Genomic DNA, 138,154 nt, shown 5'->3' on the forward strand with positions numbered 1-138,154 from the left:
CTTTGGCGAGGACCTTTCACTATTCATCGTATTGCTGGATAAGATAGTTTTATATTGGCTTATCGTGATGGTACACCATTTGCGTTGCCCTATAATGGCCAGCATTTGAAGCATTGCTCTGAATAAAAGTTCGAGGTAATCTCTCATAAATAATGTTCAGGTCTTTTTCTTCTTTTTTTGGTCTTTTGTCTTTTTGTTTATTTTTGTGTTGATTGACTTTGTGGCCCAATGGATAAGAGGAAGGCACTTAGAGATTTGGTTTCTTTTCTTTCACAATCTTGAAGGATAAATGAAAGAATTCCCCAGTCAGAGTCAACTGTTATCATCATTTTTATTTTCAAAAATGTGGACTATTACAGTGAAATTTTTGTCAAAAAATTAAAATTTAATTCTATGGCATGCTTGCCGAGGTAGAATTTTCTCTACCCCTTGACTGGACTAATCCTCAGTCCATCCTCAAACCACGTTTTGAGTTTGTTTGCTTTGTTTTTCTTTCAATTTCGGGTTTTTTTCTCCTTGACTGCAGGTGGGAAATTTTCCTTAAGTTGCAAGTTTTATTTTTCCTTTCTTTTAGTGTTGTAGGGAAATTTTAAGTTAATTACGAGTGCACTTTATGTAAATTTTTAACTTGTAACTTATTTTTTATATCCCCCTTGTTGCTTTTTGTCTTTTTAGTCATTGTAGGAACTTTTTGAACATACTACAAGTGAACTTTAAATTGTAAAGTTAAAATAAAACTTGTAATTTATTTTGAAAGTTTCACTTAAGTGATTTTAAGTTATGGTAAGGATTTTTCTCCTCCATTACAAGTTTTATAAAGTCACAAGTTGTAATAGGGATTTTATTTTCCTATTACAAGTTTTATTTTCAAGTTATTTTTGTGACTTGTAAAAAAAAATTTATTTTCCCTTTACTAGTCTTTTGTTGAGTTGTTTAAAACTTGTAAGGGGAGTTTTATTTCCCTTTTACATGTATTTTAAACTTGTAGTTTGCTCTCACACACCCAATTTTTCCTTAATGCATGAAAAGTGAACATTTTTAATCTTGCAAATGGGTTTTAGAAACCTGATTTCATATGTTCCTCGCAATTTTAAACTTGTTGCCCTTCCCCAAGAACCCAACCAGCTATAGAAGTTGGATTTGTTGAAAGATTCCAATGATTTTTGTGGAGAATTTCAAGCAGAAGGAAGGCGTTTTGGTTTCATATCTATTTTCATGCATCTTCAAACTCTTTTTGTACCATTTGGAAGACGTTTTTGTTGGTTCAAAGGCATTCAAATAGCAAACACGTGTTTCATGAAATGTCACGATTTACTTCATCAAGTGTCACGAATCTTGATTCTCCTAAGTCATTTTGGCTTGTCTTGCTTAGGCGTGGAGGTTGGAAGCATCATTTGACCGATTCTTCACGCATTTGATAGGTGTTTTGCTCCATATGGAGTTTTCTTAAAAACGTTGCTAGGGTTTTAATCTTTTTCTTTGACTATTTAAAGAGATTCAATATCTTCTTTCAAGGATTGCTTCTTGTTCTTGGGAGGTTGTTTTTGTTGATCAAGGTACGCTTTCTTCTCTTGTTCTTTCTTTCTTTTCTTGTTTTAGTTTGTTTTAGTTTCCTTGATCAAGTTGTATGTATCTTAGTTTTCTTTTGCTCTTGCCTAAAATCGGTTTTTGTGAGAGATTTTCCCCTTTGTTCCAAGTTTGCAAAGAAATTTGTGAATTGCATTGTCTTTTCCCATTTTCCCTCTTTGCTTGCATTCGAGATTTAAAAACCCGATTGCAAGTGAGATGAAAATAGTTGATCTACCCCTTTGGTTGAAAAATCTTAACCATATTTTTGTTGAAATTTATAATTTCAAAGTTGGAAAATGCTCATCCTTTCAAAATCGGGTTTTTAAAACTTGATTACAAGTTCAAAGTTCTTCCCATTTTTATAAAGATGATCTTCCCAAAACCTTTTCAATTTCACGCATATTCATTGCCATCATCCATACATTCCACTCCCATGATTTCCCACATGTCAAAAATTCAATTTTCACTCACTACTTCATTCTCATTTTTATAAGTATACTTGCATTCGGGTTTCAAAAGCCCTATTACACGTTTGTTCTTCCCCACTTGTATACTTGTAAAATGTTCCCCAAGATCCAAAATTGGTCAAAAGCCAAGTTCCAAGCATCCCTATTTATTTCTCATGTTCCTCTCACAAAGTTGTGAAGTGCAAGAGATAGGATTTTTCCCATTTGAAGAAGAAAGATGCTAGTTGTAGCCGATCTTGATGTTGCTTTGACACTTTTAAGTCTTCATCGCATCATACCATGTTATTCTTCAATATCAGATTTACCATCATCTTCCCTTCACAAGAAGATGAAATACAAATTTGATAAGTACCAGAATTAGGTCTCCCCTTCACAAGTTTCCTCTCCTATGGATCATATCAATGATACGGAAATAAGGCATGTTGACATGTCAAATTTCATCAAAGGGGTGGAGGATTTGCAGGATAGTAATATGCAACGATTGTTGGAGAGTCACATTCACCATGCTTCTTCTTTTCCAATGGTTGTCCTAGAACCCTAGTTCGTTATTGCTTGTGATCACCATTTTGATAAAGAGACAAGAACTATCAGAAATGATGATGGGGAGGCAAAATCCATCTTGATGCGGATAATATTGAAAAAGTTTTAAGAAAACCGCCAGCACTTGTGTATATGGAAATTTCCAAAGATAGTGCAGTTGATTATTATGTCAAGAGGGAAAAGGATTGCAAATGCCACATTAACAGGTGGATCCATGAGCCACGAGCCACTTTCACAAGGTGGGCTAAGTTATACCGTTGCGACTTCAAGTAGGAAATTAGAGATAACATTACTCTCCTCAGCAGGATGTTAGGTCTAGAGCATTCTAATGTTTTTGAACCCTAGATGTATCAATTTATCATGTTTATATGGCAATCCCATCACATCTCATGGGGTGAAATCATCAGTGATGCTTTGTGTGAACAACTTGCAGCTATATGAACTCATATCTTGTGTGTCTAGCAGCATCACTTAGACACTTCCCTGGTCTTTCTACCAAGGGTGATCGCTCGCTTATACCTATGTGGGAGTACTATGATCAGCTGCCTCTGAGACCCAGTAGATTGCATTACATGAGGGTTCAGGATGCATTCTTTGGTTATATTATGTGTCAATTTGACACGACACTAAAAAATAGAAGAGTGCCAAACGAAGCATGGGAGAAGGTGAATGAGTATGGCTATTTGTTCCTTCAGTTCTCGACTTTCACATACATGAGAGTTGGATGTCACACAAAGAATGCACATCCATTCTTGAGAGATTTCAGCTTATCCTAGTTAACACCAACATTTGGCTCAAAGGTAATGGTGTTAAACTTATCAAAATCAAAATTGGTAAGGAAGATGACTCTACAGGACCCCTTGGTCGCTAGTCCGAGATTTAGATAGATAACAAGGAAAGTGCATCATCTTCAGGCACTAGAATCAATTTGCGGGTGAGTCAGGCAATGGTACTTCGTCTTGAGGAGGAGACAGTTCATGGGAAGGAAAAATCCCAGCTTCTTATTCATGTGATTGATCCTGAAAATCTAGAGGAAGAACAACATTCAGATGATGCTCCTAAGTCACCAACTTCGGAGTCACCTCATGAGGTCCCTTCCTCAATCCCCATGGAGCTACCTTTATCTCCTCTTGACACATATGTGGATGCTTGTTCCACTATTCATGATGTTCCTATAGTAGTGGATGAGTCTCCTCAGAACGCCATTCTCATTTCAGTAGTTGAGCCACCTCTTGATTATCAACAAGAGAGTTTGTTGGAAATCTTCGAGGATACTTCTACATGTATTCATTTGTCAGAAATTGATACCTCTACTTTCGGTTTTGAGGAGTTTATGAGACAATCTTCATGTCCTTTGGTCACCAAGAAATCCATGGTTTCCATCCAGACAGATACTTCCCCCAGGATGACCACGGTTGTTCAAACAGAAACTGCTTCTCCTCTGCTTTCAGCTGCTACTGAAGGAGAGCTAATGGCTTTTCCTCCATGGCTCGGTTATTTCACTCCCAAGAGAAAGAAGCAAGAAATTTCTCTCAATGTCTTTGATTATCAGCAGCTTAAGCAATCTAGGCCGAAGATTGCTAAAAGAGCCAAGACAATCTCAAGGGTAATAGTTGACAGCAACAAGATGAAGGTGGTTGAAATTGTTGAACCTCTTGTAGACAAGCCACATGATGAGATGCAAGTTGTTGTTTACAGGGTCATAAGGGTAGATTTGGGTAAGAAAACACATGAAGTAGTCAAGCATGATGCCCAGTAGTCTGTAGCTTCACTAGTACAACGATATGATGAGCTTCTAGCCAAGAAGTACAAGCTCGAAGAGGAGAATAGGCAACTTGTTGCAGTTGTTCAAAAGATCACCAAATCCGCTAGTGAAGGGCGCAATCCTTCAAGTTCTTGTGGTCCACAAGAATCAATTCAAGGAGTTGAAAGAGCTACTCAAAAGGTACAAGCATTGGACACTTCGGTAGATCAGCTTCATAATTTATGTGCACAGGTCTTGAGGGAAGTTTTTCAAATGATGGTCAAATTGAAGACCATTGAGGAACAATTGAACCAGGTTTCTGACACTTGGAAAAGGTAGAAAATAGCTTGACAACATGGCTCAAGATTCTCCAACAAAAGTTGAGTGTTCTTCTAGAACATTAGGTTATTCCTTCTAGGGTTGTGTATCTACAATGCCAGGAGCTCTTGGAGAACAAAGTCATTGTTCTCAAGTCACTTGTTGAAGACATTGATGATGCCATGAGACTGCGAGTGGAAGTATTTTAGGATATTATTTCTCGTTGTGAGAAAGCTTCTTGTAATATCATGAATCAGAATGGAGAATTATTATCAGAAGAAAGGGTTCTCTCAGATCTATAGTTGAATATTCATCATGAGTGGAAGAGTGAACCATTTTCAATTGCATCTATTCAAGCTTTGGTTACATACCAAGTCTTCTTACAAGAAATACAGTCTTCCTTTGAGAAGAATAATGCCACAATCCTTCGTTGCAGCGATGTTATTGTGAAAACCATGATCATGGCAAAGAATACCAATGAACCAAATCATAATGAGCTACAAATGATCATCCAGAAGTTTGAAGGATTCATGTCTACACATGCTGCAACCTAAGTGTTTTTCAACACTTAGTTGCATTTTCAGAATTGTAATCTCTTAGTTGTACTTTCTCTTTTGACATGTTTACTTGTAAAAACATTTTATAAATTGCAAGTCAAGTCGTTGCGTGCACTTTTGTAATTACAAGTAGACGATTTACAAGTCAATTTAGAATAGGACTTGTAATTTTGAATAAGTCATAGTTAGTTATTGAATAAATCTTGGTGATTGAGAGAATTTCTCAAGTTAATTAGGATCCTCCCACCTTTTTCTCAAGACTCCTCTCCTATAAATACTTGAGGGGGTCTATTGTAATTTTTAGATCTTTTTGAAAGCAAGCAAAAACTCTACCAAATTTGTAGCAAAGAAGTCTTTGAGCTTTTATGTGTAAATTGAAAAATTGAAATAAATAGAAGAAGATTACTCAAGTGTTGAGTCTTTGTGCTACATTCTTGAGTTTGTGTTCCATATTATCTTTCTTGCAAGTGTTTCTTAGAGAGCTTAATCAAAATTGATTTGCAGTCTTTGTGTTGCAAGTATTGGAGATTAATATAAATTAGAGTAAATATTCTCTTGGAAAGAGTTGTAAGTCTTTGTGCTCACACTTATTCTTGAGAGAGAGATTAGAAGTAGATGATTTCAGTGTATGTGTAGAGTTTTCTCACTCATAGGTTCACAAGTACATTGGATTTCTTGGTTCACAGGTTGACCTCTATTCATGAGCACTTGTTCTACTGGTTCAGGTATATGTGTGTCTCATCATGATTGACATCATTTATATATTGTTGATCATATACACTATTACTTTGCACATAGTGGATACTTGGTTACGTATTACTCTGTTTGGTATTCCATTGGTCTTTTGGATTCCTGGCACTTTTCAGTGAATATGTGGAATATAGTTTCATCAATGACAGCATAGTGTCTTGGCATATGTCTTTGATATCATAATTATCACTTGGATAGACAAAGGTACATCATGGTTTATATTTTGCACACTTGGTGCATTGGCATTCTTGGTATGGTACTTACCATGATTTATTTTGGTATATGTATTGCATAGCACTAAGTGCCATTTGTATTCATCTTTGGGTCATATTTAAATAGCATTGCAATGCTATCGGGTTTCACTTTCTTCATATAGCATACTTTATGCTATCGGCTTTTATTGGATATGTCATTTGTTTTAAGCACATTATACAAGCACTTGTCGGCATATGAAGTTTAATATTTATAGTGCTAACTACAGCACTAGCCGACATACTCTTTAGTGGGTATTCCCACTTAAAGTATCGAACATGGCATGTACTGTACATGGCATTTGGCATTCGATATACACAGTCAACGTACTTATACTGGTGACATGGCATTTTGATGAAGTGTACATAGCTCGATGGCATTTGGCATGAGGTTTTAGTGGCTCGGACTTGAAATGAATTCCATTGTACATTGTATTTTTAGTTTGGGGCACGATACATTGAAAGAATAGGGCAGAACAAAGGTAATTTGTTTGTTTTCATCAAACCCTACATGCAGTCTGCCGCTATGGTATTCTTTGTGGCAGTTACAGGGAGGTTTGTTGGAGGAATCTCCATGTGGGTTTGGAGTATGTTGGACTTCTGGTATGACAGATTCGAATGGTGGTTTTCTCGGCCGAGTTTGGTGGAGTTGTTTGCAGATTTTCAAGGATTTCTTACCCGATATCTCCCACCATGAACAGGTAATATCTATACATGTTTTTCTTCTTATTCAAAAGGTAAATTATTGCCAAGAAAATTAAAAGTACACGTTAGCTTGTTTCAATTTTGCAAAAGGAATTCTTCTATCTTCAAAAGACGTAACTAATTTCAGTTTTGAATACTCAGTTTCCTTTCTGATTCGAAAATTGAAAGGGTATATTCTTTTGGTCATTGTTGTATTAGTTAAGGGAAGATGTATTTCTTTGCAGTGTTTTGCTTTTTCATATGACAATTGAAAAATATTTGAGCATTTATCAGTTATCTTTGAATAGTAAATAAAAAGAAATCATACTGTTTAATGGTTGAATACAGTTTATTTTTTGAAACTCTAACTCGAGGGTTTACTTCTTGACTTGAGTTTGCAGTTTGTTTAAGGTTTTCATTTGTAACTTTTCTCAATATATTAAGGTATTTTCATCATTGAAAGGATGATGATAAAAAGAAGAGAGCAGAGCATCATTGAGGGTTATTATTATATCTCAAATTTGTTTAAAGTTGAATAAGAGAATTCATCTCTAGTTTTCATAACAGAGAACTGTGTTGCAGTTAAAGACAATTTATTGCAATGTATGGTTTCATACAGTGGATATTGAAATTGATATTATTGAAAATCTTAACTTGTTTTGTATTCAACTGTGGTTTTAGGATTGCAAGCAAAATGCAATTGTAAGATAATTGGTGACTACAAACTCGGACTTTGCAATTGTTAAGAGGATTGGTTTGAGGTGTTGAGTTGAACTCCACCATTATAATCAGTTGATGATTGATTTGGAATAAAGAAGGTACGTTCAAGTGGTTTTTTATACCCCATGATGGTTTTTCCACTCAGGAAACATATGTGTCATGTGATGTTTTGTCCTTCATTCTATTCATGCAAATGTGATGCTCATACTTTGAGTCGGTTTTATTATGTTCATAGTCAATGTGTTGTTGTGTTTATTCATGCAAAGTTGAACAGCTAGTTTTGTACAAAAGCTCAAACTAGATTGTTCACAATCCAATGGAACAATGCTATAATGCTTTTAACATGTGTTGTCAATGACCTTATATTGCAGATCTTACAGAATTGTCTTATACTCACTTCTATTAAATATCTCTCAGTTTATTTAAAGCCAAGGTTCTTTTGTGCACTATTGTTAATCTTTTCAAAAATCTATCACTCTGATTCACCCCCCCTCAGAGTGAATCCACTTCCAATAGGTGGTATCAAAGCATAGGGTCCTGTTGTAGGTATGTCCTAGGATAGATCCTATTCTTGGAAGTCATTCATTATGTCACATATTCAAGAGGGTTCTTATGTTACTAGAGCTCTATTATTTAATGGAACTGATTATGTATTCTGGAAAATCAGTATCAATAGATCTTGATGTCTGGAATATTGTTTGTAGTATGTACACACTACCTGCTACTATACCTACAAATCTTGATGCAAAAAAGCAATATGAAATGAATGCTAGAGCCAAACATGCAATATTGTGTGGTCTAACTAAATATGTCTTTGTCAAGATCATGCATTGTAAATCTGCTCATGAAATATGGGAAAAACTTGAAAATATTTATCAAGGAAATGAAAAAGTCAAACAGTCTGAAATACTTACCCTCAAAACTCAATTTGAGGAAATGAAAATGAAAGATGATGAAAAGGTAGTTGAATACTTTTTGAGAATTGACGAAGTTGTTAATGGGATGAGAGGATTAGGTGAAGAAGTAGATGAATTCACAGTGGTTAAGAAGGTCATTAGAACCTTATTGCCTAAATATGAAACCAAAGTTTCAGCCCTTGAAGAGAAGAAAAACTTTAATAAGCTTACATTAGATGATCTTCAAGGAACTTTGACAGCCTTTGAAATGAGAACGAGCAAAGTTGACAATGCTAGTTCATCATTGAAAGAGACTTCTTTTAAAACAGACAAGAAAGAGGATGTGGATAATGAATCTAAATTATGTGATTCTATAGAGGCTCTCTTAGTGAGAAAACTCAAAAAGAAATATAGAAGCAAGTTGCCTCTCAAATGTTTTAACAGTGGCAAAGCTGGTCTCTTTGTTGCACAGTGTCCTCATGCTGATCAAAACAATGATGATGATCAAACTGAAATACATTACAAGAAAAAAGTCTTAAGTCCTAAAAAGAAGTTCAATTTTAACAATTTCAAAAAGAAAAAGAGTGTATTCAACAAAAAAGACTTTGATGATGAGTCAAATGACTCTTTAGGTGATGAGGGTGAAACGTTATTCATGGCTGAAATTGATATACCTAAAACTTCAAGCAGTAAATCTGGTAGTCAAATGAACAGTCGATCAGATCTAGAAAACTGTGAGATAAACCTTGAAGGTGAACTACTTTGTGCCCTTTAAGAAATAAAAAGACTCAAGAAACATATTTCCTCTCAAGAAAAATGCTTAAGTAATTTGACTATCTCTTTGCAAACTGAGCTAGATGACTTTAAAAGAGTTGTAGAGAATCTCAAATCAGTGCTTGTTGATAAAGAAAAGGAGACTCAAGCACTCAAACAACAAGTTGGTTCTCTCACAAAGCAAGTGGAAGAGCATAAAAGAACAATTCATTTGCATAATATGCTTGGAAAACAAAAGCAACTTGATGACACAGGTGAATGTTCAAAATCTACAAGACATAATCTGACAACTATTAGTAAGAAGCAGGCATATGAAAACAAATGGAACAATTTTAGATTCAATTCTTTCTTCAATGGTTATTGCTTCTTTTGTAACAAATTTGGTCACAAAGTTAGTACATGCAAATTTATGATGTCTAGACCACCAAGGTTTGGTCACAAACATTTTTTGGATTTCCTAATACAATCAGGTGTTTCAAATGCAATACTATTGGTCATACCTCCAAGCAATGCAAACAAAATAAGCCTACTACAGAAAAGGTTAGGAGACCCAAACTTGTTCAGAACATAGAACAATCCATGCTTGTTCAAACTGTTTTTCCTTCTAATAAGAAAACCTTATGGGTTGTTGATAGTGGTTGTTCTAACCACATCACAAGGGATAAAGACAAGTTCTTAAAACTTGAAGATTATGCTGGTGGTTTTGTAAAATTTGGTGATAACTCAGGGATTCAAATAAAAGGTAGAGGATCTTTGCTTTTCAATGATAATACACCTATTCATGATGTGTATTATGTAGAAGGTCTCAAACACAATCTTTTAAGTGTTAGTCAAATCTGAGATAGTGGATATAATTTTTCATTTAACGCACAACGTTGTGCAATCAAAACTAAGTTCGGTAAAACAGTTGCAACCAGGTTGAGAACACATGGCAATATATATAATCTTCTTGACTCTTCTAATCCTGAAAGACATGAGGGCATGTGTCTTATGGGTCAACTTGAAGAAAATTGGTTGTGGCACAAACGTCTAGGTCACATAAACTTTGATAATCTAGTTAGAATCAGTAAATACCAAAATGTAAGAGGTTTACCAGTGCTAAGTAAACCAGAAAATGTTGTTTGTTCAAGGTGCCTAAAAGACAAGCAAACAAAGGTGAGTTTCAAATCAAAGGAACACTCTTCCACTAAACCTTTGCAACTTGTACACACTGGTCTATGTGGTCCTACTAGGACAAGATCTATCAATGGTGAAAAATACTTCATGTTGTTTGTGGATGATTACACTAGAATGGTTTGGGTGACTTTTCTCAAACACAAGTCAGAGGCTTTTGAAAGATTCAAAATCTTTCGTAAAATGGTTGAGAAAGAATCAGATTTCAAACTTAAATGTTTGAGATCAGATAAAGGAGGTGAGTTTACCTCTCAAGAGTTCATTGATTACTGTGAAAATCATGGCATAAAAAAGCAGTATGTTGCTGCTAGGACACCCCAGCAAAATGGGGTTGTTGAAAAAAAGAATTAATAGAATTGTAAAGGAAATGGCTAGAACAATGTTAGATGAAGCCAAGTTACCTGATAGATTCTGGAAAGAAGTTGTTTATACAACTGTTTATATCTTAAACACGGTGCAGATCAGAGTAAAATTTAATTTCACTCCATATGAGCTATGGTATGGTCATTCTGCCACTATCAAATACTCTAAAAATTTTGGCTGTAAATGTTTTATCAAAAAGGATGATGAAAATTTAGGCAATTTTCAATCTAAATATGATGAAGGTATCTTTTTAGGCTACTCTACACATAATAAAACCTATAAATGCTTCAATATAAGGCTGAATAAGATTGTTGAATCTATAAATGTCACATTTGATGAGGTGGTGTTTCTAGATGATAATCATGTGTAGGATGTTCAGGAGCCTACATTAGCACTTGACCGATCTCCTAAATCCGTTGGAGCAGATAACTTTCAGCAGGAGAGTGCATCAAGTTCTAAAGCAGCAACACCTCTAACTACACCCTCCAAGATTATTACCAAGAGATATCCTCAAAATCTGATTATTGGGGATAAAGATGTAGGGATCTTAACCAGAAGAAAAGCCAAAGTTGAAGAACAAGCTCAAATTGTTGAACACTTCTATTTGGTAACTGAATTTGAGCCTAAAACTGTTAATGATGCTTTAAATGATGATTGCTGGTTGAAAGCTATGCAAGAAGAAATCAGCCAGATTGAGAAAAATAAAACTTGGGAGTTAGTTCCAAGACCTGATGATAAAAATATAATTGGTGGCAAATGGATCTCCCGAGAAAAGTTAGATGAAAGTGGCAAAGTGGTTTGAAATAAAGCATGCTATGTGTGCAAAGGGTATGCACAACAAGAAGGTATAGATTTTGGTGAAACTTATGCTCCAGTTGCTCGTATTGAGTCAATTAGAATTTTCTTGGCTTATTCATGTTTTAAGAATTTCAAAGTTTATCAAATGGACGTGAAAACTGCTTTCTTGAATGGCTACTTAGATGAAAAGGTTTATATGGAACAACCTGAAGGTTTTGTGTCAAAGGGCAATCCTGATTTTGTCTACAGGTTGAAAAAGGCCCTCTATGATCTTAAACAAGCTCCTAGAGCTTGGTATTCCAAATTGGATGCACATTTAACAGCCAATGGTTTCACTAGAGGTGGTGTTGACAGCAATCTGTATCTCAAGGTTGAAGGTGATGATATCCTTGTGGTTGAGGTTTATGTAGATATTATTTTTTGTTGCAACAATGATAAATTATCTAAGAAAATTTTCTAAGATTATGGAATCTGAATTTGAGATGTCAATGTTAGGTGAACTAACATTTTTTCTTGGTCTCCAAGTTTCACATCTTGAACAAGGCATATTTTTATCACAGACCAAGTATGCCAGAGAGATGCTAAAGAAGTTTTAGATGGATGATTGTTGTCTAGTTAGCACCCTCATGATGACAGGATGTAAGTTATCTAAATCTAATGATTCTCCTGATGTTAATCAATCAGAATACAGATCAATGATTGGTAGCTTACTATACTTAACAGCTTCTAGGCTAGATTTAATGCAAGTTGTTTGCATGGTGTCAAGATTTCAATCTGCCCCCAAACAGTCAAATTTAAATGCAATTAAATGAATTTTCAAGTATATACAAGGTACACTTGACTTTCGGTTACATGGTATCCTCGCAATGCTGATTTTACATTGATGGCTTTTACTGATGTTGATTGGGCTAGATGTTTAGATGATAGAAGAAACACCAGTAGTGATGCATTTTACCTTGGTGATCGTCTTGTTGCTTGGCACAACAAAAAGTAAGAATCAATCTCTTTATCAACAGTTGAGGCTAAATATGACTCTTTGTTCCCACAAGGCCAGTTGTAAATCTTAAGGGCCCTCTTTGTGGACTTCTCTGCCTTTTAGTTGTGACTCTCTCCTCTTTGTTGAGCAGTCAAGTTCTTTCCTTGGTTTGATTTGTAAAAGGTTTCAAGTCCCTTCAAAACCTGTTTTCCCTTAATCAAAAATAGTTGAGGCTGAATATATTGTAGCCACTTCTTGTTGCACTCAACTTATGTGGATGGCACAACAATTATTTGATATGGGTATCCAAGTTCCTAAGCCCATTTCTATTTTCTGTGACAATACTAGTGCCATCAATCTATCCAAGAACCCTGTGATGCACTCCAGGACCAAACATATTGCCATTAAATTTCATTTTCAGCGAAAAAAAGTGTTAGCTAATGAAGTTCAGGTTCTGTATGTGCCTACACAAGCACAAGTAGCTGACATTTTCACTAAAGCATTGCCTAAGGAGGTGTTTGAAAGGTTCAAGGAACGATTGGGGGTTATCTCGCAATCTGTTGTTGCTTAATTTCTTGCACAGGTTAAGGGGGGGCTTGGCTTTCCAAAAGCAGCATTTTGTTGCTTCCCTTGGATATTTGTTGCTTCTTGTCACATTCTGCAGCATTGACTTTATTGGTTTCAGCATATTTCTTCTTGTTACCCTTTGTCCTTGAGACAAAAAGGGGGAGATGAGCATCATTGATCACATTGATTCATCATTTCTGTTTTTCTGGCATTTTTCTACCATTATATGATTCATATAGTGGTTACATTTTATTTTTCAGATTGGGCGTATAGGTTAATTTATTCAATGATGGCTTGTTTTGCCATCAAGGACAAAGGGGGAGTTTGTTGACCCTTTGTGTTTGTCCTTGATGACAAAAAGGACTTACTTTATTGGACAGAGACATTGACATGATTCATGATTTAAGTTGGTTCACAATGGTTTGATACAATTTAACGGTTGAATACAGTTTATTTTTTGAAACTCTAACTCAAGAGTTTACTTCTTGACTCGAGTTTGCAGTTGTTTAAGGTTTTCATTTGTAACTTTGCTCAATATATTAAGGTTTTTTCATCATTGAAAGGATGATGGAAAAAAAAGAGAGCGGAGCATCATTGAGGGTTATTATTATATCTCAAATTTGTATAAAGTTGAATAAGAGAATTCATCTCTGGTTTTCATAAAAGAGAACTGTGTGTTGCAGTTAAAGATAGTTTATTGTAACATTGTTTCATACAATGTATATTGAAATTGATTTTATTGAAAATCTTAAATTGTTTTGTATTCAACTGTGGTTTTACGACTGCAAGCAAAATGCAATTGTAAGATCATTGGTGAGTACAAACTCGAACTTTGCAATTGTTAAGAGGATTGGTTTGAGGTGTTGAGTTGAACTCCACCACTGTAATCAATTGATGATTGATTTGGAATAAAGAAGGTAGGTTCGAATGGTTTTTTTATACCCCATGAGGGTTTTCCCACTCAAGAAACATGTGTTGTGTGATGTTTTTGTCCTTCATTCTATTCATGCAAATGTGATGCTCTGATACTGAGTCTGTTTTATTATGTTCATAGTCAATGTGGTGTTGTGTTTATTCATGCAAAGTTGATCAGTTAGTTTTGTACAAAAGCTCAAACTAGATTGTTCACAATCCAATGGAACAATGCTATAATGCTTTTTAACATGTGTTGTCAATGACCTTAAATTGCAGACCATACAGAATTGTCTTATTCTCACTTCTATTATATATCTCTCAATTTATTTAAAGCCAAGGTTCTTTTGTGTACTCTTGTTAATCTTATCAAAAATCTATATCTTTGATTCATCCCCACACAACCCCCCCCCCCCCCCTAGAGTGAATCCACTTCCAACAGACTGTGCCTGGACCAAAGAATTTGACTGCAAAGTTACTTTTGTTATGCATGTGGGTGTTATTTAGCAAATAATAGTGATTGTTTAAATTTGGTCGAGAAATAAGGTGTAACTAATGTCATGAGGTGTGTCAATTTGTTTATTTTATGTCCACAATTACTCATGGCATAGTGTCTCTACAAATTCATGTAAGCACACTAAATGAGCATATGTTGGAGACAATATAAGTATCTATTCTTGAAATTTTGTAACCAATACATGTTATTAAGAAGAGAACTTAAAAAGTTTAAATATTATTTAGGACACACAAAACAGAAAGATTTTAAACAAGATGTACAAACTACCAATTAAACAAAGCAAGTAAAACCGATATCCTTGAAGAGAGGTGTCGTGTCTTCCTTTGTATCAAAAAGTCAAAATGTTGTGTCTAAGCATGTGGTCCAAAAATGCCACCAACCAAAGTCACAAAAGCACAAACTTATTGAGTCAAAATTTGCTACTTCACCCAAACACATTGCGAGATTGGAAATCTCAAAAAATAAATAAAGGGAAATGTGTTCTTGGTTACAAGGGTTTTGTTGCCTCTTATATCCCAGAATATTCTAAAGCCATAAAATGTATATCAAGGGGGCATATGAATAAATGTCATGTTGAGTCTACATCTGTTGATGATCCCGGTGAAGTTCAAACATCTAAGCAACCAAAAGCAATATATAAGTCAAATAATGTCCAAATTTGTTCCCATTGTTAACGTCAAGGTCATCTTTCTAGTAATTGCTTTGATCTACAACCTTGTACATCATCTGGTTTGCATACTCATTTTGCCAAACATTGTTATCTACTAGATCCATCTTCAAAGTCTACGTCGTGTATGAATTTTGGTTGGATAGATCATTCAAGGTGGAGATCCAAGGTTGATTTTCTAACCAAATCTTTAAGAGAGTCGAATCTATTACTGATGGAAATGTGCCTACTCATAAAGGTGATGATTTTATTTCTCATAATTATTCTAATGATGATGTAGATATTATTGAGACTACATTGACTACAATTAATGTTGATATATTTCAGTTGTCATTTGGTACATTCAATAATCGACCAATTGTTGAAAAGATTGAGGAAGTGAATCTACTTTCCATGAAGAATGATTTTGCTAAGCAATGTGATTGTGTAGGATATGTAGTTTATGATGATTATGATGATGTCAGTCCTTACTAATGTATTCCACTTATTTGAGGCTGTGCAGATAAAGATGTTGCCTCTTGTTCACTCACTTCATCAGGGAGATCATGTTGTTGACATTTTCCTTTCTCATTTGCCAAAGGGAATCTTGTGTATATGTCAGATTCAAGTGGAAACTTTACAGATCGTTGACACCTTGTGTTTGTATGGTTATTACACTTCAATGTTTTGTTTTGAGTGATAATGTAGCATTGCCTCATATTAATAGTTGGTGACTACTCATATTGGCCACAAAGTTTTGGTCATTTTTTCAAATTGTAACGTGGACAAAACAAGTCCCAATTTGAGACCTATCAAAAGTAAAGCTCATTATTAAAAGTTGAGACCCATCAAAGTAGTAAGATCATTATCAATATTTGAGACCTGCCAAAGCAAGAGGTTTATCATCAAATTTCGGACCTATCAAAACAATAGGCATAGTTATCAAAATTTAAACCCTATCAAGGTAATAGAGTTTTTCAAACAAATTTCAAGACACCTATCATAGTAATAGGATTTTTAAATAAGCTTCAAATTGTTTACTGCAATATCTGATAAAATGAATACATGAATCAATAATATAGATGACAATGCATACCAAATACAGGAGTAAAATATATCTTTTTTGGCACAAGACTAGAGATAACCAGCCAAGGATCAAAGTCAATCCAACTAGATCATACTGCTTCTTTGGACAATACACAAACTATTGAAAAGACCCAAAGGTTACCAAGAGGAACAAAACTATCAACCAACCGACGTTTATAACCACCTGAAGCCAACAAATAATTAATACATAAATAACCAATATTATTGAAACATATTAATTGACATTGTACGTTGACTACATGGATCAGCCAACAAATATTCTCACTGAAGTGCTTGGCCAAGAGAGGTTTGAGCACTTCAAAATACTGCTTGGTTTCATGATAAACCCTTCAGATCAGGAGGATATTAACATGTTAATCTTTTGGGTTAACATTTTTGAAATACATTTTTCAGTTTAGATAGTTATGGCAGTTAGATTGTTATGCTGCCTATAAAATAGGAATTGTAAGCATTTCTTCTAGAAAAAAATTTATGGTATGCAATGAAATATATTTTTGTATTTTGCCCCTCTTTGGCCTAAATGCATGCAATCCTCGTTGAATCAAACAATAGATGTCTAATTTAACTGTCCTAGTCAACTCAAACTAGATGAACATATTATCAATATCCACAATGATGCAGATTGTTATGCTGAGAATAAACATTGAGAACTCAATCCCACTACAGGAACAATTGTTCTTATAAATTTAATAAAAAATTATTTAAGAGGCTAATATGGGAAAAAAGCAGATCCATGAATGATGAAATTGTCATGCTCAGCAAAAACATCAAGAATTGAATTCGAGTATAATATCTATTATTTTTATGAAATAAATAAATTAACTTTGAATATAGGAACAAGTGATAAACTGCAATTTGCAAAAAATGCATAAATCATGAAAGCTATCAAACCCTACAAAAGTAAATAATTAGCCTCTTGATAGATAATTTTCTGCAAGATTTCAAAACTGACCAATACAGGTGAACAGAAAAATAGCTATCTGCTCAAAAGACTTTCCAGCTAGTGAATTAGACATGAGTGCAAACATCTCACCCCACTCAGTAGAGAAAATTAGCTACACATCAGTATCAAAATCTTCATGACTTATTCTGTCCTCTCTTGCGTCTGGATGGAACAACAGACCATCCATCTGCAATATCTTTTTCACTGAGGTTCTTTGCTGTGGAGCTCTCCAGTTTGTCTGTTGTTGCATCCTGTGGACCTGTATCTATATCCATCTTCATTGCAGGCTGACATTCCTCATTTGACTTTTCATCTTCAGAGTCATCTCCTGACTGATATAGCCAAAACAATTTTAAAATGTCAGTATAGCTCATAATTCTTACCAGTTGTCGAAGGACTAATAAAAGATGGCCCAGTTATATTAGATTAGCATATCATTGAAGACATTCCTTGTATAAAATGTTTCAGGGCAAAATCAACAACTACATACTGGGAAAGCCATCATTTAAAACCTAACTATGTCATTTACATAAAGGTTATTTAATTTGTAACAGTCCTCATGAAAACTGCCCCTGCAGTTTTGACCTTTTGTAAGAAACTATAAGCGTAAAATGTTTTTTCAAAGTTATTGACATTTATTCTTAATTCTTCATTTTGGAAAATGTTCCTTAAAGTTGTTCTCCACAAATGACACAAACATCGTTGCAAAATAGACAATTAAAATGCTAACTGGATACAAAGTCTCACGGTAGAACCATGAACAAGATAATCACGCTGTATTTTATGTCTGCTTGAGGGTAGAAATCAAAGCTCCAGAGGCTTTAGCAGTGTGGTGCAGCAGAAATCCATGAAAGAAACATTCCACAATTCTAATTCTCAACTTTCATGTTAAGTTTATTCTCAAATCACTGATTTCCATTTTAATGTGAATCAAATTCAACATTGTTTTCTTTAATGCAAATAAAGCAAGTATTTGTCCTTCCATCAATACAGAATAAGTTTGGAGAGTGATTTATTATTGCTATTAGCTGCAAAAGGGTCCTGCCAGCAGGAACATTTGCTTACTAACAATGAGAAAAAGATATCAGTCACAACTGCAATGGACATAAGTATGCAATGTAAACATGTATTACTTATATAATGACCCAATTCATTAGATCAAACCCAAACACTTTCTATATGTTATCTCCGTCTCTTACTCTTGGGTCTATAGTTACTAGCAATGGGAAGTTCTAGTAGTTCAACTTCCAATGAGTGAACCTGTTGTCAACTATTGTGTGTATACACTAAAAAACAGTCTGGAGAATCGAATTAATTAAATACGAAAATATTTAATTAACGACCTTTATTCTTCTACTATATAAATGAATTAAATAATTTGTTTATATAGTTCATTTTCTTAATTCATTCCACCAAAATCAATTTCTTTTGTTTCCTAATTATAAAAATGAATTTAGTTAATGTGTTTATTTAATTATTCCCTCCCCATTAAATTTGAATTTTAAATTCAAATTTAAAGCACGTGTCCTAACTCCTAACCACTCCCTAACCTAACCTTCCTCTAACCAACCCCTAGCCTAACCACAGGTTAACTAATCCTATCCTCTCCAACCTCTTATCCTAACCATTTTTGGAGTGTCCACCCTCTCTTGGAGACACATGGCACTTATGCCACATGTCTCTCATCTCCATGCCACTTGCCCCTTTGTTGGCATATGGTTGGAGATTCTTTGCCACTTGTCTCCTTAGGAATGACAAGTGTCCATCTCCTCAACCTCCTTCCAAATTCTTCAATTTCGACCGTCGATTTATCCAGACTGAATCTGCACTGTTGATTCTGGCCACCTCACCTCTGGTCATGAAAATCCTATAAATACCCCCTCTTTTGGCTATGAGAAGAACCTTAGCATCATTATCAACATTTTGTCAACATTATATCAGCATTTTCAACAATCATAGCATTAGAGTAGCATTAGCATCATTTAATGGCTTTCATGATAGCTTAATCATCATAATGTAGATTTGTATGGAAATAGATTAGCTTTTGCATCTTAGCTTGCATATCAATTCTCGTTTCTTAGGTTGTCACTTTGTCAAAGATCATGCATTTGAGAGCCACCAAATGAACCGGCAAAGTCCTCAAGACTAGGGAGCAATGAGACAGCATTGGGGAGTGTTTTAATTGTTTCTTTTCATTTTCCTCAATTTAATGTTTCATTGAGTATGTGTGATTTAAATGCTTTTAATAGATTAATCACAATAATTTTGCACACAAATTTTGGCGCCCACCGTGGGGCCTAGCCCCAAAGTTTTTAACAAAACTTGCTTGCAGGAATTTTTCTTGACAGGTTCTCACGAATTTGCAAAATAGTGTTTTTGACACACAAATTAGCTTTCCTGGAATGTAGATTGGCGTTATGTCACCGTTTCAGCATTTTCGTCAACTAAACGGGCGTTTCTCATAGGATTTGTCTCTTAACTCTGACTTTTCCCTGTTTTAGCTCTTCTAGTAGCTAAGTTAGCTCTTCTGGTTTCTGTTTTAGTGTTCTTGGTTTCTGTTATAGCGCTCTTGGTTTTTGTTTTAGCGTTTTCAGTCATTAAAATAGCATTTTCAGTCATTAAAATAGCGTTTATGGGTCCTGAAATAGCATTTTTGGGTCCTAAAATAGTGTTTATGGGCAGTTAAGTAGCATTCTTGGGCATTAAAGTGGCGTTTCTGGTTAACAGGGTAGTGTTTCTGGTTGACAAAACAGCTCTCTGGGTTTCCAGAACAGCGTTTTAGGTAGTTAATTTAGCAGTTTGATGTTTTGTTCTGCACTTTTATGTTATGTTTTTAGACTGTTATTCTGCAGAATCTGACTTGTTGTTTTCTATTTTCCGCCGCCAAAGACCGGAGTTAAAAAAAACCTTCGCCGCCAAAGACAAAATTCCAAACTACTAACATTTTGGTGCAGCTATGGGATATTGTATTACTTGTTTTCATTAATATAGGCACCTAGACTAATTAGGAAGGAAAATAAACACAATGTCTTGTGTGTCTTTGATGATAGGTGAGTATGCTCTCACCTTCATGAGGTGATCAAAAAGCCAGACTAATCACTTTCTTTTCAGAAGTGCAATAATCCTTAGTGGGCCCGCCCTCTCGAGTAGCCCATAAAGGTCGGGTGAGAGGGGAACGACCCAAGTGGGAACGGCTAAAGCCAAGTTCATCTAACCCACTATAAAATAAATGTGATTTTGATGAAAATCGAAATAAACGGTAGTGTTGAGAATAGCTCTCTTCCATACCTTCGGGTATATAAAACCTTGGTTCTCAAGGCTGGGAGAACTCTTAATTGAGTTTATACCCCGACGCGCCGAACGGATGCCCTTACTAGTTCCTTGTTAATTAGAAGCCACCCTTTTTAGCCTTGGTGCAGTAATTTCAATGCAAGGGGATAGAAAGTTTTCCCCCCGAGACACTCACCATTTGGCTCCTTGGAGGAGAGGCAAAAATCCTCGCCTTTGCATAGGCTACTTGTAGCCTTCTGAGGAGAGAGTGATTGGGTCATCCATCCAATCCTGGAGGCCCCTATCTGCCACCTCTCGACAACAGCAAAAGTGGACATCCCCATTTAGGGCGTTTACACTTGCATCACAGAGATTCCTGGTTGTGGGCTAAGTTATCGCATTGTCACCGATTCCTTAGGATAAATCTGCTTGAAGTGTCTTCTTTGTGCAAAATCCATGGAAATTTGGGCTTTTTGTGAGCCATTGGAACATACACTTGATGTTTAGATCCTAGGGGCAAACAAGACAACTGTTTGAAATTCTATCTTTTGTGTTTTCAGACAATAAATCAGACACATATCATCCATTGATTAAACAAGAAAAATTCAAACTCAAACATCAAACTGTCAAAATAACATAGTTCACAACAAATTAGCTCTCTTAGTTCAAACATTAGCTCTCTTAGTTCAAAGAGTAGCGCTCTCGGTTCACAGAGTAGAGTTCTTGGTTCACAGAGTAGAGTTCTCGGTCTAAACAATAGCTTTTCTGGTTCAAAAATTAGACTTCTCGATCTAAACAATAGCGTTTCTAGTTCAAACATTAGAGTTCTCGGTTTAAACAATAGAGTTCTCAATCCGAAGGGTAGAGCTTTTGGTCCAAACATTAGAGTTCTTGGTCCAAACAGTGGAGTTTTGGTTCAAATTTTACTCCTTTGGTCCAAACATTAGCTCTTTCGGTCTGAACTTTAGCTCTCTTGGGGTGAATATCAGCTTTCTCATGTGTCAACATTAACTCTTCATACTGATTAGCACTAAACATTATTTGTTTGAGTATACACATTAAATCTCTTAGTCAAAACAACCAGTTTCTAAGTCTGAATGTCACTGTTTCAATCTTTAGAGTTCCTAATTTGCAGAATAGCTCTTTTAGTCTATGCAACAACGTTCTTGGTCAAAATATTAGCGTTCTCACTCTAGGAAACAGCACCATCTGTCTAAGAAACAACATTTACAGTCTAGGAAGTAGCACTATCGATCTGAGAAACAGCTCTCCTGGTCTGAGAAATAGTTCGCCTAGTCTGTGAAATAGCTCTTCTTGTTTGAGAAACAGGGTTTATGGTCAGAACAATAGCTCTCTTAGTTTAGGAGGTAGTTTTGTCAGTCTTAGAAACATTTTCAGGAGCCAGCTCTTTCAAGGTAAACATTAGCGCTTCTAGTATAAACAGTAGCTCTTTTGGTCTGAGAAGTAGCGTTTCTGGTAAAAACATTAGCTCTTTCAGTCTAAGAAACAGCTCTCCTGGTTTGAGAAGTAGCGTTTCTGGTAAAAACAGTAGCTCTTTTGGTCTGAGAAATGGCTCTCCTGGTTTGAGAAGTAGCGTTCTTGGTTAAAACAATAGCTCTATTGGTTTGAAAAACAGCTCTCTTGGTCAGCAGAATAGCTGTATTGGTTTGAAAAATAGCTCTTTCGATCAACAGAGTAGCTCTTCCGGTTTGAGAAATAGCTCTTTAGGTCTGAGAAGCAGCTCTTTCGGTTGATAACATAGCATCATATTTTAGAACATCTATCGGGCAAACACTCCAAGAATTGCCTTTGGTTGAGTCAAATTTAAGACTAAACACACTAGGTCTCACAAGTATTCATCTCAAACAAGTTTAAGATCCAAATCTCTCAAGTGCATAATCGAATATCTTTGATAATCTGATCTTTCAGACATAGTTTCTTATCAGGATCTATCATCCTTCATCACAAAACTACAACGCTAGATCAGATTGACCTAGTTCCCTAAATAGGATACATCTTTCCTATTTGACTTGGTCATATCATAACAAAACTTTGCACTCAAAACCAAGATCAAAAACTTGTAAATTTTCAGATGCTTGATGGCCATTCCATATCGATTGAAAAAGAAGAAACTTAGTCGCAAGGCAATCTTGAAAAGGAGAAAATTTCTCTACATAAATTGCAAAATCTTGTTGAAACATCGCATATTTCTACATCGGTATCGAAATTATTTGTGTGGTAGAGGGAATGAATTTGATGAAGAACCTTTGACAACACGTGCTATGCAACAAAGATCTGCGTTATCACAAAGTCTAAATCAAGGTGGTCGAATTAATTTGTCTTATTTACCTCGAGAATTGATCACTTATTGAACAACATTTTTGGAAGAGTAAAACTTTTTGAAACAATAAGATCACTTGTATGCCAATTTTGACCAAAAATCAGAGGAGACTTAAACAACAGAAACAAGTGCAAACATTTACAATGGACGAAGAGAATCCTTTCTATCATCAATTTGGATCCACTACTACTCACAACAATGATGACGATTATAAAATAACCGAAGAAACAATCAGAGGAGCACAACAAGATCCAAACTTCAGTAGATTCTTGGAAAGAATTATTGAAGCAGATAAAGAAAGATATTTTCTCATGTTAGCGCGTCGAGGGGCCAAGCTACCAAGTAATTTTGATATCACCAATATAAAACGAATTGGGGAGACAAGTGATACTTGCAATGAACGAACTGAGAGTGACACTCGCAATGAACGAACTGAGAGTGATACTTGCAATGAACGAACTCAAAGTGATACTCGCAATGAACAAACTCAAAGTGAGACTCATAACGAACGAATTCAAAATAACTATCGCAATGAAAGAATTCAAAATAACCAAGATGGTGAAGGAAGGAATAATGTTGATAATCCCCTTTTAGCTCTTACTCAACAAATTCAAGCACTCCAAACACAAGTGCAAGACTTGCAAGGGGGAACCCGAGAAGATATCCGCTACAAGAGATATGTCCTTATCCATTTGACAGAAATCTAAATATGATACCATTTCCTCCTAATTGTGAAAACCCTAAGTATGACAAATACAATGGTAAGACTGGCCCTCGAGATCACGTTAGGGAATTTTGCACAATGAGTATGGAGTTAGCACACAAGGACACCTATTTGATAAGACTATTCCCCAAGAGTTTAAGTGGCCAAGCAATGGAGTGATTTTCCAAGTTACCGCCTGGTATAAGAACATTTTCAGAATTGGTAGAAAAATTTGTTTCCCAATATTCATATAACATTCAACATGAGATTACTATGCTTGACCTATGTAATACAAAGTAAAATAATGGGGAACCTTTTATGACATTCTTACAAAGGTGGAGAAGTTTTTTTACACGATATTCTCGTCCTATTCTTGATAGTGAAAAGATGGAAATTTTTATCGATAACTTGAACGACGAAATGAGTTATGCACTTAAAATGCAATGTCCTCCAAGCTTTAATAAAATGGTTGAGAATGGAATCAAAATCGAAGAAGCCTTGGTCAAGAAAGGAGTATTAAAGCTTCATAGAGAAGGGAATAATTCTTCCAACAATACTCATAATAACGCTGATTAAATCAAATTCTGGAATAGAAATAGAAACATTGTGAATGATGGGATAGTGGATGCTAATAACGTGAAACCCAAGCAGCCCATACTCAACCTGTCAAGTCATACCTCGACAACCAATCAAGATAATAATAAACCAAGGTTACCCTTCACCAACTTTCGCAAGAAATTTACACCTATTGGTGAACCACTTGAATCAGCATTAAAAACACTTCTTGCAAACAAATTAATTACATTACCAGAAGTGAGGGATTTTGAACCAAAGGTGAAACCTGCTTGGTGGAATGGCAATCATTTTTGCAAATATCATCGGCGTAAAGGACATCATACTAACGATTGTCAACGATTAAAGCATGTCATTCAAGATTTGATAGATAACGAGGTAATAATGGTAGATGGGCACACAACAAATGAATCACATACAGCATTTAAAACTCCACTACCGAACTATGAGAAGGGTGAGACATCGGCAACTAGAGATAGCAAGGGCAAGGAAAAAGTGAATTATGCTCACACTTATGATAATGTGGTCAATGTCATTGTAGTCAAAGAAAGATCCCAACCAAAACCTGCACACGCTATTACGCGCAGTAAAGCTAAGGTCACTTTACCGGGACCCACAACCAACACACCCTCTACTTCTAGGCAATACAACATAGTGGATCAATTACAGAAGACCCCTCCACAAATCTCAATATTGGAACTTCTAAAAATATCACCCACGCATAAAGAGATCCTAGAAAAGGCTCTATTAGATACCACGGTTCCCAAAGACTTGGGTATTGATCAATTTCAAACCATGGTGGGACATCTTATAGCACCTCATTGCTTATCCTTTACAGAAGATGATGACATGTCCTTGCAACATCCGCATAATGCTCCTTTGCATATCGAAGTATTAATTCACAAAACCCGTGTAAAACGTGTCCTAATAGATGGAGATGGCCTGAATATTTGTTCATTAAGTCTTGTCCGTGCATTAGGCTATTCTGAAGATGCAGTTGATCCTCGCAAAAAGATAACAATCAAAGCCTATGATGAAGAAGAGCGTTCCTCCAAAGGGGTTGTAGTGTTGCCAATCAGAGTTGGGCATGCGCAAAACGATACATTGTGTCAAGGTTGAAAAACTCGGACTCGGCAATGACTCGGCAAGCCCAAAATTTTTAAAAAACTCGGGACTCGCCAAAACTCGGGGAAAAACTCGGCAATACTCGGCAACTTTATCGAACATTTTGAAAATACAATTTTTTTTAAATATTATTCAAAAACACACATTTACACCAAATTTGTATAACATATATTGATTTCCATGGTATATAAATCAAAGTTTGAGTTAAATACATAGCATAAACCAAAAAACAAGTGCAACATGTGAATTAGAGTATTGTATATGACAATATACATATTAAAACATATATAGGACATTTATATATTTTATTAATAGGACATTTATATATTTTATTTATATACTCTAATTCACATGTATTAGGATATTTATTAATACGTTTTAACTTTTAATATGTATATAATACCCACAGTAACATATATAGGACATTTATTAGGAGTACGACATTTATTAATACGTTCTAATATAGGACATTTTATATATTTTATTTGTATACGTATTATAATACCCACAGTAACATATATAGGACATTTATTAATAGGGTATTATATGCATATGTTACTGTGGGTATTATATACGTATTATATATGACAAAAACAATGTCATATATAATCCTTAAAACGTATTACAAAAAAATGTCATATATAATCCTTCAAACCGAAACGTATTACCCAGTGGGCCAGTATATTAATACGTATATGAAATCGATATATAACCTGCAATCATGCCTGCAATATAGCCCTCGTCCCTTGGATTTTCATCTGCAATCTTGCCCTAGTCGCACGTTTTTTTCATGCGTCATGCCTGCAATCGCGTCGTGTTTTTTTCCTCTCGTCACGGCTTGAAATGAAATAAAATTGACCCCTTTTAGGTTTTTTTCGACTTTAACACTTTCGTATTTATTTTCACACCGTTTTTTTGCCCGCGTTTTGGCGATTATCAGCGATTTTTGCAAGATAAACTCGCCGCGATTTTTAATAAAACCCGTCTGCGAGTATATCCATGAGTGACTCGCGGCCAACTAGGGCTCGCGAGTACTCGCGGGTTTTCCATATACTCGCAGAGTTTTTCATCACTGCATTGTGTCAAGTGTTGGACATTAATTTGTCTTATAAGATACTTCTAGGCAGACCCTGGATCCATGATATGCAAGCTATCCCTTCAACTTACACCAGTGCCTCAAATTTCCGTATGATGAACAAGAGATCACCATTCCAGCAAATTCAAACCCATTTCAATATTGCAGTAACCTGAAGCCAGTTCAAGAGATCATTGTTCCACATAATAGAGAAGCATCCTCTGCTACTACACCACCTAAGGAAAAAGCGTTTGCTTCAATCTTATCAAGCTTTGAGAAAAAGATGCAATTGAAAGACAAAGGCCCAGGGGAATATTCACTACCAGACCTACCAATCTCTCTGTCTCAGAATCAAGTAAAATCCTAGATGGATCATTTGTCAAAGATGGTACCTTAGCTGAAGAGACCGATCACAACGATATTTTGCAATGGTTATACAAAGATGAGCCAGAATCCCAACCAGAAGTCAATAATGTCAGTATCCCAGTAGAGCAATATGGAAAAGGATATGATATCATGAGAAAGATGGGATACGGTGGCAGTGGTCCTGTAGGCAAAAGAAAAGAAGGTATTTCAAAACGAATACAACCTCCTTCACAACTTCCTAAGGATAAATCAGGATTAGGTTATAGGCAGAATACTATAGATCCACAACAAGAAGCATCATCTCACAGTCAACAAGAAGAAGAATATGAACAACAACAACAAGAACGGGCCATTCAAAGAGAAGAAGTTGCACATAAACAGCAAGAGGAAGCTATCCACAAACAACAAGAAAAAATGGCTTGCAGGCAGCAGGAAGAAGCTAAGGAACTTGCTAAAAAGCAAGAAGAAGCTACTAATAATCTTTATGAGCAAATTTTCAGATTACAAGCTTCTAGTGAAACAGGTTCCAATGAGTGCGAATGGCACTCTTACCAATTTGAACATTCCTCTGAAGAGTCATGTTATACAAAAGATGTAGACGTCGATATAGTCCACTCGTATGTAGCGCAAACATCGGAGTATAGAACACTCAAATGGGAACTACAATATATCGATGATGACTCCAGTGACGACGATCAGGAACTACTTGTTGAAGGTCATTCTGAGGAAAATAACATCTTAGACTTAGAAATAGTCATTGAAGACTTAGACATCTCTATCATGACCCTTAATGCTCTTGACACGCAACAATGCGACAACCCCTTGCCATTAGTGTATCCTGAGCTTATTGATTGGGACAATGAAGGACCCACTGAGATAGAAACCTTCCCTGATGATCATGCCATTGCCTTATACCTTAAAGCAATTGAACCTACAACAACTTCCACCAATGAATTCGGTCAAGCATCTTCTACTCAAGGGGGTGCCAAATCTCTCAGTCGCAAAAGTGAAAAGAAAAAAACAAATATCAGGTCTAATGCTGAAAACCAGTTAATGGCAACATTAGATCAAGAAAAAGTAAAAAGAAAGGACGTATCCGATGGTGAAAACCTCCTTGAGGCACTAGAGGATGGGAGATTTGACACCTTGCCTGAGTATTTCCAGGAAAGATCTTCAATACTAATTAAACCAACTGAAGCAGTCAACATTGGAACACCAGATGAGCCAAAGATTCTTCATCCAACAGCATCATTATTAGAACAAGAGAAACATGACTATATGGCATTCTTCAAAGAAAGACAAGTCAATTTCGCATGGTCATACGCAGATCTGCCAAGATTAGATCCGGTTTTCATCATGTATCACTTGAATGTTTCTCCCAGAGTAAAACCAGTAAAGAAAAAGCTAAGAAAGATGCATCCTCATATAGCCATATTGGTCAAAGCAAAATTGAAGAAATTGCTAGACGTAGGATTTATCAGACCAGTAGCATATCCAGAATGGGTATCCAATATAGTCTCTGTTTCTAAGCCAGACAAAAGTATCAGGGTATGCACAGATTTCAGAGATCTCAATAAGACGTGTCCTAAAGATGATTTTCCTTTACCGAATATAGATATCATTGTGGATTTGATAGCTGGACACGAAATGTTCTCTCTTATGGATGGTTTCTCAAGCTACAATCAAATCAAAATAGCACCAGAAGATCAAGAGAAGACGGCCTTCACATGTCCATGGGGTACTTTTTGTTGGAATGTAATGCCTTTCGGACTCAAGAACGCACAAGCTATCTACCAAAGAGCAATGATGACAATTTTTCATGACATGATGCATACCTTCATGGAAGATTATGTTGATGACCTATTGGCTAAGTCACATACTAGAGAAGCACATCTAGAAATCCTAGCAAAGATCTTTGACCGCTTGGAGAAATATAAACTAAGGCTAAATCCAAAGAAATGTGCATTTGGTGTCACATCAGGCAAACTTCTGGGATACATTGTTTCGGCACGAGGCATTGAAGTAGATCCAGACAAAGTTAAAACAATCATGGAAATGGAATCACCCAAAAACATCACTCAATTAAGATCACTTCAAGGGAGACTTCAGTCCATTAGAAGGTTCATATCCCAACTAGCTGATAAATGTCCTCCATTCACGCATTTGTTGCGTAAAAATGTTCCATTCAAATAGGATGACACCTGTGAAGAATCTTTTCATGCAATAAAGGATATCTAATGAACCCACCTGTCCTAATGTCACCGATTGAAGGCAAGTCGTTACTGCTTTATATATCAGCCACTAATGTATCATTAAGAGCTCTGTTAGCACAATTGGATCATGAAGGGAAAGAACGAGTTAGTTGCTACATCAGCAGGACCTTAGTCGGATATGAGCTCAACTACTCATCTATTAAGAAGGCATGCTTAGCAGTAGAGTTCGCATCCCAAAAACTGACACACTATATGCTAACCCATTCAGTGAAGCTGATAGCTAAAATTGATCCATTGAAATATCTTCTTAGTAAGGCAGCCTTAACGGGTAGATTGGCAAAATGGGTAATGATCTTGAGCGAGTTTGACATTGAATACAATGACAGAAAAGCTATAAAAGAACAAGTGATTGCTGATCAATTAGCAGAGGCACCACTCCAGGATGATCATCCAATAGATGTTGAATTTCCAGATGCTGATGTTCTCATAGTCACTAAGCATATATGGCAGTTGTATTTTGATGGTTCTTACACACAGCATGGATCAGGGGCAAGCTTGCTATTTATCACACCTCAAGGTCACACCATCCCAAAAGCATACAAACTGACTTTCCCTTGCACCAATAATATGGCAGAATACGAGGCATTAGTAAGAGGAATTAAGATGGCTTTAGAATGGAATATCACACATTTGCAAGTTTTTGGAGATTCTCAGCTAATCATCAATCAAGTCAATGATGATTATCAAACCAAAGATGAAAAGCTAATGCCTTACAAGAAGATGGTGGATGATTTTAGAAAGTACTTTGTGGACATTTCTTTTGAGCAGATCTCAAGGAATGACAACAAAGCAGTTGATGCCATGGCTACAATTGCCTCTGCTTCAAACACAAGAAAATCAAGATCATTACGAATTCCTAGTGGAAGAATTGTTTCACCCTGCCTATGACTGTCTTGATTCCCAAATCATGTCACCTAGTAGGACCCGATTCCTCCCATTATGGCCAAATTTATACCTACTTGAAAGACGATACCCTTCCTCTTGACCTATCAAAGAACCAAATACAAAACTTCATTCGACAATTTGCTCGCTACACCATTGTCGCGGATACTCTATATAGACAAGGTTTGGATGGTACTCTCCTTAGGTGTCTTGAGCAGGAAGAATATGAGAAGGCTTTAATTGAAGTTCATAACGGTATTTTTGGTACTCATTCGAGTGGTCTTACTCTTTCAAAGAAACTCATGTGATTGGGTTACTATTGGCCTACTATGGAGAGAGACTCTTTTCAATTCGCCAAAAAGTGCAAACAATGTCAGGTCCACGGTGATCTCATACATGCACTAGCACAGGAGCTTCATACCTTGGCAACATCATGGCCATTTTGTCAATGGGGCCTAGATCTAGTAGGGAAAATTCATCCACCTTCCTCAAACGGTCACAAGTTCATACTCACAGCTACCGAGTATTTCACGAAGTGATTTGAAGCAATGCCCCTCACTAATAGCACAGGAAAGCAGATCGCCGCATTCATCTTGAACTATATCATATGTCGCTATGGTATTCCTATGACTATTATCACTGATAATGGCTCGCCATTCAAAAATCAAGATGTAAGAGAGCTCTATGAAAAGTTCCAGATCCAGCACAGGTTTTCCACACCGTATTACCCTCAAGGAAATGGTCAGGCAAAAGCATCAAACAAAACAATCTTGAAAATCTTGAAGAAGACAGTTAATGATGTTGGCAAAGACTAACATGTTCAGCTGAATCCTGCTCTATGGGCATATCGCACTAGTATTCGCACCCCGACAGGTGCCACACCATATTCTCTCGTCTATGGATCTAAAGCAATATTACTAGTGGAGGTTGAAATACCATCTCTTCGTGTGTCACTAAAAGGTCTCATTCCAGATGAGGAACAAAGGGTGTCTAGGTTACAAAAGCTTGAATTGCTGGAAAAGCGAAGGCAAAATGTTGTTGATCATTTGAGAGTATACCAACAAAGGATGTCACACAGCTATAATCATAAGGTTAGGCCTAGAATGTTTCAAGTTGGTGATCTTGTGCTTGAGGAGAATCCACAAAATCAACAAGATCGTGAAAAGAAAGGAAAGTTCGAGCCAAATTGGTTGGGTCCTTTTGTTGTCACAGTTGCATATGGATCTGGTGCTTATCAGTTATCAACACCAAAAGGAGATCAGCTTGAGGAACCCATCAATAGCATCCATCTGAAAAAAAATTATACCTAAAAGCAGAAAAAATCAAAAAAAAAAAAAAAAATCAAAAGAAGTGCAATAAAAACAAATGGTGAAAACCTGGAAACAGGCGCCATTTGTCAGCTAGCTTCTCCATCTATTCGGTCACTTGTCTTGCATCTATCTAGCACCATTGTACATATCCGCAATAAAGCCTTTTGTATTTAATCAGGCCTCATTTGTAAATCCCACCATGGTTTCGAACATTGTGTATACCAGTGTGTTTCTAGACTGGGGGGCAAAATCTTGAACTCAATCGGTGATAATCTACTTTGATCTTAAACGCATCAAGCAAGCAGCGGTTAGGCAACATTAGTCATAAGCAAAGATCAAGAAATTCAACATTTGAACATAAGTATCAAAATCCAACTTAACATCAAAACAAACAACAAATCAATGGAAGATATACTCTAAATCATATCTGAAACACTTTAGTCTGAATGTTCAACTGTTGTATTTTGATTGTTGTTATCATGCCTCCTAAGTGACTTAAGGATGTCTTGTAATAGAGAAATAAGGACGGAGCATGATCTTTTCTTTGTCTGTTGCTTGTTAGTTAATCATTATTACTGTGCAAATTTGTCACGGGACATGGTCAATCAAATATCATTGATGACATTTCGGGTTTGCATAGGAGGATGATTAACTTTTGTCTGTTTGCATGCAAGCAACACTCAAGTCATCTTGGTCCATTATACCTTGATGCTTGTGTTAACTTGCAATATCAAAATCTAGGTAATCGGTGCTCAGGTCATCATGGTTCAATTATACCATCTATGTTTGCACTCGCTTACCACATTTTAAAGGCTCAATGATGATAAAAAGCATGATCAAAGTGACTGGTCTGATGATAACATGGCATTACTTGCATATTTGCATATTTAGATTAGACAGTACGCTACATTCAAGGTGCATACGGGGTCAAATCTCATTTTCCAAAGATTGAGGTCAAGTGGGGTTATCTCTCTTATTAAGTGATTGAGTACATTGGACATCAACAAAAACAAATAGTTCATACATCATGCATTTTAGGTCAAACATGTCTTTTGCATTGCATTTCATCAGCATACATTTAGTTAATTCATACATTCCATATTGCACATCATTGTGATAAGAGTCATTGCATTTCACATCCATTATGTGAAAAATTCATAAAAACAACAAAAAGAAAGCATATCATATAGTTAGCATCTCATACCATCACATATGCATCACATAGTACATAAAATCATTCATAAAACATCATTGCATAAATCATTATTACACCATAGAATCATGGCATCATTTCATATTCATCACATATAGAACCATTGCATCATAGAATTATGGCATCATTCATTTTAAAGAGAATAAACATTTCAAATAGGATTTATCATGCATTGCATCCAATCATCAATAAATCACATAATCATATAGGCATACATCATGTAAATATCACATCCTCATAGTAAATACGCATTCATTGCATAATCATATACATCGCTCAACATCAGTAGATTCATCATATACATTGCATATCATAAAATGCATACATCCATAATATCATATCATCCATCATATAGAAAGTAAATGCATAGCCATGTAAATAAGTTGCATCTCATATATATCATCAAAAAGAATCGATATCCAATGTACCATGATATCACAAAAATATCTGAGATACATCTCAAAAATACATCGCAAGAATTTTCAATGTCTCATCACAAAGTGTATATATCATAATCAAAATGTGTGATATCTCAATATATCAAGAGGGACGATGCACTAAACTCTCATTATACCACCTCTCTGCTAAAGTTGTTAACAAACCCTTGTTAATTGTATATTGGGGCATATCGATCAATGAGGACAGTCCACATCTATCAATCAAATCGAGCTCTGCATGTGTCAAGTGCGAGATTTGTTAGACACAATGCACCACTGAGAGGGGGGTGAATCAGTGGTTCTCAAACTTTTCCCATTAACTATCCTATGTGAGCATACTGATTAACACATCTAGCTGAATGCAGACTTACCAGTTAGAGAGGAGACTAAACACAAATGCATTCACACAAAGGGACATCACATAACACCAGGATGTACGAGGAAATCCCAAGATGGGAAAAACCTCGGTGAGCAATGTTGTTGGAGTCTACTGCTCCAATCCAGCCTCACAATAAATCTTTGTTACAATGTTTAGGGCTACAACCCCTGATTTAGGGCACCAACCCAAGGAGCACCAACGCCTAACAGATTTATGGGCTACAACCCCTGCACCGAGCTACAACTCAATGATCATAATAAACATTCAAATACAAAAGTAATATCCTGGTTACAAAAAAATTTTGCAACCTCTTCACACAACTTCCTTCTGTCGGTGAGACACCTTCTCTGCTACACCGGTTCACTCTTTTGCTACTCTCATCTATTGTTGTATTGCCGGTAAACTCTACCGGTACACCTCTACTCTTCTTCTACTCTGCTGAATCTCCTCCTCACCGCTCTGCTCTTTACCAGTACTATACTCTGTCGGTTCTATGTCTGCCTTCTCTGCAGCTTCCTTCACTTCTGCTCTGTCCATATGAACACTACCGATTTTGCACTACTACTGGTTGAACACTTCAACCCGATTCTCCCTCACCCTCAGTCTCTTCTCAAATACTCGTTGAGTACTTGATTGATTTTCTCTCTCATGCAGAAGTAACACTCAATCACTTCGCAGTAGCACTATCTTCTTCTATTGAGCAACACTATCAATATCTTTGCCTTGCATATATATAGCCTGGTTTTCCCGCCAAAAGCCAATTCAAATCTCAAGAGGTTAGGGTTTCCTCATCAACCTCGAGGCAAACCAAATCCAATCAGATCTTGTCCGATCTAATCTCCCAGACAGCCAACTGTACATCTTCGCCATTAACGCGCCTTCCAATACACGTCTTCTAATCTTAGCAACCATGACCTCATCTCTCGACCTGCCTCTATCAAGATGCCATTAATGTTTCTGTTGTTTCCTTCTAGAGGTCTTCTCACAATCTGATCTTCTTGCTTAGATCCAAGCGCCAACAACTCCCTGATTTGTCTCTGTCGCTCATTCTTCCTCGAGCTGCACTCTTCTGATCTGATCCACAAATCACGGGATCCATATTAAATGCACAACAGTAGAGACACCTATCTCTACACGACACTCCACCCACCTTTGCATGCTTGCCACTTAATCTCCACGTGGCATCCATGTCGTCATCCACCTCTGCTAAGTTTTATGTGTCGGTATGGATTGAATCACCGACCAACTCCATTACCGGGTTCATCTACCGATATACTAACCCTGTCAGTTAAACCCTCAAACCGGTCTGTCATCAACCTTGCACTCTGCTTCTCTTCCGGTGGACTACTCAATCGGTCAGCACTCTTGCTAATTTGTCTTATGCACATCTTCATCAGACGGGGAGTCTTTTGCATCTGCACCTTGTCCATATTACCAATGGACTTACATACCGGTAAACACTCTTGATGACACCATGTCATCAACCTTCCACAGACTCCATCTTCAATTAGGCCATTCTCCTCTATCTGCATCTGCTTAGCCTTGCACTCTTCCTGATCAGCTCGGACCATATCTTAACCGGTTTGTCAAAGTGACAAACTCATCACTCTTCATATGTACCGGCATCTCAACATGCCTTCTCAGTCAGTCCAGTGCATATCCCTGATTTCATGCACTCGAGGCATTCCTTTGATTCACCGGTAGATCCGGTGTGAGCCTTCAAACACCTACCTCTGCCTCATCTACCTTATCTCATGGAACTCTAATGCACACCATGCATAATAGGAGATAAGTTCCACTTACCGGTGGGAGTGAGTCCTTGTCATCTACATCCTGCAGTGCATTCATGTGGCTTCCCTGTTTGTGCAACAAACCATCAAACATACACATGTGATCTGGTGTGAGCACATTCACTGTCAGTCATTTGCTTCTCATGATGACTACATCTTTATCCAGTGGGAGTCCAGTTGTTCTGCAACCACACAGCATACCGGTGACCTATTCATCCTTCTCCTCCGGTGTTGATGTGATTTAGGTAACATTCTATCTCTTCATCACAAACAACAGCTCAAACACCTTGCCCATCTTACTTGTACACCGGTTATGAGCTTTGCCAGCTGACAACCACTCACTTGGTTGATCTGACTTCTCCATGTCAACACATCACTTACCAATTGACATCCTTTCCTTATTGGTGATACACTGTACTGGTAACCTATCCATCTCATCCACACAAGTCAAGCACTAACTTGTGTACCGGTAACACCAGTGGTCATCCATCTGAATGACATTCTCTTCTTTACCTTACCAGTGTTCTGCAACACAAGGTGATATCAAAGATATCCCAACCTGTATTCCTCCATGACAGTGTTGCACATGCATCTCTCATACCGGTAGTCATCCCATACCAGTTGACATCAATGATAGCAATACCAACAATCTATCATATCGGTTGCATTCTTCTATACCGGTTGACATCAATGACAACACAATGCCAATAAGATCAACTGTCAGGCTTTTGGGAATCTCTCCCAAGACGGAAGAACACCAAGGTTCTCCTGCAATCACATCAAATCAATGTATTGGTTTTTTATTATCTGTAGCGTCCTAAAATTGCGACACTTGCAATTTCGACCGCATTTGGGTCTTCACGATGGCGACGCAACACGCAACCTGAATGGAGACCTCGAAACCTGATTATGACACTGAAAACTGCATTTTCTTGCACCCTGGCCTGAACCTCCTTTGCACCCTGCTGTCCCGGGAGGTGGGACCAGAGCGCCCAGTGCCCTGGTCCTCCAGGACCATGGCGCCCAGCGCCCTGGTCCCTGGGTCCTATTTTGGGCCCGGTCTCTTTTGGACTTCGGGTCTTTATGTGTGCAAATTGGAAAATTATCTTTCCTGGTCGGCCTAAGGTCGGGAAAATCAGTCTATCAGCCCTAATTGACAAATATATAAACTACATTTTCCTCTTTCATTCGATATGATGGAAAAAGCGTGGAAACTATACTCAAGCATTCAAGCATTCAAGCATTCCTTCAAGCAATTGATCATTTCAAGTCTCCATTCAAAGCTAAGTGTTGCATTCAAGACAAGGATTCAACCATTGAAGAGGAGATCACTTACAACATACTACTACAACATACAACATACAACATCTATACCTTCGCACATAAGGATACAAACATCCTTACAACAAGTTATTAGTACTTGTTTTACATTACAGACATTTACATTTACAGCATTGCTCATTTCTTGGTTAATTCCAAAACCGGGGTTTGACCTAAAGGCAAACCCCTAATCCCTAACCCCCCAATCGTCTTCGCTTTTCTGTGTGTAGGTTGCAGGTACGCGGCTGAAATTGAAGATCTGGAATCCTTGTGCAGAGACGAACAGATCCCCCTTCGTTTCGCGGATTTTTCAGAGGACCGTGGCGCTCGGGCGCCATCGTCCCGGCAACTTTCGCTCAAATTTGCAGGACAGCGCCGTATCGACATTTTACTGCTAATTCCAGGTCCGCAGCTTCATACTGTATTCCTATCTCAGTTTATAAGCAAATCTTTCTCACTTTCTATGCATTCCTAGCTTAATTCTTCTATGCACATTCTTTACAAAAGAGGGTAGCCTTGCTGTCATAACCCTTGAAACTCATTTAGCATCCAATCTTGCATTGCGTGGGATTGGATCTTGTGGGTTTCAACCCCTCTTTTGAATGTAAAGTCTCTCCCCTAAGTGAAAACCATCAACCCTAGAGTGAATCTCCCTTCTCTCTCCTTGGAGTTGGAAGAGGGGAGAGCAACCAGGGTTCGATCGCGATTTTCCGCTTTACATTATCAATCTATATGTCAATCAATCAATCAACCTAATCAGTTCATGTGAGATTCGATCAATCTCATTGAGCTTTCATCATCGACTCTCATTTATCATGAGGTCGTTTTTATCTATCCTATCGACCTATTATCATCATGATTATTGAAACTGATCATCAATCTAATCAAACAGGAGAATCCAAATCAAAATTTCATCTTTGGCACCAAAATGCCAATGTATCTCATCAAAACACAAAAATCGCACAAGCTGGGGCAATGATCAAAATTTTTCTTTATCGGGAGATCAATTGAAAAATTTAAAAATCTCTAAAAAATCCAAAAATCATTAAAAATTCCAAAAAAAAAATTTAAAATTCCAAAAATCGCGAAAAATCTAAAAAATGCAAAGTATTCCGATTTATCTCCCGAGGGAGCATCCTCGCATCCATCATCTATCAATCAATATCTGGGGCATCTTATCAAATCAAATCAGCAGCAGCGAGTGAATTTTTCTTTGAACCAACATGTTATCACACATCGCTTCAAAGAGGGGCAAATGTATACACTAAAAATCAGTCTGGAGAATTGAATTAATTAAATACGAAAATATTTAATTAATGACCTTTATTCTTCTACTATATAAATGAATTAAATAATTTGTTTATATAGTTCATTTTCTTAATTCATTCCACCAAAATCAATTTCTTCTATTTCCTAATTAAATAAATGAATTTAGTTAATTTGTTTATTTAATTATTCCCTCTCCATTAAATTTGAATTTTAAATTCAAATTTAAGCATGTGTCCTAACTCCTAACCACTCCCTAACCTAACCTTCTTCTAACCAACCCCTAGCCTAACCACGGGTTAACTAATCCTATCCTCTCCAACCTCTTATCCTAACCATTTTTGGAGTGTCCACCCTCTCTTGGAGACACGTGGCACTTATGCCACATGTCTCTCATCTCCATGCCACTTGCCCCTTTGTTGGCATATGGTTGGAGATTCTTTGCTACTTGTCTCCTTAGGAATGACAAGTGTCCATCTCCTCAACCTCCTTCCAAATTCTTCAATCTCGACCATCGATTTATCCAAACTGAATCTGCACCGTTGATTCTTGCCACCTCACCTCTGGTCATGAAAATCCTATAAATACCCTCTCTTTTGGCTATGAGAAGAACCTTAGCATCATTATCAGCATTTTCAACAATCATAGCATTAGAGTAGCATTAGCATCATTTAATGGCTTTCATGATAGCTTAATCATCATAATGTAGATTTGTATGGAAATAGATTAGCTTTTGCATCTTAGCTTGCATATCAATTCTCGTTTCTTGGGTTATCACTTTGTCAAATATCATGCATTTGAGAGCCACCAAATGAACCAGCAAAGTCCTCAAGACTAGGGAGCAATGAGACAGCATTGGGGAGTGTTTTAATTGTTTCTTTTCATTTTCCTCAATTTAATGTTTCATTGAGTATGTGTGATTTAAATGCTTTTAATAGATTAATCACAATAATTTTGCACACATTGTGCATGAGAGATACTAAGCCTTCAAAGTCCATTCTAATTGATGTAAATAATTTGGCTTCTGAATTGTAACTAATTAAAATCTTTAAACGTTAACCACCGGCTAACATTTTGCCTTGAACTGTACCCCCAGGCCACAAGTTGATCACATGCTAACTCACAAAAAATGCTCCTGATAACATTTCCTTGCACATCACACATTTTGTCATCCTGAAATTGAGTACAAACCACAGCATATTTGGTAATACAAAATTAAAATACAATGCAGTTGTGCTCATACTTAGAGAACTCTACTAGATACTGACTTGCAATCTCTTTAGCTTCCAAATGACTACGATAGGTTTCCAAATAAAAAAACAAAAAGCAATATAACTGATGCTACATAATATCCTTGAATCGGAGCCTCTTATTAATCACTACAATAGCAAATTATACATATTTTTACTCATTTCTTTCTCCATTCTGAAATTCTTTGTCCAGTTGTTTTCTCATCTAACTTCTATGTAGCCAACCTTTCCAATCCAAACTTCTCTGTATTGCTTTTCTGAATCCCCATCTGCCTCTAGCTCTCAAACACTTTTCTATCCCAGCATTTAGTTTCATATGCCTTGGTGCAAATTACACACGTGGATTATTGTATACTACTGTCCTAAGTCACAAGGTCCATGATCACGTTTTAGTTCAGTGAAAACAAAACTCAGAACACGTTCATCAACTGTTAAATTTGGGAAATATAATGTGATTATGTTTGAATAATATAAATCTGTATTTTTTATGTTTAATATAAGAAATAAATTCAAGATTGTCAAAATACGTAAATATTATAAATAGATTTGAAATCTGGACAAAATATACCCACATTTATAAACCACGATAAACTTACCAAAGCTAAACGATAAAAAAAACATGTGGAATTATGATTTTAAAAATGGTTTTTTTGTCAAGAAGCCACAATCAAGAGTCAAGACTCTTAAAGCTTTAAAACAATCCAAGCCATTATGAGCACTTGGTTAAGTTGGCACAATATCATCATCACTAGAATCATCACAAAAAAAGTCTTATCATCTGCATTGTCTGTCTTCTAAAACATATTGGAGTTGTGGAGAATAGGCAGAAGAGTTTTTGTTGTTTTGTTCATCCCTACACAATTGTAAATTACTGCAAATATAAACAAGATCGCTCAACCTTGAAGACAACTACATCTGTTTTCAAGAATGAATGTGGTCAAAGCAGATCCGATTCCTCTCACAAGCTTAAGAACTTGCTCCTTGGTTCAATATTCAAATAGTATAGCATTGTAGTCCAATACCATCCACTCCAAGTGGTATCAAAGCATCACTATTGAGAACTAGGATACTCCATTGCAAAGGCAACATTAAAACATAAGGACTGCTTCTGCAATAATTTCTCCAAATCTGTTTTGTATCACCAAAGTCCATAAGGACTATTTCAATCAATACGAACATGTATGACTATATAATTCAGCTTCTAGCATTGCTTTGCCTAGAATAGTCCATCTGAGAAATTCCATTGATGTTTGTAGTCTCTTGGTAAGAGACATGAAAGGCATTGAGATTAAAATATATTGACAAAAGAAAGATGTAAGAAAAGGAAGAGAATATATATATATATATATATATAAATTTTGCTAGGGAACAACAGCAGAACTAAACCCAAAAACAAACTCCAAAGCCAGCTAACTAATCCAAAATGAAATGCAACAAAAATAACAAGACCCCAAAAATGTCGTTGCAGACCCCCCGGCAAACCATATCATGATTCCACGGTACATTCCATGTACACAAGGACAGTAATCATACCAAGCTTAAGTAATAGGAGGACACAATAAATAATACTGTTAATAACACCCTAAACGAACATCATCCAAGTATGGAATTGCTTTTTGATGTCAAATTTCAATAAATCTTGCATTTATTTGCTAATTTACAACTTCAAGAATTCAACAAATAAATACATATCCCTGGGGTTAATTTTGCCGTATCCATTTTGGTGATGCAGGGATGGCTTGGGGACATCCTCAGCTATCCATGAAAAGTTTTTGAGACGAGGGGATGCTGAGGGGACAGACGGACATCCCCAAGACAGCTGACGATGTCTCAGATATCCCCCTGACTGTGATTCAAGCTGTTATTCTTTTTAAAGATCTAAAATGAAAACTTGATTATTTTTTTCTTTTTCTTTTCTTTTTTTGTGGGCCCCCACACCACACTTAGCCCTCACACCACAATTAGCCATAAATCAAAAAAAAAGGCCTCTCTATTTCATTCCAACTTGTTTTTACATGTCAAAAAAATTTGCAGCCAAGTTGGAGAAAAAAAAACCATTTTGGTCAAGGTTGAAGGTGTAGTTGAAGAAATCAGCATTAGCGAGAAATGAGGAGTGACATAGCAAGAGATGTGGAACAGGTAAGTGATTCGTCCATTTATTTATTTTTTTCAAAGTTTGTAAGAAGAAACGTATGGTTTTTCTTTTCCCATTTTCAGTTTCCACTTGCATTCTTGTTTCACAAAACAACATAAGCAGCAATAGTGGGAGCAATGAACATGAGATAGAAGAAAGAAATGTGAGAGTTTCAACCTCAGTTGGGGGCTCATCGGGGTGTAGGAGTGCTGTGGGTGAAGGAGAACAGACACAAAATCCATTTGAGTGCCATTCCACCATTTTAAAACCTTATTCAAAGGCTCTTTTAATTCCGAAAAAACCTCTTTTCCAACTTGTAATAGCCATAGACAAAGATAGAAAGACAATTTTGGGGGTTAGTAGAGTGTGGTTGTATTATATTTGAAAAACAAATTTTAGAGGGATCCAACTAGAATATATAAAGGAGGATGGGAAGGTAGAGATTCATAGATTGCATATGGAGGTGGAAGCAAAGTCTAGAGGTGTGTGATGCCAACACAATCTGCACAACTAGCTATGCCTATGCCCTCCATGATTGGTAGTGGTAGTGATGATGTTTCTTCAAGAGGAAAGAGAAAGACTAGTGCTAGTGAGAAGGTGGGGATAGTTGCAAGTATGTTCAATATGAAAGCACAGGCTGTGGCAAAGTCTTCCATTGCCAAAATTTTCTATACCATGCCATCTCATTCAATGCAGTATGTTCTCTTTACTTCAAACAAATGTTCAAAGATGTAGCTTTTTTTGGTCCCTCATTCTACATCACAGGGTTCGCTGAATTTCAGCCATGACATTCAAAATTCGTCAGACTTCAAACGTTGCCAAAAAAAATCGCTAAAATTTGCTGAACATTTGTACAGATAAAATGTGTTGTTTTTAAATTAGAATATTTTTTTTTTAAATGTTTTTTTAGGGTTTTTTCTCCCTTTTTTCGTTGTGTATCCTGCATGGGTCTGTTTTGTCCATCTGCTCCAATGTCGTCTTTGGCCTAGTGGTTAGAATTCAAAAGAAGAGCGGCAGAAGCTTGGGAAGCGTTGTGGCCATTCAATTGAGGAAAGGGTTGTCATGAGAGGTGTGGGATTCGACATGAGTGAGAGGGGACAAGGCTTCCCTATTGTCACCTGCGTTACCCATTTTAATACGTTCTTAATATTATTTATTGTATATTATGTTTTTATATGTTTTTAATATTATTTATTTATAATGTAAATATAAAATAATCTATTTAAATATATTAAATATTATTTTATTAAGCTTTTAAAAGACCCTCCAGCCAAAGAGGTTGTCATGAATGTGGTTGGAGCAATGGCTTGGAAGCAAGATTAGGTCCACATCCACGATAGAGTAATCTACCAATGGCTTCCGACCCCTATGATTCAAGCTCTGGGTAATACGATGTGGGGTGTTAGCAGTGATAGGCGTGTAACTGCTCCCATCAACTATGATACAGTTTTGACTTTTGTCCACAACATTCAAGTCAAACCAATTTCTCTAATACTAGCTGGACTGTTCAACATGGAGGCTGGAGGCAAGAAGGGGAAGATGAAAAAAGCGTGGAACCTATTCAGAAAAAGAATTAACAACAATAACATGGAGGATTTCAGCTCCTTCCTAGCTGACAATGATGACCTTTTGTCTTCGGCTAGGAATAACAAGGTTAGTGGCAGGATTAGATTCCGACTACATCATCTGTAATGGACTCATATGTATCTTTTTATTTATATTTTTTAATACAGGGAGATACCCCCTATAGTACCATTTTCCAAAAAAATATATATATATTAATTTATTAATATAAATATATTAATAACATTACATATTCATATTGTATCGAATATATTATATTTGTTAATTTTTAATATATGATATTTATTATATTATGTTTTGATATATTTTTAATATTATTTTCTGTATAATATATTATTTTAATTTATACATATTATTTATTTAATGATAAAAAAGTATTTTAAATTTATAAATATAAATATAATATTATAAATTTGTATATTATTTCATATAAAATAAATCATGTACATATATAAATTTTTGGATATATTACTTATATTCTCAAAAAATTAAATTTAAATGACGCGAATTTAATCCCAAATATTTTTTGAATTTTTTCCCCTTGTCGAATTTCATCTGAATTTCTTTGTTGTTGAACACGAACTTGAACTTGAACCTTGTGACTTAGCCCTCATTCACCACCTTAGAGAACATTAACTATACACTACTCTCCTTGACAAAGAATATTCTAAAGTGAGTCTGATGATGGAGAACATAAGACAAACTTGGATTAGGGCAAGCTGCTCTATTGTCATGGATGTGTGGACCGATATTAGACATCAACCACTCATCAACATCATAATCACATGTTCATTTGACTCTTATTTTCTTAGAGCTATTGATTGCTTTGGGAAGCACATGGATATGGACTTCCAATTTCATATTTTGAGAGAGGCCATAGAGAGGGTTGGGCCTCAAATGTTGTGTGGGTGATCACTAGTTCCAATGTGTGTAAATTAGCTAGTATAATGATTGAGGGTACTCACAAGCACATTTTTTGGATTCCATGTTGTGTTCATGCATTGAAAGGCACAAGGAAAATAGATTGGGTGCAACAAGTAGTAGCAAAAGCTAGAGATATTCAAATATTCATTTGCAACCACCACACCTCACTTGTTGTCTTCAAGAATTTTTCAAAGAAGGCTATGGAGACTACGTATGCTAGTTATTTTATTTTGTTAGAGAGGATGCTTTAGATGCATGAAACTCTACAGCTTATGATGGTTAATTCGAAGTCAACTAGAAGGTTTATTGCAAAACTGTTGAAGGAACAATGATCAAACAAAGGATCCTTGATGATGATTGGTGGTCCACTATAGGTAATGAATTGTGTTACATAGGGACAAACACATCCCCACCCCTCAAACCCTCGTCCTCGTCCCTTCAGGAATTTCAAGGAGGGCAAGACATCAAAGGATGTTCCCTAGGCATCCCCCCTAATTGAGAAATTTCAAAAACGTTCAAAAAATGCACCCCTATAATTAGGGATGGCATGACATGCATAGGGACAATTAGGCATCCCCCGCAGATAGTAGACTCAATTTAACGATTTTTTTTTAACAATTAATATCAAGTCCCCTTTGATGTCTAAATTTTTTATCTCCTTCAGCTCATAGAGTTTAAGTCCTTTGAGTAAGGCCTAGAATTTAGCTTCATTTGTACCAAGAGGGAAGCTTTTTGAAAAGTTGCAGACAAGGATTCCCACCTTGTTTTGGATGATGCCCTCTAGCACTAAAGTCCCCATCAAAATTTAGTTTTAGTGTACCACTGGGAGGGGCCATATTTATTTATTTTTAATTTTATATTGTTACAATTTGCTGATTTTTTTTATTTCTAATATTTTAATTTGTTGAATTTCTTTTATAATATTATGATTTCAATTTTATGTGCCCTCTTATTTTAAGTGTCACAACCCTTGGTTCTACAATTGGTAGACAAGGAGAAAAGACTTAGAGTATCTATATGAGGCCACACAGAGTATCTATATGAGGCCATGGATGAGGCTAAGGAAAAGCTATAGCATTTATGTAAGTCAAATAAAAACAAATATGTACCAATTTGGTGCATCATTGATAGGAGGTGGAAGTAACAACTCCACCAACATATTCACGTAGCTACCTATCACTTGAACCCAAAGTTTTTCTTCTTTAGTCATTTAAAGTAGATGGAGAGTTTATGGATGGCCTCAACACGTATGGTGAGGATGGTCCCTAAACAAAACCTTAGAGACATCATTCATGATGAGGTGCAAATTTATAAGGGTGTGGTGGGGAGATTTTTATCTTCAACTATATGCATTCAAAGGAAATCCACTCTGCAGCCAAGGAAAAAACCATATATGTTTAGTAAGAAAGTTTAATGTTTAATTTTAGTTTACCTTAAGTTTACTAAAGTTCCTTACAAAGTTATGTATGTTGTCCTTGTAGATTTGTGGTGAAAAGATTTTGGTGCAGCAACACTTACTCTTCAAAGACTCACCATACACATTTTGTCCCAGCCCTAAATTTCTTCTAAGTGTGAGCACAATTAGAGTATTTTTAAGATCATTCACACAAAGAAGTGCAGCAAGTTGACTAAAAAATGATTGACTGACCTTGTCTTTGTCATGCCCCACCTGAGATGAGGGCTTTATACCCCAGATTGCAGCACCATAAGGAGGGCCAACTGAGTTTAATTAGACTTGTTTAGTCTCTGAATTAAATTAAATGTTATTTGCTTTAGGGCCGACTAAGTATTATGGAAAAATTAAATTAATTTCATATCATTTATATGCTGGCCGACCTGTCTATACTGGCAAGTACTCCTTTATATGCCTCGCTGACCAGCATACAAATAATGAGGGTCAGCGATCACTCTTAATATATATATAGCAGCGATTTTAATGTTATAAGTTTAAACATAAATAAAGACTAATATTAAGAGCAGCGACTTATGAAGGGTTGTGACTTAGGAAGGGATGTGTCCACTTCTGGAAGGTCAGCAACTTCCAAAAGATACCTACCTTATGGAGAGGTGATGGTACATATGGGAAGGACCACAATGTGAGAAGGCACCAAGGACAAAACATGGATAAGCATCAGCAATTGCATAACAGCGATCAGGACTGGATCAGAATCTATTATTGATCAGCAGAAAGAGAATCAGCAAGGAAAATCATCAAATAAGATTAGCAGTCTTCAATATAGAAATCAGTCCAGATCTGAACTGTATTACAGTCAATAATACTCTAGTTCTTGTGGTATGCATGAATAATTGTTAATGTATATATCTGTAAATGCACAAATCTTTATATACTAATTTAATATATCTATGCATTTAACACCATGTATTAGACATGAGTAGTAATATGGTTTCCAAATAAGCAACAGTCAATCATGGCAAGGTGAGGAAGGGAATGCAAGGAGGAGGAAAAGCTATAGATTCCTCACTAGGCACACCACCTCATATGAGATAGCGGAAGGCCACATGAGGCCAAGAGGGATGGAATATCTGCTCTTGGGCCTAGGGTAGAGGATCGCTTTGGGCACCCTATTGGAGTTTCTCCTCCAACCTCTACATTGACTGACTGTTGGAATGGATTCAAGGGAGACTCAATCATAGGATTTAATGTCCCCACTTTGAGATATAATTTAATAATAAATAATAAAAAAAATATAAATATTAAAGAATAAAAATTTAATTTAATTTAAAATATAAAAGAATATAATTAAATATAATTAAAATTTAATTAAGTTAATGAATGGTCAAAAGACATGAAATGAAAGGTTGTGACTCCCTCAAACATGAGATATAAAAGGGAGAAGAGAACCTCATTTGAGAGGGAGGAGAGAGAAAGGAAGAAGGGAGCATTTAAATCAAGGAAAGATTAATGGAAGAAGAAAAGGAATGGGAAGTAGATAAGGAAGTGGCTGCACTCTTTCAAAAGGGTGCTAATTGTGAAAGGTTTTGTCTCTTGCCAAAAGGCATACATGATGAAGAGGTGCGACCTCTCTCTCATATTGGGAGATATAAAGGGAAGAAGGTTCATTTGAGGAAGGGATCCAAGGGAGATCAGTTTGGAATATAATAAATTATTCTCAAAGGCAGCAATGAAAAGTGGTAACTCAATTCTCATGAAAGGTGGTGCCTCAATCCCTATGAAAGGTGGTGACTCTTTCACCAATAAAGTATAAAGGAAAGATCATAGACTTTTGTTAAGAAAAGATCTGAGTGTAAATTATAGCAGATTTTTGAAGGAGATTTATGTGCAGATTTGAAGATCATTATAGCAGACTTATGAGCAGATATATAGCAGACGTGTGAGCAGAATTTAAGGTTTATGGTAGTAATCAAACCAGAATTACATCTGCATCAGCAAATGCAATCATATCTACAGCAAGGCAATCTGTTATAATCTATAGGAAGGAAGGGAGTGCAAGAGGGGGAACGGTGAAAGATTCCTCACTAGGTATGGCCCTTGTAAAGATGGTTAAGGATCATTGGTTAAGGACCATGAGGCCACCTCATGATGATGGTTAAGGATTATCGGTTAATACCCACATGAGGCCAAGGAGGATAATGTCTTGACCTTGGGCCTAGGGTTGAGGGTCAAGGGCACCCTATTGCAGCTCCCCTACTATGTCCACATTGACCAATTGTTGAAGTGAATCAACCATAATAGGTGTGAGGTTAACATAATGGAGGGGAATGATGTAAAGCCCTCACTAGGTACACCACCTCATGATGATGGTTGAGGACCATAGGTTAAGGACCACATGAGGCCACACAGGATAAGGTACTGTTGTTGGGCCTAGGGTAGAGGATAGTTGGGGCACCTCATCATGTCTCCCAACACAACCCTCGCTATGGTTGAGCTTCTGTGTTATCATTAAGATTTGTTGTGTAGATCAATATATATATATATACAAAATAGGCTTATCTATCTTATTCTCGAGTGAAGATTATATCTCTAACTATGTATTGCCCTTGTTTCATTTTGGATTTGTGAATTTAGGGCAAAGAATAAGGTGATCCCAAAAGGGGGCATTACATAGGAGGGTGAATAAGGGTAGCGGGATGAGGGAGAACGGCTATAGGACACCTCACTAGGTACACCACCTTATATGAGATGGCGGAAGGTCACGTGAGGCCAAGAGGGATGATATATCCGTTCTTGGGCCTAAGGTAGAGGATCGCTTTGGGCACCTTGTCGCGTCTCCTTATCTAAGTTCCATTATGATTAAACCCAAAGAATGGATTAGATAGGTTATGTGACTAAGATAATTATGAATATATGAACTTTAACCCTAGTAATGATTGATCGTATGAATTGTATCTTCAATATTTGTCTGATGTGATTGCAGGACCTCAACAAGGATCTATCTTGCTTTTACATCCTTTAGGTAAATTTATATCTCTAACTATATTATGTTCCCCCTTTTATTGAATTTGTGATTCTAGGGCAAAATCTAGGGTAATTCCCAAAAAGGGGACATTACAATTGGTATCAAAGCATTGATCCTACCAGCCTGCAAGGTAAAGATGAATCAATGAGTGCATTCCAGTCAATAAGAAGGATCTAACAATCTGTGCATTCGCATGTATGCTTTGTGTTTTTATGTGTATGCTCCGTGTTTAGTTCATACCTAATGTGTTTCCAATATGTCTACTCCATGAGTGTCTAAGATTATTGTAAACATATTCCTATCATGATGAGATTTCTATTTTTGGTTGATCTAGAATATGAGAATAACTAGACTGAACCAAAAAGATATGAATTTATTTAAGGAAAGAACATTGCATTCAAAATCATAGATGTGTATCATACTTCTAATCCTCATCTTAATATTTAAGTTCTTGTCTTAACATAAAGAGATATCTAGAATATGGGACAAACATGAGACAACCTAACCATTTACGAAGTGATGCGAAACAAGAGCAAGAGAAACTTACAAACCTTGCCAACTCTAGATTCTATTGTTACAAATTAGTTCAAAATTGCAACTAGGGTAATATCAGAGTTGCGCAGCAGAAGCTAATTACACCATAACTCTAAGGGTTGATTTGGATTCAACGAACACTAACTTTGCTTGAGGACAAGCAAATTTCGGAAAGGGCAGACTGTCAAGCCTTGCCTGAGATGAGGGTTTTATACCTTGAAATAGCAGCACCATAAGGAGGGCCGACTGAGTTTAATTAGACCTGTTTAGTATCTAATTCAACTTAAAAGTTTTTTGCTTTGTGGCCGACATGTATTAGGGAAAAATTAAATTAAATTAATATCATTTATGTGCTGGCCAACCTGTCTATACTGGCAAGTACTACTTTACATGCCTGGCTGACCAGCATACAAATAATGAAGGGCAGCTCTGTCTCTCTCTCTCTCTCTCCATATATATAGCATCGATTTTAATGTTATTAGCTTAAAAATAAATAAAGACTAATATTAAGAGCAGTGACTTATGAAGGGTTGTGACTTAAGAAGGGTTGTGTCCACTTCTGGAAAGTCAGCAACTTCCAACAAATGCCTACCTTCATGGAGAGGTGATGGTATATATGGGAAGGACCACAATGGGAGAAGGCAGCAAGGGCAGAACATGGATAAGCATCAGCAATTGCATAACAGCGATCAGGACTAGATCAGAATCTATTATTGATCAGCAGGAGAATCAGCAAGGAAAAGCATCGAAGGAGATCAGCAGTCTTCAATATAGAAACCAGTCCAGATCTGAACCGTATTAGTCAACAATCAATAATACTCTAGTTCTTGTGGTAAGCATGAATAATTGTTAATATATATATCTGATGAATGCAAAAATAAATGCACAAATCTTTGTATACTAATATAATATATCTATGCATTTAACACCATGTATATTAGGCATGAGTAGCAATATGATTTCCAAATAAGCAACAATCAATCATGGCAAGATGAGGAAGGGAATACAAGGAGGGGGAACAGCTATAGATTCCTCACTAGGCACACCACCTCATATGAGATGGCGGAAGGCCACAAGAGGCCAAGAGGGATGGTATATCCGCTCTTGGGCCTAGGGTAGAGGGCTTTGGGCACCCTATTGTAGTTTCTTCTCCAACCTCTACATTGACCAATTGTTGGATGGACTCAAGGGAGTCTCAATCATAGGAGGGTGAATAAGGGTGGCATGATGAGGGAGAATGGCTATAGGACACCTCACTAGGTACACCACCTCATATGAGATGGCGGAAGGCCACATGAGGCCAAGAGGGATGGTATATCTGCTCTTGGGCCTAGGGTAGAGGATCGCTTTGGGCACCCTATAATGTCTCCTTATCTGAGTTTCATTATGATTGAACCCAAAGAATGGTTTAGATAGGTTATGTGACTAAGATAATTATGAATATATGAACTTTAATCCTAGTAATGATTGATCATATGAATTATACCTTCAATATTTGTCTAACATGATTGCAGGACTTAATTTGGAGAGGGGGGCAGCAATATGGGTAGTAGATGCAGCACCAAATCAGGAGGAAGAAGATGAGGCCCAATTAAGGGCTTCCTTACATGAACATCATATGAGGATGATATGTTCCTCAACAAGCACTACCATTCAATTCAAGAGCATCAACATGGACATTCAAGAGCCTTAGTCATTGAAGGAATTTACAGATTATGAACATTGAAGTTATACTTTGTAAACTTAATTTTTAATCTATGATGTGTATTGAACTCTACTTTTGACCTATATATGAAGGAAATTAGTAATATATTCTCTAAATCTAGTAATATGCATGTTTTTAAAAAATATTTTACAATTTTTTTTAAAATGTTTGGAAAATATGTCGAGTCCCAAGCTCAAGTCAAGTTTTAGGCTTCTCAAGCTTTTACCGAGTCCAAGTTTTTGAAATATGTAATAAAGGCTTTAATTTCAATTTTCAAAAGATATGGTCTAAGTTTTGTTGTAAGAAGAATGAGAATAATCTAGCTTCCAGTCTTCTATGTCAAGCAAATAGTTGCCTGCAAATATCAGTTTTTGATATGGTCTCTTCATAGTCTTATCATTGGCAGATTCACACTGTTTGCACTGGCTGTCATTAGTAGCTTCACACTCTTACATGTCCTGGAATGTGACCTCTATTGTGTTCCTGTGCTGCTTTAATGTCTATTACACTCTCTCTATCATTTCAGCTCTGAAAGATAATGCAGCTCACTTCCTTAACTCATTTCATTTGAATTGTATCTTTGTATGATCAACCTTCTCAAAAGAAAGCATCTCTGATCTCAACATATTAACCTTTTCACTGTCACTATTTGATTGTGATCTTTCATAATTTTCCAGGGTTCCACATGGGCATGTGTGTGAGAGTTTTGTCCATCCTGCCTGCATTTTCTATTTCCAGGAGATCTAGGACCACCCATATGGGATTCACCTGCATCTTGTGTACAACAATGAACATGTTGACGTGTTTTTTATGACAGCGTCGAACACAGAATAAAGTTGCCTAACGGTCACTTCACTCTCTCTTGATCAAAGTACGATTGCATGCTAAGATTGCAAGAAGTTCAAACAATCGACTCCAAGGTTCCTTCGATGCGTGGACGTGACTCAGTTGGCTGATGTGATTGCTGGTAATCCAAGGGGCCTTACGTGTGCATCGTTCTTTCACTTCTTTGTTGTGGCTGGAACTCCATCATCGGATATGGCAATTCTGCGAAGCTGCTGCTTCGAATGAAATAAAATGAACTGAAAGTAAAAGGGAAAGGGTTCAGAAGGATCTAAATCTATTCCTAAGGGCAGTGATAACAATGAATAGTGCTCTGGTGGACAAATTCCAAATAAACCAAGCTCTGCTTCGCCAAGATAAACTACAACTCCGCAGGAACCGGTGCAATCTTCTGAGGATGTTGGAGGATTTTCATATCGAGAAAGTACATTTGAATACCCAACACGGCTCAATCCAAATGACTATCCACAATCGAACTTAGCACGAATTTAGGGGGCTCAGACTAACTTTACACTGCAACTTACAATCAGCAAGATGCAAAAAGTATGAACCATGGAAATTCATCAAACACCATTACATTCTCCATTGAAATCAAAGCACTTTACTATTTCTAATCTAAGCGAGGAAGGTGAAACCATGCAAGCTTTAAAAAAATAATTTAAGTGGACACCATCAGAGAACAATGTTTCACTATTATTTTCTCAAAAACTTATCGCAACAATTTCATACAAAGCTCCCCCCTTTACAAATGAGGGGGTCACCCCTTTATATAGGCCTCGGGCCATGATTACATGCAAACCCTAATTAGGGTTTTCCCTAAAAGATTCTCCACACATGATGCAACAAGGTGGGAATCTCCAATTAATAACCCATCATGCCCATATACAATAAATTCAAAAGTACCCAAAATAGCATCCACTGCGCATTAAATGCACCACCTCCTTCAAATTCGCCCAACATGCGTTGAATATTCATCCATGCAAAAATCACCCCATTATGTCATAAATGCTCCATCATTTCCACATGCGGCGGTTGCATGCAAAAGTAATCTGCCATAAATTCAACATGCAATGACCAGGTTGCCATTTGGTCAAATATTCCAGCAATGAATGTGCCACCATACTGCCATGCGTTCAATAGATCCTCGCCATGCAAATGGACTCTGCCATCGTATATCCGCTCCTGCACATCTGGAATTGTTGGAGGGAAAATTCGATTCAGGAAGAATTTTCTTGAAGTCTCCTCAACTTTCCTTGCTTGAAGAAGGTTTTTTTTTCAATTCTGCACATTTCCTATTTTTTAGGAAAATTTCCAAATTAGGGTTCCATGGTCCAGGAGAGAGAAAATTCTCCTACGAATCCAAATCTGTAAAACTTTTGAAATTTGGATGTGATTTGATGCCCGAGAAAGGATTTTTTCAATTTTTTCCCTGGAGGGGAAATTTCTTGTTCAATTCATCCCTTGATTCCTTCCTTGCCTTAGAAATTTTATGTTCAATTCATCCTTGGGTGTATTTCTTCCTTGCTTGGAATTTTGTCCCGAAGGAAGGAATTTCCAATACTTAGCCAAATTTTCATCTTTCTTGGAATTCTGCCCTGAAGGAAGGAATTTCCAATACTTAGCCAAATTTTCACCTTTTTCAGGAACTTTGTCATGAAGGAAGGAATTTCCAACACTTAGTCAATTTTTTACCTTTCCTGGAATTATGTCTTGAAGGAAGGAATTTCCATCACTTAGCCAAATTTTCACATGTCTCCTCTTCAACATCCCTATTTTTGGGGATCCTCCTAAAATTTAGGAGCTAGGTTCATTGGATGAAGAATTTCACCCCGATTCTGAATCTATAAAAATTTCCATATTTGGCCGGGATTTGATGTCTAAAAATAGTATAACTGAAAATTCGCCCGAGGGGAATTCTTCTTTTTATTCCTCCTTGACTCCTTGGATTCCGTGCCTTAGGCAGAATTTTGAATTCTTTGCTTGGACGAAATTTTTTTTTTTTTTTTTTTAACTACGCCAAGGATTCATGAATTTTCTCTCTGTGAATGACTTATTGGATTCAGCGCTCCAGCGCAGACCTGGGCGCATTTTGGATCTGTCCATGGAGAGGTGGATTATTGCACTTGTGAATTCATTCTTGGTTTTAGCGCCCCAACCCATACCTGGGCGCATTTTGGAGATGTCCATGGAGAGGCGGAAAATTGCACTTGTGAATTACTTCTTGGTTTTAGCGCCCTAGCCCATACCTGGGCGCATTTTGGAGATGTCCATGGAGAGGTGGATTTTTCCACTATTTCAGGCTCTTCGTCAGGATATATATATGAAATATAACATTTAAGTATAAGAAATACTTTAAGTTATATTTCATATATACTTTCAGGATGTTTGAGAGTATTTTCAGGTCCATAGGAATTATAATGCAAATTCTGGATTTTGGAAGATCTTCCAAATTTCCAGACTTAGTCAAATTTCAGGCCATTTTCGGTTCAGGATGACATTGGTGGATTAATGTGAATTTCTGGACTTAGATGATCATGCTTGCTTTCCTCTTCTGGAATAGGAGATCCAAACTTAGCCAAATTTTGACCACTGTCTGTGCTGAGATGCCACTTTGGGATTTTGAAGGTGGATTTTCCAGACTCAAAACAATTTTGTGCCTTCCACTTCAGGGATGATTCTCATACTTAGCCATTTTAGACCCCTGCCTGTCTGCTTTCAACTTTCCAGATTTAGAAGTGATTGTGCATGTTGATTCTTCGCTGTCTGCTAGCTTGATCCTACCACAAATAGACTTTCCCGAAATAGAAACTTTCCAAAATGCCAGAGTTGGAGCCTAAAACAGGACGCAAGAATGACTTACTCTAAATAGAAACTTACTAAAAATAGAAATTACTAAAAATAGTAAGTTTGATTTTTGGCAAAATGGCGACATTCCAGGACTCGGAAAAATCCCTAAAAATAGGGACTTTCTAAAAATAGAAAGTTGCTCCGCTTGGGCTCAAATTTTACTGGGAGGTCCCTTGAAGGATCCTGATTCCAGTCGTATGCTTAGTTTTCTCGAAATCCTAATAGGAACCCCTAAAATCTAGGATAGAAGGCAAAAACCCTAAAATTCACAAAACGAGTCCTAGACTTAGCCGAATTCGCTCAAACAAAAAGCAGATTTAATCAATATGACCCCCAAACACTTGCAAAGCAGATAGACTGACGAAACTGCTGCAAAAAGACCACAAAAACACAAGCTAAAAAAACTGGGAGGGCCTAAAAAGAAGGGGGTCCCCATTTGCAATGGGGCGATGTGTGAAAACGTCACAACAGAACAGAGGGAGGAATTGCCTGTCAATAGTGTGTTATTGCCCTATCAATGCAAAGGATTGTACAAACATGAAATCCAAGTCCTCTAACAACAGAACTTACTATATTAGCAATGGCAACTTTTATGATTTCTAATGCTTTAACTATTCTGAAGTTGGAAGCTGTTTACACCCTGACTACAAAAGTTCAATGCAAAAGGTTTAAAATGCTCAACTCAGTTAAAAAAATGGTTAATGTACTTTTTATTATTTGATCTGCCACCTGTTGGCTTTAATTCTGATTTGACTGTAACCTTGTCTTTCTAGAAGAGTTTTTCTTTCTCTTGAGGGCATCAAGCCCTTTTATTTCGCTAAAATTCAAATGCTGCCATGGCTCTCTATCATAGTCTTCATTTTTCCATGAATTATCTTATTTCCCATTAAAATGATCAGATTGAATTTTTACAAGTGTATATAAACTCGAAAATTGATATAATTCTAAAATTCTAATTGCAAAAATTGGAATCAGTTATGCAAATATTTTTCTAGACTTGTTATATAGTGAAACTAAATTGTTGTCAGAATTTCAATAGATTGTCCTGTTCTAGTAGCTGAGTCATGCCGTTTGCAAAGTGTCAACTGTATAGAAATAGCAGTCCTATATATGCACTATAGAATCTATAGATAAATATCAGTCCTGTATGGAATCTAATTTATCTATAGATTCCTTTGCTGCCCCAAATCCACTTCCCTCTACTAGTGAGACACCTAAGGATTCTACGTCTAGTTGTCTTCCTTATTCATTGACATCGAATTTCTTTATTCCTGTTGGTGTTGGAAATAAGCCACACCCAGACCGACGATGGACTGGTCCAAGAGGGGCCAGTAGCTCAGTGGTAGAGCACTCCAGCAGCGTATGGAAGGTCCTAGGTTCGAGTCCTAGCTGGTCCATGTCTCAACATGGTATCAAAGCCAGGTCCTGGCTAGGAGCCCCAAGCACACAAGAGGTGTGGCTTAAGGGGGGGTGCTGGTGTTGGAAATAAGCCACACCTGGACCGATGATGGACTGGTCCAAGAGGGGCCAGTAGCTCAGTAGTAGAGCACTCCAACAGCGTATGGAAGGTCCTAGGTTCGAGTCCTAGCTGGTCCATGTCTCAACAATTCCATGCAATGTTCTAGGAGCAAAACCTTTGCTTGAAGGTACCACTTGCAACAAGAAAAAACACTATGAGGATAGGATGGCAAGGATACTACAATTATTTACCCTTCAACGTGGTGAAGTGCCCATATTCGAAAGAGTTGGTGAATGCAATGATAGTTACTAGTAGGGGATTTAAGACTTGTTGATGTGTTTTTTATGCACATGCAAACACAGAATAAAATACCAAGGTATCTTATCCTCACTTGAACAAAGTCTCTCATATGCTATGCTTTGCGATCAAATGAGACAACTCCAAGGTTACGAAATGTCAGGTCTTGACGTGTGGATAAGTTCAGTGGTTTGATGTGATAATGCTGGAATCACAAGGGGACTTACGTTGTACATAAATGCTCAATCTTATCATGGATTAGGATAGGTATGCCGATGACTTAGGATTTTGCAATGAAGTTCTTGATTCAATTCTCACAAGGGTTTCTAAACTAAGGGGGAAAAGAGATTAGGCTAGGAAATCTATTCTAAGCCTAGAATGCAAGAAGTAGTGAACAAATTCAGTGGAATCAAACTAGGCAAGGTCTCAAGTCGAACAAATTTTGACACAAGCTTAGTGCAATCATCTAAGGTGTATTTCAAAGATTTTCAAATTACTACCATCAAACATTGATACCATCCAAGTTGATGCATAACAATGGACGTATAATAATTGAAGTTAAACTCATAAAATTTTCAGCTGACCATGCAAGACACTTACAATCAGCAAGAGGCTAGTGGTATGGATAAATGGATTCCACACAAATACATTCAACAAATTCTTTCATTCAATCTAACAAACTTGAAAGCAAATTCTAATCTAACTTCGAGGAATTAAGAACCTTGAATGCAAGACAACACTTAAACAAAAATCACCATCAAGTCGAACAATGATTTATATTCAAATCTACAGCATCTACCAACAATTCTCAAAAATCTAAGGGTGCATGAGTAGCCGAGTTGGTGTGAAGGCGAGTCGTGAGGCGTAGTGTCAGGCTAATGATCCCGGTGCTATGCATCAACTCCGGTTCGATTCTCACTAGTGTTACCATAAACCCTTTTAAGGGTGCATGAGTAGCCGAGTTGGTGTTAAGGCGGGTCGTGAGGCGTAGTGTTAGGCTAATGATCCCGGTGCTACGCATCAACTCTGGTTCGATTCTCACTAGTGTTACCATAAACCCTTTTGAAGGGTGCATGAGTAGCCGAGTTGGTGTGAAGGCGAGTTGTGAGGCGTAGTGTTAGGCTAATGATCCCGGTGCTACGCATCAACTCCGGTTCAATTCTCACTAGTGTTACCATAAACCCTTTCAAGGGTGCATGAGTAGCTAAGTTGGTGTGAAGGTGAGTCGTGAGGCGTAATGTTAGGCTAATGATCCCGGTGCTACGCATCAACTCCGGTTCGATTCTCACTAGTGTTACCATAAACCCTTTTGACATGTTGTAGTGTTACCATAAACCCTTTAAAAAAATGGCGGATCGACCCTGGCAGGGCTTCAGATGCCACGAGGGTTTCAGATACAGCAGAGGCTTCAATGGAAAATGGCCAAGGAATAGGAATGGAAACCATGGCCATTTCAGAGATACCCGTAAAGTTTTTCGAGACCAGTCTTGGTCATGGAAGGGTCTGGAAAATGTGCAACAAAGGAGGACGACAGCGGGTGGTTTTAAGCGTAACGACAAGCATATGATCATCGACAGTTTCGGAGGATATGAGGCCCTAAGCAACCGTCAGAAGGTGGATTCCAAGAAGGTGCAAGAGAAATTTTGGAAGCAGAAGCCTTCGAGGGAAGCTGCGAAAGTGTTAGAGGTATGCCCTAACTCTATCTATTATAGAGTCCTAAACATTGAAATCTCGAATGGTGAATGGGGTGACAATATCAGTTTTCTTAATGCACATGCTCTCTTCCTGAAATGGGGAGACTCGTGGCCGCCTCTATCAAAAATCAGGGCATGGTGTGACGCTATTTGGGGGGAGGGTGTAGAACTAAAAACACTAGAAAATGGCTTTTTCCTGGTTATATGCCCTACTAATATGGATAGGGATTGGATTCTAGACAATGGACCTTTCTTTATGGATGGAAAAGGCTTTAGCATTCTCAAATGGAAGCCAAATTTCAATCCAAATGCAGAAACCATCAATAGGGTGCCAATATGGATTAAATTTCCAGGATTGCCCCAAGAATACAAGAACACAGAAACCCTAAAAAAAATAGGAGAAAACCTAGGCTTTTTCAGAAAAGCTAAGGAATTTGTAGACCCTACAGACTTCAGTATGGTCTCACGGATATGCATTGATTGGGACCCGGTGCATAACTTACCGGACACAATAGAAATCAAAATTGGTTTGGGGATCTGGGCACAAAAGGTGGTCCTGGAAGAAAGGATGGCAACATGCTCGGATTGCAACTCTTTTGCCCATGCTAAAGGGGACTGCAAAATCGGAGACAAAGGAAAGTCTAAAGTCCAAGATGAACTGGCAGAGGATATAATCAGACTTTCGGAACAAAAGGACTGGGAACATCATTGGGAAACATTGGATTGGAATGTTTTGCAACATTCTAGGATGTGTTATGAGCCGAATCTGAACACAATAACATCTCTTTGTTCTAGTAAAGGTCTGATTGACGATCTATTTGCATCGGAGGCATCTGCAAAAGACCGGGTAACACTAACAAACATTGTCGAATCAGATTCAATAACAATCCAAAACCAATATAGTAATCCTCAATTGCAGAGTAAGGGGATGGATGCAGTGGGAAACATTTGGGCCCCAGTCACTGGTTTAACTGCTACGGATATAATTTATTCAAAGAATCATAAGCAAAATGCTGATCATACTGAAGAGGAAAGCAATGTGTCCCCACAAATTTTTCAAGCTGGTTACATGGCAGTAGATGAAGAGACTTTAGTCCATGAGACTCAAATGGAGGATATGCCTAAAGAACATAATGAGGTGCCTCAAGAAAGGACACACTTACAAAAGGACAAACTCCCATCTACACCTCTAAGAATTGAACAAGTTGTGGAGGAAACGATCTTTAAGGATATCCAAATTTCTCCCATTAGAAACCTAGATGCATCCTTTGAAGGGGTGAAAGATAGTGGAGGTGACCTGATTTTGTCAAAATCCGAGGGAGAACTATCTGATAATCCGGTGGGAGAGGATGACATGGGACTTCTTGCCATAGGAGGGGTTTCAGATAAGAGAACCCTGGAAATGACTTTGGCTCAAAATGCTAAGGTAAAGACAGGCGAGAGTAAGAAAAGAGTACCTAAATCCAATAGAGTTAGATTGGAGATTGCACGTAATGCTGCTGGCCAAAGCAAACTCAGACTTAGATCAGGAAGGGACGTGGTCTTTTTCCGGAAGCAATGAGGTTCCTTTCGTGGAATGTCAGGGGCTACAATGCCCCTGACAAGGTTAGACTGATTAAGAGATGCCTTGATCAGTTTTGCCCGGATCTTGTTTGCCTATAGGAAACCAAAATTAAGTTTGAAGATTTTGAAACCTTTAATAGTAGATTTAAAAAATGGAAATGCGTCTTAGTTGAGGCTCAAGGAGCCTCGGGTGGCTTAGCCATCTTATGGAATGAGTCCCTAGTGGATGTCAGCATTATTAACCAGGGACAGTGGTGGCAATGGGTGCGAATTCACTCGAAGCAACTTCAGCTGCAACTGTTCTTAATTAATGTTTGTGGCCCAAATAGCCCCTCTTTAAAAAAACAGTTGTGGAATGATATCTCAGGATGTCTAGACAAGACATTGTAACTCCTTTTCTAATAGGGGGTGACTTCAATGCCTTGATTCGACCATTAGACAAAATGGGTGGTAATGGTTGGATGAGGAAAAGTAACTTAGATTTGGCTCTTTCATCACAGAGTCAAGATTAATTGAAATCCCCTTCAAAACTGGGGAATTCACTTGGACAAACAGAAGAAGTGGTTTTTTAAACATAGCAGAAAGACTGGACAGATTCTTTGTAGCTGGTGACTGGTCCTCTCATCAGTGGACGTGTAGTGCTGATGTTTTACCATTCACGAGTTCAGACCATCATCCCATTGGCATCTGAATTCAGGACGAAAGAGCCCCAAATAGATGCCCTTTCAAATTTGAAGCTATGTGGCTAAGGGATAACAATTTAAGATCTTTGGTGGAGCCATGGTGGAATCTGCCCCCCGAAAAATCAGGTAATAAGGCTTTTATGTTTTTCAAAAAACTTCAATTTGTAAAAGAACAACTCAAAAAGTGGAATAGAGAGTCTTTCAAAAACATCTTTAATGAGAAATTGAGTCTAGAGGAAGAATTAAAAACTCTACACGAACAAATTATTCTTCAAGGCATGGATGAATCGGCATTCGTGAGAGAGAAACAACTTAATAAGGTGTACTCGGAAGTCCTAGCAAGAGAAGAAACCTTCTGGAGACAAAAATCTCGTGAGACATGGCTAAAGGAAGGTGACAGAAATACTAAATTCCTCCACACCTCTACAAAGGTCAGGAGGAACTATAACAAAATTTTCTCTATACATAATATGGCGGGGGAGCTGTTAACCGATCAGGATTCCATCAACAGTGAGGCGGTGAACTTCTTCTCGAGTGCTTTCAATGGGGAGGCAAGGGCAGACCAAGAATTGCAATCTATTATGGATATCTTACCTTCCTGTGGGAAGGAGCAGCACAACAAGATGTTACTTAGGGTTGTGTCGATGGAGGAAGTAAAGACTGCAATTTTTGACATGGGAGCTGACAAAGCTCCAGGACCGGATGGGTTCCCAGCTCTTTTCTTTCAACATTTATGGGACATTCTGGCAAATGATTTATGGGCAGTAGTGGAGGAGTCTAGAATAGGTGGTTTCATTCTTAAGGACTTTAACAATACTTTCATAGCACTGATCCCAAAAAAGGAAAACATATCTACCTTCCATGACTTCAGACCCATTTCTTTGTGCAACACAATCTACAAAGTGATCTCTAAAGTGATAGCCAATAGGCTAAAATGTATTCTAGAAGAAGTTAAATCCCTGGAACAGAGTGGTTTTGGCCCCAATAGATCGATTTATGAAGGTATTATCTTGGCACATGAGGCAATCCATTCCATCCTTCTTTCTAAAAAGGAGAATATGATGATAAAAGTGGATATCAAGAAAGCCTATGATGAGGTTAATAAAGATTTCCTATTAAAAGTTCTTGCAAAATTTGGTTTTGACCCTGTCTGGATAGCCTAGATAGAAAGTTGTATTAAATCCCTTAGGTTCTCAATCCTTATCAATGGGAGCCCTCAAGGTTTCTTCTCTTCCAACAAGGGTTTAAGACAGGGGGACCCACTGTCCCCTTTTCTTTTCATTATTATGGCAGAAGTGCTGGGGCGCTTGATTTCGAAAGAATGTAGAGCTAGCCGGTGGAAGGGTACAAGGATTGCTGCAGGGGTGGATCCTTTGACTCATTTGCAATTTGTTGATGATACTTTCGTGGCTGGAGAGGCCTCAGCAAGGGAAGCTCGAACTGTAAAACAGGTGATTGATAATTATGAACAAGTGTCAGGACAAAAAGTGAACTGGCATTTTCTTCTACACTCCACCTCCTAAACAGAGGGAAATTAGCAACATTCTTGGCATGAAGCTGGGAACTCTACCAAGTAAGTTTTTAGGTGTTCCCTTATTTGGAGGCACTAATAAGTCAGCAATTTGGAAAAATTTGGTAGAAAGCTGCTTCAACAAATTGGAGGGATGGAAAAGTAAATGGCTGACTTTGGCAGGCAGAATTATGATGTTAAAAACAGTTGTCTCAACCATCCCCATCTTCTCAATGACATGCCTAAAAATTCCCAGCAAAATCATCAATGTGATCAAATAGAAAATGAGAAAATTCTTTTGGAATGGAGCTAATGAACAAGATAAAATCCCTCTATTGGCTTGGGAAAAAGTTTGCAGTTCGAAAGTGAAGGGTGGTGTTGGGCTTAGGAATTCGCAAATTATGAATGAAGCTCTGAAAGCTATACTCTCTTGGAGCATTTACAATAAACCAAATCAATTATGGGTAAAGGTAATGAGGGCTAAATACCTGGACACAATGGAGAATCACAGAATTTTCACAATCAAAAACTCACCCAAGGGATCTGCAATTTGGAACTTCATAGTGAGCAGCAGGAAAATACTCACTGATCATCTTTCATGGCATATTGGTAACAGAAAGTCAGCTAAATTCTGGGATGATTCTTGGGAGGCGTACCCAATCATAAAACACATGGGCAATTTTTCCGAAGCAAAATCTCTTTTATGCAAGATTTGGGGTGACAAGGTCAATGACTATTTGGTATGCAAACAAAGCCACATGGGAGAGGTTTGGTGCTGGAAAAACCTGTCAGACGTAGGGCTATCGGATCAACAACAAAGGTTATTAAAACAAGTTTTGGATCAAAGAAAGATTTATCTCACAAAAGGCCAAGACAAAGTAATTTGGTGTGGTTTAAAAGATGGGAACTACTCAGTTAAATTAGGTTATAGGCTTCTGGAAGGCTTGGTAGGGGACTGCAAGACAGCTGATGACTTAATATGGCATAAGCATTGTCTACCCAAAGCAGGGGCGTTTGCATGGCTGGCCTTGAAAGGGCCTGAAAAGGAGGATTCTAACTGGTGAGAGGAGGAAAAGGCTTGGATTGGCAAGACTGACCAAGTGCTTTATGTGTGGGGAAGCTGAAGAGGATCTTGACCACCTCCTGCTACAATGCAAGATAGCGCAAAAATGTTGGGACTTGGTGAAAGGTAAATTGCAATGGCAAAGCCTGTTTTCCCCGTAGGGTGTCAGGTTAAGACATTGCATAAATGACAGAAGTACACAGAATATATGGAACTCACAAGTGTTCTGTTGATTCATGGTAAGCCAGTACATACAATGATAGCAATATGCTCGACTACAATAGCCTCCCCAAAGACTAGGAACAGATACAATATAAAGGAGTCTGGTCAGTTACCCGGTACCAACTGCCGACAACCGACGGGTTAACTGCCGACGCTAACACAATTTACCTTAATGCTTAATTACCCGACAACATCATCCCCCCCAAAAAGAAACATCATCTCCGGACGACAGACAACCAAAATGGGAATGATGTACAAGCAAAACTGAAACCCCAAAACAACAAAATATTGGGATTGGGGTAGAGATTGCATCCCTGATGGTCCCATGGATGAGGAAGAGGCCAATTGCTTCTGGAGCTGCAACACCTGCTCTGTGCGGTGGCGAAGATCCCTCTCAGCCACCAGCTGGCACTCCCGAGACCGTTGCACTCTGAATACGGCCTCCATCAGCTCGGTATGCTTCTTATCGAGCTCTGCCCTCGTACTACTCAGACTGGCCTCCAACAAAGCCCTATCTGCCACCCGTGCGGCTGAGGCTGCTACTAACTCGGCGTGGACACGAGCCAACTACTCCTCCATACTCCCTGTCCGGGCTCTCTGCTGAGCCAACTCCAACTCCAGTGTCTCCCTAGTGATATCTGCCTCCTGCTGAGCACGACGATGCGCCAAATGACTATCCTGTATGGCCTGCTCGATCCTCCTGAGTAGGCTCTGCACCTGACTCTCTCCAGTCTGTCTAGGGTGCTGCCACTCCTCCAACATCACAGGAAGATCCACGCGAGGCCATCCTCTGTCAACAAAGCACCACTGAAACGCCTCAGCAACTCCTCCGGTAACAAATGCCAGGAGACCCTCCAACGCTGGCTGCCCTAGGGTCCCTTCCTCCGTCAAGGCCAAAAGTCTGCGTGCCTCACTCTCTGCTGCTGCCAAAAACTGAGTCAAGGCAATGGGCTGGTTCTCTGTAGAACCAGGCATCGGAATGTCTACCTATGGCACCGTATCCTCCGCACCACCCATGTGCTGGAGTAGGTCCGTAGGTTCCCCTTGAGCATGCATCTCATGAGGAGAGTCACTGCCCTCTAAATCAACCACCTCTTGACGATGAGGTGTGGCAGGCGGGGGTCCTACTGGGGCTTTCGGTTGCGCTGAGTATTGCTCCAACCATGAGTCTGTATCATCTCCCTCAACGTCACCCCTGTCTAACCTAGTCTCTCCACCTCCATCCACTTGCTCTATCCAAATAAGGGTTGTGTCCCTCGGCTAAACTACACTGCTGCTAGGGACCTGTGAAATCTGCCCGAGGGAGGGACGAGGATGCAGCTGGCCAAACCCCGGCACAGGGATTGTTGATATGGCTCCCACTGTCACTCCTACAGCTGGTAATGGTGTCACGGTCCCATCTGTAATCAACACAGCGGGTGCATATACTAGCCTCCCTGTCTGAACACCTATAGGTCGGACCACTCTTCCTCCTAGCAGTCCTTGCATCCCCTTCGGTATCTGGCCGAGGGCAACCGTACCACCTGCGCCTTCTTCCGTACCCAACTCTGGATACGGTACCTCCATGTGTGAGAGGCGAAATCCGGTATCACCACCCGAACATCGAGAAGATGTCTCCTCCAACTCCGTCCCTGAACTACTCTTAGTGGCCGAATCCGACTCGCTAGCAGAGACTACCTGAATCTGGGGCTTCCGCTTCCTGCCGGATGGTGCATCCCCTGTGTGTGTATCCAAATGAGTCCAGTAAAAAATGGAGGGCGCGATAGGGTCAATGTTGTCCCGCGACTGCCACCCTTGCCTTTCTTCCGGCACCTGTATACGGATTGCGTCCAGGAATAACCCAATGGCGTGGTGGCGCATATAGAATGCCTTGTGCTTTAGTGTGAGGAACTCATGAATGCGGTCTGACAGCACAGTAGCCCAATTGTACACCATCCCATTCCGGAGCTCGTTCATCAATGCAATCATCGGCACGGGTGTGTCAGAGGCCCTACTAGCTCCTGTGAAACGGCTCTTCATCAAGTCGAGCAAGCACTGCCATGCACCAGGTACTATGTAAGATTTTTTCAGTCCTCGCCCCTTGGGTGTCGTAATCCTGTCCCACTCTGCTCTAGTCAGGTTATCCCGACATATTTGTTGTAGCAACTGATTTTTCCTCTCGGTGGACATCTTCATCGCATGCTTGTCCACCTTCTTCCCTTCATCAGGAATGCCAAAAACCCTGGCAAAGTCATCCGGAGCAAAAGACACGATAACGTCTGTGTGCTGGTACTTGAACGAGGAGGTGCGCAACTCATCATTATACGATTTCATCATCATGCGCAGTCAAGGCTCAAAATCCCGAATGGCAAATATCGATATTTGAATGGCCCAATGCACCCGTGCCCTTCCTAACTGTGTTTTCACCAAAATGTCATATGGGGACTGCGCCTCCAACCACCATTGCCTACACACATTGTCATTCAACCCCTCGAAAGTGATTGTGTCTGCTGTGACTTTCGGCTGCCTTTCTTTCTTGCCTGTATCCGGTATAACAACCTTCCCTTTATCCATAGGACAATTTGTAGACGGTTTCCTCGTTGTCTTCTCTGAATCCTGTAGTCTCCTCCTCCAATCTAGTTTTTTCAACTGCCTGGCACTAGACGCCATCAAATGTTTTTTTTTTTTTTCCAAACTTATATCTTTCCTCTCCTGGGCACCTTCACATGTTCTTTCTTCCGATTGCGATCTCTTATTCCCCTTGTCTCAATGGTACTTTTAGTCTGCTTCTGTGGTCCGTACGGCCAGTATTTTACTTCTCGGAAAATTTGTTTTCCTTTGGCACCCCTGAATCCGTACGGACTTTTTCTTGACTCTGGCAGCCCCTTGGTTCGTACGGAATTTGTCACGCCAAATCCAATTACTAGCGAAAGTCGTACGGACTTTGCGTTTGAATTCCATACGGAATTTCGGTTCTCCACTTTCCGTACAGAAATCTTTGGCACTGTCGCCAAAAAAATTCAGTACGGTTTTGTTCCTCCTTGCCACTTTAATTTCGTGCGGACTTTTCCCTTCACTGTTTTTTTATTTCCGTACGGAAGGTTTGTCTCCCCGTCGTACCAGATTCCGTACGGAATTCACTTTTCCTTGATACGTATGGGCCTCTGCCTATAAAATGTACGGATTCTTTCCTTTGTTGGCACTCCTTCCCGTACTCTAATTTTCGTATAGATTTTTCTTCTGAGATCCGTGGAGTGTTATTTATTGACCGTACGGTATTTCCTTTACTTGTGGAATCTGTACGGATCTCTGTCTTTCAGTTTCATACGGACTTACTATGAACGAGTCCCCCTTTAATTCTTCGGCACTTTAAAAAAAACCCTTAAAAAAACATTCTTTTAAATTTTTCAAACTTGTAAAATTTTATTTTATTTTTTTTTTTTGTTTTGCTTGCCTCTTGCAAATTTCCCTTCATTTTCACAAAAATAATAAAGACAAGTTCCTTCAAAAAATAATGAAAACAGTGTGCGCCATGAAGTTTCGTGTGGTTCTGAAGGTTGTAAATTGGCATTGGCGACGAGGGGCGTTGCCCCTCGACCCTGCCCTGTACCGGCCTGGGGCGCTGCCCTAGGACCCCGCGAGGGGCGTTGCCCCTCAACCCCGCAAGGGGCGCTACCCCTTGACCCCGCTGGGGTGTTGGCATCAAACCTCTGTTTGATTTGGTAGGTACACTGCAAGTTGGCCGATTTTTTTTTTTGTTTTTGTTTCTTACTTGTGCCGCTAGTTGGCTCCTTCTCGCTCATGGTACACCTTCAATTTAGAGCCATTCATTGTGTCCTGCACCTCCTGCCCGTCGAGTGTCCACAGCTTGATCGCCTCGTTCGCGCCAACCTCATGAACTTTGAAAGGGCCCAGCCACTTTACTTTGAATTTTCCGGGCTTGATCTCGTTGCACCCATTAAACTTTAATACAAGTTGCCCTGGGGTAAACCGCATTCTTCGCAAATGCTTGTCGTGCCAACTCTTCCGCCTTTGTTGTGTCATCTTTGTCGCCCACTGAGCCATCATCCGTCACTCATCCAATTTGTTCAAAGCGTACAGTCTCTCTCTTAGGCTTTCCATGTCGCCAAGTCGATTATCGATGGCGATTCGGAGACTCGGCACCATGAATTCAACTGGCACCACGGCTTCTTGTCCATACATTAGCTGGAAGGGAGTCTGTCCTGTAGTTACCTTATAAGTCGTTCAGTATGCCCAAAGTACCGATGGTAGGCGCTCCTCCCAATCATCCTTCTCCACTCCGCAAGACTTATAAATCACCGACACAATTATTTTATTGGTCGCCTCGGCCTGCCCGTTCGCCCGCAGATAGTAGGTGCTTGATAAGGAGTGGAAGATTTTGAACTCCGTTGTTAGCAATCGGATTATATGATTTACAAAATGTCCTCCTCTGTCACTCGTCAGTTGGATTGGAATCCCATACCGCGTAATGATTTGTTCATAGATAAATTTTGCTGTATTGACCGCCGAGTTGTCCGACAAAGCCCGTGCCTCGACCCACTTGGTCAAGTATTCTGTCGCCACTACAATGTATCTGCACTGTCGGGCTCTACTTGGTTTTAATGGTCCGATGAAATCCAATCCCCATCTCTCAAACAGTTCTTGGGCATTCGATGGGTTGAGGGGCATAAAATCTCTCTTCAATGGCCGTCCGACCCGTTGGCATGTATCACAGCTCGTCACCCACTCTCTGGCGTCATTATGTAGTGTCGGCCACCATAGTCCTGCCAACAGAACTTTCCTGGCCGTGGTATCGAGCCCCATGTGTCCACCTGCGGGCCCTTCATGTGCTTCCCTTAGGACACCCTGAATTTCCTCTTCCAGGACGCATCGTCGTAGGACCTGGTCGGGTCCCATTTTGTACAAGAGGCCATTAATGAGTTGGAATGTTCTGCTCCTCAGTACCAATTTCCTTCTTTCTCCTGGTGGCATCTCCCTCGGAAACCGTGATGTCGACAAGTATTCCCCCACACTTGTGTACCAGGCGGGGAGAACGGCGATGCGAAATAAGTGAGTGTCTGGAAAATCTTCATTCACTCCTTCGGTTGGTTCTCCTGATTGGATTCTCGATAGCTGGTCAGCTATCACATGGCTGTTCCCGGGTCTTACAATAATGTTGAATGTAAACTCCTGAAGCAGTAGCAATCGTCGGCTGATTCGTCCTTGGATAATTGGCTTGTTTACCAAGTACATCAACGCCTGGTGGTCCACATAAAATGTGAACGGGGTGGCCAGTAAGTAATGTCGAAATTTCTGGACGAAGTACACCATCCCGAGGGCTTCCCTCTCTGTGGTGCTATAATTTTTCTCTGCCTTCGACAGGAGTCTGCTTGCAATTTAGACCAAGTGATCTAGCCCGTGATCGCCAACCTGCGCCAGTGTGGCCCCTATGGCGAAATTGGATGCGTCAACGTGTACATGGAACTCTTTGTCCCAGTCAGGATATGTCAGGATTGGCACACCCACCAACCGTGACTTCAATTCTTGAAAGGCCTCTTCCTGAGTCGTCCCCCATGCATATTGTTCACCTCTCCTCGTCAGCTTGTCCAGAGGGCAGGATACTTGAGCAAAAATTTTGATAAACCGCCTGTAATACCCTGTGTCCTAGGAAGGATTTAACTCCCATGACATCTGTCGGTCCCTCCATTTCCACTATCACTCGAATCTTGTCTGGGTCAATCTTGAGTCTAGCCTTACACACTATGTGTCCTAACAGCTTCCCTTGAGGCACCATGAATCTGCATTTTTTGGGATTGAGTGCTAGGCGGGCTCGCCTGCATCTCTCCATGCATTCGCCAAGTGCGGCCAGATGTGCATCCTGGTTACTGTAGATGGACCAACCGTCAAGGAACACCCTGAAGTTCCCTACTGAAATCTTGTCAAATATGTGAAGGATTATCCGTTGGAATGTCACTGGCGCGTTGCATAACCCGAACGGCATTCGGTTATACGCGTACATGCCATCTTCCACTATGAAGGTCATTTTTAATGTCCTCTTCGGCAATGGATATCTGGTTATACCCAGAAAATCCATCCATAAATGAATAAATTTCATGACCGGCCACTTCCTCCAAGATGCTATCCGTAAATGGTATTGGAAACGGGTCCTTTATGGTGACCGCGTTAAGGCATCTGAAATCCACGCAGATTCGGATCTGGTTTGCCTCCTTTTTAAGGGATATCACTATGGGCGATACCCACTCATTGGTCTGCACTTTGAAAATAATCCCGCCTTCGAGCATGTGCTCAATTTCATCATTCACTCTTGTAGCATAGTTTTTATTCATTCTGTACGGCCTCTTCCGTACATGTACGGCCCCAGGTACGAGTGAAATTTGATGTACGCACAGTTCTGGCGGCACCCCTTTGAGGTCCTTGTACGTCCAGGCGAATACATCCTTGTATTCCATGAATATTTTAAACGCGGCAGCTTTCAGGACTGGATTCCAGTCGTCGCCCACCAGGATGTTCCTTGGCTCTGCTTCCGTGCCGAGGTTTGTAGGTTTTACGGACTCTTCGTACGGGATTGGTTTCGTCATGTCAAACCTATGTGTTGGTGTCTCGTTGACAGGAGCATCCCCTTCCATGTATTCGCCGTACGCTGGCGGAAATTCATTTTCGTCAGGCTCCTCGTCAACCTCCAACATGTTGCACCCATATAGCAACTCGTAGTCTTCCATTTGCCAGTGGATGAGCCCATTAAGGGAATCGGTCTCATCTTCCGAACATCCTTGGATTCCTAGGACGCCTTCCTCATCCGGTTCCCTTCCGTGCTTTCCTTCGTCAACTCCGCCCTCACTGTCCGATTCCGATTCTGACGCAAGTTCTTCACTCAGGAGTTGTGTTTTTAGGTCGATAATAAATTTTCGCCCGGCTTTCTCCATGGACAGCGTGTTACACTTCCAGTTGTGATTCACTTTGGCCGCCACCAACCACCCTCTACCAAGAATGGCGTTGTATCCTTTCTTGGCGAGCGAAATCACCACGAAGTCGAGGATAAATGGTTGTGTCCCGATGGTCACTTGTTGCGCCATGAGCGTTCCAAGAGGTTTGATACCATGTTGATCCGCTCCCAGTAAGTTGAAGGTTGACGGCCATAGTGTCGGCTTGCCAAGCTTCTTCCAGGTTTATTCCGGAAGCACATTCACTCCCGACCCGCCGTCGACAATGGTGTCAGTCAAAATGGTGCCAAGTATTCCCATTTCTACCACCGCTTGGTGTCAACCACTATATAGTGTTAGCACCAATGGGTCTATTGGTGTTCCGCCAGAAACATCCGTATTCCGGGTCACCCGACTCTGTGGGGTTACTTGCACCGTACGTAGGGGTGTCGTACGTAATTGCGGCATCGTTTCCAGGAGGTCCTTCATCTTCACAGGTACTTCAATCTGCAACATTTGATTCAGGATATTTTCCTTAGCCTCAGAGCGGGAAGTACTTGCCGCTTCCTGAGTGTTCCCTTGTGCCAACATTTCCTTCGCCACTTTAGCCTTCGCCTCCAACGCCTGTTGCTTCTCTGTGCGGGGGTCCGGGTATGTGGCCTTCTTTTCTTGTGACCGTGTGATTGCCAATACCCATTCCTCCGTCCTGTCAATGTTGAGCAGGTTCACTCCCGACTTTGGGCAAGTTCCATCATCGTGGTCTCCAAGCCCACACCATTTGCATAGTTTTTGTGGGGTTTCTTCTGAGGTGCATTCTCTGGCAAAGTGGCCCCATTAATTGCAGGCTCGACACTGGATCATTGGTCGTCCCTTCGCATCATATTGGATCCGGCCCCTATTATTATTGTTATTATTGGCCTTCCCCCCTCGCCAATTGTTCCGGTATCCGCCAGATGATGCATTATTGTTGGCGGTTTGCGAAGTTCCGACGGTCGGTTGCTCTTGCGTGAAGAGAACTTGTTGGCTCCTGGTTTTCATATTGTAGGGACATTCCTTTGTCAAATGTCCGGCTATCTGACAAATGTCACAGAAAGCCTTCTTGGGCAGGACCCCTTGGTGTGTCTGTCACTCCTACAGTCCGTACACCACACGTCGTTTTCTTCAGTCTTACTTGTACTCCCCTTCATGGCTTTGAATTCTTTTAGCATTCGTTCCATGTCCTTTTGGAGCACGTGCACCTTTTTGCTCGAATCGCCACCGTTGTTGCTTTCCCCGTCAGAGTCTTCATCATCGTCGGATGAGTATTTATTACTTTTCTTCTTCTTTGACGTTTTGTGTTCGCTCTCAAGGTCCATCACCCTATTATAGGCGTCGTCATATGATGTCGGGGTACAATTTTCATCTTCTTCCGTAGGGAGGATTTCAACCCTTCAACGAACCATCGTTTCTTCAACCCATCTGTGGGTTGGCTTTCCATTTTACCCAGCAGTTCTTTCAGCCTCCGGCTGTATGCCCGTACTGTCTCTTAGGGACCTGTTGTGACCTAATCACACATCACCCCATCCCAGATAGGGAGCCCCCTAGCTTTTAGGCCCTTTTGGTCGTTTGGCCTTGGTTTTTGAGTGTGTTGGTAGCAGTCTCGTCAATCTCTCTGCTTTGCGGATGTTCGGAGGTCAGTTAGAGTTAGTCTGCTTCTCTGTCGAGCGATTTCTATGAAGTCTAGGGCCTGTTTTGTCCTTTTTCTAGGGTTTTTCCTTTTGTCCTAGATTTTAGGGGTTCCTGTTAGGGTTTCGGGAAAACTAAGCGTACGACTAGAGTCAGGACCCTTCGAGGGACCTCCCAGTGAAATTTGAGCCCAAACGGAGCAACTTTCTATTTTTAGTAAGTTTCTATTTATAGTAAGTCAGTATTGCACCTTGTTCGGGGATCTAATGCTGACACCTAGAAATTTTCTATTTTTGGAAAGTCAGTACTGGCAAGGTCAGTCAGACGAGGCGACAAGGAACAGGCGTTCGCAGACATTTCTAATTCCGAAAAGTCAGACAGCAGACAAAGATAGCCAAAAATAGGGTCAAGTGTTGGAAATCCATGCCTAAAATGGAAAGCTCAGGAAAACACTTCAAAAGCACAGGGGGTCTAAATAGTCTAAGTCTGAATTGAGAAAGCCATTCACAAGTGGAAAAATCCATGTGTCCATGGATATGTTGAAAATGCGCCCAAGACTGGACTGGGGCGCCAAAACCAAAGATGCATTCACAAGTGGAAAATTCCACCAGTCCATGGACAGGGCTAAAATGCGCCCAAGACTAGGTTGGGGCACCAAAATCAAAAATGCATTCACAGGAGGAAAATTCCATGTATCCATGGACATGTTGAAAATGTGCCCAAGTCTGGGTTGGGGCGCCAAAATCAAAAATGCATTCACAGGAGGAAAATTCCATGTATCCATGGACAGGGCTAAAATGCGCCCAAGTTTGGAAAATTGAAAATTTCGCCTAAGGCATGGAATCCAAGAAGCCAAGGAAGAGTAAAAAAGCAAATTTCCCCTCGGGCGAACTTTCGAATATGCTATTTTTAGACACCAAATCCCGACCAAGCGTGGAAAATTTCATAGATTCGGAATCGGGATGAAATTCCCCATCCAATGAACCTGACTCCTAAAAAATAGGGATGTGGAAAAAGGGCATGAAAATTCCTTCGAAAGCAGGAGATGACAAGTTAAGCAAATCCTGAGAAAATCCTTCAATCTCCCTCCAAAATTGGAAAGAATGAAATCAACGAGTTGGCAAAAGGAATCTTCCAAGTATGATGCATGACTTGGAGCATTTAGGGAAAATTATAAATTTGAACTCACACGCATGGGAAATTGCCTTTGCACGGCGTAGTAATTGAGGAAAGTATGACGTGTCATGAATGCAGTTACTAATTAATGCCTCGTATGAATTCTATAGAAGTTGAGAATGGCATTTCATTTTTCACGTGCAAGATTCAGGAAAGGAGTGAAGAAGTGAAGAATATTCATACATAGTCTCTATTTTCATCATTTCGAAGTACTCCCAAGATGGCAGAACCTAGCAAGGCAGCTACTATCTCCAGGCAGGTGTTGATCAAAGCGGAGATGAAGGGTTTTCTTCCTCATTCTCGGTTGAATTCAAGATGGGAAGAAATCGGCGATACTAACCTTGGCACATTCAACTAGGCTGCATTCAAGATACGAACGTTCGGAACAGCAGGACACAATCCATCCCCGACAGCTATCAAAATTGTGAGAAGTGGAATAGTTGCAGCAGCTGGCTTTCCTCCCGCTATTCAATGCCCAGATCTGGTCTTGGAATGTGTAGCACATTACAATCTGGAGCGGAAAACAATCTCAACGCCAAATGGCAAGTTACTGGCAACATTGACTCCAGAGTCAATTGGTGAAGCCTTCGAAATCCCTTCACATTATTCCATGACGTACAGGACCAGCAACGGAGCTCAAGCAGTATATGAAGCAAGCCCCGCCAGGTGTGCTGATTTGATCAACAAGCAGTGGTTGCTGAAGCCTAGAGTGCACGCTTCCAAGATGCCCAAAACTCTCACAATCTTCGAGTTCAAGCAGGAATATGTGGACATGATAAAGATGCTGAGCAGAGTAATGGGATGCCCACACTCGGTGAACTTCAAACCTTGGATGTTCTTCTACATAGGCGAGATCATGAATTCAAATACACTGATCGACTGTGCTAGATTGATCAGTCACTACTTGCATGAACAATTGAAGAACCTGAAAGAGAAAAGGTCTTAGTCCTTTTTTATGAGCTCCTACCTATTCTATATGCTTGCACGAAGGGGAGGATTCGATGAGCTGCCAGCAAGAGGAATCATGGGCTGCGGACCAGCTCAGTTAAAAGTGCATGAGTGTTATCCTCAGCTACATCTCTCCAATGTTAGCTCTTACAGGTTGGCGAATGACACCTTCACCATGTACCTGACACGACTTATGCAAAATAAGTTACACATGAGGTTGTCTCCACAAGCAAGTGCCTTGGTCCAGAGGTATAGCGCTGCGTTCCTGCAATTCCCCAAATTCACCTACATCAGGACGCAAGGGTTCTCCTTCCAATCTTACAAATTGCCCAGATATCCGTCAGATAAGCTTATATTGCTCGAGCTCATGAGGCAATTGACTGCCTATGATCAGATACAGAAGAAGAAGAAGCAGTCTATTGAATTTCCAATTGTCTTGGGGGATTTCATGGAGATATGCCCAAGTTTGGAGGCCGTTGAAAGTGTAGCAAGGGAATTGGCATTCTATCACCTACCATTTTACACATCCAGGGCCCAATATGATCCTTACAGCCAGATTAGGAAGGTTGCCAGTGTCAAATTCATACACAGATTTCACTTGGAGGATTACTGGGCAAGTGCCGAGGATGACCTTGAGGTCCGGAGAAGAATGCACTCTAGATTGCCCCTCGACACCATCAGAATAAGTGAGATTCATCAAGTACCGGATCAGGTAAAGGAAGATTCAGATTTGACGCAACCCGAATTCGAGAAAGTAAAAGATCAACCTATCCAATTGCCAGATTGGTCAGAGCCTGAGGTAGATGATTTGAACATCTTAGCTAGACCAGTGCTTAAATTCACTAAGCACTGGATTGACAGGCAGACAAGAAGGCTGGTGGAAAACAATGTCCATCTAACATACCAGCTGATGGGAAATCTGGATTCCCACAGTGAGGCAACTGAAGGCTCTTCACAGGGTCAGGCCAAGGGCCACAAAGATGAAGGATATCCAGCAGGAAATCTCGCACGAGGTTCAACAGGAAGCCCAGCAAGAGGAACCTCCACAAAAGAGAACAAGGACAGGAAGGGAGCATTCACCAGTTAGCTCTTCAAGCGTATGAGAAGTGGAGATGTTCCCACATCTTGCAAGCCCACTTCCAGGGAACGTTCCAGTGCCTGATATACTCAGCATCAATGCTTCACAAGGTCGTCACCAGCCAAGAAGTCAGAGGCAAGAAAGTCCCCCACACTAGGAAGAAGTTCACCAGGATAGCTTCACGGGGACTGTCCTTGGTGAAATGGAAGAGGAATCTCAGGAACAGGAGCATGCAGACGATCATAGCCATTCCATCCCCGCGCCAGATTGGTTGGTAGGCAGATTGGGGAATGAAGCAGGAGGAACCAATCCTGCTCAAGAGTTAGAAGAATTATTGAAGAGGATGGATCAACCACCGGAAAGGAAGGCTCCCCGAAAGTTTTCCAAGGTAGTCAGGGAAGAATCCGAATCCCGGACTTTGCACGTCGCTGAACCTGCAATGGATAAAGATAGGAGTGGGATTAGGCAGGAGGATTACGTCATTAGACAGGTTGATCTTGGCCATGCTTCCACCGGTCAAGTTGTGGGAGATTTTGAAGATTCCTCCTTAGCCATGAAGGAGAAGTTGCTGAAATAAAAGGCAAAATGTAAGCGGCTGAGGGAGGAAAATAGATTTCTATGCGAATATGTCAGGAGTTTCAAAAGACCCCTCAGGGAAGCAGGTCCTTCATCTACTCCTCCTCCCTTCCTTCCCAAGGAAGTAGTTGATGATGCAGAACTTATTAGAGCAATGGCACAAAATTCTCGGGAATGGGTAGAGGATGTCTACGCCGAGGCAGAAAAATTCATTGAGGATCTAGCTCAGCTTCATTCGAAGTTCATGGCCCTCCTAAGCAGATTAGAGACAGCAGAAGAACTATGGGAGGATGTAGATGTTTACCAAGACTTAACCATTTCCCGGCTCAAGGCTCTAACGAAGACTCCAAGGCAAACCCTGGTGGACGGGAAAGTGATCCAAGAGAATGAAGCCTACGACTTTCCCCGATGGTTCTACGCCATCTGTTCAGGAAAGAACACCCTTGACAAATGCAGCATTGATTCTGTCACCTTGAAGGAGTCTATCAGAGGGATACGGGAAGAAATCCTTAGTGCCATGGAAGCTTTATTTTCAAGGAAACTCGGTGACAAAGGAATAACGATGAACTCCTTGAAATCCCAATTGCACGATTTCTTCATCGTCGGTTCATTCCCTAAGGAACATTTTGCAAATGTTTCTTCATTTTTCGGTATGATGAAGAAAACGCAAGAAGGCATGGCAGAGTGGGAGGGCTTCTTTTCCAGAATCGAACAAGAAATTGCCTTGATGGAATTCAACATTGAGAACGTGCCAAGTGTCTCCATAGGAGAACTAGAAGCCGTCGTCGGTAGATTCATTGCATACGCCATAAATGAACGAGATAATGGTCGTCCAGTTTTGGACGAAAGTCTTTTGATTGAATAGTGATGGCGTATTTATTGCTGAAGGAATATTGACTAGGCATGGACTAGTCAGCGCATGCCACCACCGGATAAGGAATCTTCTTGCATGTCACCTTCTCATTATGGTTTTATGACAGATTCTTCGTGCATGCCACCGTCACTTGGAGAATGATGGGTATTTATGATGGTGTCGGTTATATTCTGGGCATGGTCAGCATCATGAGGTATTTAATGTGCTGAGTGGGTGCTATTTTAGGCTCTTTTAATTAATTGTGCATGGGCATAATGGGTTATTAATTGCAGATTCCCACCTTGTTGCACCTTGAGTGGGGAATCTTTAGGGCAAACCCTAATTAGGGTTTTGCATGTAATCTTGGCTTGAGGCCTATATAAGGGGGTGACCCCCTCATTTGTAAGGAGGGGAGACTATCGTCAGAGATAGTTGCTAAGAGTTTTTGAAGCAAACACTTAATACATTGTTCAATTGTTGGTGTGTTCTTGTGTTGTTTTGGAGCTCACATGGTCTCATTCTCTTCATAGATTAGATTTGCTTTCATGTTGTTAAACGAACTAGATTTGATAGGATTGCTTGTTGCAAAATTCGTGCTCATACTTTTGGTATGCAGTTGATTGTTGCATACCGTGCAAAGTTAGCCTAAGCCTCCGTTATATGTGTATGTTTAACTTCAATTATCAGGAGAGATTGTTTGACTTGATGGTTTCTCTTGATGATTTGAAAATCTTTAACACACCCTCTGAAGATTGCACTGCCTTCGTGTAGTTGTGCGTTGTTGGCAAAGCGAAGCGTGGTTGGATTTTGCACAAGTTATCCCGTCTCTTTGTTCATAGGATTAGATTACTTTTAGTTTAGTCTTTCTCTACCCTATTCCTATTTACTTTCCGCATAATTTCAAAATCCAAAAGATCCAAAACTAGAGCTTTTATTGCAAATCATCCGTATAAAAATCTTTTAGCTTGCATAAGTTTCTTCAACATACGTAAGGCCCCTTGGGTTATCAGCATACCCATCAAACAACTGAGTCACATCCACGCACTAAAGGAACCTTGGGAATTAGTCGTTTGAACTTTAAGTAATCCTAGCATACGGACTAATCTTGATCAAGAGAGGATAAGGTGACCGTTGGTGACTTTATTCTGTGTTAGACGCGGTCATAAAAAACACATCAACAGGACCTTGTTTGGTACTGTATATCTCGGCTACGATTTCATTGTCATCATGGAGCAACCGAAACTCTTCATTGAATTCCTTCTGTAGATTGGCCCATGTGGCCACTTTTTGCTTGTCAACATCGGAGTACCAATCTATGGCAACTCCGCGTAATGTGGCTGGGAACTGTTGTACCCACTCATCCTGGTCCGTCACTCCGTTGGCGGACCAAATAGTTTCACATGTACGGCAGTGCCGTACGGGGTCATCATTGCCATCTCCGTTGAATTTGGGCAACTTTTGTTTGCCCGCCATCGATGGGGGTCGTCTCCCTGGAGGTGGCTGTGGCTGTGTCTGTGCCCCTGTGCCGCTCCCTCCGGCGTCGGTGGTGTGTCCTGTGTGGGTGACTGGGGGTACGGTGTTTTGCCTGCCGTGTGCCGCACCTACAACCGTACAGTTGTCCTCCCCTTCGTTCTCACCCGCGCCCACTCCTGACTCCCTTTGGTGATCCTCACTTCGTGGCGTAAGGGATAAGTTTCTGAACTGATCCCGGGTCTCTTCGACTAGATTCTTCCATAACCTTGTTTCCTCCAGAAACTCTTCGTGGCTTCTCACCCTACGGTGTTCTGGCGACGCATAGAAATTTCCCTTGGCTTCTGCACCCTCCGTGACACCTCCTTGGTTCCCTTCGGGCAACCCATCGGCAGGTCGTCCTTCGGCAAGTTGCCTCAACCTCCGTCTACGTTCTACTCGTTGTTCCAAAATCAAGGCCCTCTGTGCAGCCTCCCACTCGTATGTTTCTGCTTTCTTATTTCTATCTTTGTTTAATAGGTTGGGCATTAATTCCCATACATTTCCATAAATAACAACACATAAAACCAGAACACTCCTTTATTAATTCATTTCATCAGATACAACTTGTGTCAATTTTATGACACCTTTATTTGAATATAGAATGTTCCTTTATCCCTATGGGATTCAGGGTTGAATTCCTTCTTGGCCTCGTGCCATCCCGCTCCGCTTCTCGACGGCTGCTTTCTTCGTACTGTTGGAGGATTTGTTGGCGTCGCTCTTCCCGGGCAATCTCCTCCAAGCGAGTTTTTTGTGCCAGTGATGCCTATGCAAGCAACCGGGGGAGGTGGTTCATCAACCGATTTACTATCGGGCTAACTTCCAGTGCTGTCCACACGGCACTTGGTGGGATTTCAGCCTTCGTGGCCTCTCTTCGGACATAGGTCTCGATGGCTACCTGTAGCAGAATTGAAAATTCCCTCGTCGCAGTGTCTTCCCCATTGTAGAGCTTTGTTTGCGCGTCGTCGGCCTCTAGGTTTATCTCACCAACGGGTAGGCCCATCGTGTCCGTGCGCCATCCACTCCTTCCTTTCCCGAGTACGTTTAGGCAACGGCACCAAATGTTTTCCCCGTAGGCTGTCAGGTTAAGACATTGCATAAATGACAGAAGTACACAAAATATATGGAACTCACAAGTGTTCTATTGATTCATGGTAAGCCAATACATACAATGATAGCAATATGTTCGACTACAATAGCCTCCCCAAAGACTGGGAACAGATACAATATAAAGGAGTTTGGTCAGTTACCCGATACCAACTGCCGACAATCGACGGGTTAACTGCCGACGCTAACACAATTTACCTTAATGCTTAATTACCCGACAACAAAGCCCATTGCCAAATACGCTCAAAGAGGTGTTTGATAGTTGGCCAAGGCAAAACAAGAAATCAACTTTCTCAAGCATATGGAACATATGCCCATCACTTGTAATATGGGAAATATGGAAGGAAAGAAATAGTAGGATTTTCCAAGACAAGGCTAAGGATGGTAGAAGGCTATGTAGCAGAATTGATCAGGCAGTGGAGGAATCTTTAGGGGCTGCAGCTTCTCGGATGGATTCAACGAAAAACCCTTTTACCATAGAGGACATGAAAATACAAAAAGCATGGCCTAACATCAAAATAAGGCATGGGGCCTGGCGTTCTAGGCAGATGAGTAAAAAATGTAACTCACCCACAGTATGGACTCCACCTCAGCCTGGGTGGATCAAAGCCAATTTTTATGGGGCAGCTCAGCGAGGAGGGGGTCTGTCAGGGGTGGGAGTGGTTTTTCACGATCACAGTGGTAGCATTATAAAATTGGGAGCATAGCGTATCAAACAGGGCACCAACAATGAGGCGGAAGTTTATGCAGCGTGGCTGGCAATAAGATGTGCTAAGAAAATGGGGATTAAAAAACTACATCTGGAAGGGGACTCGTTGATCATAATCCAGGCCATAAAAAATGGCCAAATCAAAGCATGGCACCTACAAAACTTCATCTCACTAATTTTAGAGCATTTGAAACTTTTTGAAGAAGTCATGATTACCCACATCAAACGGGAGGGCAACACAGATGCAGATAAATTGTCTAAATGGGCACTGTCCTTTAATCAAATTGAGGATTCTGTTTTTGAAGTCTTTGACGACAAGTTGGACTTAGTATAAGATGGGCTAAAACTCGAACTCTAAATGATGACATGACAGGGTCATATCATGCACTCGGACAACATATGATTATTTCTATCTACCGAAGTACACATATGATGTGTGTGAATCACAGCTTAGGTGGTCATTAACTCTTGCTTTGTAATGATTAGCAGCTCAAGCGTGTTACTCTTCGGCTCCTTTGTTTTTGTGCACATGAATGATAACAATAAAGGCAGTGATGTGAACCATTACATGTGCTTCCTTACAACAAGCTTCAAGCTATAATGTTTCCATCTATGTGGATGGGTGATGACGTGATACTCACAGCATCAAGTAATAATTATCAAAGGTCGTGGCAGCAATGTGATTAACTTCTCGCACGAGCCGGCTTCCTTTTTAAAGAAGCCAAACTTATTGCATTTTATCTTTCTTCTGCTAGCTGGTGTATGTGCTCTTTTTTGTGCAGGTTTGTTTGGCGACAAGATGGAGACTACATTCACCTTCCAAACAAAGAAGCAACTGAAAGCTCTTTACGGACCGGTGGAAAATCGAAGACCGAGACTACTGCTCAAATGCCCTTCAGAGGAAGTTATAAAAGCGGTACAGGGGACGTTGAGCTTTTTCTTCCAGCAAGCCACACACCGGTGGAAATGCAATGTGGATATAGCTGCCATGATTTTGGCATGGGGCCTAGAATTGGGGATTGCCGAGGAGGATCTCCGCTGGGTCATGAACTCTCTTTTTGAACAGGAACTAATAACTGGGATGGATTATGTTCTTGAATGGGCGCACTCGGGATATGGCTTTAATTTCAGTGAGTGCTTTGAGATTCAAATCGTAGTGGAAGCGTTGGGGTTCATGCAGTTTGTCCGCTGGCCGAATATGGTGAACCAAAGACTTTATCTAGGTCATATAAGGGCGGAGTGGAATTCTTTAATGGAAGCGATTAGAATTTATCAGAATGCGCAGGAGAGGCGAAGGCCATGGTTTTTGAGTGTCATCCCGAGGAAACGACGAAGTGCAAGACGTCGACCACCCCAGTAAACCAGTTTTAACCCACCTGCAAGTTTTTGTGTCTACGAAGAGAATCGGTTTTTGCAGTTTCTAGTTTTTGATGAAGGGAACTAGTTTTAACCCACCTACAAGTTTTTGTGTCTACGAAGTGAACCGGTTTTTGCAGTTTCGAGTTTTTGATGAAGGGAACCGGTTTTTGCCAGTCTAAACTCGATATGAAGTGAACCGGTTTTTGCTGTTTCCGGTTTTTGCTGTTTCCGGTTTTCGATGAAATGGACCGGTTTTTGCTAGTTTTTGTAGCTTTAGATGGGGACCCATGGTTTTTTTGTATGACCCAAGCCCTCATAGGGGTTTAAATTTCAGCCATGTTTGCAGTATTGCTGTAATGTTTAGGGATAGGCTAATAAATTTATAGGTTACAAGTTATACTCTGGGCATATGATAGGCCCCACTTGAATTGTAATCGAATACTTTCATATATTAATCAATAAAAAATCAATATTACCAACCAAAAAAAAACAATTCTCAAAAATCTCTCACTTACAAATGGGAGGCATTGGGGCTTATATAGAGCCTCAAAAGAAATGAATGGCTCGGATTGATTCAAGATCAACGGCAAAGATTACAAAATAAAACCCTAATTAGGGTTTGTTACAACCACCATTACATTGGCCAATGAGAAACGAGGGTAAGTAAGATAACTAATATTTCATGTAGTGCCATGTGTCACTTATTCCCTCCTTGAATGAATGTTGACTTGGTACACTTTGATTGGACGAATGGTGACTAGGATGCCACCTCAGCTTGTTTGTACACTTAATCAATTTGCCTTGAACATTCTTCATGATGCTTGGAATTCCTTATGATACTTTATATTTCATCCTTATGTTAAGGAATTCCATGAATTGTTTCTCCCTTATGTTTGGAAAATTTTCCCGATCTTGGAATCTTGAAATATTTTCTTCCTTGGTGCTCCTTGATATTGAAATTCCTTGATGTATTTCCAGATTTCTTGGTGTGAAATCCCTTTGTGCTCATGTCTTGAACTTGCTTTCCTTCATTTGTTCACCGTCAAGGTGAAGTCTTCTTCATGATTGATCTAGTCCTCATCTTCACCTTTGGAAATCCTATCCTGAAATCCTCATCCAATCTTTGAAGTATTGATCTTCCTTATTCGCATTGCGTGCATCGTCCTTCACCTCAAGCCTTGATCATCATGCTTCCCTTCCTCATAGCAATCCTACAAAACAAACAAACATTGAATCAAACACCAGTATGATAAACTTGATTTCAACCCCGGTGGGAAATCCATCCACATACGAACGGATCAGTTCTCAAAACATCCGCATTATCCTTGTCCATTCTTTCACTTGGTGGGAATTTGATGCCTATCTGGATAACTTTGTTATTGATCTTCATCTGAATTGATTTGTCCCTTCCTTTGTAATTCCGCCCTCAAGTGGAAATCCGACCCTCATCCAAATCCATTGTCCTTGAAAATTTTGTGTTGATTTCATCATCATTTGATGGAGTGGAAATCCAGACACCATCAAGACTTTGTTCCTGACATTTGTCCTAACCTGTGATAGGTAGTCTTAGAAAATTGTAACACCAATTCTAGAAAATGTGAAGGTCCGGATTGAAATCTGGAAGATTTTCCCCAAGAAAAACCGATTTTCAGACTTAGGATAAGTCTGATTGCAATAAATAAGCCTGAAGACACCCCTATAAACTCAGAAAATCAAGTATTTGGAGCCCAAAAATGAATGTCCAGGTCTGGAAACATCACTTGGAGGTCTGAAATCACTCAGAAAGTGACTAGTTTAGATATCAAAGTTGTAATAAAAGTCTGATTTTCTGAGGACTGAGTCTGAATACGCCCTCCAATGTCTGAAAATACTCATAAAATGGTGTATTGAAGTCTGATTTTCTGATTCTTAAGTCTGAATACACCCTCTAAAAGTCTAAGAATGGCTCCAAAAAGTCTGAAGACACTGAAAATGATGAATATCAATGGCTGGAAGTGGTCACAGCCATGTCACATGCTTGCATTTGAATTATTTTGACCTTCAAATCAGAAATGGTCACGTCTGGGCACAACTATGTGGCTGGAAGTGAAGTTTCAATCTAAAGATAACCTGCTACACTCAAAAAAATGTCAAAATTGGTGCCTGGAAGTATACCACAATTCCGAAAAATGCTTGGAAAAGGGTGTGTAAAAGTCTGATTTTTAGTTCTTAAAGTCTAAAGACACCCTTCCAAGGTCCAACAATGGCTGCCCAGCATCTGAAGACTGTTACTGTTGGTATTATGGATATGTTGCATTGGTTTTGTCATTGATGTCAACACTTATCCTTACTTATCCTTCTAGAGATCTTTGGTTATGTTCACTGGCAAGTTCAGTGACTTATGCACAGTCACTGGTATTTGGTTCACCGGCAGGTTATATTGTTCACCGGCACTGAGGATGACTTGTAATCATCTTAAGATCACTTGGTTATGTCGAAGACATGGTTTAGAAACTTGGTTTTGAAGATTTGGTTATTGGTCTAATCGGGTTGACATATTTGCTGTTACCGGCAAATGGGTCTAGGTTATGGACCGGCATGCGTTATCTATTCCAGATCAGCACGGCACGTTATGGAGATGGTTAAATCAATTAATATTGTTGTTGAGCCGACATGATGCATCGCATCTTGACTTACTTGTAATAGATTTTATTGTATTATTCTTAGTAAGCCGACCTACACATTTGGTCTTAGGTTTTGGTATATATGTAATATCTCAATTGTGAGATTGATATAGGAGAGATGCAATAAGGTATTAAAAGGTTGTGATATTCGGTATATGCGAATATAAGCAGAGCTACTCACGTAGACATCATTTGAAGATTCAAGGAAGGTTTGAAGGAGACAATCAGAGCTTAACCTGTACTGAATCCAGCATTGGAGATGCTACTTTGAGCAGTACATTATCATTGGATTTAATCATCCAATTGTAGTCAGTGTGACTCCCATCCTGTGATTGAGCAGTGAGCTCTAGGCAGCTGGCCTTTCTGCATGTGCAGACCCCATTTGTATACACATACTATCTGCAGTAGTATCATTTGATTGTGGGTAAGGTTTCCCACTGTGGTTTTTCCCCTAACAAGGTTTCCACGTACAAATCTCTGTGTTATGTGTTGTGGATATTGTTTCTCCTTCTGTTTCATGCATTAAGTTTCACCGATACTGTTATTAACTGTTAATCTGTTTACCGGCATTAAGTTTGGTTTACCGGTATTAAGTATCAAGTTTGGTTAAATTGTATTTGGGTTGAAATTAATAGACAACTAATTCACCCCCCCACTCTCAGTTGCCTCCGGGTCCTAACAATTACAAGCTAGGGTTGTCATTGCACCAAAAGATCGACCTGTCAATGCCCGATACAACCACTACATTTATAAAATCCACAGGAGGTTGTTAAACCATGTTGCGAATCCCCGCAAGGGACACTGGCCCACTGCCAACAATCCCCCTCCCAGTGTCACTCGATGCGGCCTGCGTGATTCAAACCTGTGACCAAGATCTGATACCACTTGTTACAAGCTAGGGTTACCATTGCACCAAAAGATCAATCTCTCAATGCCCGATACAACCACTAGATTTATAGAATCCATAGGAGGCTGTTAAACCATGTCGCAAATCCCCGCGAGGGATGTTGGCCCACTGCCAACAGAAGACAACCTGCAACTTCAATAAATCAGTCATTTAAACTTGTCGCAGTCATAGGAAACATTGTATTTGATGGATTTTACCTTCCCAAAGTGAAGTTTCTCAAATCTAGGCACAAACAAAGGGCTGGTAATGGATATCTAAGTCTGAAGACAAATCTGAAAGTGAAGTTTCAGACATAGATCAGCAATGGAAGCTCCACCAAATGCCGAAAAAGCTCATAAGGATGATGCACAAGTGAAATTTTCCAAGTGTAGAGGTGGCTGGAAATGAAGATTAAGTCTGAAGACACCCTACAAATGGAGTCTCAGACCTACACCAGCAATGGTGTACTCTAGAAAATGCTCAGAAATTTCCTCCAAAAGGCCCCCAAACAAAATCGCCTAAGTGTGTGATGGCTAGAGATAAAGAAATAAGTCTGGATATTGAAGTTTCCAGCCAACAATGGAGTTCAAATCACTCCCAGCAATGGCATCAAACTCTGATCTGAGTGTAATGGCAGCCTCCCAGCAACAATGGGGCTCAAGAGAATCACAAAAATCACCCAAAATGAAGGGCAATCTGCCTCACAAACAACATCGCAGCCCCTCCAATCATGCCGCCATCTCCCAAAATCGTTATATGTGGCTTAATTCGTCATTAAACATGTTGTAACTCCTCTCCAAATGGGGCACCAAGGCTAAACTAGACAAATCTGCAACTTCAACACTTCAAATGGTGTCCAATGGACACTTAGATAAAAATCGCCCAGCTGGAATCAATAAATCACCTTCAATTTGCCACTTAGCAATCACCATCAGCAAATGTATTATTATTTTGATTGCTAGCTGGGCATACTTATACATGTTTTTGGCTTGAAACTTCACCACACAAGCAATGTGGGATAAAACTTTGCCTTTACAACAGCTTGGTGGAAAATCGCCCCATGTTTGGATAAAAATCCGAATTAAAAAGCATCATAAATCATCTCAATTGCCACTTGAGGAAAATCGACCCCCATCTAGATAAAAATCCATTAAACTTGTTCACAAACTATCCTAGGGAAAATTGATATTCATCAGGAAAAGAAATTTCATCCAGATCAAAGTTATCTGCATTCTAGGGGGAAATCGAGGGTCATCAAGATAATTTCCCATACTTAATCAAATTTTTGCCCTCCTAGTGGAAAATCGACCCATGCCTGGATAATGAGTGGGGGAAAAAAGAGGTCCATCAGGAATCTAGGGGAAATTCACCTCCCATCAGGATTTTGAGTGGGAGAAAATCATGGGTCATCGGAAATGTGGGGGGAAAAGCACCTTCCATAAAGAATTTTGACAATTTGACCCTTAGAACATAGATTTTCATCAGGAATTTTATAATTTAACCACTCAAAATCAACTGGACACTTAGAATTTTCAATAAAACGCATCAAGACTTAGGCAAATTTATCAAAATTTGAGCGAAAAAATAGGAATTTCATCGGGATAAAGTGCAAATTTGACTTGAATAGATTCCTAGGAGTGAGAAAATAACCCCTCAAGGACCTCTTGATGCTTAGGCACAAAAATATCACTGACTAACCACACTTAGACGCATTTATGCTCAAATGTCAAGGCAAAATTAAAACTCAACACTTAGCAATAATTAATCAAAACCCTAAGGCAACCCCTAGACTTAGGCAAAACTCAAGATCACTCTAACATTTTGACATTTTAAACACATGATCCTATTCAAAATTCAAAAAACCTCTCATAAGAAAAGGCAAACACTAGGAAGCTAGGCAAACCATCTACTCTAAAAAGCGAAAAGTGGGGGTCCCCATTTGCAATGGGGCGATGTGTGAAGACGTCACAACAAGACTACAACAATTAGCACTTTGATTGGGTCATTGCTAGAGGACAGCATAAAATATACACAACTTGTGGTTGATAAAGAAAATAAAGTATGGTGAAGAAAGGGCTGTAGCATCTTATGAAATGTATAGACAAATGGGCAGAATAGGACTCTCCTTAACTTTCTAGTGCCTTCTAATGACATATTGATGTTCTTTGAGTCTGTAAATGCCTTGCACGAAGTCAAAAAGGCTATGAATTTGTGCAATCTAATAAACAAGGTGATCCAAGTAGTTGGGGTTAGGAATGTTGTTCAAATTATCATGGACAATGTAGCAACATATGTATCTACAAGGTGACTTATTATGAGTAGGAATCCTACTATTTATTGGACTCCTTGTGTTGCAGATTGTCTAGATTTGATGGTAGAGGACATTGGGAAGATTGGATGGATCAAAAATGTAGTTAAAGACACTAAGTTGGTTAGCAAATTTATCTACAACCATATGTGGGTCCTTTATATGATGAGAAAGAACATGAATCGCAAGGAGCTTGTGCAACCGTGAGTAACTGGGTTTGCTAGCCATTTCTTCATTTTACAAAGCATTGTTGCATGATTCCTTCTTTCAAGAAAATGTTTGTGTCTAATGCCTAGATGAAGTCTCCACATTCCAAAAGAATCCAAATGGGAGAAAACTGCAAAATAGTTTTAACTTTTGATGACTTGTTTATCAAAAATGTAGACTTAATCAAGGTATGTAACAAATACAAACATAACATTTATACAAAATTATCTATTTGTTGTTATTTTCTTTTTTGGGTTAATTTTGTAATAGTTTCAAATTTGTTTCCAATTTTTTAAATGACAAAACTTGGTCAAGGTTCATCATTTGGTGGATGGAGATACCATGCCAATGGGTTGCCTCTATCAAGCCACGAATAAGGCCAAAGAGGCCATTTTGCATTACTATGGTAGAAACAAAAAAAAATAGAAATTATTTGGCACATGATTGATCGCAAATGAGCTAACAAACTCCACTAGTAAATACATGTGTTGGCCTACTACTTGAACCCATAGTTCTACTTCTCTCATACATTTAAAGCTGATGGGGAGGTCATGGAAAGCATTGTTTCATGCATTGACAAGATGGTGCCAAAAAATGAGAGACAAAGTTCACGATGAACTAGAGGTCTACAAGGAATGCGAGGGGAGGCTATTTTCTTCAACTCAAGTAATTCAAAGGAGGAAAAAACAATAGCTAGGTGGAAGAAATAATCCTTTAATTTTTGGCTTAATACTAAAAGTAGAAACTAGAAACATGAAAGTTTGAACAAGCTCTAAATTTTTTACTTAATTCTTTTTTTTTTAAATATTTTTTTGGTAAAATTTATGATGGAAGAATGACGATGCCTAGACACCAAATATATAGAGACTAACTATCTATGTATTGTCTCAGCCCTGCGGTGCTTCTAGGCATGAATGCAATTAGAGCCTATTTGAGAGCGTTCACATGAAGAGAAACAAATTGAGCCAAGAGTGGCTCAATGACCTTGTCTTCATTCAATACAACCTTTGCCTTGGAACCAACTCCACTAGCTAATACATGCCTTGGCCTACTACTTGAACCCACAATTCTACTTCTCTAATACATTTAAGGCTGATGAGTAGGTCATGGAAAGCATTGTTTCATGCATTGATAATATAGTGCTGGAAAATGAGAACAAAGTTCTTGATGACTTGGAGGTCTACACGTATGCAGAGTGGAGACTATTTTCTTCAGCTCAAGTAATTCAAAGAAGGAAAAAACAATAGCTAGGTAGAAAATGATCCTTTATTTTTAGCTTAATACTAAAAATAGAAACTAGAAACATAAAAGTTTGAACAAGCTCTAATTTTTTACTTAATTCTTATATTTTTTTAAATAATTTTTTTGTAAAACTTATGGTGGAAATATTACGATGCCAACACACCAAATCTTTAGAGACTATCTATCTATGCTTTGTTTCATACCTGTAGTGTTTCTAGGCATGAATTCAATTGGAGCCTATTTGCCAACATTTACAGCAAGAGAAGCAAATTGAGCCAAGAGCGTCTCAATGACCTTGTTTTCATTCAGCACATCCTTTGCCTTGAAGAGCACTCAGTTATATAAAAAGTGGGGGTAGGGGGGTGAATTAGTATAACAACAAACTTTTATTTTTCCAAAATTAGTTAACACAATAGGAACACTTCAAAAATTAATCATCCACAACAATAACACATATGCAAGATCTAGCAATTAGGAACACAAGATGAACACACAATTATGTGGAAACCCTTGCGGGAGAAAACCACAGCAAAATATTGCTTGTATTAGAAACTTCTTGCAGTCTTTGTAGGCACCAACCCGCAGGAAATTCCAATCCCCTTTAGATGATTTGTAAGCACTAACCCACTGAAAACACAACTCCCCACAACTGAGCACCAACTCAACAAGAGACACCAATCTCCTCGAATATGAGGCACCAAACTCCAATAGAGTAATATGAAAATATTTGACCTTCTTCTTGAATCAGATCTAATTCTTCTTTACAAATTGGTTCCGTGCTTCACAAAAATATGCCTTAACATATGCTTAATATTTCTCTTAGATCTGCCTCAAAATCTTCAAGAATTCACTCAAAACACTCCTTGAAAATCTGCTCCAAAAGCCTAAACAAAATCTGCATATAATCTTCAATAGATTCTACTCATAAGATTCTACTCATAAGTCTGCAATAAATTGCTCTTAAGTTCTGCTCATAGGTCTGCAATTAAATCGCGCTTAAATTCTGCTCATAGGTCTGCAATAAATCTGCTCTAGATAGGAAAGATCTTTGTTAAATTCTTGCTAAATAAATCTCAAATGATCCTCATATATAAATGCCCAAACACCTTTTCATCCAACGGTTACATCCCTCCATGCTAGGTCGGCCAAGGCACCAAATACAATTTTATTTTATTTTATTTGCATCCCAGGATAGGGTGCACAAACTAGGAGAGATCGGCCCCTTTAAGAAATTTAATTTCCAAATGCCACTAGGAGGGAAGTTGGCCTCATCAATAGAAAAAATTATTTTCAAATTTTGAAACTCCTCCAACAGGTGTTAGGCATGGGTCAGCCCATGTAGGAATAAATAAAAAAATATTTATTATATTAAATGCAAATTAAAACTTCCAAACTGAGCACCAAAACTAATCTGATTTCTGCATAAAATCCGTGGAATATCTTAGCAATATCGCCTTGGTTTTACCTTTGACATCCATGACAATAATTTTCCAACACGCCTTTGAACCAAAAAGGTGGAGGGACTCCTCATGATGCCATCAACTTGGATGGCATCAATCCTTTTTCTGATTGGACTGTCAAAGAACATGGTGATGTCCTGCTTACCAATGAAGATCTTGGTGAATTGAAGACAAGCAACAGAAGCAACAAAGTTAGATGCACTGGAGGAAAATGAAGAAATTCTTGAGGAAACATGTATGTCCCCTTCTTAGCCAGAATCAACATATCAAGATCAATCTATTAACGAAGTCCTCATAGACTGATAAGGACGGGCAGAGGACATTGGACCGGTGATTTTCTCCTATTTCAGAGGGCACTTTAGAGTAAACATGGGTGGAATCAGTCGACAGTATTGTTATCTCCAAGTTGCCAGTCTAAAACTGCATTAAACCCTAGAATATCTCCTTCAAAGGCATACATGAGTCTAGAGAGAGAGTGGGGTGCTTCCTTGCCAGGTATCCTTGAGGAGAGAGACAAAAAAAAAGACAAATTAAAAGAGATAATAAAGTTGATGCATATTACTCTGTAATCTCTCCTTGGGTCACTTAAAACATATTTATAATATTAAGTTTCACCTTCCCTATGTACCTATTCCTAGTGAGAGAGTGAAAGGGGAGAAAGAGATAAAAGGTTAGTATAAGTGGAGAAAACATATAACATAAAGTGTATGTCCTAAGTGGGACAATTATTATGAGGGTAAAGTAACTATTATTTAATTCATTAATTTGATTGATATGTTAGGGTTCCAATCCTAATTAGGGCAACTTGAGGAAAGGATTTTAAAGGTCATTGGAGGCTCATTTATGTTCATGTTTTTGGATATCATGTCTCCTTTGAGGAGCTTGGCAACCTTAGGGTTTTGAGAACTTTGGAGAGGGAAACCTCCATTGTTTGCACATCTACAGCTGTGAGAGACCAGCCAAGGTGTGAGGAGAAGCTTCATTTTTCGAAGTTTCCTTTGGGCATAAAAGTTGGATAAGTTGTAGCAAATCTGAAGCCACCTATTTGCTTGTGTGGCCATACCATTTCAGGGTAGAGGGAGCTCAAGAAATGCAGTTTTCAGCACCATAGTTGTTGTGTTTGTCACCAGCAACACCTTGTCTAAATGTTGAATACCATACAACAATCTTTAGTGGTATTTGGAACAGCAGTTTGAAGTTATTTGTGGATTGGCTGAGTGAGGTGCTTGCGTGCCTGGCCAACCCACTCTTCTCCTTGTGCAAGGTCAATAGTAATACAAACTTCGTTCTCATTAGTTCTTCATTGTCACACAATCATCCCAATTCCTTATTGTCTGAGTCATTTTTGGGCTGCCAAGTCCTTGTTTTTGAACTTTTCTTGAAACAACAAAATTGCAAAGCATAGCAATAAAAATCAACATAAAATCAAAATCCTAAGACGATCTAGATTGACATAGCAATTGAGAAAAGGCATAAATTGCTCCACCCAAAAACTTAAGATGTATATGTTGTAAGTATGAATTTACCTAAAGGCATGTATAACTTGAAAGGGAAGAATTTGTCAAAAGCTATACATATCAATGCAGGCTTTAGGTACAATATAAAGAATTTCATAGTATTGATTATTTTAGCATCAGTTAACGTGTGCACTTTATATATCACCTGCTGACTTTGCATAACAGATTGTGCAGTTGACCCGGACATTTGCAGTTTGTTAATTGTTTCATAGTTTCCTTGGAGACATTCCTCATGCAATAACATCAGTTGTTCTGCTACCTGCTAAATCTTAAAGTCAGAACTTGTCAAAAGCCAGAATTATACCCTATTTAACACCTAGCATAAGCTGCAAGGTGTCAATCATTGTTGCAGAAAACATGAGAGGCAGAAAGATTCTCAGATAACTAGGAGGTCTCAAAAATTTCCCTCCCACACCTTAAAAAAGAGGCCGGATAAGCAAATATAAGATTACCACATTGAAAAAAAAAAGAAAAGTTTCCAACTGCTTTACAATAGAAAATGAGATTTCATTGTTTCAATACCATGGACTAAATGCTACAATGCAGCACAACAAATTTAATCATAATAAAGCAAAAATGAACAGTCATGGCTTAAATTAACAACTGTTATAGCCAACACAAAATGAAGAAATTGTATTGATGTCTACATGACCAGAATCTGTCAATTGGACTCATAATGCATAGCCAGCTCATAACAGTGAAAGGAGCATTATAAAAATTTAACATACAAATCCAAAGGAATGAAAAAATTTAATAATCAAAAGGGTTAATAAAAGAAAAGCTTCAAAATGAAAACCACAGAATTTGACGTATTTAGGACAGGAAGCTAGTAAGATTTGTGCCTTTCAAAGCCCCAAATACCAACCTCTCTTTGTGAAAATAAAAAAGACCAAATCAATGGTAATTGAATCATAACAGGAGAAATGGAGATGCCACGGAAAGCACTAAATGTAGGATCATGCCCTTTTCTTCTAATTAAATTATTAAAAACTAACATGTTCTTAAAAATTTCTGAAGCCCCATTCTCATGGGTAAGGTTTCATGGCTCAGAGGAATCCCACTAGAGAAGTGACAAACCAAAATTTTAATCTTACAACTCTTGAGACTTTCAGTTGAGGCTTTCTCCCCATTAAATATTTCTATTAAACTTTTAAGGAATTGGAACAAACGAACTCTGACATTTTCTCTTTAACAATTTTGAGGATTCAAAACTTGCCAACTTTGTTGTAACATTCTAATATGATCAGTCTCCTGCTCTTTGTGACCTTGCTGGAAATGATATAGCAAAGTATTACTATTTAGAGTTCAATCGTAGATTTTCCTAGACAGCAATCCAACATATCAGCTTAACATGGATTGGCAAGTTAGTAATGCAACCTCTATGCTTTTGTTACAACAGTTTACTCAAAACAACACAAAAAAGTAGAACCCTTCAAAGCATACCTCCTCGAGACTACCATCCTCTGTTTCAGTGTTGAAAGAAAGCAGCATGTTTTCATCTAGCATCTCCTCCAAATCATCAATATATCGTGGAACTGATCATCAGCAAGCAACAGATACATAGATTATAGATGCCACTAACCAGGTATTTAAATAAATTGAAGAAAAGAAAATCGTCACTGCAACAGGGTTTTCATCAACGTATTTTCTAGAAAGACAATTCACCATAAAATATGACCAGTGGATTATGTAAACTTTGGTCACAGATCTAAGTGCATTTTTCAAGAAAAAATTTAGATCTCTTTTTAGACATAAGAAATAGCCTCATACAGAATATGCTTGTTCATAAGCCACAAATATGAGCATATTTTGAAAACAGAGGAATATTTCAAGACATGAGAAACAGCCTTGCTTAGCAAATATTTTAAATAACAAATTTGTCAAAAATCTTTCATCTAACTGCAAATGAGACATTATAGCTGCTAAATATTAATGGGATGAAAGCATAAAGCAACAAAATATATGTTACGTAATTACGATGTTAAGAAGAATACTTTGGATCCTTTTCAAACATAAGATGAAACCTCACCGAGATAAAACCTCAGCAAAACTAGATCTGGGTCTAAAGGCTTTAGTCTTCATGGGGTTGGACCTGTTATCACCAATTATTGACAAAGCTTCTAGGTGGATCACTTGTTTGGGAATTATTCAAATTGGTTTTGGAAGGCGTGCCATATCAATTATGATTAATATATAAATAGTCATTATTTTGACAACGCATGCCCATAACATATACACAGTACAACCTTTTCACAGAACACCACCGTTAGGACCCTTATATCGTAACTCTTTTCTATTGCGAGCATTGTAATAATCATAGTTTAGTTATATGACTAATAATACTAATACATTGTGTGGATTTATCCCACATTGGTTAATGTTCTGATAAAGAGAAGATCTTATTGGAATCATCTTTTGTATTGGAGCTTTGTTCTTAAGGAGGTTGCCCTCTTAAAGAGGGTTGTGATACTTGTTATCTATTATCAATATAAGCATCTTTGCAACTAATTTCTAAGCACTGTTATTTTTCACATATTATTGTCATGTTGCTAATATTTTGCAAGTAAGACCCTAATTAGTGGTATCAAAGCTCTTTCTAGGGCCATCTTCTACAACAATAGCAACAATTTGTGGCTTTCTACAACTACCCACAGTATGTTCTCACCTCACCCTTACAGGATCTTAGTGATCAAAAAGTAGTGAATGTAGTTGAGTGCTAACCATCTTTTACCCTTTTTTTTTGGCAATAGTAGTCTGGGCTATAAACCCAATGCCAACAATTTTCAATATCCTCAAAACATCTATTGTTTTTGGACATTACAATCAGTGCATGAAGTGAGGTGGGATTTGACCCACCAATACCTAGACTTGAAACAACATATGTATAGAGCCTGGAGCTTCCACCTACCTTCATTTATATTGGAAGACTCCCTAGGTTTAAAAGAAGCCTCACCATAGGAAGCCATTCATTATTTGCAGTCTGTAGTGAATTAGTTAGCAATTTGCAACAAGAAGTTACTCTCATCATTCCTTAGAGACAGGTGTAATGAACCTTTGTTGTACCTGCCTCGCCTTCCTAATAATTAGGGCCTGATCTATCCACCGAAGGTTGGATTTAGGGCCACAAAAGGAAATTACGGTTTCCTGCAACATTTAGATATTTTATTTTATATGTCAGCAATAATATTAGATCAGTGGCATAATTATTGCAGCACAAAATACATACATGACCCATTCTAGATTTTGAGGATTTTCCAAGTTGGCTGGGCTACCCATCTAGACCCATCCCGTCTCTTAGGGCTAATAGGGCCACCTGAGGATGGGCCCAGCATACCCCTGGCTTGCACTCATTATCTTGAATGTACTAACAAACAGAGGATATCAGGAAGATAACAAATGCATACAGAAAACATAGATTCATGACTATATTACTTGGTTAACATTTATCCATTATATATAAATTTGTAGGGATTAATTCATTATATTTGTGCCTAGTTGCAGAAACATGACTATCATTAATTAGCATTCCTTTTCTTTACTTATTAGTTGTGTCTGAGAATGAGTGAATTATTTTTATTCTTCTATTTGTCACTAAAGTGTATTTTAATGCAGCATACTAAACCTGATATTGCAGGTTACCTATCTAGCGTGAAGATTAAGTTCATTTCACCCTTCTGTACATTACAAATGTGCTTAGTTCATTTGGCAAGACATTTTTTAGGCATGGAACCGATTTAGCAATTAATCTAGGCCACTAGTTAAATTATATGCATTACTGTTATATGAGGAATGAAAGCAGATTTAATACAACTTGCACAAAGACATACTTCATCATTTCGACATTTAAGCGGATTGGCCTAGGGACATACCAGCCTGCTAGCGATGGGGAGGGATGCTTACTAGGTGCTGGTCCTTCATCGCTGGGAAGAACCAGCACCTAGCCCTTTCACATTGTCTGCTGACTGAAGCGTTCCCAGGGCAGTCCTCATGGTTGTCTAGGCATCATAAATTATGAAAACTGAAATAAATATTATTATTGAGTAATGAAGTTACCTGCTGGATGCTTCTCCTTGCCCTTCTCTCCTTGTCACCTCCTCTTCCATGTTTCCTTGGGGTATGGGTTTATACCTCTTTGAAACCACGCGATTCCCCTTGAAACATGGCGTCTATTCCGAAGGTGGCTTGGGAATGGACGCGCCCTTTCATTATTCCCACTAGTTAAAATAAAACGTATTTTAAGCAGTAAAAATAATTTATGTATTGAAAATATATATATTTATGTACATGTATTGTTTAATGTTTCTAATCATTGCCTGTTGTCTACACGGGAATATGACAACAGGATGGTGCAACTAAAGGAAGATGGAATCCTTCATAGTTAAAGCTCTAAAATATTGGTTGAGTTCACTATTTATTAACATGACAAGTATATCAAAATCTTATAGACCAAACACATCCAAGCTTGATAATTCCCCTTTCAAACCCTAGCTATGAACAAATTTGGACATATTGGGAAAAGACTAGTTGATCCAAGTAGTATTACTTTGATCTACACATATCTAGTATGGTCCAAGTAGAAATCATTATTAGTTGAATGTTGCTTATTCCCCTAACCTAGTCAGCCACTTAGATTGCTGATATTTATTTTTTCTTTCTAGCCAGGGCAGACTCTTAGAATAATCCGCCAATAATTATTTATTTTCCAGGGCTTAGTCAGCCCTCTCCCAATTACTATTGTTATCTTTTTCTTAATTTCTAATATTAGTCAACCTTAGTTGGTAATCCCAGGTTTAGTTGGTATTTAAGGCTGTGATTTGTCTTATGAGGTAGTGTTATCAGCGAAGGGCATGACACAAAGCATGGAAGTTTGAATGCAATATATATTTATCCATAGATAGTTTCAAATCTTCAAAAATTCAAATATCCTCCTTCCCTACTATTTGACCATCCTTGATGTTTCCTTGTACTTGTAGTTTCTTGGCTAATTTCATGTTGATGAAGTTCTACTTGTTTTAAATTAAGGCAAAAACGGGTTTTAAAGGACCCTAAAACCCTTTACAACAGAGATTCTAAAAGGTTTAGAATCAAAACATCAAAACAGAACCCAAAACAAAACAGGCTGCAGAAGATAGAACAATACATATGGCAGCCAAAGAACCAGTAAAAGCCCAGACAAGCAACAAAAAACCAGCAACGACCCATAGACCAGCAACAAGAAAGAGAGAGAACCAAAGAAACAAAGAACAGAAACTACATAAGGCTCTTAAGGGTCTCAGCGACCAAAGCCTCCAGTAGACTCATTTTATCAACAACAGACCTCAGCTCCTTGTAGTCCACACTTTGGGTAGCAGCTTTCTTTTCCATTTTCCCCCTAGTCCGCTTACAATGGCCAGAATCCCCCTAAGTCTTGTCTTTATCATCATCCAAATTGACCAGAATCTTGTCCTGTTGAACACTATCAAGATTATTCACCATGATATTCATAGCATCAACCGTCTGCTTGACAATTATATGACTATTGGACATAATGGTAACGAGGGTGGCCTGAATTTTCTTGTAATTCTCCTCAACATGGGTGAATCTATCTTCAAAACCTTTCTTCATATGATCAATACCTTCAACAACTCTATTGATACAATCCACAACAGATTTTTTCTCATCCTCAGTCCACTGACCGTCACCATTTTGTTTGTCCTGACAAGTAGAAGTGGGCATAGCTTCCAGCTTACTACTCATAGCCCTCTGATTAATTTTAACCTCTTTGATTTCATGGAAGAGCCATTTAAAAAGACTGAAAGTATCAATGGCATGGTCTCTTCCCATGCCCAGGATGTCCACATAGTCGTCCCTTTTATCATTAAGCTCAGCACTCTTGGCATGAAGGTCCTTCTGAACGGAAACAATAATATTTTCCTTTTGAATGCATCCATAAAATTGAAGGACTAAATCTTCCTTCCTTGGAGCTAGAGTGCACTTACCTATGGCCTTCATCATCCTCTTTTCATTCTCCTCCTTCCACTTCCTCTTCTCCTTCCTCTCCTTTTTCTTCTTTATCTTCATGTTCTTCATCTTCTTGTTCTTGTCCTTGCTCCTCTTCTTCCCCTTGATTATCATCATCCATACATTCTGCATCTTTTTCATTGCCATCAATATCCTCATCAACTATTGAATGGAATGAGGCAAGCTTTAAATGTTGTGAGAGTCGAGATTGGTAGGAATTCATATAATCAAGATCAACTTTAAAGATGCATTAGTGGTGGAGGCGGCCTGCCCACGTGGAAAATTATGACAAGCTTTATTTATTGAGTAGTTGAGTAGAGAAGGATATCCAAAGACATGGAGGTCACTTTCAGTTTGAAAGCCTAGGGGCGACAAGTTACCTTCATGGGGAAAATAGCAAATGAGCGATTGAGGAACATATTCAGGTGTCAATCCGTGATGGCTCTACAAGCCATCAGGATGATTTTGGGCAAAGAATACATTGAATTGGCTCAAAAATACAAAACAGATGTAGATATGGCATCGTTGATTATGGCATGGTTGTTGGAGCTGGAAGACAAAGACACGGTGTAGAGGTTGATGAAGTTGTTTTTGAAGGTGAAAGGAAGAGTGAGTGCCTCAACTTTTAAACATGGTTGTGACTGGGGGGGCTCAAACCAAAGGGCGATGGTTGGCCGAGGTTGTACTACAATTTCAATAGCCCATTGGTTCCCTTCATCATCTAAGAGTCGAATATGAACGAGAATGTGCAACAAGGCAAAGTTACTTTGGGCATTGGGTTCCTATTGGTGATGATGGTCAATTCCCAAGTGTCGGGTGCAACAAGTGCTAGAGTCATGGTGGACACGTAGCTACAAGGTGAGGAGGAAGATGAGTAAAAAGTCTATGTCTGGTGTTTTTTTTGCTGTATGCGTATTGAAAATTTTGTACTTTGCTTCTGATGGCAACATATGAGCCTAGGTAGGGCTGTTTTGGTCAAGGTGTAGATTGAAATATTTTGCAAGGGCTCTATGGAATGTGAGACTAGTTGGACAATGTAAATCTTGAATGTAATATGGGTGTGGCTCCCTTATGCCAAATTTATATATCGAGAAAAAAAATATCCTCACCAACTATTATTTCTTTTGGTACACATCTACCCAAGGAAAATTGCCCCAGTTTGTCCAATGAAGAAATGTCATTCCACAATAACACATGCTAACATTTAGCTTCACCAAGTATATAGAAAAACCTGATTTCAATATTTTACATTGACCATAAACTATTTTATATTTCTTCCACCATTCTAATGCATCTCAGTTTCCATCAAAATCAAGATTTCCCATTGAAATTAGGGTTTCTAAATTTCTACCACATACCCAACTTTGATTGCATCATTTTATAATTTGCTAGCCTCAAATATAAAAATACAAATAATAGACCCTTGATAAATTTTGGTGAACTTGCCAGAAACATAAAAATATCAAAAAAAATCCTCGATTTGTGACCCAGAAGGCAAATTTATGAAAAATCATAAAACAATAACACAATTAATAGTGATGACCTGTACTTTGATTTTTGGGCTATAACTTCCCTAGATGATCCTCCAAGTTCAATAAAAAAATTGCAAAAAAAATCATAGATGTTTGAAAGGTAAAGGCAAATCTTCAAAAAATAGGGTTTTGTCCTCACTTTTGCCCAAATCATAGGTCTAGTACCACTTGATAAGATCCTCACATATGATAATTGAAATAAAGCAATGTAGAAGATAGATAATATACCAAATAATAGATGTTATGGACCAAGATGCCTTACATCGAATATATGCAGAAATAAAATAAAAGCTTGAGATAGTGTAACACCATACAATACTCCTTATGGAAGAAGCCACTCCATAATATATCTCCAACAGATCACAAATGCAATATCATACTCAACACATATCTTTACAATGATATTCACCTCCTGTACATGTAAGGTTTTGAAAATTTGAGGCCAATTGCAAGTCATTTATTAATTGTAAATAATAAGTGACTGTAATACTTACCATCATTTTTAAATATCAAATTGCCACACCAATATTTGGGTGCATTTGATCAATTTCTTTGTGTAATAAGTTTCCTTTAGGTGTATATATCACTTCCTAATAACATAATGGAGGGGTATCATAATCTCTATGAAGGTCTACTCATCATCTAATATAGTGAATTACACAAGTTGACATCTCTATCCACCTTAATAGATGATAATATTATATCCTAAATGCATAACAATTAAGGATGGATGAAATAAGGATAATTGAAGAACAGGAATGGTGTTGAACCGTATGGTTGTATATTACTTCTGATTGCATATTTCTCTATATTTTTCTCCATGGTTACCGTTAGACTTCTTTACTAGACTAAAAGAAATCAGCAGTCTCTTTTTGAGAGAGATATGATCACTTTGTAATAACTTGGAACATGCATATGTTTAAATTGTTCTTATTGGGGTGAAATCACTGACTTGTCTAGTAACAAGAAAGTTATAAGTTTTTAACTGGGCTGTGTCAACGAGGTACCATAACCCTGAGTTGATAAGCTTGAGCGTTTTAGGTGAGAAAAAGTTAGACACCTGAATTATATAGCCTGTTAAGCCCATTTAAACCAGTTACAAAAATCTTGGTGTAACCCAACTTTACTAATCCCTTCACCAAATAGTATAGAATTAGATTTACCGTAAAGTTTATTGAGTAAATAAAGACAAATAAATCTTAATCTCCTTTTGACAAACGAATTTTAATAACAACCTGTATGGTCGCCAATCTTGTGAATTGAGACATCTGTTGTAGAGTGCGGTGAGATTTATACATTAAGCCGATTTCCTTACAGTACGATTAAATAATAGATATGAAATTTCACCCAGAAACATAACTGTGCTGGCAGGACATGGGAAAGTGATATACCGACACAAAATGGTGCAGTCTAATTTTTAAGTTGACCGTGTGTCAAATACAAAAGTAGGATTTTGTTTTTTTTAAATGAAAATCAACTCATTTTAATTCATTCTTTTGAGTGTTCCGGATTTTCTTTAAAACCAGTAAATCTTTAGTAACATTCTTATAAATGAATATATAAGTATTACTTATAAAATGACTATTAAATGCATTATTCCTAGTCACAATACATGAAGTCTTGCGAATTGTGAATTTTGAGAGTCAAAAAATTAACTCACAACTATGCTGTTAAATGACGTAATGAATAAACCAGTTACTGGTGTTTTTACTTCCGTTTCAATGTCACTGATTGAGTTAAACACCTTGCTATCAAAACGAATAATTGAAACGATATTTATTGCTAAATATTGCAGAGAAATAGAAAGGGAAACGCGAGAGCGTACGAGTAGAGTGAGCGAGCCAAGCGACGACATCGGAAGCAAATTGGTGAGCTTTCTGAGCAGAAGATCTTCCTCCCCATTCGTTCTGCACGGCCATTTGCAGGGCCGTCCAACGGGAAAACACCAGCCCCGCTCCTTCCTCAAATTTGCTTAAAGCCTCTGCTGAAAGCGCTCCATCTCCCTCCATACCTCAATACACTCCACTTCAAATCAAAATATTTCTTTTGGGATTTTTGGTAGCAGCCAGTGTGTATTCATTTGCCTTACTCGGCCCAGAAACCATACTAACATGGCATCACAAGTATAAAAGTAACAAGACCAGAGAAAGCTGCTCTATAAATCGTTCTTCAAATTCAATTTTTGAATAACTGTGTGTGCACAGCTGACCATCCAAACTGATTCCTCAATTCATCACACCAAAAATTTGAGCATTTGGTTAATTTGCTTTTAATTCTGAAGGAAATCATCACTTCTTCTATGCTTAGTCCAAGATAGGCCAACATTAATAAATCTTTGGGCATGTGTGTCCTAAAATAGTAAATTTTTAACTATAGAGAGTATAATAAAAAAAGGTATTTAAATTTAAGTTTGAATTTAAGTTTGATAAAAAAATAAAATTTTAAATAATTTTATTTATTTATTTTTAGATTAGAAACAAATGTTTGCATTGAATTTACAAATTAAGGTTAGATTTGTATTTGTAGAGATATTTTATATGTGTAAAAATGATCTAGTAATGTACAAACTAGTAATTGCACTTTTGGTGTGCAATGGGTATGCCGAAGAGGTTTGGAAGGTTATTTAGGATAAATTTTTGGTCTTTTTTTTTTGCATACATGTAAGTAGTACACGAGGTCAATTAATAGGTCTTATAGCAAACAATGTTGTATGTGCAACAAAGTTATCAATAGAGAAGTGAAATTACCAATAGGATCATGTTATGTTTGCAAAGGAGATAGAGAGGGAGAGAGAGGGAGAAATAGATTTGAAAAGAGTGAGAGGGAGGGGCATTGAGAAGATATAGATTGAGACGGAGGAGGAGAGGGGGATAGATAGAGATGGAAGAGATGGAAGAGATGAATATATAGAGATAGAGAGGGAGAGGGAGATAAAAATGGATGAATATATAGAGGGGTATATGGAGAGATAAGTATAGAGATTGATAGGGAGATGGAGAGATATAAAAGAAGCAAGAGAGGGAGAGATAGAGAGATGTAGATGGTGAGATAAAAGAAGAGAGATTGGTAGAGGAGGATGAATGAAGGGGAGATAAATCAATATAGAGAGAGGAAAAGGGAGAGAGACAGAGAGACAGAGAGAAGAGTAAGAGGTGGATAGAGAGTGTAATGGGGTGAAAAGTGAATGATGGAGAGATCAAGAGGAAATTTTTTATTCCCTCCGAGGAGAGATGAAAGTTTCATTGTGGATTTCCCTTCAAACACTTTATCCACATTACATTTAAAAGAGGGGAGATAATTCACTAGATCCAACCTCTTAGAAAAGAGATTGAATACTAAATGAATTGATAATGGTGTGAAGATAACAAGTTAACCCCTCTTTTAGAATGAGTAATGGTTGAATTACGTGTTTTGAGACTAAGTGTAAAAGTAGAAAAGAACTGATTATAACTTGAAATGGAAGCGTGGGATGAAGTTGTGCACCTGGATCTGGCTATAATATATTGAGACGAAGTAGCCCTACGAATTTGAGGAAAAGTTGTTGGGACCATGTTGAAAGTGCACACAGTCCTCCGAAAAATCTACGAAACGAAGGGTTTTTCCACCTATGAATGGAGTCCATATCTGCAAATATAGTTGTGCACCTGCAACCTACACACAGAAAAGAGAGGAAAAGGGGTTGGGATTGGGAGTTTGCCTTCGGGTCAAACCCTAGTTTTGGAATTAACCAAATGATGAAAGAAAGTACTTGCAAGTAAATGTAAATGAAAGACTGAAATGTAATTCACCTCAAGGGAGGTTTTAGATAGAATTGCTTGTGTGGAATTGAATGTTGAAAAGGATCTCCTCTTCAATGGTTGAATCCTTAACTTGAATGCAACACCTAGCCTTGAAGGGAGACTTGAGAATGTTCAATGCTTGAAAGGAATGTTTGAATGCTTGAATGCTTGAACTTATGCCCACTCTTCTCTTATTGAACTTATGCAAATGAGAAGACAAATGCAACTTATATATTCGTCAATTAGGGTTATTGGACTGATTTTTCATCATAGGTTGTCATAGGGAAAGTTTTCTCGTTGAAAATGCAAAGATAGGACAAAGGGGGCCCCAAAATAGAGCAAGAACAGGGGCGCCATGCCCCTGTCCTACCCTTATCTCAGGATAGGAAGTAGGTTCAAGTAGTGCAGGGGGTAGAAAAAGTGCAGTTTTGGGGATTGAGCAAGTCTCGGGTCTTCGACCAGGATTGGGGATTCAATTCGCCAACGTGAAGACCCTAATGTGGTCAAAATTTGCAAGGGTCGCAATTTATGACACTACATTTAGCCCCCACTCTAGCGGGAGTATAAGTGTACGCCAATACTGTCAGTAAAGTACAAGGAAACAAGATTGAAAGACTTCTACCATGTCAAGGAGGCAAGATGCACCAAGCCCCCATTGGACTTAGGATCTTACGACATCGATTGACAAAGTAAAAGGGAAGATCAAGAAGGGAAAACCATGACTGCAAGTAGCAAGGTTCCCCTCGATATGAGTAATGAAAAGCAAGGATACAAAAACATACAAAGCAAAGCCCAATTCACTAAGTAACTTTAAGTATCGAGAAGGAAAATATGAGCGGAGTGTATGCCCCCACGTTAAAGCAATCATGCACGCCTTATCGGGAGCGATTGCTTTAAGGTAGGATACACTCAAGAGAAAAAAAGAGAGAGGGAGCACGGTATTGCAAGGATTTAGCCCCCAATCGAGGAATAAACCCAAGGATAATGAACACAAAACACGAGGTAGTTTCACTTTCCTCGAGGTTAGTATGTTGTATGATAACTCATGTATATCATATATGTATGTGCATATAATATCCGTCATTCCCCAAAGAAAGGACACTACCTTGGAAAAAAGGGAATAGAGGATGTCTTTTGAGTCAACATGAAAGAGACCAAAAGAGATCTCAATGCTTTGTATCGTCCTCAAGTAGACATTAAGAGAAAAATAGAAGAACATGGATACTCATAGAAGAATAGTTACAAAGAGAAAGAGAGGAGAGAAGGAGATCTACAGTGCTAATGTTGCTAATCTAGCACAACATCCACCTCCTAATCTTGCTAATCACTATTTTGGGAAGGCAGGAAACACTTTAGAGGAGAGACATCAAGCACAGCAGATAGAGCTATCACAAGATCCAAACAAGGACTATGCTCATGTGCTTAGTCACTTTGTTCGATTCTAGGAGCTAGGAATAGGGTTTTTGAAAATTCTGCTGATAAATGCTTGTCCACATCAACATATTCATAGTCACTATCAGAAGCATTAGGAGTTGTATTGCCATCATGAATAACATGTTCACTCATTTCTTCATCTAGATTTATAGAGAGAGGAGTACGAACACGAATAGGAGTAAAACCATCACATGTTTTTTTGCAATTTACGATGTGGAGATGTAGGTTCAACATCTTGCTTAGGAGAAAAGGGAATCATGTCAACTGTTGGAGTCTTGGGAGATTGAATGTTTTGAGGAACAACTTCATGAGATCGAGCACAACATCTTCGTCGACGGTCTCTCGCACAATGATTTCATCGAGTCTTAGCAGAAGTCTGGGAAGAAGGAGGAACATTTGTTGAAGGAGGAATAGTCTCCTCTTTGATAGTTGAAGGTTTAGGTTGAGGTCTTTTAGGTTGGACAATAGGAGAGGCGGGCCTCTTCTCTCTATAAGAGGAAGGAGGTGGAACTGCGCCATATAAAGGAGGAATATTAGGTGTAGGAAGGAGACTGGGTCCATCATGGGGAGGTGGTACAGGTCTAACCTTAGAATAAATATTGTTGTTCTTTTGAGGAGAAGGCATAGTCACATCCATAGGAATAGGTTGAGGAAGATTATTCCTATCCGTTAGGGGAAGGATTTCATCTTCAAGAAGGATGGGAATGTCAATTGTTGGGAATCTAGGTTGACTTAAGGATAAGATCATATCTTTCTTCCATTTTTGATAAGATTGGAAAAGAGCATCGCTCCTTTGTGGAAGAGATTGAAATTGCTTAGGCCAATAGAAATCAGTAGGAACACCTAGGCTTCTTTCGAATGGTCGAAATAAGCTATGGTTAACAATTATGATTTCTCCATTGTGAGGAAATTTTAAACTCTTATGAATAGCCTTCATGGAAGATAGCCAAGGGTAGCCCAACTTCACACGGAATTGCTTAGAAGAGGGAATGATAACAAAGTGGACATCCATAGATTTAGTGTGAACTTGAACAGGAAGGGTGATAGAACCAATGGTAGGACAAGATAATCCATCAAATAACTTCACAACCACATTAGAGTCATCATAAATCGGTTTATGCAATCGTAAAGTGAAAAGATACTCCTCAGTGATAATTTTAACCATGCAAGAGGGATCAACAAGAGTACCACGACAAGGTATATCCTTAACCTTCGCAACTATGTATAAAGGGCCATCGGGTGCTTTAATGGTCTCACTAGGGTCAAATGTAATACAAGGATCCGCAGATGTCTCTTGTTTCTCTACCATATTCACTAAATTCATAATTGTAGTAGTTAGATTAGAAGGAGAGAAATAGGTATGTTCAATCTCAATCACGTTAGAGGTATGAGAAGGAAAAGGATCGGTGAAAATCTTAAGATTTTGATTAGGAGGAGCTACTGATTTGTTTCCCTTATCATTCACACCTCCCACAGATATAGTATTATTATCAATCAAATCTTGAATCTTACTTTTCAATGCAAAACATTTATCACTATCATGACCAAGTTGACGATGAAATTGACAAAAGGAATTGTTATCAAAATAAGGGGATGCTAGCTTAGATGGGTCAACTGATTTTATAGGAGGGAGTTTGATAACATTTCTTTGTAACAACTGAGACATAATACTATGTAAATATTCATTTAAAGGAGCAAATTGTCTTTCTCTTTTGAAAAATTTAGAAATAGGAGGCACACCCGTCATACCATTCACATTGTTGTTATTGATTGTATCATTGAACTTGATGAAGCCTTTTGTTGGTTTGAACTTCACAAACGGTTGTTGAACACTCTCCCCCTTATCACTCGGAGCCATAGGAGTAGATTGCTCCATTTGACTCATAGTCAGTTGATAATTGTGGAGTGTTGCGCACAACTGTCGAAAGGAAGTAAACTCAGACAAAAGAAGTTTTTCCCTAATATCTTTTTGAAAATTAGAAATGAAAATTCATTGAATATCATTATCAAGTACAGGAAAAGAAATTTGATCACACAAATGCTTATATCTACCAATGAAATTGGTCACTTTTTCTTTAACACCTTGTTTACAATGCATTAAATCAGTCAAAGTGATTTTAGGACCAATGTTGTTTTGAAATTGTTGAATGAAAGCATTTGCTAATTGTTGAAAAGAAGTGATAGAATAAGAAGGCAAAAAGAAATACCATTGTAAAGCCCAATCTCTTAGTGTTCTTGTAAACAATTTTGCAAGCAATATTTGATCATAAGCAAAATCAGTACACAAGTTTTGAAATGTTTTGGCATGCGTTAGAGGATCGCCTTTTCCATTATAGAGTTTCAATTGAGGGACCCAGCATGCTTAGGTGGCACAACTTTAACAATATCAAGAGAAAGTGGGCTCGCAACATCGAACGTGGGCACACTAAACTTGGATTGACTCGTGGAAGCAATTTGTTGTTGTAAGGAAGACATAGTTTGAGCAAGATTGTTAATGGTCGCTTCGATAGAAGAATTGATGTTAGACATGGTTGATTGAGAAGGTGTTGTGATGTTATTGAAGGAAGGCATTGATTGAGAGTAAGGTGGTGGGACATTATGATAAATAGGCATAGGTGATGATTGAGTAGGAAATGGGACACTTAAAGGAGGAATAAAATTATTGAATGAATTGCCCCCTTGTGTCGCATTGATTGGTTGAGGGATAATAGGAATGCTTATTGAAGACATGGGTAAAGATGGAGGATTAAATGAAGAAGAGGGATTGCCCCCATGACTAATTGTTGTAGGAATGACATTTTGAGTTGAAGTAGTCATGATGTTTGAGGTAAAAGTAGGAACACTAGTCATAGGAGTAGTCAACGGAATAGAAGAATTGATTTGTGTTGAAGGTTGTGAATAACCTAGGGTTTCAGCACAACTCTTTATAGGCATGACATTGGAATCAAAAATATGAGCAATGCCACACAATATATCAATTCAATTCTTATCACTTTGAATCATGTGTTTAAGTCCTTCAATTAATGGAAGAGCTTCACTATTAGGGTACTCTTGGGACATCCATTGTTGAAAGTTATCAAATTGATTGTCCAATTTTGAAAGTTGATCTATGGAAATTCTAGTCAAAGCTTCTTCTTGTTCATCATAGGATTCATCAATTGGATAAATAGGGACATGATTAAGATGGGAAGAATTAGCATTATCCGCATTAAAGAAGTTACCCAAATTAAGCTTCATCTCCTAAGTAATTAAACCTTGGGAAGCCTTAATTCTAATGCTTTGTCTAATGGGGATAGTACAGGTAGGACTAATAGTGGTAAAACTCATGCACTAGAGGGAAAATTTAAAATTTTGATTTTGAATTTTGAATTATAAGAATAAAGTTTACAAAATTGAATAATGCAAAATTTGAGAAAATAATAATTAAACAATTTGAACTCTGTTCTGATTGATTAAAAAATAGGTTTTAAGGACCCAAAACCATTACATCATGGAAAGAAAAAGAGCAGCAAAAGGATTAAAAGTCCACATAAAAAACAACTGGCCAAAAGACTAGCGAACAAAAAGAACAGCAAAACAACAAAACACAATAGAAAAATTGGGGAGGCGCTACATTGCAATTTTCTTTAGCAGGTCCTCTGCCTTTATCACCAACTCATCATAGGAAGCCCCGACAGTTTTCAGCTCTTCCAGATCCTTGTTCATTCTCTTTTCCTTCCTCTTGCCTCTGGTGCGGGTTCTGGGACCTTGATCTTCCCCTGTACCTTCAGCGTCCAGGTCAATTTCCTGGATTTCCTTGTCATTATCAAGCTTACTGATGAGGGTATGAGTATTATTGGCTGAGATTTTCAAAATACTAAGGCTCTGCTCCGCTCCGCAATATTCTTAAGGCACTCCTCAATTTTTTCCACTTTGGTGACTGTATCCAAGAGTGTTTTTTCACTAGTTTCCGCAAGGCTTTTTCTATCCAGCATCTCCTTTTCAATCTTCTCAAACCTGGGGTTAAAAGCATCTCTGATGTCTTCCGCTTTAGCAATAGTGTTTTTCAGATCTTTGATATAGTCAGCCATTGTATTCCCCTCTCCTATATAAATGGTCTGTAGAATCAGGACTCTGTTGCATAGTTTTTTATACTCATCCACAGCTTTCTTGTAACCATCGATGAGCCATTCCATTGTTTTCATAAAACCATTCAAGCCCTCGGGAGGAGGGCCATAGGGGGGAGTCGCTTTTCTAGGGGTTACCTATTCATCTTTAGGGATATGGAGGGCGGAGATAGTGTCGGCAGCCCTGAGAGTTTCTTCCAATTTCTCCTTTTCCAGGCTGTGCTCGGCTTCCAGGGTCCTAGCTTGCTTGTCAGCTTCCGGTTCCTTGCCAGTCTCCTCTTTTTTCTTATGTTTTTTCCAAGTTTGGGCTTGGTTTTTACTTTTCTTCTTCAGCAACCCTTTAGGGTTCTTCTTCTCCTCAGAATAATCTGAATCCTCTTCTTCCGAAGAGATGTTGATCAAGGGTTTGCTTTGAAGTTTTTTGCCCTTAGAAGATGAGGGTCTTGATTTCCTCTTCTTACTACTCTCATACTCTAAATCATCAGAGCTATCCTCATTATCAGACGAGGAGTCATTGTCGGATTCCTCCTCCTCTGAAAAAGCATAATCAGACATATCTTCCTCAGAGTCCACAGAGGGCTGCATCCGATTAATTTGACTGGCCTTTAAATGGTCATAAATGAGGACCATAAGGCCTTGGTGCATTATGGTATCACCCAAAGGATTCTCTTTGTAGGCTTTTAGGGAAGCATTCATTGAGAAAAGAAAGAAATAAGGAAAATTCACCTTATCATTATGCCTAAAGTGGTTTAACAGAACAAAATGATACCCATAGACTTTCGTAAACCTACCATCTAGGGTAATATACCGCATTAAAACAAATAGAATTTCCTGCCAAGGTTTGGCAAATGCCCTAGGCGGGTAATAGGTTTTGCTCAACTTTACCAGTCGTCTTTTCTCTTTCTCAGTCACCAGGTACCTTTCAATGGCTTCCCTGCTGACCTTACTGTCTCTGTAGAAGTTGCAGCCTTCCCTGTTGAGACCCGTAGCTTTAGCAATTAAATCTTCATCAATTTCCATCATTTGGTCACCCATTTTTAGCATGCCCTTCTTCCAGTTTTTGCAGAAGAGGCTAGTTACCATTCCATCACGGTCGTGGAGTCTCTCTATGAAGTTCGAGAGACCACCCTTCTACAAAATACACCACATCTCTTCCTTCTGTTGCCACTCCTTGCAACTATTTGGCTCATATCGTCTCCTATTTCCGCCCATGATGTCGCTTCTCACAGCCAAATTTTGAAACTTGTAGAGCTGGTAAAACAGAGAAATTTTCGAAACTAAAACAAATACCTAGAAAGCGTGTGAGTTGTTGGCCTTAATGATCTGATTGATTAAAAAATAGGTATTGATGGCACTGATGTTATAATGAGTGATTTTCTCATTATAGAAATAAGTCGAAGTGCTTACATCAGTACTTTTCATTATTACCCTGTCAATCAAGAGTCTTTGGGGTACTTCTATATCGTTCATCACTTATGATTTGTCTGACCTCTTCGGGGAGTCCGCTCTCACCCATCCATGTGGTAATTGTCTCATTTTTAACCACCACATTGGCAGCCCAATCAGCAGAACAGTTGGCCTCCCGATAGATATGGGAGATATGGTATTTCTTAAAGGTTCTAATGATGTCAATAGCATAATTGATTATGTTGTGAATCGACCATGAGGGTTTTGAAGTCCCATTGAGGCACTTTATTATATTATTTGAGTCCCCTTCTATCCATAGATAGGGGCAATTCCATTTTTTGGCTAGGATAATGCCTTGAAGAGCTGCCATAGCTTCCGCTTTATGATTTGTTTGGGTTCCAATAGGAATATCAATCATCTCTTTGCAGGTTCCTTTATGATCTCTAAGAATAGCTCCACAGCCTGAAGGACCTGGGTTGTCTTTGGCTGCACCATCAAAATTGATTTTGAGCCAGCCTTGGGGAGGGGTTTGCCATTTAGCTTCAAGCCTTTTATTGTAGCTGAGATTAGGACCATCAGTGATCTTCATATTCCAAGCCCTTAAGATATTTGACTCCAGGGAGTTATTTGAGTAACAAGAACCCTCCATGATTCCCATATTTTCCTGGATAGCCCTTTGAATTTTCTGGAAAATAGTATCTTGATTTAGGGAGACATCCCTGAAGATTCGGTTGTTTCTTTCTTTCCAAAGACCCCACAAGATGTGAGGAAGAGAGAGCTGCCACATACATCTCAAAAAAGAGTTAGTCCATTGAATTTGCCAGGAGGAGAACAAATCTCTGATGTTACTAGGAAACACCCAAGCTAAACTAAAGCTCTTGAGGAAACTTTCCCAAACAGAAGCTGAGAAGGAACAGTGGAGGGCAAGGTGGTCCACAGACTCTTCCTCTTGAAAGCACAACACACACCTGTTTGGAAGGGCAAAACCTCTGCCTTTTAGGTTGTCAATGGTAAGGATCTTATTTTGGAGGATGGTCCAGAAGAAAAAATTGATTTTGGGAGTGAGACCTTTTATCCAAGCTTTAGACCAGAAAGGATTTATAGGAGGGGGGGGGGGGGGAAGGACACAATACATCGAAGACATAGTTAAAGTACCTTTGGGATCATGTTTCCAAATCAGGGAGTCCTCTTCATTATTCAGCCATATAGCAGACAGATGGGTCTTGAGCTTAGAAAGGCTAGGGTGGATACTATGAATGTTCTACCAATTGTTCTCATCCCAGTAATCTGCCACTAAGGAGCCAAAAGAGCCAATACAGGAAGGGGCATGGGAGGCCCATTCATGGGAGTCCATTAGGGGTTTATCAAAAAACCAGGGATCCTCCCAGAATCTAACTTTTCTGCCATTTCCAAGTTTCCATATCACTCCTTTAGCAATCACATCTTTACATTTAGAGACATGGTTCCAAATATAGGATCCATTTATGCTGAAATCTGAATTAAGAAAAGAAGAGAGAGAAGAAGACATAAGAAAGTACTTACTTCTCCAAATTTTGCACCATTCAGAATCAGAATGAAACCATCTCCAAGCTTGTTTGGACAAGAGAGCTTCATTTAAAGTACGAATCCTCCTGAGACCCATACCACCTTTGCTTTTCGGCCTACAGAACTGATCCCAAGCCACCAAGGACATTCTTTGCTTTTCCTCAACCCCAGACCATAGGAATCTTCTTTGAATTTTCTCAATTGCTTCAGCATACTTGACTGGAATTCTGAAGAGACTAAGAGCATAAGTAGGAATACTTTGAAGAGTAGCCTTAAGGAGTAGGAGCTTACCAGCTTGACTTAAGAGGGCCCCTTTCCAACCTGCAAGTTTTTTGTGAAATTTGTCAACTAGATAACTCCAAAAGGAATCAGGAGGGGCAATCCCCATGGGGAGTCCAAGGTAGGTAGCAGGAAGGTCAACAATCTTACACTCCAGAATTCTGTTGATCCTCTGTTGTCTTCTCTCTGGAGTATTAATGAAAAAGACATCACTTTTGGCCCAGTTAATAAGCTGCCCCATAGCAGAGGCAAATTTACACAGGGTACTCTTCAGTACTTTAGCTTCTGAGATACTTGATTCCCCCATAATAATTGTGTCATCAACAAACTACTGGTGGGAACAAATAAGGTCAGCAGAAGAGGGTTGGAGGCCCTTAAAGGACCCTTGTTGCACCAAATTTTCCATGGTCCGACCAAAGCATTCCGCCAAAATTATGAAAAGGATGGGGGAGATAGGATCTCCTTGCCTAAGACCTCTCGAGGCTTGGAAAAAATTAGAAGGAGAACCATTGACAAGAACAGCAAAAGACGCAGAGGTAGTAAGTTGGGAAAAAAGATCCACAACTCTAGGGGCAAACCCAAAAGAAGTGAGAACTTTCTAAAGAAGAGACCAGTCAACCCTATCATAGGCTTTGGAGAGGTCAAGCTTAAGGATGAGATCCTGCTTCTTAGCTCTAACAAGAGAATGAATGTTCTCATGAACTGTAATAATGGAATCAAGAATTTGTCTTCCAGGAACAAACCCATTTTGCTGGTGTTTAATTAAGGCAGGAAGGATAGACAAAACTCTAGTAGTCAGGACCTTAGAAATAATCTTGTAAAAGAAGTTGCAGAGGCTAATAGGTCTGAATTTGTCCAAAGAGTCAGCACCTTGAATCTTGGGGATAAGAGCAATAAAAGTACCATTGATTTCTTTCAAGAGTTTTCTAGCCCCAAAGAATTCCTTAACCCCGTTGGCAACATCAGTACCAATAATATCCCAAAAATCTTGAAAAAAGAACATTGGGAAACCGTCAGGTCCAGGTGCTTTGTTACCATCAAAGGAGAAAACAACATTTTTAATTTCTAAGATAGTGGGAATGGAAGAGAGGGAGGCATTAATTTGAGCATCAATGATACAAGGAATGTTCTGAAGAAAAGAGGATTGGGCTTCAGCATCCAGACTATGATCCCTCTTTAGGAGATCCGAGAAATACCTCTTAGCTTCGTTCCTTATTTCATCCTCCTTGACTAGCTCCCCACTTTCCACAACTAACTTGTTCATTCTATTGACTGCTTTATGCTTGATAGTCGACATATGGAAGAATTTTGTATTCTTGTCCCCTTCCTTGAGCCAAATACATCTCAATCTCTACTTCCAGAACATTTCCTCTTTGGCAATAATGTCATGGTATTTCTTAAGGATCTCATTTTCATCAGCAATAGACATAGTACTGAAACCATCCTTTTGTATCTGGTCCTGTATTTCTTTAAGGTTTTCCTGAATTTTACTCTTAGCCTCAAATATATTCCCAAAACTGGTTTTATTCCCGAGTCGAATGTTGTCCTTCACACTTTTGAGCTTCTTAACAACTTTGAACATAGTCGTTCCCTCAACTTGGATACTCCACCATTTTTGAATATTTCTTTTGATGTCGGGGTGAAGGGTCCACATTTTTTCAAATCTAAAGAGGAAGTTTCTCCTTCTATTGATCAAGTTAGCAATGAAGGTGATAGGAAAATGATTGGATCCAACCCGAATGTGGGCAGACAAAGAACAGAAGTGTTGACTATACCAGTCATCAGAAATGATAGTTTTGTCAAGACGCACTTGGATAAGGTCATTACCAGTTCGTCTGTTAGTCCAAGCGTAATTGCAACCCTATATCTCCAAATCATTAAGAGCTTGGGAGTTAATAAAATCCATGAGGGCCATCCTACTTTCCAATTGAGGAGGACTGCCTCCAAATTTTTCCTCCTCTTTCAAAGGTGTATTAAAGTCTCCCATAACCATCCAACTAAGATTTTTGAAGTTGTCCCTAGCCTGGATGATCTTTTTCCAAAAAGAGTTTCTAGCCTTTAAGGTATTAGGAGCATAAATGTTAGTGAGAACCCATGAAGAACCATCTTTTAGGTGCTCAAATTTGATACAAGAAAAGTTACTTTCTTGAATAATGACCTGACCTTTAACAGTGTTAAGATTCCAGATGGTAGCAATGCCTCCATAAGCACCCTCAGAACTGCCCCAACTAACATTACCGTTTTTGAAGAACTTCAAAGATTCAACTTTTTCTCTACTCATTTTGGTTTCTTGAATAAGAAAAATGTCAGGATTGCTATCTCTTATCATATTCCTAATAATATCATGTTTATGGGATTATTGAGTCCCCTTATGTTCCAAGAAATAATCTTCATAGCTACTTACCAATTCCCAGCTCCTTGAGAGTTTTTTGAGCTCCATCTACTATGTTCTTGCTGGCCTCCTTGTCTCTAACTTTGTGGTTAGAGGGTTGTCCTGGGGAAGAGGAAATGTATCCCACATCAACCTGAGCTATTATGCTGGATTTCCTTATTAGAGAAGTCGAGGGAGTTGTTGCTTTCTCGTTCCTGTATTTTGGTTGCTTCCATTCCATTTCTATCATAGGAGCCGCTTCCGAGTTGATGAGGATTTTGGAAATTTCTTCTTCATTGCCCCATTTAGGAGTTCTGGAGTCAGTTGAAACATTGTTCACTATTCTTGAACTCTGATCCGAATCCGAAAGATTCGTACCCAAAATTGCACATTTTTGGGCTTCTTGAATTTCTAAACTCTGATCTGAATCCGAAAGATTCATACCCAAAATTGCACATTTTTGGGCTTCTTGGATTTCAAAACTTGGCATGGCTAGAGAAGAGTCGGTCCTTTCCACTTGGGGATCAGGGATCTCTCCTTGCTTAGGTTGGTAATCTCTTGCTTCCATTGCCTTGCTTTCATAAGTGTCATCAACCACTTCAGCTATCTCATTTGGAGGATCATTCTGATATTTCATATCCTTTTTTGAGTTGTTCTTATGGGACTGGCTTTGGTTGTTTCATTTCTCTCTGCTTCCTGTATTATGGGCCTGAAGATAGAATTTGAGGCTTCCTCCTGTTCCCCCAAAGGAAAAAAACGATTGGAATTTTCTTCCTTATTTTCTAGGTTTTTAACTTGCCACACCCATTTATCTGGCAACTTTTGACTTTCAATCTGAGGTTTAAGCTGCTTGGGTTCCACCTTTTGCTTGTTTGGGCAGGATTTTGCCCAATGACCTAATTTTTTACAATGGAAGCATGCGAAAGGAATAGTTTCATATTCGATATGTTGTTTCCAGGTTCCCAGTTTTGAAACTAGGTCTATCTGTTCCGGTATATCTGCCTCAGGGGCTACTCCAACACAGAATCTTGCATGGGTTAATCTTCTTTTCGAAGCAGTGACTGGGTCTATAGAGAGCAGCTTGCCAAAAGAACTTGCTATTCCAGAGAAGATACTTTCTGCCCAATATTCAAGAGGCAATCCTGGAAGCTTTATCCAAACTGGAACTTGGGTCAGAAGAGAATCATTCATATTTAGTTTCGGATGCCATTTTCTAAGAACCAGAGTTGTCTTTCCTACCATCTAGGGGCTCCCGCACAAAATCTTAACCTTATCTTCATCACACGAAAAGAAAAAAGATAGAAGACCTTTGGGTAGTGCCGAAATTTCAACATTTCCTTTAAGGGCCCATTTTCGTTTGACAAAGGCTCTGACAACTTCAATATTAGGGTGCGAACCCATGAATTTCTCTACCAAGGAGTTTGACATACTATTGATATTATGGTCCAGAACTTGGTCAGGGATAGAGATAGCAAACTTACCACCAGAAGGGTTAGAAATATTCTTAACAGGAGGAAGGGATGATTTACCAGTTGGTCTAGTTCCAAAAAGGGAAGACCATTTCTTTTTCTCCCTCCCGCTATCCACGGAGTCATCTTGTGGAATGGGCCCCTCATTGGACCCTTCCCCCAGATGCCCAAATGAACCTGCTGTCTCCTCAAGCAGAGTACCATCAGACTGTGAGTCAGCAACAATGCCTGGGAAGTCTAGGGGCTTGTCCTTATCGCCAATAGGACCAGCGCCATTGATCTGGCCGATCTCACCATTGGAACCAGGGTTCCCGCCTTGCTGAGAATTTGAAATTTGAGCTCCCCCTCCTGCTTCCGCCATCATTGTTGAAAGAAGAAAATGACACAATTTCCAAAAATAATTTTATGATAAATGAAAAGAAATTGGAATTTTAAAATTAGGGCCAAGGGGATACCACTTAATCTCAAAATTGACAAAATCAAAATTTTTTAAATTAGGGCAGATTATAATTAACCCCTTAATTTTTCTTTAAATTCTTGAAATTTGAAATGTTGAATTTTGAAGGTATTTTCATTTTTAGAGGAATAAAAAATTGACAAAATCAGCCAATCTTCTGGATTTAAGCTATTAAATATAGTCATAATAGTCTCCCAAAATTTTGGAAAAAAAGTCGAGGACCGTGTTGAAAGTGCACACGGTCCTACCAACTTTTAAAAAAAAATTCAGGGATGAAAGTTACGATGATTTTAAAGCTAACCCCCCAAAATTGGTGGATTTTATGATCTCTAGATAGGCAAAAATAAGGTTTGAATGTGAAAATAGGACCCTAATAGGGTTTGGAGAAAAATAAGGAATTGAATGGCAAATTTGAAAAGGGTAAAACCTGATGGGTAGGGACACCTTGAAAAATGTTTAGAAAACTAAAATTGATTGAAATTTGCACAAAATCCAATTAAATTTAAAAATTAGGGTTTTAGGACCTAACCACTTAATTTTTGAAATTTTGAATTTTAGGAAAGAGGATAAGTCTGAAAATAGTCACAAATCTGAAAATTAAATGGAAATTTAATTTTTGCACAATTTCAAGATGATTTTTGAAAATTAGGGTTTTGACAATTAACCTCTTAATTTTGTAAATTTGATCTGCAAATTGAACAAGATAATGAAGAAATTGAATTTTACCAACAAAGCAATTTTCAGATCGAAGACAATAGCAAGCAATTTTTACAAAACACAAGTTCAATTTCAATTTTAAAAACCAGGGTTTTGAATGAACTAACCACTAAGTTTGCAGAAAAATTAAACTTGTAAATGAAAAATATGCAATGATTTTCAGAATAAAGCATGCAAGACGTCAGGTTCACCAAAATGTAATGGGGTGAAAAGTGAATGATGGAGAGATCCAAAGGAAATCTTTTCTTCCCTCCGAGGAGAGATGAAAGTTTCACTGTGGATTTCCCTTCAAAAGCTTTATCCACATTACATTTAAAAGAGGGGGGATAATTCACTAGATCCAACCTCTTAGAAAAGAGATTGAATACTAAATGAATTGATAATGGTGTGAAGATGACAAGTTAACCCCTCTTTTAGAATGAGTAATGGTTGAATTATGTGTTTTGAGACTAAGTGTAAAAGTAGCAAAGAACTGATTAAAACTTGAAATGGAAGTGTGGGATGAAGTTGTGCACCTGGATCTGGCTATAATATGTCGAGATGAAGCTGCCTTGTGAATTTGAGGAAAAGTTGTCGGGACCGTGTTGAAAGTGCACACGGTCCTCTGAAAAATTTGCAAAACGAAAAGGGTTTTTCCGCCTCTATGAATGGAGTCCAAATCTGCAAATACAGTTGTGCACCTACAACCTACACACATAAAAGAGAGAATATCTTGTGTGGAATTGAATGTTGAAAGGGATCTCCTCTTCAATGGTTGAATCCTTGACTTGAATGCAACACCTAGCCTTGAAGGGAGACTTGAGAATGCTCAATGCTTGAAAGGAATGCTTGAACTTATGCCCACTCTCCGCTTATTGAACTTATGCAAATGAGAAGACAAATGCGACTTATATATTCGTCAATTAGGGTTATCGGACTGATTTTTCGTCATAAGTCGACATAGGGAAAGTTTTCCTACCGAAAATGCAAAGATAGGACAGAGGGGGGGGCGCCCCTGTCCTGCCCTTATCTCAGGATAGGAAGCAAGTTCAAGTAGTGCGAGGGGGCGGGGCGGGGTGGGGTGTGCAGGCAGAAAAAGTGCAGTTTCAGGGATTGAGCAAGTCTCGGGTCTCCGATCAGGCTTGGGGATTCAATTCACCAACGCGAAGACACTACAGAGAGAAATAGAGAAGGATTAGTTGAGATAAAGATATAATATGTGAGATGGAATAAATGTGTGTGTGAGAGAGAGGGGGTGGAAGTGATATCGGTAGAGAGAGATATCGAGAGATAAAGAGGGATGGGGAGAGAGATAGAGAGAGGTGGATAGAGTTAGAGAGATATGGATAAAAAGAGATAGAGAGGAGTGAGAAGGACATATATAGAGATATAGAGCAAGATAGATGGGGCGAATAAGAGAGAAAGAGAAAGAGAAAATAATGATATAGAGTAAGGGGAGATAGAGTGAGAAATATAGATAAAGGCATAGAGTAGGAGAGATGGAGGGAGAGCTAAAGTTAATGAGAGAGAGAGAGAGAGGGAGGGGGTGATATAGCTAGAGGGAGATATAGAGTTAGAGAGGGATATCTATATCTCTCTAACTTTCCATCTCTTTCCCTCTCTTTATGCCTCTCTATTACTTGTCTATGTTACCTTATTTCTCTCTCACTCATGCCCTCTCTATCTCTATCTCTATCTCATTATCTCCACCTCTTCCTTTCTATCTATATCTCATTATATATACCTCTCTCACATTAACTCCATCTATCTTGCTATGTGTTTGTATCTCCCTCTCACTCCTCTATATATATTTTTATCCATATATATATAGAGGAGTGAGAGGGAGATACAAACACATAGCAAGATAGATGGAGTTAATGTGAGAGAGGTATATATAATGAGATATAGATAGAAAGGAAGAGGTGGAGATAATGAGATAGAGATAGAGATAGAGATGGCATGAGTGAGAGAGAAATAAGGTAACATAGACAAGTAATAGAGAGACATAAAGAGAGGGAGAGAGATGGAAAGTTAGAGAGATATAGATACACATGTAGATATGAAAGGAGAAATAGAGATTGTGTCTATTAGTGAGAAATAAAAATGGAGAGGTAGAAATATAGAGAGAGAGAGAGAGAGAGAGAGAGAGAGAGAGAGAGAGAGAGAGAGAGAGAGAGAGAGAGAGAGAGAGAGAGAGAGAGAGAGAGAGAGAGGTATAAGTTGGGAGAAAGACAATAAACATATATATCTAAATATTATTTTTGTTTAATTTTATTTATATAATATTATATTATACTTATATTTATTATATATTTTATGTATTACAAATTATTAAATATAATTTTAAATTCAATTGAAATTATATAAAAAGTTTATATAAAATTTATAATATAACAATTATATTTATTATCATATGTTACATATACATATTTATAGAATTTGAATATAAACATATTTTAAAATAAGATAATTAAATTTTATTTTTTAAAATATATTTATAGTTTAATTTTATTTATATATAATAATATAATTATAATATATATAAATAATAAATATAATTTTTAAATATTTAATTATATATTGATTTTTTTAAAATTAATTTTCACAATTTTAATAACTTTCATATGATATGTAATATATATAACATATAAATATTAAATTATATATTTAAAATTTTAATTTTTAATTTCAATATTTTCCACTCAATTATCTATATTATTTTATATAAATTGAAAATTTATCTTTAAATTTGATTTGAGTGTATTATTATGTATTATTTTTTTAATAAAAATATATAATATAAATTAATAAATAAATTAAAAATAAATTCATTTAATTATTTTTAATCATAATCAAATTTCAAATTAGTGCATAAACTAAAAAAATATTATTAAATATTTTTTAATTGTCTACATTGAAAAAGATTAATGTAAAATCAAAACATAAAAAACATAGTGAAAAGGGAATACACCATATAAATTTAGAAATAAAATGTACATTTTTTTTGGTTCTATTGCGCTGCAGAATTGCTTGAGAATAATTTTTTTTTTTAAATGATATAAGCAGTGTTTTTCCCGTGTCAGGTGGGCTCATAGAAGTATGAAAACCTATGCTCATTCCCTTTTAACTGAGAAGCTAAACAGGAAAAACAAATGATAGGGACGGAAAAGGGAAACAAACCGAAAACTAGAAAAGAAAAGAATCGAACAGTTTAAAACATCTCAATCGTCTTGCATGTTTATTAGGAGACATGGACCGTTGATTTTAAATTTGAGGTTGTCCACTTAAAATTAAAATAAGGTAACACCTTCAGCATAAATATGGATTTTTGTTGCACTTAATTTACTTTTAGTTTTTGTGCTAACTAACACTGATAATATTTAAAAATATTTTTAGAGGATTGTCAATATGGCATGTTCTTCTCTATCAACCCCTAAAAAAGTGTATAAACAATTGTTAAGCAAATAGAAATGTGTTGGAATGAATATACAAAATTGTTTTAAATCACCAAACTTAAGTATTCCACTATTGATTGGTCCTTAAATGTTTCTAGGATGAGAGGATAATGACTATGAGATAATATAAAGTGAATGCAAGAACACCTTTAAATATAAGTATGTAACATCAAAACATGAAAACATGTGTTTAGTCACCCTTAAACAAGAAAAGAATGAGGATTCAACCACATTTAAATTCAAACTTTAATTTTTTAAGGGTCAAATCCATGAATGATTGTTATAGGGTTGACTTTACATTTGTAGAAATGACTAGACATGGAAATGGTGAGATCAAGGTAAGTAATCAATGTATTGGGATAGGTTTGTGAATAGGCATAATTAATGCATGGTTTGGGTAAATGTATCAAAGTATTTATATTTGTGGATAAGGTACGGATAAATGTGTGGGAATTATGTGAAAGGCTAGGGCAATAAGTCCAACTTTGCACAAGATTACACCCTTTTATTAATGTGTACATGCAGTAAGATATTCTCTCAAAACAAACACAACATTAAATAGGAAAGATATGGGTATGCAAATTTTGTCATTAAATGAATATTTTAAAACACAATTTGCTTCTATCATAACAACCCTCAAAATTGTACCTTAAAATTTCAATCCCCCAACACCCCACCCCCCTTTTTCTCTTATTAAAATTTCATTTAATTATTAAGATTGTAGGTATTCATTCATTTGTATAGTCGCATACTTCTATCCATACATAATATTTTATTATTATTTTTATTGCCACAAGGTATCCCTACGACCCATCCCAACACCCATTTGGGTGAGCTGAGGCAAGACTAGTTCCTGGTGATAGACCTGACAACCTGCTTGCCAGATCCATTGGGTATATAATTATTTTATTCTTATTTTACAAAGAAGTAAATGGGTTTGCAATATGAGGAAAACCTTCTATGAATATTTTATAATACTTGGATAACCCATGAAACTTCTTACTTCAATTTATTGAACACACTCAGATGTTGAGATGAGGGGGTGAATTGTCACGCCCGACCATGAGGCCTAGAGGACAAAACAAAATAGACAAAGAAAAAGTGAATAATTTTATTTATTTTTAAATAGATTACTTTACACATGTATAGAGAAACATACAACAAGAATAATAATGATACACATTTAACAACTAGCATTTGTCCTCGACGCCCCATAACGATGCAACACAAGGTTGAACATCATCCAATAAACCCAACAAAGAACTTATATACAATTTACATCATAGATCCTTTACAAAGGTACAAGATACATAATACATTGTTGAAGAATATACATATGAACGTCAAATACATTACAATGGATCCTCAAGATACAAATCTCCAAGAGTCCCATGATGGAATGATTACATGAATCTGGTACAATAATAATAGTCTTCAATCTTCTCACGAGCCTCCTCGATCATGAAATAAGATGAGCCAAAACCCAATGGGTGCGAATAGCATTCCACCCAACCATGTGGTACCATAAGGTCCACCCCCTGTGCTAAGAGGTATCAACAAAACCCACAAGGCGGAAGAAAAACATACAAGGGTACCATCATCACTCACAAAAGAATCAACAAAGCTATACATACAAGAGACTCACAAAAGAATCAACAAAGCTATACATACAAGAGACTCACAAGAGAATCCACAAATCAGAATACACATGAGGCTCACAAAAGAATTAAAAAAATAGATTACACATGAAGCTCATAACAGAAACATCACAAGAGTCACAAACGTAAAACCACCAACTTCCAGAGGTTTAAGGCAACCACAAGAGGAGAACAAACATAAGTCACCACTAGGAAGTGATAGGGAAGAGTTTCATCACTAGGTTGTCATGAGTTACCCTAGTAGGTCTTCACTAGGTCTTGGCCCCCATCCTGGGTTACCTTGGTGACCTCTCCCGACCCCCGGGTCCCATACATACACTAGTGGACCACACCAACCTTTTGTGGAGACAAGATTGGTGGAAGCCATTCCAGGCCCTTCTCTACTTACCCCAAACCTATATGAATGTTTGCGGGCAAAAGAGGCAACAGAGTATTATCTTTATTAATGTGAACTAACTACCCACCCAAGTTCATTAATTAGGTTTTCACTTGATTACAAACTCTCATTGAGTTACCTTGGCGACCACTTCGAGTCGTGACCCCCAATGAAAGCCACTCCCCCTTGTCTTGCACCTGGGAATAAAAATAAAACACAAGGCCATGACACCCAAAACACAAGGTGATAAGGTTCCAACCATAGAAAGGCTTAGACCACTTGCTAGAAAATGATAACAAATCGGATGGGTCAAGCAACAAGGAACAAAGAACCCATGCAATACACCGATCTCATTACATTCAAGGACAAAGAGAACATGCACAAAAGACTCTAGCTCTATCCTAACCTCTGGAAGCTAAAGGAATTTAAACAACATAACCATGAATCCACAATAAAAGACAAGATTCAAAGCAATAACAAGGTTTCCTATTGCAAAGCATAAAGGAATGCAATCTTAACTAAGACACCATAATTAGTTCAAGTCGTTATTAATACCAAACGCCAAATTAAAAATCATCATAAGTCATTTCATTCCTATTAATAGCACAATAAACTAACTACCCATAAAACACGCATTTGAGATAACATTATACACTATTACCATTTGCTATCATGATTTGATCATCAACGTATTACAAGAAGGAAAACAAAGATCAAATAACAAAGTATAAGTATTAATAGTTCTAATCAAAAGCTTAACCATGTGATGAATAACATATGCACGAGTCTAATTACATTTACTTTTTTTCTTTTCAAAGATATAACTAATTTCCAAAGAATTTAATTTTTGACAAAAGCATATATTTATCCCGCACTACAAATTTCCATAGCTTTTAATCTCAATACTTCTAATTTAATCCCTTATATCTATCTAGCTTTTATCAACCAAAATGTAACCTTTTTATCATTTACTATCTCATTTCATAGTAAACTCTATTTAACAATAAAAATATATATTTTACATTTATCTACTAAAATACCCAACACAATTACAAAGGTATTAACATTAATAAATGATAAATTGACAAGAAACTATATATATAATTTGAGAATTCAAATTTAATAACTCCATTAACCGAAATGAATTTACATCGAAAAAAAATATAATTCAAATCAAACATTTAAAAATAAATAAAAATTATTCACTTTTCTTCGTCTATTTTGTTTTGTCCTCTAGGCCTCATGGCGGAGCGTGACACTTGGTATCAGAGCCCATCTTTAAACATTGGGTTCTCTGGGTGTTCTTGGGTTCATTCGTTGTTTGTTTGTTTGTTGTGTGCACGTAATTTTTGTTGTTAGTCTGTCTCATTCGTGTCGTTGTGTTGTCTAGTAGGATGTCGAGAGCTCGAGGTAGAGGCCATGGTAGAGGACGTGGCAAAGGGGTAGCAACTGATAGTACCCCCTCTCAGAGTTCCCACAGGGATTCTGGTAATCAAGAATGTGAACAGTCAGCATCGACATGGAATCACTTGTAAGTATTGCATAAACAACTCCTCAATCGTTTGGGTCCCTTCCAGGAGAATGGGGCTTGTGAGAGGTCGCCTGTGAGGCCTCTTAATGACTTGTTATAACGAGAGGCTGCATTCGTGAGGGATTTGATGAGAACTCAACCTCCTAAATTCCATGGCACTGGAACTGGTCTAGAGGCAGAAAACTAGTTGATTGAATTGGATCAAATGTTTAGCTATGCATCCCTTTATTACCAATACTAAGACAAGATGTGCGATTATGCACCTAAGGGGTTTCGCATCTACCTGGTGGCAGTTAGAAGAACAAAAGTTACATGTGGATAAATTAGTACCATCTCTCAGGAGTTGTTTGTAGAATGATTTCAAACTCTCTTTCTATCAGAACACTGGAGGCATCACAAAGCAGATGAATTCCATGAATTGCGTCAGTTAAACATGACAGTGGAGCAGTATGAGTGTTGTTTCTATGAGCTTAAAAGATATGCGGTATCAGAAATGACGAGACCATGTTAGTACAACATTTAGTCAGAGGTCTCAATGATTAGATCAGTGGAGACATGTGGGTTTTTGAACCTAATATCATGGAGGTTGCAGTTGAGAAAGGTCGTTTAGCTGAGGAGAAACTGGCTAGGGCACTTGGGGGCCACGTCGAAGTGCAGGATGTTAGTACGCCCGCTAGTGATCAAGGTTGTAGAGCGGGATCATCCCGTGGACAACAACAACAACATCAGTCGAAGCGCAAGATTTTTGATCATCAACAGGGTGAGGGTTCTCAGTTTGGGAGGAACAGGAATTGGGAGAGGAACAAACGTGATCACAATGACCAGCCTTCACACAACACTCAATCAATAGTTAGTTGGGGCGATCATCAGCAATCGAGTGCACCTTCTGGTGGTGGTGGTTCTGGCCGTGGTACAGGATATTTTTCTTGTGGCCAGCAAGGTCACATTGCTAGGTATTGCCCTCAGAAGGGTACTCAGGGATCCAGTCGTGCACTGGTTATTTCAAAGCCTACCGTTGGAGATGCGGGTAGGAGCTATAAGATTCAAGAAATGGTTGATAACTACCAAGGGGACCTTCAGGATACAGTGATAGAGATATGAGGACATGGTCAAGTAGCAAGTCCTTGAGGACGTTGCCAATGTGTTCTTTTACGTCATTTCCTTATCTTGTATCTCAATGTATTTTAATGGATCCTCTTTTAATAATTAAAAATAATAATTATTCGTGTTTTCACTATTTAATTTGTTTAAGTCCTCTGGGCCTCATAGCGGGGTGTTACATGAATCAACATACACAAAAAATCATTCATTCATTGATTCTTAAAACATCAAATTCAAACTGCAGAAGTAAAGATCAGAACAAAGCATGCACCACCCATAAACACCAAGATTGTTATGTGAAAAACCCAATAGAGAAAAAACCATAGCGAGGATTAGCTCACTGTGTGTGTGTGTGTGTGTGTGTGTGTGTGTGTGTGTGTGTGTGTGTGTGTGTGTGTGCACGTGCATGTATATATATGTATGTATGTATGTATGTATACACACACACACACACACACACACACACACACACACATATATATATGTATGTATGTATACATGTATATATGTATGTATGTATACATGTATACATGTATACATACATGTATGTATACATACATACATGTATATATGTATGTATGTATGTATATGTATATATATGTATATATATATGTATATATATATATGTGTGTGTGTGTGTGTATACATACATATTAGTATATGTGTATATGTGCGTGTGCGTGTATATATATCATTGTCAATTTTGGGCACATTGTCAGGAAAGCTCACTGCTACCTGGACTTGTAAGCTAAGACGAACTGTCTTAAGGAAAGATACAAGGACTTGTGGATTGAAGATCACTACTATAGGGCAAGATACAATATCACAGCTTTACAATCAACAAAACTAGTTGAACTATTGTAGAAGAAGCATCTCATATTATGTCGGTAATACAGTTCTCTTTGAAGCTTAAATCTAATTATGTCACACTGACTGGACACTTCATAAACTTCTCATCAATGCATATATCCACACTATATAATCATCATACACACTATATCACAATTCACAAATAATTTGTTCCTTATATATACCCTTTTCAACATCCAAAAACATCTATTAGGTTGGCCTAATAGGACCCAATAAGCAAAACATGTGACAACTCATAAGTCGTCCCGAAAACACAATACAACTTTGTCAAAACAAGTTGTAGATCAATCCAACACATAGTTGACCCCAACAATATGACAACATACCATCGAAATGTGCTTCAACCCAAAAGGAATAGGTTCGAACCAATTGCAATCATTGGGACACTCTGGTTTGGCCATAAACAATAAAATTGCACCTCAAAGATTGATCTTTGGCACAACTATCCTTCGAAACAAAATGTAAACAACTAGAGAAGACATGTGGCCCAACAACAATCATTATAAATCCATTTCTTGAAGTAACTGAACACTCTAGAAGTCAATGCACAAGTAGTAGATCACTAAATTGTCAAACACACAGTGAAACTGGTAAATTGTGTAGCAACAACAAGCAATAAATCTTTCGTCATTTCACCAAAGGACCTGAAAAGTTTGTGATAGGTCCAAGACACTATCCATATCATTTTCCCAAACCCACATTGTCAAGATGGGAACATGGTTGAGGAGAGGGGTCCTAGCCATTTGGCTAACAATTTCCATGATGGGAACCATATCACACACCACATAGATCATGCATATGAATGATAGGATGGTTTTTTTTATTTTTGTCATTCATACATATGATCATTGATTCTTGTGAGTGAATAATTAGAAAAAAAAATTTAAAATTTCGTACCTTATATTTACTTGTGCATTGCTTGATAACAAGTTCATATTGGAGTGCTATGATAATATGTTGTCATCTCAACCTTTCATGAAATGATACATTCTCAAAATTAATAGTGCAATAACAAATGTATTATGTTTTCCTCTTAATGAATAATTGCACATAGAACTTGTAAATATATTTACAAGCATGACTACATCGCCATAAGAGTATGAATATATGAGTACATATGAATACATATTTATATGTACTCATATGCACGAGTACATAAGCATATACCTATGACAATATAAGCATGTCTATATGTGCTCATAAAGCCATACCTCATATGCACGAGCACATAATCATATACCTATGACAATATAAGTGTGTCTATACGTACTCATAAAGCCATACCTCATAACATGAAGATTGATATGCCATTAGTTTCATCCATTAAAATATTGTAAAGCATTTACAATATCTTAATGAATGGAGTTATTTTAATTTATATTGAATTGCCAAATGGAATGTTATTCATAGCAATTTAATTGTAACGATTCCAATTCAAATGTTGTCCTTAATGATTCAATATATGAAATCTAGGAAATAATTCTATTATATAACATCAAATACATATTATTGGCCAAGTTCACATTGGGAAAGTTGGTCACCATCTTAGTCATTATGCTACTAAATCTTTTAAAGGAAAATGGGCCAAAAATAATGTGTAAGAAAAAGAAAATGTAACAGCTCATACCAAGTGGTCGATAGAAGGAAAGTAACCTGCAGAAAACATTTAAGTTTTGTAATAGCTACACCAAGAAAAGAAGATTGATGACTATGTTCCAGGAAGAATATCATTTTAAGAATAAAAAATCCGCTATCATTTTTAGCAAGTTGCAAACTCGTTATTCTAGGAGAAGCTAAAAACACATTTGCATGAATAGTTTTCTAAGCATAGGTATTTGAATATGTTATCCTTCATAGAGAAAAATAATACAAAAACATAGAGGTATATTACCTGCACTTTCATCATTTGAATAGCAATAAATCGAAGTTCAAGAACAATGGAACAAGCTAAAGAGGGGAGTTGATTGTCAAGACTAGTGGGTGCTTGAATTCAATCCATTCATTTGTAGAATTTCAACTAAGTTAATCTGTAATTTATAAATATTGAATATAGGTAGAACCATACCGTTATATAGTATCTGAAAGTGTGTCTTTCTTATCAAATAACTAATTACCATATTTTGATTTGATTTTATTAACAATCAAATGGGTGCATAACCAGATGCAGATGACACCATTTGGGGTACCCAAAACCATAGGTGAACTTGCAACAATATATAACTATTCTAGCTAATCATTTCCATGATAGATTATGATTTAGCCTACATTATGGATAAATAGAAATAAAATGAATAAACAATTATCATTAAACCTGCAACCTTTATTATAAACTCAAGAGCAACAAAAATATGAAACAATATCATCATTTTATTTATTACATATTAGAAAATTAATTAAAAAATACAACAACATAGAGTGCAGTTAACTTCTTTTAGACAAATGAAAATAAGTTTGTTATTATAGTTAAAAGAATAGAACGTAGAGATAATATTAACCTTGATTCATGTTTATTTGGAAATTAGATAGTTAAGAAATTGAAATAGATAGGAAAACTTAGATACAATAGAGAATGCATATGCACATACAATATGTACACATACTTTATATCACATATGTGTATACCTATAGTATACATACATGCGATATACCTTCTCTTAAATTTCTTATTTTATTTCCTCTATTTATTAATGACTATTGTATAAATTTGCATTTTATCTTCATTATGAAACTAAAATGTATATAGGAAAATTACTCATAAACATGCATAATTTTGATTTCTTACTATCATGTCTTCCTTAAGAACGTATGCTCATATATATATATATATATATATATATATATATATATATGATTGCACATACATACATATGTCATACCTTCTTCTTAAAATAATGATACTATATTAAAAAATTGACATTATGTGTGCAAATCATTGCAAAAGATGCATTGTAAAAACCATATAGAATGGTAGAGATGCATATGTAGTCATGAAAATAATATCAATGTGATGTTATAAATGCACATGAAAGCCATATAAATGATCTCATTGATAGTACATTTAAAATCCATATTAAACAAAAATACATGTATATGATTGCATCTCGATGCATTGAATAGTCATGTAACTGTAGAATTGAACTCAAATTGAATGTAGGAGTTGCATTAACAATAATGAAGAATGTAATTTTGTCTAAGATGCATATGAAAATCCCTATAGGAGAAATGAGAAGTATCTTCATAGGAAAATATATGATCATAGGATTAGTATTGTTTGATGCATTGTGTGTTAGATAAGCTATGTTTCCAAGAAAAGGTGTTGAATGTGGAACAACAGAGAAGGATGGTCCTCTTCTCGGGAAAACCCATGTTTATAAAGTGTTTTGGCCAATGCCTAGTTCATTGAAATATATTAATTGCGTAGCAAATTTTACTTAATATTTTTTTCTGCCACATCCTAACAATATGTCATTGCATACTCATATTATAGTAGATGTGCAAGTAGATATATCAGGTTGCACCATGGTTTCCATCTTGCCATTATTTCTAAGTATTTAAGCTCTTTGTACAGGGTCGGTGGTTCTTCACATCAGGAAGAACTCCAGGGAAGCATAACTACTTCGTGGTTGGGCAAAAAAGCTACTTGGACATGTTCTTGTCCTCAACTACTAGATGACCTTGTCGTTGGTGGCGAGCGAGGACAATTGTATTTCTTATTACTTGTATCTTGTAAGTTGTGCTTTAATTATATTGTTATCATCATGGCAAGTGGGCCATCATCTCGTACTTATGATATTAGATATGTGTTTTCCTAGAATAAGCATTTGAACTCCATTGTAATTGTAATTATAAAATTCATGTATATCTATTTTGGGGGAATTTGAGAATATTAATATTTGATTGTATGTTAAATGAGTTAATTAAATATTTTTATATTTTTTCATTTTCAAGGACCTTACATTTTAGTATCAAATCTCTCAGTTAAACTCTAGGGCCTCAGATCACCATGCTAAAGTGCAATCTATGCACAAGTCAAACTAGGCAATCATTATGAACTCAAAGAGTGGTAGGACCATGGGTGGAAAACACGATATTTAGTACAAAGAGGTTAGACCAGGTCCTTAGTCTTTAGATTCAACTAAGAGCTAGGATGCAACTCTTGGAACTAGGGATCAAGGGAAGGCAAGACCTAAGAAGGAATCTAAACCTAGAAGAAAATTTGACCCATGCTCCATTGGCTATATATTTGGCTATGGAATAATTTTTCAAGAGGATGATTAAACAGAATGGAAACAATGATTAGCAAGCTAGGATTAGGAAGAAAGACAACGATATTGAATATAGAATTGGAAGGAAACAATATGGAGTAATAAGAGGGTCAATTATAACAATAACAATAATGGTAGAAACAAGTTCAATGGACCTAGGGCACCTCAATATGGATGTTACCTATGTCGAGGAGAGCATCACACAAATACATATCCCCAAAGATCCATAGGGAACATGCAAGGTGTTGGTGCCCAAAACCACATATTGGAAAACCCAAAGACTTGCCAAATCCTCAAGCAGTCCAATCAGCCTTGGCCAACGAACAGGGATAGTCAAAGACTAAATCCCTTTGCACTTTAGGCTCCACTAAACCTAGGCAGGTGTACCTCACACTCTGAAGCACAAAAGAGATTATTTAAAGTGGATTTAAGCCTTTTAGCAAATTACAAACTGGCAAATTATTGTCTGCAATTATGCTCTCTTATGTGTTTTAAATAAATGCCCTTGAAAAGAAATGATTGTGAATGTATATTGAAAATGATATTGCTTTCAGGACCTAAAAGACATATGCATAGATTAGTTCATATAGGATTTGGGAAGAATGCTTTTCTATCAAGTACCTTGAATGCATATAGATCAAAACCTTGAAAAATGAATAACAGACCAGTGCCTCTATCCAGGGATATATGTGACACTTTGTGGACAGAATATCTTATCAACTCAAGAGACAATTTCTCATCAACTATGAAGGTTCGGTATGTGTTACACAAACAATAAGAACTCAATCTTTCACTTAATACAATAACATGTGATTCACATCATAGCAAATGTATACACAGATTTATCAAGAGGACAAAGACAATCATCAACACAAAAGTGTGCACAATATTTGGAAAAGAAACAACGAACCTTGTATATTAACCTCAGAAAATGATTGCATACATAAGCTACACTTGTAGATACTCCATTACAAATTGCTTGCACAAAATGATACTTCTTCTTCTTATAGACTTCCCTAGTACAAATGACTTTCAGTCCTTATAGCAACATGATGTTATATGAAATCTCTCTCCCATCTGTAAAACTAACTCCCTTTAAATATATGAATCAAAAGGCACATATGAAATGACACACCCTTTCATACACAGGAGGGAGTTACGGACAATTGCATTCCCAAAGGACACACCCTTTGGTTTGAAAAACAATTACAAATGAATCCCTAAAATACAACACTAAGACATTAATAATGCAGATTTAATATTTCGTTTCCGCTTGAGTTCCTAATTTCCAAGCTTTGATAAAAGTTTTCTGCACATAAATTAAACCAATCAGGTTCCTCAAATGGAAATTAAATCACGATTTTCCTTTGGTTAAGTTTTGCATTAAAAATTAGATCTTTTCAGATACATAAATAATAATTCTCCTTAATCAAAGTTTTTACAACTTTTCTGGAAAATACTTTTACAAAAATTCACACTTTGATTCCGCATAAAAAATTAACCCTAATACACATGTTCCACTTTATTCACTTAGGGTGAAAATATCATCCAATTGACTAATCCAATATTATTCATGAATACTATTGAATATATTTCATCCACTGAGGAAGTATTTCCAAGATAAAGATTTAATGTATTTTTCACAAATAATAAAATCATTACATCTTCTAGTATTATATTAATTTATTAAAGTAAGAAATACTTCCTGTCCCATGGAAGAAATAATATGTTTTCTCTGCACATGAAATGACACTATTTAGATATTGCAATAAATCAAACATTTATCCTTCTAGGGCTAAAATAATATCTTTAATAACATTAGAAACATTTTGCGAGATCAAATTTGACCTAAAAGGAAATATACCATATATACTTAGGGAAAAAATAACTCAAAATATTGTGCCATATAGTCACAAGATTTAGCAAAATAAAAAATTCAAAAAGTAATATTCCCTAAGAATAATAATATTGTATTAATAACATTTTGGGAATACATTACACTTGAATTAAAACCTTCCAAAACCTAAAAAAATTACTTAATGACCCACTTTGGAAAAATTAAAAATACTTTACCCTAAAGAGATATATAATCTTTACACACAACTAGAGTAAAAATATTTCTTAAAAATATGATATAATAAAGCTCCAAAAGTACATGAAATAAGGAAGTATCAAAAATCATGTTTAATCTTTTGAGTAAGAAATACTCCCTCCTAATGTTCACCCAAGAAACAAATATAATTTTCTACACACAAAATACCATAATGAGATATTGCAATAAACTCAATACTTTTCCTTTGATATGGTTATCTTGAAATATAATGCCATTAGAAATATTTCGTAAACATTAATTTGCCCTAAAAGGAAATTAACTTTACATGACACAACCATTAGGGCAAAATATCTAATGAGACATTCCTTAAATTACAATAATCAAAGATTAAAGAAAATAAATCTATAAAAGCCACTTTATACATTATTTAAAAAATCTCAAAATGTAAATATATTAGATAAAAAACACATGAGATTATTTACTTTCAAGAAAAATTAAAGTTGAAGGTAAAATGTTAATTAATAACCTCTTAAAATCAATTTTACCTTTTTAAAAATAAATCAGAAGCAAAAATTAAAATACATTACCTTTGCGTTGTCCATCGGGGTAGCTTGCTCTATCCAGGTAACACTTTTTTAGTTACCCCGATGCCTGATGGGATGCCTGATGGGTTCCACCCACTGAGCCCCACTTTGTGCAAATGCCACTTTTACTTATAAAGTTTTCTAAAATAAAAATGATTTACCTTTTGGGAAAAACTCTTATTCCTTTTGGCAATATATTAAATCTTTTATTTAAAAGATTTATAAAATAGGCTCTCCATAGAACTTGATATATATTTTGTAAAAGCATTCATATTTTACCCTCTTGAAAATAAACTTTTATTTACTTTTATAGTAACCCTGCATATAACACATCAATGCCAATTAAAATTTGTGTTGATAAAAAAATCATTTGAAATCTTATAACACAAATAAATGAATATGTTATAACAATATCAAAATTAATAATTTTATGCTGGAAAAATTAAAATAAGATGTGAATAAAATGACACTCATATGACATGAACACATATGGTTCCAAAATTCTGCATTAGGTTGAATAAATCATAATCATTTCAAGGAAATGGTTGGCTTAGTGTAATGATCCTGCAAGAAAGAGAACCGTTAATATCCAAATGCCATTATTTAAAGAAAATTCAGAATGATACATAATGGACTTGTTTAAATTTACTTAAAAATGATATAGTAAATAATATCATAAGGCTCTAAAATTTGGCATGGTAGTGCTTGAATGTACATTAAATGCAAAGGAATCAATAACTTGACATAATTACACTCAAATGAAATGAATTTTGGTTCAGAAGAGCGTACCTGAAAAATTCAAGTTTTGAATACATATACATACCTGGAAATTGATCTCTTAACGTGTTCATAGGATTTCAGGAGCTGGTCATAGGTAGTGCATACAATTGCATTGAGAAATCCTCTTTTTGGCATGAATCTATAACTCTAAAACATTTCAAATTTTAGGGTTCCAACAGTGGCTCTTTCTGGGGACGTATGCTCCCTGAGAGCATAATGAGATTCCAATTGTCTCTGGAAGAGCAGACAATTTAAAAGCACTCCCCTTTGTAGGTTTTTATTTGAATAAAATTTGGTGGCCTCAGGCACCCAAAAATTTACATCAATTCTTCCCTCTGTCAAACACTTGACTCTAGTTCTATAACCATGTGAACTTTCTGAATATATTACTCTCACTTCCCTCAACATTTATAATCCTCTTTTCTATTTTATCGCATTTCTCACAAATGCATTTCATTAATATTACTTGGTCTACAAATAAGTAATTACACTCACATCTTGGTGCAAATTGTGTTTTATGATTTTTAACCTTATACTCATATTTCCATTGCTCTTTGCATTCAAATAAAAACCCTAATGTTTCATCATATGCCTCCTTTATTGAAGAAAATAAATGAGCCTCACTATACATAATTTTTACATGGGTGTAATTCTCACAGAGGATTTTAAAATCATAAATTTGAATATCCTTTTTACCTTGAAATGCATTTTCCAACTATGCAATATTATTTGGAAGGAAAATAAAAGTCTCTCCACTTCCTCTTCCTTGAAAAATATTTGGATCTTCCAATGAAATATCCACATTAGGCTTCACACAACCCTTGTTGTAGCATTCCAAATGCTTTACTCCTCTCCGGTTGTAATCTATATTTTTCATTTTTACCATCTCTTTATTTTGGCAAAATATTTCATTTCCTTTAACTAGGAAAATAGGGCACACATAGGAACCCTGTTCACATATCATTTTATCATAGTGAAAAATTGAGAAAATTTCGACATTATTTTTGAGAGAGAACATTTGTGGTAGATTTTCTTTATAATTCCCTTCTCTCAGAGTATTATCCAAACCTTGAGGAAATACTTCACTTTTATCATATAATAGATTTGGGCATATATTATCCTCATGACTATTTTGCAAAAATATTTCATCCTGCTTACTGCACAGTATTGTCATATTCTCTTTTATAGTCTTTGTGTATACTACTTTTACAAAATTATTTTCATGTATATTTTCTTCTACTTCTCCACACAATGGATGAGTATAAAAGTTATGCATACCTTCATGAAAACTCTTCTGTGGTTGATCACATGCTTTATCTTTTGGAACAATGTCTTCACAAATGTCCTCTACAGAGACGTCCTCCTGTGCATAAAATGTATATATGTGTGTGTGTGTGTGTGTGTGTGTGTGTGTGTGTGTATTTCACAAAATGGATTAGAAAAGAATTCATATCTTGGAAACCTTTCTTCAATTTCCTCTGGAGATTTGTTGTACTGAAGATTTGAAAAACTATTTCCAGGCACACATACCCTATTATACTCATCACCGTGTATGAATTCCTTTGACATATTTTCTTGGGAATCATCACTTACTTCATCAAACACACCCTGAATGTGCCCTAATCCATTAGTTTGCTTTATTTGAAAAAAAATTGGACCATTTTTCTGAACATACCTTTCATATTCCTTTTCTAACAGATAAGAAATTTCTTCTGTACTAAGAAATGTTTCCTCTTTATTATTTATATTTGCTTCTACACGTATGGATTCTTTGATATTTAAATCCATAGTTTCTTCGCTATTTGAAAATGGATCATCACTATATTCTTCCTCTAGCATGCTTCCATATATAATTTCAAGTAGAAACCTTACCTAGGGATCATGATAAATCCCCAACTCCTGCATTTTTTTCTGACAATGAGGGCTTGATGTTTGAAGGTATTTTTGTGTATATACTGAACATCCTCACACATAATTATGTTGCAGATTCATCTTCCTATTTTTCTATGTCAAGAAATGTTTCCAGAGGAGAAATGCAAGATTCTTCTTCCATAGTGTAAATCTGGTTTCCATCAAGCTCATACCAGATGTCATCCTCTTCCTCACCTGCATCATGAAACATATGAAAAAACCATTGCTCAAAATCCCTCCATGATGAAAGGCACTGCGTGGGTAATGAATCGTACTCCTCTCTTGCCCTATCTTTCAATGTTCTGGCAAATAGCATCATTACCTGTCCTTCATCATCAATGTCATGGTTTTCTATAGACAAATAGAATATTTTTAAATGCCACTCTACTGATTCATTATGTTCACCATAAAATTTTGGTATAACTTGCACAAAATGTAAAAATATATCATCAATCTCACATGAAAATCTTCTAAGGTCCAATGGCCTATTGTCCAATGGAAATAATAGTTTACTCAGCCAATTTTGAGACATTTTGTAATAGATTTCCTATTACTATCAAAAGGAAGAATTCTCATTTCCCTCTAGGTTTCCTCCCTTAGTAGAGTCACCAATTGAAAAAACTGTTAATATAGAGTCGCCACCTCCTAAGAGGAAAATATTACCAACTTAACTGATCTTCTGGGATCCTCCCTCCAGTAGAGTCTGAAACAAACTACCAAAGATTCAGAAAACTTCTTTTGAACAACTCCCTAGCAGAGTTACCAATCTGTTGGTGCCCAAAACCACAGATTGGAAAACCCAAAGACTTGCCAAATCCTCAAGTAGTCCAATCAACCTTGGCCAATGAACAAGGATAGTCAAAGACTAAATCCCTCTGCACTTTAGGCTCCACTAAACCTAGGCAGGTGTACCTCACACTCTCAAGCACAAAAGAGATTATTTAAAGTGGATTTAAGCCTTTTAGCAAATTACAAACTGGCAAATTGTTGTCTACAATTATGCTCTATTATGTGCTTTAAATAAATGCCCTCGAAAAGAAATGATTGTGAATGTATATTGAAAATGAGATTGCTTTTAGGACCTAAAAGACATATGCATAGATTAGTTATTATAGGATTTGAGAAGAATGTTTTTCTGTCAAGGACCTTGAATGCATATAGATCAAAACCTTGAAAAATGAATAACAAACCAGTGCCTCTATCTAGGGATATATGTGACACTTTGTGGATAGAATATCTTATCAACTCAAGAGATAATTTCTCATCAACTATGAAGGTTCAGAATGTGTTACACAAACAATAAGAACTCAATCTTTCACTTAATGCAACAACATGTGATTCACATCATAGCAAATCTATACACAGATTTATCAAGAGGACAAAGACAATCATCAACACAAAAGTGTGCACAATATTTGGAAAAGAAACAGTGAACCTTGTATATTAACCTTCAAGAAATGATTCCATACATAAGCTGCACTTGCAGATACTCCATTACAAATTGCTTGCACAAAATGGTACTTCTTCTTCTTACAAACTTCCCTAGTACAAATGACTTTCAATCCTTACAAGAACGTTTAATTAATATCCCCTTTTCTTATATCTAGCCTTTAATTAAATATGACGTTTGATTAAATCCCCTTTCTTGCATTAATTGAATAAATTTTATTTATTTAACTAAATTCTCTTTCCACATTTTAATTGAATTTACATTTAATTAAAATCATTTCTTGCATATAAATAAATTAAATTTATTCATAAATCCCCCACTTGCACTTTTCTACAAATGCAAGTTGCATTCATTTTGGTTGAAATAAATCTTTTTATTTTAATTAAAATTCTCCTTTTCTCCCACTTGCATCCTCCTACAAATTCACTTGTATCCTAAGCATTCTTCTAGAACATCTCAAATCACACTTAACTAGCCTTAATTCTTCTAATCATGTCACATCCCTAAATTTGGGGAAGTCTTTTCTCCAAATTTGGAAGAAAGTCTTCTAAATGAATTTAAGGCTTTATCCTTTTCAACAAGTTAACTTGTTGAGTTCCCCAAATTTGTAAGGCTCTTACAAATTTGTCTCCAAAGTCTTCCAAACCATTAAAGGTTATTGCAAAACCTTGAAGGTTCCTCCCTTCACACAAGCTAAACCTACAAAGTCTTCAAAGAGCCTTTAGTTCTCTTACAAGACATCACCATAGCCCATGATGGTTGTCCCTTTGACCATCTTCTAACTTTGCACAAGAGTTTAACTCTTGGAAAATAGCCTTCATCCTTGGGTAATAACTTTATCCAATGGCTCATCCTCTTAAGGTTAATCATCCAAGTTTAATAAGCATCTAATGCTTACTTAACATCCTCTCAAATCTCCTCATGGTGATATTTGTCAACCTGAGATTGGATTGAAAACCCCACATGGATTGATAACTTTCAATCCTAACCCTTCTCAAGACAATTCAATCTTGGCCATCTATTTGACCAATTCTTCTATAAATAGAGCCCATTTCTTCAATCCAAGGATCTCATATTTATTTTGCATCTAAGTTATAGTTGATTTTCTTTGTGCAAGACCATCAAAGAATTTATTTTGTCATCTCTTAAGTATTCAGATCAAATTAGTTGCATTATAGCTTAGTTTTTACCATGATTAGAGTATCATGCTAGTTCAATATCATCTTTCAGATTCTCATGCTAGCTTAATCTCACACTAAATCTCTCATTTTGGTAATATATCTAGTTTTGCATATCATTAGCTTTTCACTAAGATCTTAGTTGCATCCATTTAGATCTTAGATCATACAACATCTCTTGTTCTTTGAGTGGTCATCCCAAGATCAAGTGCTCTTCCAAGCTGAGAGCCACCTTGAATCTGAAGGATCCTTGGAGATAGAGGACAATGAGACGATTTTGAGAGTTTTTGATTAACTAACTTGTTTTGTTGATTTTAATCTCTAATGCAATGTCTCATTCGTTAGTTTTTGTTGTTTGTGTCTCTTTTGCAGGTACCACGATTTGAGCATACAGGTACCCTATCCCAAAGATTGATGAACTTTTTGATTAGATGAGGGGATCCACAATATTCTTGAAGATAGATCTGCAATATGGCTATCATTAGTTACAAATTAAGGAGGACATCCCAAAAACAACATTCCAACCTTGATATGATCACTACGAGTTCAACGTGGTACCATTTAGGTTCACTAATGCTCTAGTCACATTCATGAACATAATGAATAGTATTTTTTGAGATTGTCTATATGATTTTGTACTAATATTTTTGGATGACATCTTGGTCCATTCGAAGATAGTAGAGGAGCATGATAGAAATTTGAGGATAGTCTTGCAACACTTCAAGGAGCGTAAGTTTTTTGGTAGACTATCAAAGTGTATCTTTTAACAAAGTAAAGTGCACTATCTTGGTCATGTTATCTTGGTGGAGGGAATTGCCATAGATCTAGAAAAGATCAAGGCTATAGTGGAGTTATCAACACTGCAGAATGTAAATGAAGTTCATAGTTTCATGGGGCTTTCAGGGTATTATCAGATGTTCATCCATAGATTTTTTAAGATATTTGCACCAATTTCCTCACTTTAGAGGAAGGGAAGAAGGTTTAAGTGGATAGAGAAATGTGAATGAGTCTTTTAGATCCTAAAGGAGAAACTCACTTTCGTACCAATTCTAACTATACTTGATCCTAATGGACATTTTACAATGACCACAAATGCATTAGAAGAAAGCGTAGGATGAGTGATAATGCAAGAAGGACCAGTGGTTGTCTACGAGTCTAGGAATCTAAAACAACATGAACAAAATTATGCTCCACACGACCTAGAAGTGGAAACCATAGTGCATGCACTTTGGATGTGGAGGCATTATTTTGGGAAAATTCCTTGAGTTAAGACTAACCACCTTGGGGTCTATTAATGGGCCAAGATGGGTTAATCCTCATCTAACATCAAATGGGAAG

At 37.8% G+C, this 138,154-nt stretch overlaps 1 protein-coding gene across 3 annotated transcripts; it reads right to left on the reverse strand.

The window, feature by feature from the left end:
- Window positions 1-17,229: 17,229 nt before the first annotated feature.
- LOC131034591 (uncharacterized) lies at window positions 17,230-100,363 on the reverse strand. 3 transcript variants are annotated; one of them, XM_057966127.2, is made up of 4 exons: window positions 99,887-100,363; window positions 91,973-92,064; window positions 90,675-90,791; window positions 17,230-17,604 (listed from the first exon to the last, which is right to left on the reverse strand). In XM_057966127.2, exons 1-4 carry the CDS (start codon window positions 100,068-100,070, stop codon window positions 17,407-17,409), a joined length of 591 nt encoding a protein of 196 aa, XP_057822110.2. In that variant the 5' UTR covers window positions 100,071-100,363; the 3' UTR covers window positions 17,230-17,406. The 3 variants fall into 3 exon arrangements, with proteins under 3 accessions (XP_057822110.2, XP_057822111.2, XP_057822112.2); XM_057966128.2 differs by having other exon boundaries at window positions 90,675-90,788; window positions 99,887-100,362; XM_057966129.2 differs by lacking the exon at window positions 90,675-90,791 and having other exon boundaries at window positions 99,887-100,361.
- Between the last annotated feature and the right edge of the window lie 37,791 nt (window positions 100,364-138,154).

Source organism: Cryptomeria japonica, chromosome 5 (assembly GCF_030272615.1).
Source record: "Cryptomeria japonica chromosome 5, Sugi_1.0, whole genome shotgun sequence".
In the NCBI taxonomy this organism is placed as follows: Eukaryota; Viridiplantae; Streptophyta; class Pinopsida; order Cupressales; family Cupressaceae; genus Cryptomeria; species Cryptomeria japonica.

Bases quoted from the DNA above. Each gene is read 5' to 3' on its own strand.
- LOC131034591 (XM_057966127.2), bottom strand. From the start codon at position 100,070: ATGGAGGGAGATGGAGCGCTTTCAGCAGAGGCTTTAAGCAAATTTGAG. The intron at 92,065-99,886 runs GTACGCTCTCGC...GCTGATGATCAG, and splicing joins TTGGCTCGCTCACTCTACTC to TTCCACGATATATTGATGAT. The intron at 17,605-90,674 runs GTGATATATAAA...TGGCTATATCAG, and splicing joins CTGTTATGCAAAGTCAGCAG to TCAGGAGATGACTCTGAAGA.